Source organism: Dama dama, chromosome 5, assembly GCF_033118175.1.
Source record: "Dama dama isolate Ldn47 chromosome 5, ASM3311817v1, whole genome shotgun sequence".
NCBI classification, from domain to species: domain Eukaryota; kingdom Metazoa; phylum Chordata; class Mammalia; order Artiodactyla; family Cervidae; genus Dama; species Dama dama.
The window spans coordinates 31,397,093-31,541,271 of NC_083685.1; the positions used below are offsets into that span (position 1 = coordinate 31,397,093).

Here is a 144,179-nt window from a genome sequence, read left to right on the forward strand (position 1 = left end):
TTTTATTGGGGTATAGTTGATTGACAATGTTATATTAGTTTCAGGTGTACAACATAGTGATTTAGTTATACATATACATGCATCTATTCTATTTCAGATTCTTTTCCCATTTAGGTTATTACAGAGTATTGAGTAGAGTTCCCTGTACTATGCAGTAGGTCCCTGTTGGTTATCTGCTTTATATATAGCAGTGTGTACATGCCAATCCCAGTCTCCCATTCTAGCCCTCCTCCCTACCCATCCCCTACTGGTTATCATAAATTTATTCTCTAAATCGATGAGTCTGTTTCTGTTTCATAAATAAGTTCATTTGTATAATTTTTAGATTCTGCATATAAGCAATATCATATGATATCTATCTTTCTCTGTCTGATTTACTTCACTCAGTATGATAATCTCTAGGTTCATTTATATTCCTGCAAATGGCATTATCTCATTCTTTTTAATAGCTGATAATAGTCCACCACATATATGTACCACATCATCTTTATCTGTTCCTCTGTTGATGGACATTTAGGTTGCTTCCATGTCCTGGATATTGTAAACACCTCTACAGTGAACTTTCGGGTGCATGTAGTCTATCAAACCATGTTTTTCTCCAGATATGTGCCCAGGAGTGAGACTGCTGGATTATATGGGAGCAACATTCTTTAAAGCACACCTCCATGAGCACAGAATTACTTTCTAGATACTAAATATTAACTTTTTGAAAGAAAGTTATAACAAAAACTGGTTTGTAAAACTATCTTGTTATTTTCTTGTATTTAGAAGAATAACTGACCTGAACTCTTTAAAAAGTAAAAGTTAGTGTTTGGCAGAGGCCAGGTTATACTAAGGAGAAAGCTCCACTGTTTCCAAAGCTTGTTTTTTTAGTGGAGAAATGTATAGGAAGTAGATAAGAAATGTCTGAGTTAGTGAGTTTGGTTGACTGTCCCTCTTCTCCCCATATTTTTGTCCCTGACGCCTCACAGATCGTCTCAGAGCCCCTTCCCAGCCTTGGCCTCCAGACAGGGAGTCATCATTGCCCCAAGGCAAAGATCTCTGGTAGAGCTAGGAACCAGCTCATAGTAGCTAACATGCTGATATGAAAAATACACTGGATAAGCAATGCTCAGCAGTGAGAATCAGAAAACTTTTTTTTGTTTGTTTGTTTGAGTTTTTGGCTGCGTCGGGGCTTTGTTTCTGCATGGGCTTTTCTCTAGTTGCTGAGAGCGGAGGCTACTCTTCGTTGCAGTTCATGGGCTTCTCGTTGCAGCGGCTTCTCTCGTTGTGCAGCACAGGCTTTGGGTGCATAAGCTTCAGGAGTTGCTGCAAGCGGGCTAAGTTGCCCCACAGTATGTGGGATCTTCCTGGATCAGGGATCGAACCTATGTCCCCTGCATTGGCAGGCAGATTATTTACCACTGAGCCAAGAAGCCCCAGAAAGCAATTTGAATCATTCTTCTCACTGCCTGTTCAAACCTGCTCTTTGGACTAGTATAGCGCTTGTCAATTCCTTTGGATAAAAATTCAGACATAACTTCTGCAGTTAGACTTAGATTTTATTTCCAATGTCTGTATTTTAGTCACAGATATACACATATACACAGACATAAACTAATCAAAAGTTAGATTCTGTGTAATAGTCAAGATGTTCACATTTATGTTTACAGCATTTGCCCTCTCTGGAAGCTTGCTATTCCTCAGAAAGTGTGGCCAAAATCTATAGAAAAAGGAGAAAGGAAATCCACACGGAGTTGTTTTCTCTGTCTAGACCTCCTGTACCTGATCCTCCCGCCCACTCACTCTGCCGTGAGTGGCTCTGGCTGTCCCAGAGGTGAAGGGTGATGGGGATGTAAAGCTAAGAGCAGAAATGGCCTTGCTCCCCTCTGATGCTGTGAATTGCGTGCTGGCTCTCTGGACTGGGCAGGTGCTTAAAGCTGACCCTTGACCGGGGAGGGGGATGGGGCCCTCACTTTGAAGATTATGGCCTCTCTGGCTGGCTGTTGATGTCTGCTCAGCCCTTTGGAATCTGACAGCCCACTGTTCCATGGAGAGCTCCTTATTTCTTCAGGCTGTCCTCTTGGGCAGTACTCAAGATGACCAGCAGGCTGACTTTCTCTTTTGGGCCTGTGTGCATTGCCCACAAGTGGTCCAACAGACATAGTCACATCCTCTGCCCCAGAGACCTCAGGCTCCCCAGGGCAGCTGTTGCATTCCCAGGCCTGGTGAACCCACACGGAAATGTGTAACCTTTGCCACCTTTTGTTCAAGGTCACAATTGAAACTGAACACAAAAGTATTTTTCCCCATCAGGTATCATGGGCTCCAAAGAGAAGTTTCATTTACTTTTAGAAAAACAAGGCTGAATTCTTTGAATTCATGGCTTGAAAATTTGCTGCCACACTCTACTATCCACATATGCCACATAAAGACACATAGAACACTCAAAATATTTGTGATTGCTATGAATATTATTAGCTCAGAGAGACTGATAGGATAGTCCTCACACCTAAAGCATTCTCTCTCCGTTGAAAAATAAATCTATCAGGAGAACAAAGTGGAAAAGTAGACAATGAGACAATGGTGTGGCCCATTGAAATAACCCACTAAAAAAAATAAATAAATAACCCGCTAACTTTTTATACCTTTATGGAGAAGTAATGTGAGCAGGCACTGTGGTGTGTGCTAATGTTCCACTTCTTCTTTTTTTTTTTTAATCATATTGTACACTTTTTTTTTTCAACTGTGCCACACAGCTTGCAGGATCTTCGCTCCCTGACCAGGGATTGAACCTGGATCCCTGAAGTTAAAGAGCTGAGTCTTAACTACTGGATCACCACGGAATTTCCTAATATTCTATTTCTTCACCTAGGTGGTGTTTATTTGGGGATAGCTTCTTGGCTATCCATTTATTATTTGTGCATTTCCCATACATATCTTATCCTTTAATAAAACTGAAAAAGATGGTGGGTAAATAAATACTCATTTATATTCTTTATATCACGATCATAGACACTATACCCTTATATAGAAAAGGAGTAAGAGTCATACTTTTTTACATCTTTTTGTAATTACAGTGAAGAATTTGTGATTTACAATGATGAATTCATTGAAGTGAAGTGAAATGAAATGAAAGTTGCTCAGTTGTGTCCAACTCTTTGCGACCCCACAGACTATACAGACGTTGGAATTCTCCAGGCCAGAACACTGGAGTGGGTAGCCCTTCCCTTCTCCAGGGGATCTTCCCGGATCAAACCCGGGTCTCTTGCATTGCAGGCAGATTCTTTGCCAGCTAAGCCACCAGGGAAGCCTGATGTATTCATTATTTCAAAATTAAATTAAAAAGTTAAAGAACAATGAAATCACTGAAAATTTGGGGAAAAAAAAAAAAATGCCTATATTCCATCCACTTCCCCAGAGATTCCCCTTAATTTCTGTGAGAAGGAGCCCAGAAATTCACAGTTTGAAAAAGTCTAGTGAGAAAGGTTATAATTCAGGCTTCTAAAAGTTAAATGGCTAGTTTCAGAAGCAAATTAACACTTATCTACAGTCAAGTGAAACATCTTAGGTTTTACTGGCCATGAAATAATCTTTAAATCTTCCAAGGCTTCCCAGGAAAAGATACACATGTGGAAAGACTGTTTGTCCTTTACCTGGGAGAAATCCAGGACCAGAGCAGATGGTGAGGAGGGCTCTCTTTCCCCACATCTGTCAGATGTGCTATTTGCTGCTGACTGGGCACAAGCTCACCCACCAGACGGATGCCTAAGGGCCCCAGTCAGTGAAAAGCTTAGTGGTAAACTTCTTGCTGTGCTTGACCCAGACTTGATACATAAGGTACAGACCCACAGATGGATACTTGCTTCTGGTCTGAGGCAGGAGATAGCTGGGCCCCAGGCTAGATATTTACAACTGGCCTCCTGTTTACATTTCTTGGGGCAAGAAAAAGATGGACTTTGGGCCAGACACTTACAACCTGTTTGAATTTCCTGAAACAGGGGATAAGTGGGCTCCAGGTTAAGATACTTACAACCAGCCTCCTGTTTGCTCTTCGAAATGGCAATGATGACTGAAACAGGATAAATAGCCAGGCTTTGCTTCCTGTGGATACCTTAAGGTAATAATCATGGCAGGAACGGAAAGGGGCTAGATCTTGTTTGAGTCAAGGATCAAGAGGTCACATATTTGCCATCCTTGGAGCAACAGAGACACGGTACATGCGCAGAAAGGCTCCTTGGGGGTCAAAAAGGAGGGGGCACCACCCCATAATAGGTGATGCTAATATCCCATAGGCCTCTGGGCTGGAATCTATCTTGGAAAAAACACTGGGGAGGGTCATAGGGCACGTCAGGTGTGGGGGGAAAAAAAAGATAATTGGCTAAATGTAAACAAAGACCCAGAAGAACTGCCCTATATAAAAACAACTTAACTGCCTCCTCACTAGGAGGGGATTCCCACACTCTTTCTCTTCCTGCATCTCTACCTTAGTTCTGTCTTAACTAGAACTGTTTTTCTGTGTGCTTCCTCACTTGTGGTGCTGTGTCAGTAATAATAAACTTTGTACCTGCATTTACAGTTTTGCCTTTCCAAGACATGCATTTTTCAATGGGAGCAAAGATCCAGGGAAAAATAACTTCTAGCTTCTAGCCACTAGCCCTTGCTGTTCTGATGGCTAGGATTTCTGGTTTTCATCCAGACTCAGTTCAGTTCAGTTCAGTTCAGTCGCTCAGTCGTGTCCAACTCTTTGAGACCCCATGAATCGCAGCACGCCAGGCCTCCCTGTCCATCACACACTCCCAGAGTTTACTCAAACTCGTCCATCAAGTTGGTGATGCCATCCAGCCATCTCATCCTCTGTCGTCCCCTTCTCCTCCTGCCCCCAATCCCTCCCAGCATCAGGGTCTTTTCCAGTGAGTCAACTCTTCACATGAGGTGGCCAAAGTACTAGAGTTTCAGCTTCAGCATCAGTCCTTCCAATGAACACCCAGGACTGATCTCCTTTAGGATGGACTGGTTGGATCTCCTGTCAGTCCAAGGGACTCTCAAGAGTCTTCTCTAACACCACAGTTCAAAAGCATCAATTTTTCTGCACTCAGCTTTCTTCACAGTCCAACTCTCACATACATGACCACTGGAAAATCCATAGCCTTAACCAGACGGACCTTTGTTGGCAAAGTAATGTCTCTGCTTTTTAATATGCTGTCTAGTTTGGTCATAACTTTCCTTCCAAGGAAAGTTTTAATTTCATGGCTGCAATCACCATCTGCAGTGATTTTGGAGCCCCCCAAAAATAAAGTCTGACACTGTTTCCACTGTCTCCCCATCTATTTCCCATGAAGTGATGGGACCAGATGCCATGATCTTAGTTTTCTGAATGTTAAGCTTTAAGCCAACTTTTTCACTCTCCTCTTTCACTTTCATCAAGAGGCTCTTTAGTTCCTCTTCACTCTGTCATAATGGTGGCGTCATCTGCATATCTGAGGTTATTGATATTTCTCCCGGTAATCTTGATTCCAGCTTGTGCTTCTTCCAGCCCAGTGTTTCTCATGTTGTACTCTGGGTATAAGTTAAGTAAGCAGGGTGACAATATACAGCCTTCATGCACTCCTTTTCCTATTTGGAACCAGTCTGTTGGCCCATGTCCAGTTCTAACTGTTGCTTCCTGACCTGCACACAGATTTCTCAAGAGGCAGGTCAGGTGGTCTGGTATTCCCATCTCTTTCACAATTTTCCACAGTTTATTGTGATCCAGACAGGAAGGCTTTGGCATAGTCAATAAAGCAGAAATAGATGTTTTTCTGGAACTCTCTTGCTTTTTTGATGATCCAGCGGATATTGGCAATTTGATCTCTGGTTTCTCTGCTTTTTCTAAAACCAGCTTAAACATCTGGAAGTTCTCGGTTCATGTATTGCTGAAGCCTGGCTTGGAGAATTTTGAGCATTACTTTACTAGTGTGTGAGATGAGTGCAATTGTGTGGTAGTTTGAGCATTCTTTGGGAGTGCCTTTCTTAGGGATTGGAATGAAAACGGACCTTTTCCAGTCCTGTGGCATCTGCTGAGTTTTCCAAATTTGCTGGCATACTGAGTGTGGCACTTTCACAGCATCATCTTTCAGGATTTGAAATAGCTCAACTGGAATTCCATCACCTCCACTAGCTTTGTTTGTAGTGATGCTTTCTAAGGCCCACTTGACTTCACACTCCAGGATGTCTGGCTCTAGGTGAGTGATCACACCATTGTGATTATCTGGGTGGTGAAGATCTTTTTTGTACAGTTCTTCTGTGTATTCTTGCCACTTCTTCTTAATATCTTCTGCATCTGTTAGGTCCATACCATTTCTGTCCTTTATCAAACCCATCTTTGCCTGAAATGTTCCCTTGATATCTCTAATTTTCTTGAAGAGATCTCTAGTCTTTCCCATTCTGTTGTTTTCCTCTATTTCTTTGCATTGATTGCTGAGGAAGGCTTTCTTATCTCTCCTTGCTATTCTTTGGAACTGTGCATTCAAATGGGAATATCTTTCCTTTTCTCCTTTGCTTTTCACTTCTCTTCTTTTCACAGCTATTTGTAAGGCCTCCTCAGACAACCATTTTGCCTTTTTGCATGTCTTTTCCATGGGGATGGTCTTGATCCCTGTCTCCTGTACAATGTCACGAACCTCCATCCATAGTTCTTCAGGCTCTCTGTCTATCAGATCTAGTCCCTTAAATCTATTTCTCACTTCCACTGTATAGTCATAAGGGATTTGATTTAGGTCATACCTGAATGGTCTAGTGGTTTTCCCTACTTTCTTCAGTTTAAGTCTGAATTTGGCAATAAGGAGTTCATGATCTGAGCCACAGTCAGATCCTGGTCTTGTTTTTGCTGACTGTATAGAGCTTCTCCATCTTTGGCTGAAAAGATTATAATCAATTTGATTTCAGTGTTGACCATCTGGTGATGTCCATGTATAGAGTCTTCTCTTGTGTTGTTGGAAGAAGGTGTTTGCTATGACCAGTGCGTTCTCTTGGCAAAACTCTATTAGCCTTTGCCCTGCTTCATTCCATACTGCAAGGCCAAATTTGCCTGTTACTCCAGGTGTTTCTTGACTTCCTACTTTTGCATTCCAGTCCCCTATAATGAAAAGGACATCTTTTTTGGGTGTTAGTTCTAATAGGTCTTGTAGGTCTTCATAGAACTGTTCAACTTCAGCATTACTGTTCGGGGCATAGGCTTGGATTACCGTGATATTGAATGGTTTGCCTTGGAAACAAACAGAGATCATTCTGTCGTTTTTGAGATTGCATCCAAGTACTGCATTTTGGACTCTTTTGTTGACCATGATGGCTACTCCATTTCTTCTAAGGGATTCCTGCCGACAGTAGTAGATATAATGGTCATCTGAGTTAAATTCACCCATTCCAGTCCATTTTAGTTTGCTGATTCCTAGAATGTCGACATTCACTCTTGCCATCTCCTGTTTGACCACTTCCAATTTGCCTTGATTCATGGACCTAACATTACAGGTTCCTATACAATATTGCTCTTTACAGCATCAGACCTTGCTTCTATCACCAGTCCCATCCACAACTGGGTGTTGTTTTTGCTTTGGCTCCATCCCTTCATTCTTTCTGGAGTTATTTCTCCACTGATCTCCAGTAGCATAGTGGGCACCTACTGACCTGGGGAGTTCCTCTTTCAGTATCCTATCATTTTGCCTTCTCATACTGTTCATGGGGTTCTCAAGGCAAGAATACTGAAGTGGTTTGCCATTCCCTTCTGCAGTGGACCACATTCTGTCAGACCTCTCCACCATGACCCATCTTGGGTGGCCCCACACGGCATGGCTTAGTTTCATTGAGTTAGACACGACTGTGGTCCTGTGATCAGATTGGCTAGTTTTCTGTGATTATGGTTTTAGTGTGTCTGCCCTCTGATGCCCTCTAGCAACACCTACCGTCTTACTTGGGCTTCTGTTACCTTGGACGTGGGATATCTCTTCACGGCCGCTCCAGTGAAGCGCAGCCGCTGCTCCTTACCTTGGACGAGGGGTACCTTCCCACGGCCGCCCTCCTGACCTTGAATGTGGAGTAGCTCCTCTCAGCCCTCCTGCGCCCGGCAGCAGCCGCTCCTTGGAGGTGGGGTAGCTCCTCTCGGCCGCCGCCCCTGACCTGGACGTTGGGAAGCTCCTCACCACCACTCCTCTGCGCGGTCCGTCCCAGCCGGCGCGCTTCCACGCAGTAGAACCAGACTATTCAGTTTCAATTCCTGGGCAGGGAACTAAGATCTCACTCACTGCTTCCTCTGTGAAATCAGTTTATGATGAGCAGACCTGTCCGCTGAGTCCTGAACTTTGCCTGCTGCCCTCCTGATCTCTAGGATCCACAGCTCTTCTAGAACTATAATCCTGACTTGAGTCTCAGTTCTTGGGTCCGACCTCTGTCCTGCTTGTCATGGGGAATTTGCTAGTACTCTTGTCACCCATCTTAACATCAGGCCTGGGCAGCACCCAGCTGGCCTGGCCTGTTACTGAAACACCCTTAGCCTGATAAGCTTTGAAATTTTTTTTATAGACGGGTTTAATTGGTACCAAGAAATTGGTGGTTCCTTCAATAGTGATCTGTATTAGTTCTGTCTCTGTGTGTTAGTCACTCAGTCATGTCCGACTCTTTGCAACCCCATGGACTGTAGCCCACCAGACTCCTCTGTCCATGAGATCTTCTAGGCAAGAATACTGAAGTATATAGCCATTCCCTTCTCCAGGGGAACTTCCTGACTCAGGGATTGAACTCAGGTCTCCTGCATTGCAGGCAGATTCTTTACCATCTGAGCCATCAGGGAAGTCCTAGATCTGTCTCTAAACCCTTATAAAGAAGTTACAGGGTTCGTGTGGTATGTTCTAGAAATATGTGCACTTTTATCTGACCCTTGATGACTCACGGTTAAGGACATCTTTCCTGTTGATTCAGGCCATCACATCTAGTCTCAATAGGAGTTGTTGTTTGTTGTTTAGTCACTAAGTCATGTGCAACTCTTGGAGACCCCACGGACGGTAGCCTGCCAGGCTCTGCTGTCCATAGAACTTCCCAGGCAAGAATACAGGAGTGGGTTGCTATTTTCTTTTCCAGGGGATCCTTCTAACTCACAGATCGAACCTGAGTCTCCTGCATGGACAGGCGAGCCTCCTGGGGAGGCCTGTGAAAGAAAACCCATTGTCGCCTCAGAGCTAGCCTTACAGATCTATGAAGTGGTGCTGAGTGTCCTAGATTCATCTCTCATATGTGGCCAAGAGAGCCCCCAATAGGCCTATTTCCAGGGAACAAACTACCCAGTCTTTCACTCACTGGACCTCCTCCCCTCGGTCTGCTGTTACACTTGGTGAAGAGTTACCCTGCCATTTCCCAATGTAGGAATCCCCCACAACAGTCCCTTTGCCCTCATCTCCCTACGAATGTTGGTTCCATTTATTTACAGTGTGTTTGTGTTAGGATGGACTGGTTGGATCTCCTTGCAGTCCAAGGGACTCTCAAAAGTCTTCTCCAACACCATAGTTCAAAAGCATCAATTTTTCGGCACTCAGCTTTCTTCACAGTCCAACTCTCACATCCATACATGACCACTGGAAAAACTATAGCCTTGACTAGAGGGACCTTTGTTGGCAAAGTAATGTCTCTGAGATAAACCCTCAGTGTTCATCGGAAGGACTGATGCTGAAGATGAAACTCCAATACTTTGGCCACCTCATGCGAAAAGTTGACTCACTGGAAAAGACCCTGATGCTGGGAGGGATTGGGAGCAGGAGGAGAAGGGGACGACAGAGGATGAGATGGCTGGATGGCATCACCGACTTGATGGACGAGTTTGAGTAAACTCTGGGAGTTTGTGATGGACAGGGAGGCCTGGCGTGCTGCGATTCATGGGGTTGCAAAGAGTCAGACACGACTGAGCGACTGAACTGAACTGAACTGAACTGTGTTAGGATGATAAGAAACTGAGCGGTGTTTCCAGGAAGCAGATGAAATGTACTTCGACCAATTTGACATCTGTTTGCAATAACAGATTTTCATAGGGTTGTCATCTCATTTCTGAATAATTAAAGGATTTACGCATGAAATAGGCTTCCCTAGTGGCTCAGTGGTAAAGAATCCGTCTGCAATGAAGGAGATGCGAGTTTAGTCCCTGGGTTGGGAAGATCCCCTGGAGAAGGAAATGGCACCCCACTCCAATATTCTTGCCTGGGAAATCCCATGGACAGAGGAGTCTGGCAGACTACAGTCAATGGGGTCACAAGAGTCGGACATGATTTAGAGACTAAACCGCCACCATTATAACCATGCATGTTATAATAATCAGCATCTGTTTTATAGTTTTAAAACCCAACGACACCCAGAGTCATCGTGGAGGAACAGAAAAAGTAGGTAAGTTGGAGGTAAGTTCTGTTTAAAAGCCCCAGTCTAGACAACTAAGCTTCTTTGTTTCAGCTGTGGATGCTGAAAGCCTCAATTCTCTACTTCCCGCCCACACTCCCAGGCCACACAGAAGAAAGCCAGGACAGACAGACACACTGGCCCTGGGTCCTTCGTGGCTTAGGACCAAACGTCCTGGGCAGCAGTGGTTTTCGGTCTGTGTCTCTATCCTTAGGCTCCTTGTAGGAGCCTAGTGTGGACAAAGCATCACTTCTCTCCTACCCTACGGCAAGTTGCTGTAAAAGAAATAAGCTGCAGGCAGAGTACACTTGAAGGACGGAAGGCCCCTGACAATCCTAGATTAAATTTGCCACATTAGAAATGGAGCTACAAATGAACACCTTAAAAGTACAGGAAAATAAGACCAGGAGGAATTGAGGTCCCTTTTTGCATTTCTATCTAGTAGTTTTGAGACTCAGTTGTGCTCCCGATGATGGCTCAGACACATGTGGCAAACCACACACACGTGGTTATGAACAGATAGAAAAGCTGGATGAGAAAAGACAGAACGTGTGAGTGTCATGTATCCGACCCATTGACCCTATGAGTTCAAGCCCCAGGAAAGAACTACAGGCAAACTCTGATGGAGGGACTTACATGTTTTATTCTGAGACATTGAGGCTCTGGCAGTACAGGTTGGTTTCCAGGTAAGAGACAGAGTGCAGGGTCAGGGAGCTGCTCCCTCCCCGCTCCCACTTCCAGACATTGGCAGTGTGGGACACAGAGGGCTGGCGCTCCTGGTGTGGACACCATAGAAGGCGGCGGCGGTGGCAGGAGGAGGCTGGGCAGTGAGTCCCTTGTAAGCAGCTCCTCAGAGAAAACACCCCGGAGAGAGACTGGCATGCGGTGATCGGAACTGACTGGGTTTATAAACACACAAATGACAAGTCCCTGTGGCACAAATAATGCTTTTTGAGAGCTGCTGGAGGTCTGCTTTCATGCAGGAGATGGGGAGCATCAGTGCAGTTGGAGTCAGTCTCACCTAAGAATGCTTGGTTCCCAGACTGCCGAGACTCACAGAAATGTAGGTTGCACAACAAATTAACATTTGTTAAAGACTCACTAAATAATGAAATGGAGCAGGATTCTGTGGCCCTTGACCCCCATGTCCTCTGCCCACCTTCTGTCTTTGAAAAAATCTTTAGCCAAAGAATAAGCGTAATCAGGGAAGTGAGAAAAGCAGTCAGAAGCAAAGAAAAACAGTCAAAGAAGACCAAATAATAATAATGTAGTCAGTAAGCAAAATGAAGGACTTTCATTTCCTTCTCAGGGGCTATAGATAATATTCAGAGTCATATCCTGTGAGCTCTTTTGCAGGTACTGAAACACCCACCAGGTAGAAAAGTGAACTACATTTTGACCAGACTGTAGCCATGACATAAGCTGCCACAATTCCAAGAACTGGCCTCAAGGAAGTGGGAACAGACCCTGGAAATGAAGATTAACTGTACCTAAAACAACCAAGATGACACAGATCAGACCACTGATGACCAGTTTCAAGATGACTGTTAGAGCTGACTGTGCTGTTTCTGCATGTAGACTCCCCCACCCCCAGCTATAAAAGCTCTTGCCCCCCATTGTCAGTAGGGGGGTGGGGGGTGGGATCAGCCTTTGAACAGGTGTCCACCCTTCCCAGGGCTCAGATAGCAAAGAATCCTCCTGCAGTGCAGGAGATGCAGGTTCAATCCCTGGGTTGGGAAGATTCCCCTGGAGGAGGACATGGCAGCCCACTATAGTATTCTTGCTTGGAGAGTCCCATGGACAGAGGAGTCCGGCAGGGTACAATCCGTGAGGTCACAAAGAATCGGACATGAATGAGTGACTGAGCACGCACACTACCCTTCCCACTCATTGCTGGCTTCCAAAGTAAAGCAAACTTTCCTTTCTACCAACCTGGCCTCTTTATTGGCTTTTGAGCCAGACCCCACTTTCAGTTACAATACCAGTCCCTAAAACTGGGTTCTGTCAGGGGAATGGTGTGTCCAAGACTCAGTAATGTCTCACTAAACACTGAATGAATGAATGAATGAAAAGATTCAGATAATAAAGCACAGTCCCTAGACCAGTGGTTCTCAGACTCTGGCCCTGGACCAGCAGCTACCACTTCACTTGGGAATTTATTAGAAGCACAGTTCTTCAACTGCGCTTCAACCCAGCCCTCCCTCCAGATAATCTGATGCATACTTATGTTTGAGAACCATTGCCCTGATGGACGAACCCTCAAAAGAACTAGGCAGTCCCGGAAGAGAGGAAAAATGCCAAGAGAGGAAGGAAAGGAAACAAAAAAGTTGTGTGAAGACTCAAAACCACATTATGCAAAGTCATTCTGTACCTTTTCTCCCTTTATGAGTGTTCTTTTTCCTTCTCGACATTTAATCTGTTGGGTTAGAACAGACAGAACAGGTTAATACACATATCTGCCCAGCCAGTCACCCAGCCCTCTGGATCCAAGCCCCTTTCTCAAAGCAATGTCATGCTGTATAAACTCTGGGGAAAGGAAAAATTTGAGAGAGACTGCAATTCACAGTCCATGAAATGAAAACCAGGAGCCCTCGTGGCTGGGTGTGGAGGGACTGAGGAAAATTGCAGGAAGAATCAAAACTTCCTCGGGCCAGTACCAGTTCTGTGCCCATAAAGACACCTTTTATGGTAAAATCACACTGGTTTCCAAAAAGCAGTCCTCAGGTTCCCATGGCCACATAATGTGTATCGCAGCCAAAAATTATAAGCCAGAAAACTTTGGTGAGAAGCCTGGGATGGATTCTGAAACTAAAAAGATGAACAGATACAAAGCGCTGTAACACATAGAAGAAAATCAAATATTTTTCTAAGAACGAACATGTTTTTTCTCTAAATATAACACACCCCAATTATTTCTCCTCAGGAAATCTTTGGTGAAGAAGGCACATCATTTTGCAGTTCTCTGGGGGATGAAAACAACCTTGATTGAGGTCATCACCAGCTCAAAGGCAAGGTTCTTTGCTTTATCTTTGCAGTAATTGCTTAGGATATAGAAATAACCAGACAATAGAGCTGATGACAGGAAATCTGCACTTGAATTCAGTTGAGCTGAGGAATCTGTAAACAAAATACTCTTATCTCAGTGAGGTGCTCTTGGCAAGTGCTGTGGATGTTTGTGTCCCCTCAAAATTCACATGTTGAAACTCTGATGACCACTGTGATGGTGTCCAGGCCTTCGGGAGGTCATGAGATCGTAAAAGTGAAGCCGCCTTGGTGGAATTAGTGCCCTTGGAAGAAGAGACAGGGCTTCCCTGGTGGTCCAGTGGCTAAGACTCCGCACTCCCAATGCAGGGGTTCAATCCCTGGTCAGGGAACATGCTACAACTAAGATCTGACACAGCCAAATAAACAAAATAAAAAGAAGAGACAGAAGAATTTGCTTCCTGCCTCTGCTCTGTGTTATGTGAGGACACAGCAAGAAGACGGCCCCCTGCCAACCAGGAACAGTGCTCTCAGAGTCCCACCATGCGGGCACCCTGATCCCAGACTTCCCAGCCTGCAGCACTGTGACAAAGAAATGTGTGTTGTTTTAATCGCCCAGTCTATGATAATTTGTGATAGTAGCCTAGACTAAGACACCAAGAAAGTTCATTTTGCTCAATTTCCTCATTTGAAAAACTGGGATTATTGTATCTAGTTCAAGGGTTATGCCAACAGTCAAATTACATATTACATGTATGTAAAGCACTTAGCACAGTGCTTAATACCCAGAAGAAGTCATGGCTTAGTCACCTGCTCCCTTTTTCTAGCAAGGATGATGCTGATGACTGAGCATTCTCTAAGGAGGCTGCAAGAAAACAGCGGTGGGTAAAACGCTGATCAGCACTTAGTTTCAGATTCAACAGTCATTAGCCTTACTGAGTTATTAACACAGCAAATTATTCGGAATTTGATTCACTATCTCCTTCTACACTTAGCAAAGGACTTAAAGATAATCAGGTACATCCTGCTGGTTTATTTTGGATTCAAATCTTTGGTAATTTTTGCCTTTATTCAAAATTAGTCTGTGGTAACCACATGAGGCTATAGTCAAGGTTCTTTAGCAATGTGATGGCCATGGGCAGGGGGCACTTGTCATAGACGGTCTTGTGTGTAGATCACACATGGACAGACTTCTCCTCAGGTAAATTGACATCTTCAGGCTGCTTAGACCCCTGGCAACATTACCAGAACAATAATGAATGATGTCAGTAGACATATAATAGTTTAATGTTCATTTTACTCTTCTTAATAATAGCTTTCCTTAGGGTTGCTTTCCTTAGGGTTAGATGAATTAATACATAAAAGCCCTTAGCATATCAAGAAGGAGTTAGCTTGGTCTTTACCAGGACACTATAGTGGGGGGGGGGAAAAAAAGACCTTAGGAATATTTACTTAGCATGGCCAAAAAGAGGTTCAAGTTGATCATGCCCATCTGCTCAGAACTCAGGGGAGGGGTCACCAGTTGTTGGACGGTTTTACATGTCTCTTCTCCAGGCAGGTATCTCCCTATTATAGAGACACTTGTAAGGGGTTATGAGAGCATGAGGTGCCTGTTGCCATGTTTTTAGGCTCCTGTTTTAGTCTTTTGTTTTATTTAAAATATTTTTGGAGTAGCTACTCTGTGGCAGTCGCTGTCAAGTCTATTTGGACGTGGTCATGAAGGAGAGTCAATGGTGCCCCCATCAAGAGGAGTATGGGATCCCACTGTCCAGGCCAGACTCTGTTTTGGAGCTTTCACCCTATCGGTTCTCCTCCTCTTCCCCAGCCACCACCTCAGGACCTGCCCGAACCTAACAGACACATCTGGCTTCAGATCTAAATTCTTCCCATCCTGTCTTGTCCCAACACAGTCAAACTGATCCCGCCTACACACAGCCTCAAACACGACAATCCTAATCAGGCCAAATTTGTCATCTGCCAAGTGACTGAGCTAGACTGCTTTGATTAGTTTTATAGATTATTCATTTTAGTTTGATGAATAATTCAACTGCCAATCTGTCATAAATTTCAAACCAAACAGGGGCTTATTTTTATGTATTCACTTATTGGACCTTGGGAAAAAGACATTGTCCTTTTCCTTAAAGAAAAAAAAAATTTTTTTTAATGAGATTAATTTTAACTAACATGTACATAACCTTCCCTCTAAAATATTAATTTTTAAATAAATAAAACATTTAAAAGATGAGCATGGGATTTCAGCAGCTAAAGGTTTTGACTGCCTGAGAAGCTGAGTGAATCTAAGTTCATCACTAAACATTTCTATCACTTTTATAAGTTTTCCACAGAGAACACAATTCAAGATTAAATTGTATAATTTCTGCTTCAGCATTAAGTCAAGCTAGATACTCTCACAGGCCTTTGTGTTTTAAATCTAGACCCAAAATAAATAAGGAAAAGCAGAGGATCCACTGTTTGCAACTTCTCTAAAATGAAACATCTCTCAAATTTAAAGTTTCCACAAATGGATAAAAGTTCATATGAGGTGAATATAAGAAATCACCAATATTAAAAAGAAAAATAGAGAAATTTTAGAATTAGAATCCAAACATATATTTAGTATGCACTAAAGTGAGTAGGCAATAAGAAAAGATTAAAAATGATTGAGGGCATATTTAAAAGAAATTTTAAAGTGACATTTAGAGATGATTAAAGAAATTATAGAAATTAAAATTCAATGGATACAATTTTGAACCCTGGGCCCAACAATGTAGCTTATACTGAATAAAATCATCTACCAAAAAATAACTTTGAAAGTTGGAGAAACATATAAGCAATCCTTGGAGGATGAGGCAGGTGGCGCTAGCGGTAAATTGAAGTCCTTGGAGAGTTAGCACAAGTGGATTGGAGCAGTGGGAATCCTTGGAAAGGGAAGTACATGGGGTACCCCAGTGACCTCAGACATCTCCTGTGGGCATCTTCCAGATTGTGGCCAGGGTGACGAGGGCTCCAGAAGAAGGCACAAGTCTTACAGGCTCAGAGAGACATGGAGTCAGCAATGCCAAAGGAGCTGGGCTTTGAGGATAGGGGTCCTCAGACAGGTTGCTCTTAAATCTGCATTCACACTTCCCTCAAATTATTGGTCAACTTTCCACTGTGGAGGTGCAGGGCAGACCTGAAGGAAAGCAGGAAGCTGCATGATGTCCGGGTCAAAGATAAAGCCCTGGTGCTCAATGGAGTCTAGGGGGCTGTGAACCCGGGGTCAGAAAAAAGTACAAAAATAGTGCCGCTGGCAACAACGCCCCCACCCCCCACCCCCACCCCACCCCCCGGCCCCACCGCCGCAGCAGCCCGGACACACCTCCGGGCTTTGCAGGGTGACCTCCACCTGATCTCAGGGAGACAGCAGTGAGTGGTGGCTCAAAGTAAGATCTTAGTTCTCTGCCCAAGAACTGAACCTGTGTAGCCTGGATGAAAGGGGCTTCCCAGGTGGCGCTAGTGGTAAAGAACCTGTCTGCCAAGAGTCACAAGAGACACGGGTTAGATCCTGGGTGGAGAATATCACCTGGAGGAGGGCGGCTACCCACTCCAGTATTCTTCGTGGAGAATCCCATGGAGAGAGGAGCCTGGTGGCCTATAGTCCATAGGGCTGAAAAGAGTCAGACACAACTGAAACGATTTCGCATGCACCACACACAGCATGGATGAAAGCCAGGAATCCTAGCCACTAGTCTACCAGGGCTATGAACTTGAAGTCAGGAAAAGTGGAAAAATAATGCTACTGGCACCCCCTTCCCCACCCGCAGCCTAGAAACATCCCTGGGTTTTGGAGGGGGACCTCCATCCTGGGGTCAAGTTGCTGCTGTGAACGGGGGCTGTGATGTTCATCCCCACAACGGGCAGTGAAGGTGAAGGGTGCCTGGGCTCGGGCTCCCTGGGGATCATAGTGCACCCCTCCCTGGGCACTCAGCCTGGGTTAGGAGAGGCCCGTCTCTCTAGCAACCATCAGAAACTCTCTACCTCATTACAGAGGACACTTTTGGATCTTTCCTGTACTCCTTTCTTCAAGATGGAGCTAGTTGTCACCTCCTCCTGATTTATTCTTCCTCTTTATAGTTCTCATTCCCTCCACCTGTTTCCAATATTTTACTGATTCCATGATATTGTCATTTGTCACTAGTGCGATGCTGTTTTTGTTTGCAGGCAGCAAGAAACCTAAAAACTCAATTCAAGCTACAAAATTCTACAAAAAATCAATCTACAAAAGAGAAATTGTCTTGGCTGCCATCACCAGAACAGCTAGGGTAGAGCCGGCCATTGGTCTGTTGGGTCACGTCTGGCCATGTTTCTGTGTTCTTATCCTGGCCTTGCCTCTGTCAACAGCTGACATCCTCAGGCTGATCACCAAGTGGGTGGCTTCCTGGAGCAATAGACCCTCCATGACCCCTCTTTTACCCCTAGGTGAAAAAAATAATTATAAGCACGGCACCAAATAAGATTCCTGAGCCTCACGCAGAAGGCAATCAGCATAGTTAAAATGGTGCCATGTAGGGTTACACCCTCACTGCTGAACCAATAACTGAAGCAAATGACTTTCAATTGTCCCTGGAGCCGCATGTGATAGCAATCCCATACAAATCCTTAATCTTCTGGCTGCGACACGGTGGGAAACAGACTGGTATTGGGAGACAAACAAAACATCCATTCTAACCACCATCTATTGCCCCCATAAAACCGTGAGAGCCTGTAAGAGAGACAGTCCTGACATACCTCTGTGCCTTCAGATGCTATCTAGTGGCTGGCATAAAATCAAGATTGGATAGTTGCCTGAATGAATGAGCAAATAAAGTAATAGTTGATTGCCTCAAACATGTATTTGTTACCAACTATTCCTGTAATTCTTAAAGCATATTGTAGTTGTGACAGTATTTGCACAACACCTCATTTTCAACCCCATCCTGCATGGCTGTAATTTTTACCTATTGCTTTCTGGGTCTTTCACTTGATTTCAACACATTACCGATTATTTTTAGAGCTGCTATTAACACAGACTTCAATTGCTGTCCTGTTTTTCCCCTTGAGCAGTGAAGCAGTTGCTATGGAAACAGAATCCAATACCTCTGTCTCGAGCTTCACATCAATGCAATTTGATGAGAGAGACTCACACACCACCTCCTACCTCTTTTTTTTTTTTTTTATATAAGTCTGAAGATATATTACCTCCCAAAGATGCAAATCATTACTGGGGTGAGGCACCCTTGATGAAGTGTGGGTTTGACAGCTTGTCCCAGAAGATGTATCTGAGCTCTCATCTGGAAATAATTCCCTAATCAGAGTTAGAGAAAGGTTTGAATGCTTGACTTGATAGGAAAAAAAAAAAAAAATCCAAGTCGTGAGGTAGATTTTATATAAAGATGGGAGGAGGATCATTTTAATTGACAGCACGCAGTCAGCACAAAGTCACAAAGTCACAGACCCACAACCTTTGCAGAGGACTCTGTGTGGTGATTATACGGCAGAAGCATCTTTCTTCCCAACTCCACCTATGAGTGGAATGAGATTTGAAATCTGATCCAAGTGGGCTGCTAGGGGAGGGAGGAGTAGGTCCTAAGCCTCTCTGGGAGGACCAGGTTCCACTAGCCAAGGAAGGGTGAGGGCCATTCTCGGGAGGAAGCTGTAGTCTAGCTTGAGCTCCTCTACTCAAAGCAGCTGGGGGAGGACACACCAGCTACAGGAACTCTGTGGGAACCAACAGCCTCAATTGCATACAAGCAGAAACGATTCTTCACCAAGTCCTCAACTCTCAGCAGGAACAAATTTTCCAAGACAAAGCTTTGACCTTGTCAGCACTCCAGAATCTTTTATTCGCTAGCTGGATGTGCTATGATGGAATTTTCTATCCTGCAGTGAGACGTTTGCACAGAGTCTATCTCTGTGAATGTATCTCTGAGAGAACCTGGATTAACCCAAGGACGTGATCTAGAAGAAACCAGGTTGGAGTGGATGCAGGGGACAAAGGGGAGCGGGGAAATGTAACAGGAGAGAAAGAGGCAGGGCACAGCTTCTGAAAGAATGACATAGCCCAAGGGCACAACATAAACAGATTAGAATCAAATGGGACCAAGATGGACCTTGATCCTCAGTCAGCAAGTGAAATGACACACCCAGAGGCACGTGAGAGTTCCAAGGCACCTTTAAAATACCAAGGAGTGGGTGGTGGCCCAAATCCTGGAAATCTCCACCCCTTCCCCACAATAGGTGGAATAGTCCTCCCACTCATTAGCATATGAAATTACCCAGCCTCTAAAGACTAACCATGCCACCTTCCGAGACTGCTATGCACTCCCCCTTTGTGATGGCCCACACTCTATGGAGTGCGCTTCTCTCTGAGTCTGAATAAATCCACTTTATACCTACCACTTTGTCTCTCACTGAATTCTTTCTGTGATCAGACATCAAGAACCTGAGCTTCACTAGGTCCTGCAACCAGGTACTGTGGATTTTGGCTGGGTTCAAGTCCCAATCTGTGGTAAACAGAAGGATGATAGTGTGAGAGTCTCCTGTACCACTGGGTACCAAAAGCATAGGATCTAGCCAGCAGACAAACCACAGCCAAGTTATAATAAGAGTATTGAGATACAGGCTAACAAGCAGCTCAGGGATCAGACACCAGCCCAAAAGGTGTGTGTCCAGACCAGAACAGAATCAATAGACCAGTACCAGAAAAGGAGAAAAGATAGAAGATGAAGCCAGGCTGAAGACAACAGACAGGATCTCACGCTGATTCTTCTGACAAATCTGGTAGATTTTGTTGCAGGATCTTTTAACCTAATACAATGATTTTTTGGTTTGAGGGATTTTTTAAGTTTTGGGTTTTTTTTTTTTGTTTTTTTTTTTTTGTTTTTTTTTTGAGTCTTTATTGAATTCGTTACAGTATTGCTTTTGCTGTATGTTTTGACTCTCTGGCCCCAAGGCATTGAGAACTTTAGCTCCCCTACCAGGGATTGAACGTGTACCCTCTGCACTGGAAGGCAAAGTCTTGACCACTGGAACACCAGGGAAGTCCCAAGTGCAATGTTTTTAAACTGAACAAGCTAAATATCAGTTTTTATGTTTGTTTTCTCTTTGATTATCTGCGTGTTTGGTTTATAATCCTGACCTTATCAAGATGAGACTTTAAAGATAACACTTAAGATATTTGTTCTTGGCCTGTGTGTTTTCTGCCTCAAGAAAAAGAAGATTATCCATGAGCTGGAATGAGACTGATTCTCCCAAGTGCCCTTATTTTGTTCTTTGCTGTGTTAACCCTCGCCCTAACCCTAAACCCATCCCAGCTGCTCCCAAGGAACATTCAGTTCCTACTCGCTTTTCTAGGAGAGAAGCAGGTCAATATTATTAGTGGAGCATGTTCTACATACCACGCGATTTGGAAATACTTTTTGTCCAGACCTGCACAGACTTCCTAACTTTGAATACTCCGCAACAAAGCTAGGCCACACTTCGCCCACATCTACCTAGGACTAAGGAGTATTGAAGGTTGCCAGGTTTTCTGCAGGTACTAGTTGGGGATATTTTCTTGCCTTCTTCATAGCAGGCCCATTTCCAAGGTACCCATTACAGATCATGCTTTTACTTGATTTGCTTTGGACAGAATTCCTGACCTGCTCCTCCTCTGCTCCTTACCACTTAAACCTGCCCCGCATGCGTTCAGTGTCTTCATCTTCATTCCCACCTATTCTTGTTTTAACAATTCCACTGTATTCCCCCCAGTCATTACATTCTAGGATGGCTTGGATGTCCAGTCTGGATTGACTGAGAGAGTTTTATGTCCCAGGAGAGCTCAGAGCAAGGCCAAGGCCACTGTAAGAACGCTGGCTTTTACTCTAGGGAAATAGCCATTGGAAAGTTTTCAGCTGAGAAGTGGACTTAGTCTAAAAATGATGGAAGAGGATCACTCTGGGGGTTGTTTTGTTTTTATCTGCGAGATAAATGTTATTAGCATTCCCTTTTTATGAATGAGGAACTTGCTGTACAGATCGCTTACATGATGTGTAAATGTAGTTGCCATTAGCTGAGAGGGACCCATCTAGGAGGTGAACAGATCTGAAGCAATGTGAGGGGTTTACTTTTCTACTTCCCAAGGCCCAGAGACCACTAACTGCCAACGTGTCTAGGCTCAGTACACCTGTGCACTCATGGTGCACATTTCTTCCTGCAAGGGTTACATTAGGTAGTCCAGGTTGGCACCAGGACTCCCACCGCTGGGTCTTGCTCTGAAAACAGGGGTATGCTGGAAAATGTTTCCCAGTCCCTTGGGGTTGGGGAGAGTAGCATTTTCTGAGTATTTGCTGATTTCTGCAGTTGGTGTAAATATTCAAATTCAATCTCAAACAACATGATTTTACTGAATATGGAGTTTGGAAGAGAAGTACAGTCTCCTGTCAGCTGAAGATACCACTAACTTGAGCCTTTATGATAATTTTAAAGGGTTAGTGACAATCTGCCTATCTATCTAGTATTTGCGCCCCTGAGCTGTGCTTAGTCACGTCTGACTTTTTGTGACCCCTTGGACTGTAGCCCTCCAGGCTTCTCTGTCCATGGGATTTTCCAGGGAAGAATACTAGAGTGGGTTGTCATGCCCTCCTCCAGGGGATCTTCCTGACCCAGAGATCGAACAGAGGTCTCCCGCATTACAGGTGGATTCTTTACCATCTGACCCACCAGGATAGCCCAAGAATACTGGAGTAGGTAGCCTATCCCTTCTCTAGGGGAACTTCCTGACCCAGTAGTCAAACCAGGATCTCCTGCATTGCAAGTGAATTCTTTACTAGCTGAGCTACAAGGAAAGCCCATTTGAGCCCCTAAGTCAGGAGACTTTATAGCTGGAGACATGGCCAAAGTAGACGGGAAAAGTAATTTGGACTTGAACTAGAGGTTGAAAGATGGATGAAAAAGGAAAAATAGAATAAATCCAAGGTTGTGGAATTATGATGGGCTACATAGCCAAAGGAGAGCTCAGTGGTTGAAATAACTGATCCTTGGCTGATGGCTCCAGGGTCCAGAGCAGAGATGACTAGTATGTAAATCTGAAGAGATTCCAAAGTCAAGTCAGACAGTCAGAGGTCTCAGGAGTAAGTAGAGGAGGAAAGCCAGTCAGTGGGAGGAAGAGGCATCAGAGAACCGGATAGCAGGCAAAAACAGACACTAAAGCATGGTGTTTGCCAAAGTCCTGCTTCTACAAACCACCTGCTTCAGACTCTCCAGGAGTTCATTTCAAAAAATATTTCTAATATAGAGTATCTGGGTTGAGTCAAGGAACTATGTGACTTTTAAAATCTTTCTAAGCTATTTATAGAGAATATCATGCTTGGGAACATGGTAGATATCAAAGACAGAAGGAGTCAGGATATTGAGGAATCCCCAGAGCCAAAAAGAGACACTGAATTATGAGATTAGAGTTCTGGGCCAAGGCAGCGATGCCTGAAAGGAATAGGACCCAAGATAACAGGATAACACACCAGCCAAGGTACAGGATGTATAGTTAGGAGCTGATGCTGAGACTCAGACACCAGGCCCCTGTGAGGCATCCTCAGCACAGGCTTACAGGGGTCCTGAATGCATCACCAGGGAGTTTTTTAACTTCTTGGCAATGGGCCCAAGAGAAAACTCTATTCTGGAAGTGACATGATCATTTTACTTTCACAGTAAGATGGATGATGGAAGGCAAAGAAACAAGATTAGAAGTAAGGAACTTCCCTGGTGGTCCAGTGGTTAAGACTCCACACTCCCAGTGCAGGGGGCCCAAGTTAGACCCTGGGTCAGGGAACTAGATTCCACTGCCGCAACTAAAAGAGCCCAGTGATGCAAGTAAGACCCAGTGCAGCCAAATACATAAATAATAAAGTCACTATATTTTTTTATTAAAAAAACTAGCAGTAAGGAAGCCAATGAAGGGGCAAATCTACTGAAAGATGATGAAGGCATGAACAGTAGCTGAGACCATAGGGATGGAACTGTGAGGTTAGTTTTAGAGACGTATCAGAACTAGAAATTTTTAGAGACATTTCAGAGCTAGAGCTAATGTAGGATATTTGATTGACTTTGGAGAGGGAAGGATAAGCAGAAATGGAGGATAATTCCCACATTTCTGGATAGAGGGAGGGAGGGATAAGAAGAAATAGGAGCAGATTCCCACATCTCCTACTAGGGTGGCTTGGTAAATAGCATCCTGCTGGGAGAGAGGCACATAAAATGAAAAACAGAGAGGAGATCAGACTCTTGATGGCAAACGAGATAAAACAAGTAAATTGACTAAGACCAAAAAAAAAAAAAAGCTTTTTCTGTTGCATGAAATCAAAGAAAGCCTTGACCCAGCAATGGGGTAGTGGACAGTGGTAGCTACAATTGTCTTCTCGGAATGCATTTTCATAACCCTTCTAATAAGTCTCCAGTTTTTAAGTACAGCAACTCTGATCTACTCACAGACATAGGAGCGGTGAAGGAGCCAGGGCTGGCCAGTCAGTGTGCCCACACTTTTTCCAGAGCGACCGGCTCAGAGGTGGTCTGAAGACCTGAGTGTGCCAATCAGGGCTTCTGGAGACTTCTCCAGTACAGCCAGCAGGGACTTTCTCCTGGAGTTGTTGTCTTTGGGGAAATGTCTAGGAAGAATGAACAACTACAGCAGCAAGCAACCCTCTTCCGCAACAACCTAGAAAAAAGTGTAATTGTATGAAGTTCAGTTGAGACCAACTCAGTTGCTGAGAGAAGCAGAGGTGACAAATGGACAGTGTGAGTTCCAGGTGTAAGCAGAGGCCTGGGTAATGCAGGTATTTCTTTGATCATATTAGCTCTTTCAACATCCCTCCCAATCATATGAGGAAATAAAGGCCTTTTTCTCCCTTTGGCTAGCAGTGGGACTCTGAAATATAAAGCATGGGATTCTCCATGAATACCTGCTGAGAGGCCAGAGCTACAGCTGGGCCTCAGGGAAAGCTCAGTCCAGGGACTGGACTGTCAGATTGTCAGCAGAACCTGGCCCGCCTTTCCTCTGTGCGTCTCTGTGGATGCTGGCCTCCTTTCCTCTCACTATAGGCTAAGTTCCATCGTTGGCAACATGGCCACCATACAGCAACCTGGGTTCACTCTTCATTGGTTCTGTCTCTATTTCTGAACCAGGTTCTGTCTCTATCTTTGAACTTGAAAGTGCAGAGAGTAAAAGGCAGGCAGTTTTACTCTCTACCTTTTATTCTCTGTGCTTTTAAGTTCAAAAATTCTAAGAAAGGAATCTGATCAACTGCCCTATGCCATACAAAAGATCAAACGATCGTCACGCGGATTTTGCAGTCCTACCCCTAGCTTAGGTTGGGCCAGGATGATACCCCTGAACCAACGAAATGAGGTCAGTGGGGCAGACTTGTATGAGAGAACAGCCATGCTCAGGGAAACCACAAAGTCAGAGAAGGGAGAGGAATAATTCCAAGAAGGACAGGCGTACTATTCCTGGAAGAAGGGCAAACAGCAGAGGTGTCCCTTACTGAAAGGATAATGTTTCAAATATGCTGAATCTGAAGCACCCCACCCCCAAAAAAAGTGAAAGTGAAAGTCACTCAATCGTGTCCAACTCTTTGAGACCCCCATGGGTATAGTCCATGGAATTCTCTAGGCCAGAATACTGGAGTGGGTAGCCTTTCCCTTCTCTAGGGGATCTTCCCAACCCAGGCATCAAACCCAGGTCTCCTACATTGCAGGTGGATTATTTACCAGCTGAGCCACAAGGGAAGCCCAAGAATGCTGGAGAGGGTAGCCTATCTGAAGCCCTATGGATGATGCAAATGAGGCCATGGAAATGTTAACAGTTAACATTATTGCTCAACATCTATAAGAGACAATTTATGCATGTTATTGATTCTAATGAAACAGGTCATCTCAGCCGAAACTTCAAACTATAAAGTGTGTGTAATTTTACCATGAGATTATCTAGAACTTTAGTTTTCAGAGGAATTTTTGTTCACTTTAAGATGGTTATGGGCTATAGTAGAGTGGGTGTTATAAGAGCAAAGAATGGGTCATAAGTCACAAAAAGGCAAGAGCTCAAGAGCAAAACATCCTGATGTGTTTCTCCCTTCTGGGGCAGGAGACAAGGTCATGAGCTAGCAGAGTCTCAGAACCCCAAGATTTTTGATCTGAGCAACGTGAACAATGGGGCTACCGCTGATGGAGAAGGGGGAGTTTATGAGCAGGGCAGGGCTAGGGTAATTTTGAGTTTTCTCTCAGATGCTCACAAGGAGAGGTCAAGGAAGCTATTAGAGGGTCTTCCCTGGTTAAGCGGTTAAGACATCTCCTTCCGATATAGGAGGTGTGGCTTCTATCCCTGGCCAGGGATCTTAATCCCACATGCCTCCTGGCCCCAAAAGCAAAACATAAAACAGGAGCAATATTGTAACAAATTTAATAAAGACTTTTTTAAAAAGGGTCCACATTAAAAAAAATCTTAAAAAGAAAGGAAACTGATAGAAATGTGGGACTGGATATCAGAAGAGCAGTCTGGTCACTGCTGCAATTTTTGATTGAATTACTGGTTTTTTGTGATTTCCTCTTTGTTTTTAATATTTGACTTTCAGGGTGGGTGAATTTCATGATTTCAACTTACATATCCTATTTACATTTTGGTGACTCTCCGATTTTGGTCATTTTCTTTTTAATTGAAGTGTCTTTGTTTACAAGGTTGTGTTAGTTTAAGGTGTACAGCAAAATGATTTAGTTATGCATTCATTTATGTCTGTTCTTTTTCAGATTCTTTTCCCTTGTAGGTTATTACTCAGTGTTCAGTATAGTTCCCTGTGTTATTCAATGGGTCTGATATTAAGAGTTCAGGAGTAAATGAGGAACCATCCAAGCAGATTGAGGAAGCTTTCAGATTATGGGAGGAAAACCAGGAAGAGTGATGTTCTGAAGACACGTCAATGAAAAACATCAAAGAGAAGATCACTATGACAGTACCACTGAAGGGTCACAGGAAAAGTGACTAAGAATTAGTCATCCGATTTAGCAATGTGGCTGACATCGGTGATGTTGACAGTTTCCACGAAGTGATGGCGCTCAAGGCAAAAGTCACATCTGAGCTGGGAATGCCAGCACAGGAAACAAAGATTAAGTGGGACACTGTCCTGGAAACAGAGGATCCTAAGACACAACCCGTTAAGGCTCTGATTCCTCCAGGTCCCTAACCTGGACCACATTGTAGACTTTAAATAATCTCCTAAAACACAACCCCTTAAGGCTATGATTCCTCCAGATCCCTAACGTCTCATAAGCCTCACCTTCCCTCCCAACCCCTGCATTGGAAGAACAGTGATCTGATCAACTGAGCACTGTTTTCTTATGTTATTAAGAGAATCTGAGCACTAAATAAAGCTTTTACTTAAAAGAGCAGATCCCTCTAAACCGTAAATCAAAGTTCATGTTCTCCCTTCTTACCAGCACATGGGGAGAAAGACCAAGTCAGAGTCAGACAACACTAAAGGATCTACGTGGTGTCATTGTATTGGATTTGCCACCTGTGTTAATAAGTTTTTACTCTAATTGGAGTAAATTTTCATGATAACTTTTTTCAACTTTATGGAGTTATAAAGAAAATCATACATATATAAAGTCCACAATGTGGTGAGTTGATATACATACATTATGAAATGATCCACAATCAAGCTAATTAACACTCCATCACTTCCCACCCCATCATCACACACAGTTACATTTCTGTGTGTGGTGAGAATGATTAAGATCTACTCTTTAAGCAACTTTCAGATATACAATATTATATGAAAGATAGTCACTCTGCGATACATCAGATCTCAGAACTTATTCATCTTCAATCTGACACTTCCAACCCTTTGACCAGCATCTCCTCATTTCCCCCACCAACCTCCAGACCCTGGCAGCTACCATGTTACTCTCTGTTTTGACTTTTTTAGATTTCACATAAAAGTGAGATTATGCCCTTTATTTCCTGCTGTGACTGGCTTATTTCAGTATGCATAATGTCCTCCAGATTCACCCTGTTGCCTCATATTGCAAGATTTCCTTCTTGTTCATGGATGATAATATTCCATTATAGTATATGTATAGTAATGTTGTTATATCACATTTTCTTTCCCTATTTATCTGTTGATGGGCATGTAGGTTGTCTGAAGTGAACAACACTGAAGTGAACACAAGTGGGCAGATATCTCTTTGAGATATAGATTTCATCTTCTAATACATATCCAGAAGTGGGTTTGCTATATCTACTATAAATTTCTTTTCATAAGCTTCCCATATCAGTGAAAGTGTTAGTTGCTCAGTCATGTGAGACTCTTTGTGACCTCATGGACTGTAGCCTGCCAGGATCCTCTGTCCATGGAAATCTCCAGGCAAGAATACTTGAGTGGGTTGCCATTCCCTTCTCCAGGAGATCTTCCTGACCCAGGGATCAAACCCAGGTCTTCTGCACAGCACATGGATTCTTTACCGTCTGAGTTACTGGACCCATAGCTTATTGTTGACAGTTCTTTTCAAATACATCTGGTCTTTTTCTTGTGATAATGTGAGCTGTAGAGCTGCCTCTTACTCTTGGTTTTGGTTCCCAAATGAGAACCCAGATGAGATCCTACAGGGAGAAATTGATAAGTTTGAAAATGGAACATCAACCTGAAAAGTATAAAGACATTGGGAGCAGAGTGAGATTAGCAGAGCCCTGAGGTCAGGGACAAAGTGGGAAAAGCTGTAGTTGACCAGCGGTGGATGAAGCCAGCTTAGAGAATTTTTGAACATACATGTCAAGCTGCATAGATGCATTACAGTTTTTTACTTGCTCAGATACTTAGATGCATGTTTCAGTTCTCTTTAGAGGTCAGAATGAGGCATCCATTTGTCATAATATTTTAGAAAGCATATTAAGAATGAATAACCCAAGCAATGATATCAGAGAGATTTTGACTTGAGAACTAACACTGCTACTGATGCTCTGTGTGAATCTGAGGTCACTTTTCAAACTCTGCTCAGCATCCTCATCCATCAAATGGAGGTAGTAATGGCATCACCCAGTTGGTCTAAGAATTGAACAAGATAATGAAGAGAAGGGTCTATTGTAAACACCTGTAGTAAACGCTCAGTAATTATTAGTTAGCATTAATGTAATTATCCACCATCCAGAAGGTTTCCTTTTAGGGCCCCTTTAGTGACCTTCTCTCCTGCCTCCATATCTGACTCCATTTCTGCCTCCCCCCACCCCACTACCAGTTCTCATCAGCTGCTGCCCCATGACCTTGCTCCCTTGTCCTTCCACCACAGGTATTGTGTTACCTCCCTCTCATCCTGTGAATTCATCAACTGGAAACAGTGTTGAGGAAAAATTACAGTCACACAGGACTTTGCTGGGGGTCCAGTGGTTAAGAATTTACCTTGCAAGGCAGGGGAACCAGGTTTGACCCTTGGTCTGGGAACCAACATCTCGAGGGGCAACTAAAGCCTGCAAGTCACAACTAGAAAGCGCGTACTCCACAACAAAAGATCCTGCATGACCCAGCGAAGAGCCTGAGTGCTGCAACTAAGACCTGATACAGCCAAATAAATAAATAAACATGAAAAAAAAATACTTTCACCCTGACAAGCAAGCAAAAAGAGCCCATGTGGGTTCACCGGCAAGCAGTAAAAGATTGCTTTATCCCAGATAAGACTGGACTCAGCAAACTTTATATTTTTGATGAGTAAAATCAATTTAAAACTTTTAATTAAATGTGACCTCCACTTATATAAGAAATAAGTCACCAGAATGCAATATAAAGCATAAGGATTATGATCAACAATATTGTAATATATTTTTTATTTGGGCAGACTGTTACTAGATTTATCATGATGCTCATTTTATAAGGTATGCAAATGTCAAATCATTATGTTGTACACTTAAAACCAGCATAATGTTGTATGCCAATTATATTTAATAAAAAGTAGTTAAATAAATAAATAAATAAAATAAAACTTTTAATTAAATGTGATACTAGGAGAAGATTTTGATCTCCAAACACAGAGAGTTTAAATTACCTGGACCATGCCATTACCATGTGTTTAGAAAGATCAGCAGACCAGCCCTTTGACTACACACACTTAAGGCAAGTCCTTTTCTTCTGACAAAGATAAGGTGATCTGTAGGCTGAAGTTAGATGTTGAGGTTTGATCAGTCACCACACAAGGTAGAATGAGCTGGATCTCTGAGAATATAGACATCCTTTCTTTATCATTATTTTTATTATCGGTTGATTTGTTTGATTTTGTTTCATTTGCTTACTTGTTCAAAGCATTGAGGATTGTGGGCAGGTGATGAGGCCCAGAAGGCAGAAGCGGCTCAGCCAGGTGAATGAGGTGGAGCAGAACTGCTTCAAGGCCCAGAAGACGTCCTGAGAGGAGGGGCTTCCTCTGAGCTTCTTGAACCAACAGTGTCCCATGCCTGGGGAGCTGCAGCTATGGGAGCACGGGTGTGGTGCCCATCCCATCCGTGACAGACACTGCAGGTCTTCTCCAGACAACTGGATGCTGGTAGCTGTTAGCCTGGGGAAACTGAACAAGAAAAGAAGATGAAAGTGTCACATGGGCACTGTGATCACCTGGGAGGCCTCCCTTGAGGGACTGGCAGATGCTGAGCGATGGTGTGGGAACTCAGATGCTGAGGTCTTATAAACACACTGCTGGAGGCATCGTAACATCAGTATTAAACATAAAAGGGGTCTAATTTCATAAACCAACTGGCAAGGAATTTCTTCAATCTCCTTATATTTCAGATTTAAAATATGAGGTACAAACTCTTTAAGTGTCTTGACCAAGAGTACCCAGGAAGGGAGAATGACATTTGCACCAAGATTTTGAGCTTTACTTTACACATAATAATTCATTTAATCTGTGCAACAACCTAATGAGATAACCTCTTTATATATAGTAGAAGTGAGGCACATAAAGTTTTAATGGCTGTATGATATTTCATAACATAGATATAAAATTACTTAACCTTTTTCTATTGCTGAACATATAGGTTACTGCCATTTTTTTACATCATTAAACTACATTTAACCATAAAAAAAAAGATTTTTAGATTTAGTAAATTATAATAATACAGAATATAGGGCTCCCCTGGCTGCTCAGACAGTAAAGAATCTGCCTGCAATGCAGGAGACCTGGGTTCAATTCCTGGGACAGAAAGATCCTCTGGAGAAAAGTAAAAATTTACTTTGACTAAGAATAAGCATCTTCCTTACAATTCACCAATCCGGGTTCTGAACTTCAGGTAAAGCCAGGTGCAAATTTATCAGAAAATGGTAATTCTTCCAAATACACACTACAGCCATAAAGTGTCATAGCAATGCAATTCTTGGAGTGGCCATGAATTTAATACTGAAAAATCTTACTTTCTGAAATCATGGACTGTCAGGAACATTTCTTTTTGAAATCATTTCAGTAAGATGAAATACCCAAGTCTGGTCTGAAGGAGTTTAGTCATTGCATCACGGGGTAGTAGCCTTGACTTGTGGTCCATATGCAGAGTTTTGCACGGCGATCTTGGACATAGCATTTGACATCTCTCTTAACTTCGTTTCCAAGGAACAGAACCACAGGTCCATTTCACAGGCCATAACTGATGGTGACCCCTTTACGCACCGTCTGACTTTGCTTGGAGACTATCAAAACAGTGCTTCAGGAATTCCCTGGAAGCCCAGTGGTTAAGACTCTATGCTTCCATTGAATGGGTCTTAGATTTGATCTCTGTTTGGGGAACTAAGATCCCATATGCTACACAGCACGGTCAAAGGAAAAAAAAAAGATACTGCTTCATTTACATTACACCTAAATGCCATTCTTGCAAAATCCCATCATTACTCTCTCTTTTTCTCGTGAAATGTCCCCACATGGCAATGAGTCAGTGTACCTGACTTTGGTAGTCCACAGGTTTATCTCTGGTGGTCTTAGGCTGATCAGGTAAGGAAAAGAATGTGTCTTATATTTCAAATATCTACTTTTAATTATCTGTGTTTTATTCCATTCTGTAAGCAGGAGTAACAAAATAATCTAATTGCAAACTAAAGGATGTTTATAACTTAAAAGTTTCCATGCTATATAACATAGAAAATTCTTGAGATCAAAGGAAGAAAATCACTGTACTTAAAATGAAAAACAAAAATCAATGACTAAACTTCTTGGTTTTTCTTTTACTTTCCCCAAACCCAGGCCGCGCCTCATATAATACAACAATGATCCAAAAAGGTGTTTTTCTTTCCTGCTTAGCAATATGACCAGGCAATGCTTAGTGACAACAACCACTGCATTGCTTGAGAGATACTGGAAAACTTGAAATACTGATGAATTTCCGAAACCTCCTTCCCAGTCCTCATTCTTGACGTATGACCTTGTTTTCTACTTCACTGAAAAGTAGGAAAAAATCAGAAGTAGAACAACAACAATAACAACAAAAATAGCACGTCTTCCCAACCTCTTGCAGCTGCACCTCTATGCTGTCGCTGGTCGGGATGTTCCTATTCTCTCCTTTGCCCTAGATCTCATTGCTTGGGAGGACATTGTTCCAGGAATTCCCTCCTTTCTTTTCCCTGGTCATCCACCTCCAAGACAGCCTCTGATGAACCTCAGCCCTTGGTACCCACACTATGAAGCAGTTCCTTCTCACACGGAGTCAGGGCTGAAGTATGTGATCAACAGAATTCTGCAGATGCCCCGTTGTGTGACCTCAGATGCGAGGTCATAGAGGACAGTGGGTCTTCCACCCTCTTGGAGTTCTCACCCTGGGGATGCCACACCGCCATGAGGACACTCAAGCAGTCTGATGAGGCCCATGAAGAGAAACTGAGGTCTCCCCTGAGAGACAGCCAGTGTGCCCATCCCATGAGCAAGCCTCCTCGGAGGTGGAGTCTCGGGGCCCATCCGCATCTTCAGATGCCAGGAACCATAGCCAGCGTCTCCATGCAACTTCAGGAGAGACTCTGAGTGAGAACTGTACCCAAGATGTTCCTGAATTCCTGGCCCACAGAAACTGTGAGAGAGGACAAATTGTCTAATATTCCCCAAGATAATGTATTTGGGACAATTTGTTATGCAGCAATAAATAACTAATACATCTTCTGTGATCACAGGACTTGAGCTTCTCCCCACCTTCCCCAGAGGAAAAGCAGAGTCCTCTGGAGACCCCACAAGGACCCTCCTCTCCTGCCTGTGTGCTAAGTCACTTCACTGAATCCAACTCTTTACAACCTTATGGACCATAGCCTGCCAGGCTTCTCTGTCCTTAGGATACTCCAGGCAAGAATACTGGATCAGGGTTTTCATGCCCTCCTCCAGGGGATCTTCTCTACTCAGGGATTTAACCCACATCTCTTACATCTCTCGCACTGGCAGGCAGGTTCTTTACCACTAGTGCCACCTGGGAAGCCCCCTTCCTATCCTGCTTGCCTCCTATTTCCTACCTGGCCCCACCCTCTTCTCACCACCCCAGGCCCACCCACAGGGACCCCGTTGCCTTCCGCAGGAGCATCAGGGTATCACTGTTCCCTCGACTCTCCCCCTGCTAGGCCATCCCTCAGTGTTCCACTCCCAGGGTGGCCTTCCCTGATGACCTTTCCAGAAACCCAGCTCCCCACATACACCCACACCCACACACATTCTTCTTTCTCTTTCCTTTAGTTTTTCCTTCACACACATTACTGTTTAATAGACTTCATGTATTATGTATGACGGGCTTCCCTGGTGGCTCAGATGGTAAAGCGTCTGCCTGCAATGCAGGAGACCTGGGTTCGATCCCAGGGTCAGGAAGATCCCCTGGAGAAGGAAATGGCAACCCACTCCAGTACTCTTGCCTGGAAGATTCCATGGATGCAGGAGCCTGGTGGGCTACAGTCTACGGGGTCACAAAGAGTCGGACACAACTGAGCGACTTCACTTTCACTTTTGTTATAGATGATACCTCTGCACTGGGTAGCTGAGAGCTGAGTTGGTGCGTGGATTGTTGTCTCTTCCCGATGCAGATACACTCTCCAGTTTATTGTGGGTCCTCCATAAAGATTTCTCAGATGAATACATGAGTGTCAAGGATGCATGGATATCCAATTAATATTAACTTAAGGGGATGTCTCTGGTGGTCCAGTGGTTAAGACTCCAGGCATCCCCTGCAGGGGTACAGGTTTGATGCATGGTCAGGGAACTAAGATGACATGTTCCTCTCAACATGGTCAAAAGATTTTAAAAAATAATACCTTAAAAATGCCTCAAATATAAGCTTTTATGACTGGCTTCCACTTTATAAAGATGCCTCTAAAATTTACTACTAGTTTGCATAGCAAATACATGGGTTCTTAGAATCTGTACCTTTTGTTTCGTTTCATCTTGATTTTCTTCTCTCATTTATAAGTTCTCTGTTTTTTATATTTCATTCCTATTATGTTCTCATTCTACACTGCTTCCAAGACTTCGTAAAATTAATATAAATAAATAAAAGCAAATAAATGGTGTTAGTTCTCTCCTAAACTCAAAATAGGTGATTAAACCTATCACTGGTTCAGCATATTATAGTAAACTCTTTCAAGAATAAAGATCTAACTTTTTTATGAACCCGATTTTAAAAACTCAATAAAATGTAATTGTTTTATTTTTCATTGAAGTAAACTTTATTGTGAAATAGTTTACATGATAAGCTTTGGATTGGGGAAGGAACATTTACTTTTAACATTTTGCATCATCAATGCTCACAGCATATTTTTCTAGTGTCACGTTATTCTTGGAAATTTTTGTTTGCTTTCATGATATAATAAAACTCTTCTTGAAAATTATTTGTTTTAAATTGATGCCTTCTTTTGCAAAGAACCCAGTGAGAGTTCTTTTCAACAGTGAAGTGAATTATTACACTATCTAGTGAATAAAGAGGATTTTTCTGCAATTCACAGTTCCTCATTCTGTATAGAATCTAAATTTGGGATAAGGATAGCACATATTATATCCGAGAAGATCATTTAGCAACTATGGGAAAGAGAAAGGAAGCCTAGATCTTACATCCATACTTACCCAGAAGGGCCATCAAATGATAAACAGGTGCTCAGAGATAAAAATGGGAAGTAATTGGTTTTTATTCTAAGGGAAAAGATAAAATGGTACTTCTCAGTATATGTTTCACTTTATAAACTTGTCTCATATTCTGTGAATGGTATAAAAGTTAATCAAATTAAAAAAACATATCTATCTATCTACATCTTCTCATATTTATGTAGTTGATATACTTTAACTAGCATATGAAATAGTGTTAACTTTCACAAAATAATCACAGACTTAATACTTTTGTAGGTTTTATTTTTTATTTACTTTGTTATTGAAATATAGTTGGTTTTGTTGTTCAGTTGCCAAGTCATGTCCAACTCTTTGTGATGCTATGGACTGCAGCATGCCAGGCTTCCCTGTCCCTCATCATCTTCCAGATTTTGCCCAAGTTCGAGTCCATTGAATCGGTGATGCCATCCAACCATCTCATCCTCTGTCCCCCTCTTCTCCTTCTGCCTTCAATCTTTGTAAAGAGTTGATTTACAGTGTTTCAAGTACACAGCAAAATTAATCAGTTATACACACACATACACATACATACATGTATATTTTTTTGTTATAGATTATGATAAGATACTTAAAATAGTTTCCTGAGCTATACAGTAGGTCCTTGTTGTTTATCTATCTTATATATAGTAGTGTGTACATGTTGAAAAAGCTCTATACAGTCAGCAAAAACAAGACTGGGAGCTGGCTGTGGCTCAGATCATGAACTTTTTATTGTCATATTCAGACTTAAATTGAAGGAAGTAGGGAAAACCACTAGGCCATTCAGGTATGATCTAAATCAAATTGCTTACGGTTATACAGTGGAAGTGAGAAATAGATTCGAGGGATTAGATCTGATAGACAGAGTGCCTGATGAACTATGGACAGAGGTTCTTGACATTGTACAGGAGACAGGGATCAAGACCATCCCCAAGAAAAAGAATTGCAAAACAGCAAAATGGCTGTCTGAGGAGGCCTTACAAATAGCTGTGAAAAGAAGAGAAGCAAAAAGCAAAGGAGAAAAGGAAAGATCCACCCATTTGAATGCAGAGTTCCAAAGAACAGCAAGGAGAGATAAGAAAGGCTTCTTCAGTGATCAGTGCAAGGAAGTGGAGGGAAACAGTTGAATGGGAAAGACTAGAGATCTCTTCAAGAAAATTATAGATACCAGGGGAACATTTCATGCAAAGATGGGTTCAATAAAGGACAGAAATGGTATGGACCTAACAGAAGCAGAAGATATTAAGAAGAGGTGGCAAGAATACACAGAAGAACTGTACAAAAAAGACCTTCATGACCCAGATAATCACAATGGTGTAATCACTCACCTAGAGCCAGAATGTGAAGTCAAGTGGGCCTTAGGAAATATCGCTACGAACAAAGCTAGTGGGTGTAATGGAATTTCAGTTGAGCTATTTCAAATCCTAAAAGATGATGCTGTAAAAGTGCTGCACTCAGTATGCCAGCAAATTTGGGGAACTCAGCAGTGGCCACAGGACTGGAAAAGGTCAGTTTTAACTCCAATCCCAAAAAAGGCAATGCCAAAGAATGCTCAAACAACCACACAATTGCACTCATCTCACACACTAGTAAAGTAATGTTCAAAATTCTCCATCCCAGGCTTCAACAGTACGTGAACTGTGAACTTCCAGATGTTCAAGCTGGATTTAGCAAAGGCAGAGGAACCAGAGATCAAATTGCCAACATCCGCTGGATCATCAAAATGGCAAGAGAGTTCCAAAAAAGCATCTACTTCTGCTTTATTGACTATGCCAAATCCTTTGACTGTGTGAATCACAACAAACTGTGGAAAATTCTTCAAGAGAAGGGAATATCAGACCACCTGGTATGCCTCTTGAGAAATCTATATGTAGGTCAGGAAGCAACAGTTAGAACTGGACATGGAATAACAAACTGGCTCCAAACAGGAAAGGAGTGGGTCAAGGCTGTATATTGTCCCCCTGTTTATTTAACTTCTATGCAGAGCACATCATGAGAAACACTGGGCTGGATGAAGCACAATCTGGAATCAAGATTCCTGGGAGAAATATCAGTAACCCCAGATATGCAGATGATACCATCCTTATGGCAGAAAGTGAAGAAGAACCTAAGAGCCTCTTGATGAAAGTGAAAGAAGAGAGTTTAAAAGTTGGCTTAAAGCTCAACATTCAGAAAACTAAGATCACGGCATCTGATCCCATCACTTCATGGCAAATAGATGGGGAAACTGAGAAACTTTATTTATGGGGGCTCCAAAATCACAGCAGATAGTGACTTCAGCCATGAAATTAAAAGATGCTTGCTCCTTGGAAGAAAAGTTATGACCAACCTAGACAGCTTATTAAAAAGCAGCGACATTACTTTGCCAACAAAAGTCCGTCTAATCAAGGCTATGTTTTTTCCAGTAGTCGTGTATGGGTGTGAGAGTTGGACTATAAAGAAAGCTTAGCACTGAAGAACTGATGCTTTTGAACTGTGATGTTGGAGAAGACTCTTGAGAGTCCTTCGGACAGAAAGGAGATCCAACCAGTCAATCCTAAAGGAAATCAGTCCTGAATAGTCATTGGAAGGACTGATGTTAAGGCTGAAGCTCTAATACTTTGGCCACCTGATGCGAAGAACTGACTCATTTGAAAAGACTCTGATGCTAGGAAAGATTGAGGGCAGGAGGAGAAAGGGATGACAGAGGATGAGATGGTTGGATGGTATTACCGACTCAATGGATATGAGTTTGAGTAAACTCTGGGAGTTGGTGATGGACAGGGAGGTCTGGAATGCTGTAGTCCATGGGATCGCAAAGAGTTGAACAGGACTGAGCGACTGAACTGGCTGAACTGAACTGAGCATGTTAGTCCCAAACTCCTATTTATCCTTCCCCCTCCAACTTTATTTTTAGAACAGCTCTAGATTTACAGAAAAATTTAAGCATACAGGATAGAGTTCCCATATACTTCACCCCTCCTCTGTTACAGTTCCCCTGTTAATAACATCTTGCATTAGTTTGGTACCTTTGATATAATTGATGAACCAATATTGAAACATTTTTATGAAATAAAGTCTGTTATTTGGTTAGAGGTTACTTTTTACATTGTTCAGTTTTATGGATTCTGACAAATATATTATACCCACTACCCACCATTACATTATCATTCAGACAGCTTCACTCTTCTTAATCCTCCACCATCTCTCCCCTCCTCCCCTTGAACTTCTCACAACTATTGGTCTTTTTAGTATAAATATCTCCATAGTTTTCTTTTGTAAGAATATTGTATAGTTAGAATCATACAGTGTGGAGCCCTTTCAGATTGGCTTCTTTGACTTAAAAATATGCATTTAAAGTTTCTTCATGTTTTTGTTGTGGTTTCACAGTTTCTTTCTTTATATTAGTAAATAACATTCTACTGTATGGATGTACACAGTTTGCTTACCCACTCACCTATTGATAGACATCTTGGTTGCTTAACAATTTTTAGCAATTATGAATAAGACTGCTGGAAAGATTAGACGTAAGTATCAATACTTTTGTGTGAATACCTAGAAGCATGTTTACCAAATTTTATAGTAAGACTGCTTTTCTTTGTAAGAAACCACCTACCTGTCTTTCAGAGTAACCACACCATTCTGCAGTCCTACTTGTAATGAATGAGAGTTCCTATTGTTCTAAGACATTTTCATAATTTGCTACTGTCAGATTTTTGGATTTGAACCATCCTAGTAGGTGTATAGTGGTTTAAAAGTGTGATGTAACTTTCAAATATTTTAACTTGCAACTTCCTAGTAACATATGATACTAAGCATCATTTTATATAATTATTTACTATTTTAAAATCTTTAATGAACTATCTGTTCAGATCTTGAGTCCACTTTTTATCTTGTGTTGCTAACTTTCTATTGAATTTTAAGTTTTTTGTATATTTTTGGATACAAGTTTTTTGTCTGACATGTGTTTCACAGATAATTTCTCCCATATTAGGATTGTCTTTTCGTTCTCTTAACATCTTTCACAAAGCACTATTTTTAATTTTAATAAGTTCAATTAATTGTTTCTTTTATTCATTGTGGTTTTAGCATTGCATATAAAAGCTCATCACTAGACTTAGTGTCAGTTAGATTTTCTCCTATGCTATCTTTTACAAGTTTTTAAGTTTCAAATTTTACATTTAGGTATATGATTTGTCTTAAAATTTTGTAAAAATTATAAAGTCTGCAGCTAACTTAGTTTTGCACATGGACATCTAGCTGTTCCAGCACCATTTCTTGAAAGGACTATTCTTTCTCTACCTGCTTCTTTATAAAAAATAATTGACTCTCTACATACGGGTCTGTTTGGGGCTCACCATTCTGTTCCATGGATCTATGTGTCTATTCTTTCACTGATACCACATTATTTTGATTATTGTACTCTCCAGTAAGCCTTGAAACTTGGTATTATCATTTTTCTTTGCTGTCTTCAGTACTGTGTTGACAACTCTGGGTCTTTCCTCTTTCTGTATAAACTTTAGAATCAATTCATCAATATTCACAGAATAAGTTTTTAGGATGTTTATTTGGATAGCTTTCAACCTACAGATCCACTTGAGAAGAGTGACATCGTAATAATACTTTTTCTATCCATGAACATGGAATATTTCTCCATTTCTTTAGTTCTTCAATTTTGTTCAAAATTATTTTGTACTTTTCCTCATATAGGGCTTATATATATATTGTTATATTTATACTGAGTATTTGTTTTTGTGATAATGTAAATGGTATAATACTTTTAACTTCAAATTATACTGACTGTTGCTGGCATATAGAAAACAATTGACATACATACTAATCTTGTATATGGCAACCTTGCTATAATTGCTTACTTGTTCCAGGAGTTCTTCTTGTAACCCTTTGGGATTTTCTACATACAAAATCAAATCATGCATGAATAAAGACAGTTGTATTATTTCCTTTCCAATCTGTGTATCTTTTTTTTTTTTCTTGTCTTATTGTTTTAGCGAGTACTTCTATTACAGTGTTGAAAAGCAGTTGTGAGAGGAGCTATCCTTATCTTGTTCCTGATCTCAGTGGGAAAGCTCCTAGTCTCTCACTATGAAGTACGATCATAACTGTAGGTTTTTAATGATGTTCTTTATCAAACTGGGGAAGTTCCCCTTCTTCAATTTCTGGTTTACTGAGTATTTTCATTAGGAATGAGTATTGGGTTTTGTCAAATGGTTCTCCTGTATCTATTGATGTGATCATGCAATTTTTTTTAGTTTGTTAATATGATGCATTATATTAATTGTTTTTTTAATATTGAATCATTCTTGCACACCTGCAATAAGTCTCACTTGGACATTTATAATGTTGTTGGCTTCCATTTGCTAATGTTTTGCTGTGGATCTTCTCGTGTATAGTCATGAGTGATACTGGTCTGTAGTTTTCTTGTGATTATTTGGTTTTATTATTAGGGTAGTGCTAGCCTCATAGAATGAGTTAGGAAGTGTTTTTTCTGTTTCTATTTTTCTGAAAGAGTATAAATAATAGGTACACATTTCTTCCTTAAATGTTGGTAGAATTCACCTGTGAACTTATCTGGGCTTGGTGCTTTCTGTTTGGAAAGGTTATTACTGATTCAGTTTCTTTGCATAACATTTCTTAAGCAAATTGTGTACTTCTCTTTAGTTGAGTTTTGGCAATTATGTCTTTTTATGGATTGGTCCATTTAATCTAGGTTATCAAATGTATGGCCATAAGACTATTTATAACATTTCTTTATTATCCTTTTAACATCCCTGGGATAAGTAGTGATGTCCTCACTTTCATTTCTAGTAACAGTAATTTGTGTATTTTTTTCTTTAGTTAGCCTAAGCTAGAGATCTATATATTTTATCTTTTCAAATAAATAGTTGTTACCTTTATTTTCTCTAATGTTTTCCTGTTTTCAATTTCATTCGTTTCTTTTTTTTTAAATTCTCCTTACTTTGAACTTATTTTGCTCTTCTGTTTCTAGTTTCCTCTTATGGAAACTTAGACTGTTGATTTTAGATGTTTCTTTTCTAATGTATGTATTAGGTGCTATAAATTTCCCTCTATATATTGCTTTCAGTGCATCCTATAAGCTTGATAAGCAGTATTTTCATTCAGCTTGAAATAAATTTTATTTTGAGAGCACTTCTTTGATCCATGAGTTATTTAGAAATGTGTTGTGTATTTTCCATATTTATTTGTAACTTAATTTTGTTGTTGTGCTCTGAGAGGGTACTGATAGCTTATGGTGAATGGTGCTGCTGGATTCATGGTCTCTGAAAGAGAAGATTTAACTCTGGAACCAAAGACAGGTCTCAGTCACTCAGAGCTTTGTGTGCAAAATTTTATTTAAAGTGACAGGACAGAGAACGCTTCTGACATAGACTTTAGAAGGGGGTAAAACTGCCTCACTAGTTTAAGTGCGACCTTATATACTTCTCAACTAACTGCTGATAATAGATAAAAAGAATACTTCAAAGTTGTAAGAGTTCCACCAGACCTTTTCCCAAGGTATACATCCTGAGATAACTGGCATAAGATTAGCCAGAGAGAACGGTTCTGGGCAACGTCTCTGGGTGAGATATACTATTGCTATGTAATCAGGGGTACAAGTATCAAGAAACAGGTTCCCAGGCAAGATCTGTTACAATTATAATCACTAACATAAAAAAGCATTTCCATGAATAAGACATTGTGTTGTGTGATCATTAGTTCCAGACCTAAAGAAAGGCCAGTTCTCGGGGAAGATACCTTGTTGCATAAGGCTTAAAGAAAGCATGAGCAAGAATGTTCACCTCCTCCTTAAAGGGCCTTAAGTTTTAACTCTCTCAATACTTTGTGTGATACTTATTCTTTTAAATGTGTTGAGATGTTCTGTACAACCTAGAATGTAGCCTATTCTGGTTTATGTTTTATGTGAGCTTGAAGAACTTTCTGTATAAGGTTAGTGTTTTATGCATCATCTCCTCTGATTGGGTGGAATATACAACTGACAGTTAGACCCAGATGATGATGGCGGCATTCAATTCAACTATATCCTCATTGATTTTATGTCTGCTGAATCTGTCAGTTACCAATAGAGGGTTGCTGAAGACTCCACCTATAATAGTGCATTTACGTCTCTTTCTCCCTGCAGTTTTATCTGGCTTTGCCTCATACACTTCAGTGCTGTACTGTGAGATGCAGACACAGGATTGTCATGTCATCTTGGTGAGTTGACCTTTTATCATTATATATCCTTAAAATTTTCCTTGTTCTGAAGTCAGTTTTGTCAGAAATTAAAATGGTTAATCCAACTTTCTTCTGATCAGTGTTACCATGGTGTATCTTTATCCTTTTTCATTTGTGTCTGTATAATTAAATTAAACATGTCTTTATACATGTTTCTGTATAAGTACAAGAAACATGTTGTTTCTTGTAAACAACATGTACTTGAGTCCTATATTTTATTCACTCTGCCAGTCTTTATTTTTTTGTTGGTGTATTTAAACAATTCACATTTAAAGTGATTATTGATAGAGGTAGATTAATATCTACCATAAACTTTTTCTGCTTATTGCCTTTCTGCTTTTATTTTTTCTTCCCTCCCCCTTTCTGCTTTTTTTTTTAGTTTTAATTAAAGATTTATGTGATTCCATTTTCTCTCCTCTCTTAGCATATTAATTATGCTTTTTATAAAAGTAGGTTACCATTTCCTCCTCCAGGGGATCTTCCTGATCCAAGGACTGAACCCACATCTCCTGCATTGGCAAGTGGGTTCTTTACCACTAGTGCCACCTGGAGGTCCATAACGATTTATGTGATTCCATCTTCTTTCCTCTAGTAGCATATTAATTATACTTTCTGCACAGTTATTTTAAGAATTGTCCAAGTATACAGCATGATTATAACTAATCTAAATCCACTTTCAAATAACACTATACCTCTTCACGGGTAATGCAATTTCTTTATTATAAACTATTTCCAGCTCCTCCTTCCTATCTCTTATAACACTCTGTCATTCATTTCACTTACCCATAAGCTATAATCATCTAATGGGAAGTCTTTAAGTGTCATTTCAGGAGTGCCCCAAAGAACTTTGTTACCATAGTCCTTTATGTCTTAGTGTAAAGAATTCAATGAGAGCAAAATGGTAGGTAAGAAGTGATGTATTAGAATAGAATGCTTGTGAGGCTTACAAGCAGGTGGGCAAGAAATGCTTTGCTCTGAGAACCTATGGGCTACAGTTTTATAATCAAAGGAAAAGTGGAGAGGGAGAAGAAGACCTTATTTATCTCTCTTGAGTAGGCAGTTCCTCCTCCAGGTTGAGCAGGAAGTTTCCTTGTCCCTACATGGTCAAGTTTTGGAAATTATTGTTTTGTATGTGTGAAGACAGTGTGTCACAGAAATCATTAATTTACTGAGCACATTGGTCAGTCTGCGGTTCTCATGCACCATTACTTTATTGTTTTGGGGCATGTCTCATGCTTCTACTGCATGGCTTTATTGCTAAGCAAATATGGTTGGTCTTGCGGTTTAGCAAACTTGGTTTCTTGAATAATCATTAACCTACAGGTTATATATATATATATATATATATATTTTTTTTTTAACTTACAACCAAGGCAAAATGGTTGTCTGAGACCTTAAAAATAGCTGTGAAAAGAGAAGTGAAAAGCAAAGGAGAAAAGGAAACATTTCCATTTGAATGCAGAGTTCCAAAGAATAGCTAGGAGAGATAAGAAAGCCTTCCTCAGTGATCAATGCAAAGAAATACAGGAAAAAAACAATGGGGAAGACTAGAGACCTCTTCAAGAAAATTAGAGATACCAAGGGAACATTCCATGCAAAGATGGGTTTGATAAAGGACAGAAATGGTATGGACCTAAAAGAAGCAGAAGATATTAAGAAGAGGTGGCAAGAATACACAGAAGAACTGTACAAAAAAGATCTTCACCACCCAGATAATCACAATGGTGTGATCACTCACTTAGAGCCAGACATCCTGGAATGTGAAGTCAAGTGGGCCTTAGAAAGCATCACTACGAATAAAGCTAGTGGAGGTGATGGAATTCCAGTTGAGCTATTTCAAATCCTGAAAGATGATGCTCTGAAGGTGCTACACTTAATATGCCAGCAAATTTGGAAAACTCAGCAGTGGCCACAGGACTGGAAAAGGTCCGTTTTCATTCCAATCCCTAAGAAAGGCAATCCCAAAGAATGCTCACACTACCGCACAATTGCACTCATCTCACACGCTAATAAAGTAATGCTCAAAATTCTCCAAGCCAGGCTTCAGCAATATGTGAAATGTGAACCTCCAGATGTTCAAACTGGTTTTAGAAAAGGCAGAGGAACCAGAGATCAAATTGCCAACATCTGCTGGGTCATTGAAAAAGCAAGAGAGTTCCAGAAAAACATCTATTTTTGCTTTATTAACTATGCCAAAGCCTTTGTGTGGATCACAATAAACTGTGGAAAATTGTGAAACAGATGGGAATACCAGACCACCTGACTTGCCTCTTGAGAAATCTGTATGCAGGTCAGGAAGCAACAGTTAGAACTGGACATGGAACAACAGACTGGTTCCAAATAGGAAAAGGAGTACATCAAGGCTGTATATTGTCATCCTGCTTGTTTAACTTATATGCAGAGTACATCATGAGAAACACTGGGCTGGAAGAAGCACAAGCTGGAATTAAGATTGCCAGGAGAAATATCAATAACCTCAGATATGCAGATAACACCACCCTTGTGGCAGAAAGTGGAGAGGAACTAAAAAGCCTCATGATGAAAGTGAAAGAGGAGAGTGAAAAAGTTGGCTTAAAGCTCAACATTCAGAAAACTAAGATCATGGCATCTGGTCCCATCACTTCATGGGAAATAGATGGGGAGACAGTGGAAACAGTGTCAGACTTTATTTTTGGGGGGCTCCAAAATCACTGCAGATGGTGACTGCAACCATGAAATTAAAAGACACTCCTTGGAAGGAAAGTTATGACCAACCTAGATAGCATATTAAAAAGCAGAGACATTACTTTGCCAACAAAGGTCCATCTAGTCAAGGCTATGGTTTTTTCCAGTGGCCATGTATGGATGTGAGAATTGGACTGTGAAGAAAGCTGAGCGCCAAAAAGTTGATGCTTCTGAACTGTGGTGTTGGAGAAGACTCTTGAGAGTCCCTTGGACTGCAAGGAGATCCAACCACTCCATCCTAATGGAGATCAGTCCTGGGTGTTCATTGGAAGGACTGATGCTGAAGCTGAAACTCCAATACTTTGGCCACCTCATGCGAGGAGCTGACTCATTGGAAAAGACCCTGATGCTGGGAGGGATTGGGGTCAGGAGGAGAAGGGGACGACAGAGGATGAGATGGCTGGATGGCATCAGACTCGATGGACATGAGTTTGAGTAAACCCCGGGAGTTGGTGATGGACAGGGAGGCTTGGCGTGCTGCGATTCATGGGGTCACAAAGAGTCGGACACGACTGAACTGAGCGACTGAACTGAGTGGGATTAACAATATAATCACCTACTTTGTCCCTTCACTCTGTCCCTATCAAATATATTGTTGCTATTATTATTTTGAAGTTATCTATTAGATCAATTAAGAATAAAAATCTTAGGTTTACTTTTGTTTATTCTTTTTTTCATGTTCTACGTTTCTTCATGTAGATCAAAGTTTCTGACTATATCATTTTCTTGTCTATGAAGAACTTATTTTATTTAACATTTCTTCCAAGGTAGATCTAGTAGTGAAAGATTCCCCCTCCTTTTTTTTTTTTTTTGGTCTGAGAAAGTCTATTTCCTCTTCTCTGTTGAAGGATATTTAATTAACTGGATTCAGAATTATGCATTGGTGGATTTTTCTTTCAGCACTCTAAATGTTCCATTCCACTCATCTGCCTGGTTTCTGAAGAGAGATATCTGATGTAATTCTATTCTTGTTTTGCCATAGGTAAGGTAATTTTCTCCTCCAACTTTTTTCAGTATTTTTTTCTTTGTCTGACATTCTGCAATTTGAATATGATATACTGACATGTAGATAATTTTGTATTTATCCTATTTGGTGTTTTCTGAACTTTGTGAGTCTCCGGTTTGGTATCTGGCATCCATTCTGGAAAATTCTCAGGCACTATTACTTCAAATATTCGTATCCTTTCCTTTCTGTTTGGTATTCACATTACCTATATTTTACCCTTTTTTTGTAATTTTTCATAGTTCCTGAATATTGTTCCCTTTTTTAAAAAAAATCTGTTTTTAATACTGAAATTTGAGATGTTTCTATTGACATATATTCAGATTCATGGATTATTTCTCAACTGTGAAAAGTGTTCTTCATTTCTGTTTCAGTGTTTTGTTTTCTAACACTTTCTTTTGATTCTTAGAGCTTTTATTTCTCTGCATATGTTACACATCTGTTCTTGCATGTTGTCTAATTTCTACAGTAAACCTCTTAGCATATTAATTGTAAGTATTTTAAGTTCCCACTCTGATAACTCCAAAACCTCTACCAGTTTCAAGTCTGCTTCTGACACTTGCTCTATTTCTTCAGACTGCTCACCTTTCAGCATGTGTTGCAATTTTTTTTACAAGCCAGGCATAATGTATCAGATAATAGGAACTGAGATAAGCGAGTCTTTAGTGTGAGCTTTTATGTTAAAATGGCCACAAGTTAAGCTGTGTTTAATATTTGCTGAGCAGAGGTTTCACTTTCCTTTAATGCCGTTTGTTTTGTCTTCTCTTTTGTCTTTGGGTTTTCTTAGAAACTCCTTCCTGAACTTGTCTGTTTCCTGCAGCCCTCAGTTATAATCCACTGCTACTGTAACTGGAAAGTAAGGAATTGGGAAGGGGATACAGTCTATAATCTTATGATTAAATCTCCATTTTTAGCGAGCTGGAATCCCTGGGCTATGAATAGTTATTCAACTTTCTTGTGATGACAGGCATGACAACCTGCAAAATCTTCAAATATACAAGTGGGAACCAGCAGTTCTTTTTCTCCTCACGTGAGACAGGCTTGAAGGAGCAGAAGTTGTCTAATTATTCTCTCTCAAGGTCAGATAGAGCTCTGATACAGAAATGACCCTTGAGGACTAGCTTTGTTTCAACTTCCCAAGTGGTTCAGTGGTAAAGAATCCAACTGCCACTGCAAGAGATGCAAGGGACGTCAGTTCGATCCCCAGGTGGGGAAGATTCCCTGGAGAAGGAAATGGCAACCCACACCAGTATTCTTGCCTGGGAAATCCCATGGACAGAGGAGCCTCGTGGGCTACAGTCCATGGGGTCACAAAGAGCTGGACATGGCTGAGTGACTGAGTGTTCATGCAGCCTTTGTTTCAGGGACAGGAAGTTTTATGTGTATTTCAAAGCTATTGCTCCTCCTCCAAGAGGGAATTTCTGTCTTATCTTCACAGGAAAAACTGGTAGGGCTCCTCAAGGTAAAAATCATGAAAGTGTGGGTGTTGACCTAAGCCTACATCCTGCTGCCTCAGAGTTTTCCACTCTGTCAAGTTCACACTCGGTCTCAAGATGTGCTCTGATTACTGCCCCATCCATGACTGGCGACATGGGTTTCTGCTCCTAGTCAGCTGGGATTGTCTGCTTCAGTTTCCAGAGAGGTGATTTGTCCGGTGACCTCAGTTCTCTGGTAGGTGTAAAAAGAATCACTGATTTTCAGTTGGTTCAACTTTTTCTTATTGTGGTGGCAGTAGTGACAATTTTCAAGATCTTCATATGTCAGAGCAGAAACCAGAAATCTTAATAGTAATATTTTATATCCATTATATCTTTTGACCACACAAAAGGGTGTTGATGGAAAATTAATCAATCAAAGAAAGAAATGAAAATTTTTATTTGAGCCAAATTTGAGGATTATAACCAGGAAGAGCATCTCAAAATTCAAGGCACAGTTATGTAAGTGTTTTGAGACAGAGGGCTATATATCAAATGACATCTTATTCACAGTTTACATAATCCAGACTAAACATCATCATAGTAGATCACATGACCCTTTACAAGATCGTGAAGAATGTTATCTTTTAAGGAGTTGTCTTATCAATGCTGGAAGAATGTTACTCTTTATGACTGAGCAAGTATTCCAAAGAATGCTCAAACTACCGCACAACTGCACTCATCTCACACACTAGTAAAGTAATGCTCAAAATTCTCCAAGTCAGGCTTCAGCAGTACATGAACTGTGAACTTCCAGATGTTCAAGCTGGATTTAGAAAAAGCAGAAGAACCAGAGATCAAATTGCCAACATCCACTGGATCATCAAAAAAGCAAGAGGGTTCCAGAAAAACATCTACTTCTGCTTTATTGACTATGCCAACGCCTTAGACTGTGTGGATCACCACAAACTGTGGAAAATTCTGAAAGAGATGGGAATGCCAGACCACCTGATGTGCCTTTTGAGAAATCTGTATGCGGGCCAGGAAGCAACAGTTAGAACTGGACGTGGAATAACAGACTGGTTCCAAATAGGAAAAGGAGTACGTCAAGGCTGTATATTGTCACCCTGCTTATTTAACTTATATGCAGAGTACATCATGAGGAACACTGGACTAGATGAAGCACAAGCTGGAATCAAGATTGCTGGGAGAAATATCAATAACCTCAGATATGCAGATGACACCACCCTTATGGCAGAAAGTGAAGAGGAACTCAAAAGCCTCTTGATGAAAGTGAAAGAGGAGAGTGAAAAAGCTGGCTTAAAATTCAAAATACAGAAAAGTAAAACCATGGCATCTGTTTCCATCACTTCATGGCAAATAGATGGGGAAACAGTGGAAACAGTGAGAGACTTTTATTTTTTGGGGCTCCAAAATCACAGCAGATGGTGACTGCAGCCATGAAATTAAAAGATGCTTGCTTCTTGGAAGAAAAGTTATGACCAACCTAGACAGCATATTAAAAAGCAGAGACATTACTTTGCCAACAAAGGTCTGTCTAGTCAAGGCTATGGTTTCTCCAGTAGTCATGTATGGGTGTGGGAGTCGGAATATAAAGAAAGCTTAGTGCTGAAGAATTGATGCTTTCGAAATGTGGTGTTGGAGAAGACTCCAAGATGGACAGGGGTGCCTGATGTGCTGCAGTCCATGGGGTCGCAAAGAGTTGGACACAACTGAGTGACTGAACTGAACTGAACTGAAGTATTCCTGCTGATTTGGGAGGTCCGGTCCATGCATAAATGCACATCCACAATGCAGAGTGCAGAGCAGTCACTGGTCAGAGGAGAAATTTTACGTTTAAATTTTTCTTGTCTTCCCACGTATGTGTATGTGTGTGCAACTTAGTCACGTACGACTCTTTGTGACTTTATGGACTGTAGCCTGCTATGTTCCTCAATCCACGGGATTTTCAAAGCAAGAATCCTGGAGTGGGTTGCCATTTCCTTCTCCAGGGGATCTTCCTGATCCAGGGATCGAACCCAGGTCTCCTGGGTCTCCTGCAATGGCAAGAGAATGGATTCTTTACCCCTAAGCTATCTGGGAATCCCTGTCTTGGCATAAAATATGAATTTTATTTCACAAGGGCAAAGTACACAGATCTTATTCACATTTTACATGCTAGAAAACTGAAGTTGAGAGAGAATGAATGACTTTGCCAAGATAAAGGGTCAGAAGGTGAAGGTAACCCACATCTTCTAGAGGTTACCAAGACTCCTTCAACACAAAACTTCATGCTCAGGCATGAATGCTCATGAAACAACTTGAAAAAAACATTTGGATTGTCCATGTTTCAGGTGTCTCTGCAGCCTGACGTAAGAAGCCCTGGAGAGCATATTCCATAATGTGTCCTCAAGCCTGACTGTGTCCCCAACTCATACTCAGATTTTAGGGAATTCACAACAATGGGAGTCTCAGTTTCTCAATGAATCTGGAGCAAGACCTAACCATGTGATCATTCACTGAGGTCTTTTGTAATCACAAAAACAGCAATTCTAGGTTGCATTCAGGCTCTGTATTTTTGGAAGAGAGAGAGAGTTTGTATATGTGTGTATCTGTGAGTATGGATATGTGGAAAGGGGAACTTATTTCTCCACAGTTTTTCTGAACTGTTAAATTTGTTCTTTCCCTGAAGTGGAAAGCCTTAGCTTCTTGAATCCTTTAAATGGGATGACACTTTACTTTCCCATCTGCTTAATTACAATGATAGTTTATGAATGTGATTGATATTTAAAACAAGACTTCCTTCCAGGGTCTCCTTTGTCTTTGAACTGTCCTTAGGCTTTCTCATTATAACTCTACAACCACTACCAACCGTTGAACTGTCTCATTGCAAAGTCACTTCCTCAGAGAGGCCTTCCTTGAACTTCCTCTTTCCGAACCTGTGTGTTCATAGCTCTGTCCCTTGCTATTTTGGAATCTTCACGAGGGTAGACTCTGCGCAAGTCACGGCTGATCCCCAGGACAGACAGTCCAGGACAGTGCTGTCCACTAGACCCTTCTGCAGGAATAGAAATGGTCTGTAATCCACATATGTGGCTGCTGCTGCTGCTGCTAAGTCGCTTCAGTTGTGTCCGACTCTGTGCAACCCCACAGATGGCAAGCCACCAGGCTCCCCCATCCCTGGGATTCTCCAGGCAAGAATATTGGAGTGGGTTGCCATTTCCTTCTCCACACATGTGGCTACTTGTACTGAATTTTTTATCCTAATTTAAATTTAAATAGCTAAATTCAGCTTGTGGCTGCACCTCTGACAGTGGGGGACTAGAGCCGTGTTTCTCAAAATCTAAATCAAGATGTCACTAAGGTGCTTAGTGACCCATTCTCTGGATAATTCTTACCAGGAACAAAATTTCACAACTATCGGTCTAGAATGGAATTCTCAATACTGGCTTCACATTAGACTGACCTGAAGGAAGTTTTAGAAGCAAATATGTCCCAATCACACTTCTAAAGATTACATTTCAGTTGGCCTGGAGTGGGGTCCAGATATTAGTTTTTCTTTTTAATTTGGCTGCCCTGGGTCTTTACTGCTGTGTGCAGGCTTTTTCTCTAGTTGCAGTGAGCGGGGGCTTCTTGTAGTGGTTTCTCTTGCTGCAGACTGCAGGCTGTAGGCGCGGGGCAGGCTTCAGTAGCTGCAGCTCCCAGGCTCTAGAGCACATGTTCAGTAGTTGGAGTGCACAGACTTAGTTGCTCCATGGCACGTGGGATCTTCCCTCACCACGGAGCAAACCCATGTCCCCTGCATCGGCAGGTGGACTCCTCTCCACTGAGCCACCAGGAAAACCCCCAAGTATTAGTCTTTTCGAAAAATGAAGCAAAACAGAAAATCTCCCCAGAGGACTGATGGGCAGCCAACCTGGAGTCTAGAAGATTTGTTCTCACCTGCTCCTCAAAGCAGACCAAATAAATATACAGATAAATAAGTCTGTGAGCTTTTTATAAAGGGTGGTGATGTCAAGTAAAATCTTGTGATGTTACAAGAGATATTAGTGACATTGGTGGGTCTTTTTTACATTCTGTAAAAAAGAAAACACAGCTTTAGATAATCTCTAATAGTTGTGAAATGCCTTGTCCTTTTATCCATTAACAGTACCAATCATACCATCCTCTGGGAGATTTAGTGAGAGTGACACTTTGAGTTCCCTAAAACAATCACGTTTTAAAATACACAAAAGCCTTTCTAGTTTGCTGGTTGATTGACAAGGGGCCTGTGGACCGCACAACAAAGTCACGTGACCTGCACTGCCCGGCAGCTGGGGGAAGGTGTTTCCCAACCTGCCGCCCCGCAGGTCCGGGATCTCCTTTGTGAAGTTCTTCTCCGTCCTCTGCGGCCAGGTGTGCGGGTCATTGCCTCCTGGGAAGGAAAGGAGCCCGGACGAGCCTGGGAACGTGGGTGCAGGAGCCCTGCCCACCCCTTTCCGCAGGTGAACAGGTAAGGAAGGTCGTGCAGGAAGTCCAGGCTGGCTGGGCGCCGGAAGAGTAAGGCGGCGCTGGCTCGGCATCTGCGCTGGGAGGCGGCTGTGCCGCTGCGGAGCGCCCGCGGATTTCAGCCCAGCCCCGAGCACCGAGCGGCCTGGGGACAGCAACTCAAGGAAACCCGGGCAGCTGGGCAGGGGACTGTCTGATGATTTTTTAGAACATGCTCCTGATTGAAATTAAAAAAAAAAAAAAAAAAAAGCCTCAGAGTAAGTAAATTGAAGACTGCCAATGTTCGCCAAGACTCCGGCGCAGCCTGCCAGGAGATTTGAGGAAATTAACATGAAACTAAAACCGAAATCTTAGGTGAAGTGGAGCAAGCAAAATTGATCAGAACGCAACCAAATACCAGCCAAAAAAAGGTCTCTATAGACGTTTAAATTGTTAGGAGAGAATGAGAGGGAAAGCTTTCAGTTGCTAGGAGAGATTTAGAGGAAAAAGTTGAAATTACCACGAGAGATTTAAAGAAGTACTATTCAGTGAATCAAAAGTACTAGAACAAAAATAAATGAATATGGTTTAACAATATATCAGTAGGTAGCCATTTAAAAACTACTTTAGTCGAGAGTATAAGTTAATTTAAATATTTTCAATTATTTAAATCAAATTAAACATTATAATTAAAAGTTTGAGCCTTGTTAACTCTATAGGTTTGCACCAAAAAAAACAAAAAACAAAAACTGGGAGTAATGTGCTAGAGTGGTATTTTTTTTCCCACAAAAATTTCATTGATTTAGAAAGAATAGACTCTTCCTTAAAGATAGTAAACATTACCAACCCACGATGAAATTAGATCACGTGCTTTCTGCAATATTACCAGAGACGCATGCAGTAAACTTCATTTGTCTGCATCTGCCCGTAATAACTAACTAAGTAACTCCGGTTAATGTTCACCCAGCAGTCAAAATGCAGTGTATCCACTGTGATTAGCACACCAGGTTATTATTTCAGGGAAATCCGAGAGGTTTGGGGCTGTCAATATTCTTCAATAGAACCATCTTTTTGCTCACTTTGCTATTTTTTAAGGGTGGGCATTCTCTTTGCAATGTGCTTATCAAGGATCTTTTTTCCGCTTCCTTGAGTTTAGTTAAAATAGAAACAAAATTGCTTTCTTAGCTGAGCCTACTCATGTGTTCTTAGTCTTGTGATATCCTTTGTGGATATCTCCTGTTTCTCTGACCTATTGCCTCTCTGATATTTTAGCAACAATCCACCAGCTTGACCTTTGAACAAAACTCATGTAAGCCACTGATGGAAGCCACAGGGCTGAAACTTTATTTGCATCTAACAGTAAGATTTGTAGTATTTTTATTGAAGTTTTTTTTTTTACTGTGTCGGTGTTAAATATGTCAGCACCTCTTTCTCAACTACATTCTCATGGAGGATATTGTCTTTCCGGCATTTTGTTTCCTTTTAAGAAAGCACACAAAATTTCAAATAGATAGCTTTCTTACTAAAAATTATTGATCAGTATTGAAGTTATCCCTGTTTGGGGTTAAACTATCTTTAATAATACTAAAGAAGATATATTGTAGATAGTTGTATATATAATATTCTCTGCAAAGAGCATTGTTCTTTGACAATGAAAAAAAATGAAACACCTTGAAAGTAAATGTTTATTATTGTAAAATAAAATAATAAATGTGATTTTAGATGTATAAAATGCTTTATTCATTACATATTCATAGGAAGGTATCACTATAGTATAAATTTGGGGGGTAAAGAGCTGGCTTGTTCTAAATTACATTCCAGAGGATTTTTATACAGAAGTGAGTGAAACAAAAGGTGTGCCAAATATGATTTAAGAGTGGTATTGTGGCATGACTCTGGTTACCTCTTGTGATAAAATGACTGTTGTATTTTTCTCATGTAGCTTTTACAACTAGAGAAGTGAATTATGTTCAGTAACCTTTTCCAGATATTATCTTATGAAAAATGTCTAGTTCTTGGCTCTTTGAGTTTTAGTCCTTTTCTTCATAGTAAACCAGAGCTTTTTAATAAGCTTAGGAGTGTTGTCCAGTAGAACTTTCTGCAGTGATAGGAATGTTCTGCATACACTTTGCATTGTACAGTGTGATAGCTACTGGCTCTACGTGGCCATTGAGCACTTGAAATGTAGTTAATTTAACTAAGGAATTGAATTTTTTTCTTTTGCTAAATTTAATTGATTTTAATGAAAATGTAGTTATCCTTATGTGACCCATAGCTACCAGATTGCACAGACAGCTAGTTAGCCGCTTCCCTTTATTCTAGTGGCTGGTTATAGTATCGTGCAGGACATAACTGCTGACCTTGGACTTTCAGATAGTCCTGAAGGTATTTTTCGCGAACATCACTCTTGAAGGGATTTAAGAGATTAATTTTTTTCATTCTTAATGACATTGTTTTGTTTCTCATTTTATAAGCAATATATGTTCTACTATACCGCCCAGTTGTGTCCGACTCTTTGTGACCCGATGGATCATACAGTCCATGGAATTCTCCAGGCCAGAATACTGGAGTGGGTAGCCGTTCCCTTCTCCAGGGGATCTTCCCAACCCAGGGATCAAACCCAGGCCTCCTGCATTGCAGGTGGATTCTTTACCAGCTCAGCCACCAGGGAAGCCCATATGTTCTACTAGAAACACATAAAGGCATCAAGTAAAAATTTACAATTCACTCATAATCCCCACCCTCCAGTGGTAACTGTCTTTGCTATTTTGACATATTTCCTCCCAGTGTCTAATTTTTTTTTAATAGAGGTATAGTTGACCTATATCACTGTTATTATTTCCAGGTACACAACACAGTTATTTGATATTTCTTTTTCACATAGCTGTCCAGTTTACCCAACACCATTTATCAAAAAAGTTTTCTTTTCCCCATTGTATGTTCTTGCCTCCTCTGTCATAAATTAGTTTACTATATGTTTGTAGGTTTATTTCTGGCTGTCTATTCTGTTCCATTGATCTTTGTGCCAGTACCATATGGTTTTGATTACTGTAGCTTAGTGGTATGAAATCAGGGAGCATAATAATGCAAACTTTGTTCTTTCTCAAGATCATTTTGGCTATTTGGGGTCTTTTGTGTTTCCATACACATTTTAGAATTATTTGTTCCACTTCTGTGAAAAATGCCATGCTGATTTGACAGGAATTGTATGAAATGTGTAGATTGCCCTAGGTCGTATGATCATTTTAACAATACTAAGTCTTTTAATCCATGAGCATGGTATATGTTTCCATTTGTGTCATCTTCAATTTTATCAATGTCTTATAGTTTTCCAAGTACAGATCTTTTACCTTTGTGGTTAGATTTATTCGCAGAGATTTTATTCTTTTTGATGCTATTGTAAATAGGATTATTTAATTAATTTCTCTCTCTGATAGTTCATTACTAGTGTACAGAAACGCAACAGATTTCTGTATTTTAATTTTGTACCCTGCAACTTTACTGAATTCATATACTAGTTCTCACATTTTTGATGCATTTTTAGAGAAGGAAATGGCAACCCACTCCAGTATTCTTGCCTAGAGTATCCCTTGGACAGAGGAGCCTGGTGGGCTGCTGTCCATAGGGTCGCACAGAGTTGGAAACGACTGATGCAACTTAGCAGCAACAGCAGCAGCATAAATATTATATGTAATCTGCAAACAGTGACAATTTTACATCTTTCTTTTTTTTTTTTTTTAGTTTTACATCTTTCTTTCCAATTTGAATTCCTTTTATTTCTTTTTTTGTCCACAATGCCATGGCTGGGACTTCCAATACTGCATTCAATAAAAGTGATGAGAGTGGACATCTTTTGTCTTGTTCCTATTCTTAGAGGAAATGATTTCAGCTTTCCACCGTTGAGTGAGGTTAGCTGTAGGTTATGCCCGCTGCACACACCACCACCTAGCTGTGTGTGTAGGTGCCGCCAGGCTTCTCTATCCATGGATTTTTCCAGGCAATAATACTGGAGTGGGTTGCCATTTCCTTCTCCAGGGGATCTTTGTGACCCAGGGATCGAACTCGCATCTCTTGTGTCTCTTGCACTGGCAGGCAGATCTTTAACACTGAGCCACCAGAGAAGCCCCAGGTTCATCATCTATGGCTGTTATTATGTTAAGGTTTGCTCCCTCTCTATCCTATACTAACTCTTAATATGAAAGTTTTTATCATAAATGGATATTGAATTTTGTCAAAAACTTTTTCTGCATCTATTGAGATGATCATATGGTTTTTATGCTTCAATTTGTTAATATGGTGTATCACACTGATTGATTTGCAGATATTAAAATATCCTTGCATCCCTGGAATAAAGCCATCTTGGTTTCATCACCAAAATATATCATGCCACTCCCTGTGGCCTGCAAAGTTCCTGCTGAAAAGTTAGCTGACAGTATTATGGGAGTTCTCTTGTATGTAACTAGTTGCTTTTTCCTTGCTGCTTTTAATATTCTCCATCTTTAATTTTTACTGTTTTGTTTATAATGTGTCTTAGTGTGGACCTCTCTGATTTGATCTTGTTTGGGATGTTTACTGGATCTGGATTTCTGTTTCTTTTCTAAGGTTATAGAAAGTTTCAGCTATTGCTATTATTCTTTATTTTTTTTTTTTACACTAGGCCCTTGTCGATTATCTATTTTAAATAGAGCAGTGTGTACTTATCAATCTCAAACTCCCTAACTATTCCCCCTCTTTCACCATCCTCCCTTGGTAACTATAAGTTTGTTCTCTAAGTCTGTGAGTCTCTTTCTCTTTTGTAAATAAGTTCATTTGTATCTGGTTTTTGTTTTTTTAGATTGAGTATGTAAGTGATATCATATGATGTTTGTCTTTGTCTGACTTTCTTCACTTAGTATGGTACTCTCCAGGTCCATCCACGTTACTGCAAATGCATTATTTCATTCTTTTTATGGTTGAGTAATGAAAGTGAAGAGGAACTAAAGAGCCTCTTGATGAAAGTGAAAGAGGAGAGTGAAAAAGTTGGCCTAAAGCTCGATATTCAGAAAACTAAGATCATGGCATCTGATCCCATCACTTCATGGGAAACAGATGGGGAAACAGTGAAAACAGTAGCTGACTTTATTTTTGGGGGCTCCAAAATCACTGCAGATGGTGATTGCAGTCATGAAATTAAAAGACGCTTACTCCTTGGAAGGAAAGTTATGACCAACCTAGATAGCATATTAAAAAGCAGAGACAATACTTTGCCAACAAAGGTCCGTCTAGTCAAGGCTATGGTTTTTCCAGTGGTCATGTATGGATGTGAGAGTTGGACTGTGAAGAAAGCTGAGCGTGGAAGAAGTGATACTTTTGAACTGTGGTGTTGGGGAAGACTCTTGCAAGTCCCTTGGACTGCAAGGAGATCCAACCAGTCCATCCTAAAAGAGATCAATCCTGGGTATTCATTGGAAGGACTAATGCTGAAGATGAAACTCCAATACTTTGGCCACCTCATGCGAAGAACTGACTCATTGGAAAAGACCCTGATGCTGGGAGGGATTGGGGGCAGGAGGAGAAGGGGACGACAGAGGATGAGATGGCTGGATGGCATCACCGACTCAATGGACATGAGTTTGAGTAAACTCCAGGAGTTGGTGATGGACAGGGAGGCCTGGCGTGCTGCGATTCATGGGCTTGCAAAGAGTCAGACATGACTGAGCAACTGAACTGAACTGAATCTTCCACTGTGTATACATATCATATCTTCTTTATCCTTTCATTTTTTTTTTTTTATTGAGGAATTTTGGCATTTTTCTTTTTTCACTTATGGTTGCTTCCATATCTTGACTTTTGTAGTGTTGTGGTGAACATTGTGGTGCATGTATACTTTTGAACCACATTTTTCTCTGCCTAGGATTGCTGAATCATATAATAGGTCTTCTGCCCATTTTTTGATGTTTTTTTTTTATTTTTTATTTTTTTGCATTTTGAGCTACATGAGCTGTTTGTAAATTTTAACTATTATTTTTTCAAATAGCTTTTTCTTCCCTTTTTCTCTCTCTTCTCATTCTGGCACTTGTTAATGTGAGTGCTGGGCTTCTCTGGTAGCTCAGAGGTAAAGAATCTGCCTGCAATGCAGGAGACATAAGAGATGCAGGTTTGATCCCTGGGTCAGGAAGATCCCCTAGAGGATGGTATGGCAACCCCCTCCAGTATTCTTGCTTGGAGAATCCCATGGACAGAGGAGCCTGGGGGTCTACAGTCCATAATGTTGCAAAGAGTCAGACACAACTGAAGTGACTGAGCCCCATGTGAATGTTAGATGCTTGATGTTGTCCCAAGGATCTCTTAAACTATCTTAGTTTTTTAAATTTTTTCTTTCTGTTCAGCTTGGGTGATTTCCACTATGCTGTCTTCCAGTTAGCTGATCCCTTCCTGTGTATCATCTAATTGTCAACTGTTATTTTTCTCCAGTGTACTTTTTATATCAGTAGTTGTATTCTTCACCTCTCTTTGCTTCTTCATATTTTCTAGCTCACTGTTAAAATTCTTATTGTTTCATCCATTCTTAAGTTCCTTGAGTGTCTTTATGATCATTACCTGAACTCTTCATTGGGTAAATTTCTTTCTTCACTTCACTTAGCTTTTCTTGTTTAGTTTTATCTTATTTTTTTATTTTGAAACTATTCCTCTGTCACCTCATTTTTCCAGTTCTTTGTTTTTGTTACTCCATATTAGGTAGGTTGGCTATATTTTCTGATCTTGGAGAAGTAGCCATATGTAGTAGACATCCTATGCATCCCAGCATAACACTCATCTCTGATCACCAGAGCACTAGGGGTACCCGCTATATGGACTGCATGAACCCTTCTGTTGCGTTAGAGCCAACTACTGTGGGTACATTGCTTGGTGTGGTTGGCCCTCAGATCAGCTGCTTGCCTGGCCCTGCCTAGTGCATAGACTGCTGGCCACTGGTAGGAGGGGCCAAGTCCCAGCATGGCTGGCTATGGGGCTCAGGTCATCCCAGGGCTGCTGCCCACCTGCTGGTTGGTGAGGTCCTAATGCAGCTGACTGAAGTGCACTAGGAGGTCATGGAGCTAGTGCTATGAACTGGTGGAAATAGACTTTGCTTTTAAAAGATGAATGCAAAATTTCATGTGTTCTACTGGTGGGCTAGGACTAGCTCTAGAACCCCCCTAATGCTGAGTCAGGTCCTGTGGTAGCTAGCTACAAGCCAGGAGGTTCTGGAGCTAGTCTGGACTTGCCGATGGGCAGGGCCAGGTCCTAGTGGTCCCAATGCTGGTGTCAGTAGGCAGGGTCAAGTCCTGGGAGTACTGGGGACTATGCAGGGGCCTACCTATGGCTGCTACTGGTCTGCTAGTAGGTTAGGCTGTGTCCCTGCCTTGCTGGTTCCTGGGATGGGTCATCACAGGAATGGTGCCAGCAGGCCTTTGGGTGAGGCCAGGTTAGTGGGAAGATTTCAAAATGGTGCTTTCCAGCATCTTCCTGGCAGACTGAGGTCCCCAAAATGACCGTTTTCAACATCTGCATCCCCAGAGTGAGCCTTAGTTGCCTCCTTCCCCACCAGGCAACTTTTTAAGACTAGCAAGGGGTCTGACCGAGCTCCTTTCATATGACAACCTCTGCTCTGCATCTTGGAACGTGTGAGATTTTGTGTGTGTCCTCTTAAGAGCAGAGTCTCTGTTTTCTGCAGCCCTCTGGGTTTCCAAATGCAAGTCTCTCTGGCCTTCAAAGCTAGAAGGGTTCTCTTCAAAGCATGGGGCCCTCTTCCCCATGCAGTACCCCCAGTCTAGGGAGCCCAGTATGGAACTTGGGCCCCTCACCTTGGCAGAATCCCAACAGTTATTATTATCATACTCTTTGTTGGTCACCATACAAACAGGTATGGGTCTCAACTCTACTGTGTCTCCACCATTCCTCCCATCCCTGTGGGGTTCCTTCTTTTTTTTTTTTTTGCTGCGCTTCATGGTATGTGGGATCTTAGTTCCCTGACCAAGGATCAAACCCATGCCCCCTGCAGTGGAAGCACAGAGTTTTAACCACTGGACCACCAGGAAATCCCCTTGGGGTTCCTTCTTTATTTCTTTAGTTGTAGAAGATTGTTTCTGCTAGTATTCAGGTCACTTTCATTGATGGTTTCTCTGTAAATAATTGTGAGTTTGGTGTGTCCATGGGAGGAGGTGAGTTCAGAGCCTTCCCACTCCACCTTGTTGGCCACTTTCAAGAGATTTAGGAGATTGTTGAAGAGGTCTGTAGGAGATTCTTCTCTCTGTTCAGTTTTTTTTTTTCCAAGTCATAAAAGATAGTTTCATGAACTAAACTATTTGAACTATTATACACTGAAAGGGTGCTACTGGTGAAGAAAAATGACTTTACCTCTAGGGGATCCTGAGTATGTAGCAACAATACAACTTAAATATGCCCTTAAGCTTGTGTTTCAAATAGCAGAAGAGCTTGTGCTCAGAAGGTACTGATAGTTCTCAGTCTTCACATGTGCTCACACATAATTGTCGCAAGCCCCAATTGAAATGAATAGAATTTTGGTCCACAAATCTTCATTATACCAGTCTACCCACACAGGCGAATTTCTCTAAAATATCATACAAATTGTAGCCAGATCTTGGAAGAAGTTAGGTTTTTCAAACTCTAAAGACAAAGTTTGCTTGTTTTTTTTGTTTGATTTTATTTAGGTCAGTAGTCAAAAAATATTTGTTGGCAAAATAAATGAAGAAAATGAATTAACATGGAATTAGTTTTTAATCTAGATGAAGGAATCGTACCATACTTTTGAAAAACTTAATAAATATCATGTATTGATCATAATTTGCTCACAGATTGACAGCTTCTTAATTGTTTCATTTTGATTTCTTTTATTTCAGAAGCTCTTGAAAAGAACATCAAATCAAAAGTGAATCAGCTTGTTCTTGGGCAGCACCAGAGCCATGAGCAGTAATGGAACAGACCTCACCACTGGTTTCATCGCTTCTATTGTAGCCATCGTTTTATTCGGCTCAAACTTTGTACCACTTAAAAAATATGAGACTGGCGATGGTAATTATGTTTTCTTCATTGTTAACCTTAAATTAATTTTAAATGTAAAGTTCACTGTTTCAGTCTTCTTTAAATGATGATTGTAAAAATGAATTTTGCTGTGCCAGATGCCAAATGAATAGAGCTTAAAACAAGAAGTTGATAATGCCCATGCCAGGTTATCAAAGTGCTAGTCAGTATAGGATAACCTCAATATTCTGTTTCATGGTAAAGCTAGGATGAAGGAAGCTTTTTAGCCATATCTGCTATGTTTATGGGCTTCCCTAGTGGCTCAGTGGTAAAGAATCTGCCTGCCAAGGCAGGAGACATGGGTTCAACCCCTGGTCCGAGAAAATACACTGGAGAAGGAAATAGCAACCCACTGCAGTATTCTCGCCTGGAGAATCCAGTGGACAGAGGAGCTGAACAAGTTCAGCAACAAAAGCTGTGTTTACAAAAGAGGTCAGTTCTGTAATAATACTTGCTTTTTAAAACACGAATTTCCAACACAAATGATACAAAAGGAAGCAATTTGCTTATAACACAAATTTTGTGCTTGCTCATACACAATTTTGACTTGGACAAACCTTACATGAACACAGAAAACTGTACCCAGGTGGATAAAGGTGCATAGTAATGCACAAAATGTGCTCACACCCTCTGCCTCAAACCACCACACCCATGCACATCTGGTGTTCAAACCCTCCCAACCTTTGCAATAATTCATGGGTTGCAACACTTTTGACACTCATTTGCTTAAGTAAACTTCATGTCTTTTACAAGGTAAAGTGCCATTTTTATTACAGAATTTGTGAATTTCTTAACCACTTAACCAGTATAAAGCTGTACTACCATGTTTTATTAGGCTTGCTTGTTAAAAAAATAATTTTATCTGTTTATTTTTGACAGTCCTGGGTCCTTGCTGCTGGGCGGGTTTTTCTATAGTTGCAGCCGGCGGGGGCTACTCCTTGCTGCAGTGTGAGTGCTTCTCATTGCAGTGTTCTCCTTTTGTGGAGTGCAGGTTCCAGGGTGTGCAGGCTTCAGTCATTGCAGCTCTTGGGCTCTAGAGCACAGTCTCAATAGTAGTGGAACGCTGGCTAAACTGCTCCCAAGCATGTGGAGTCTTCCTGGACTGGGGATCAAACCTGTGTCTCTTACATTGGCAGGCAGATTCTTTAGCACTGAACCAATACCTTTTTTTTTAATGAAGTTTTCTAGTGTTGTGTCCTCAGCCCCATTTCCCCCATGAGCTCTGTGGGTTTTATCACATTTTTTTACCTAGTGCAGTGATTTTTGAAACATACAATGTCACATTATCATAGAATTGAGTATAATGTGAATTCAAGGAAAGAGAAGTAATAGTTGTTTCTATCCACTTGCTTTTCCTATTAAAGCCAGGGAAAGGAATCGGGGATGTTATGGTGAAAGTCTGGTGAGAAGCGTTGTGTTATCACCCCCAATTTCTTATGTCTTTATACTACCTGGACAATAGAGTTGCAGATCCTTTCCTTCCATAGCCTTTCTTCTTTTTCCCATTGGAGTCAAAACAGGAATGACAAGTACTAGAAGAAGAACAAAAAAGCTGCCAAAGGGTAGAGGACCTGGCTTTCGGGGTTTTACAAGAACCGTGTGATCCCGGGAAGCCTGATCAGCTTGTTTGTTCTGTTTCTCATTTGTAAAATGAAGGGCTTGTAAAATGAAGTTCCCTTTCATCTCTGTGTTCCTAATTTTAGAGGTTAACAGATGTTTTTCTCTCCTCCACCATGATTGAGTAGAAATAAGCAAAAATCTTCCGATAGAGTCTAAAGTGCTATAAATACGTTGAGTTTTAACAACCTTAGTACTTCTTGCAATGTTGATGTTTTCTGTATCTTTTGAATCCCTGAACCTTCTTTCTGAGCCTCAGAAAGATACAGATACACCCTATATCACCACATGACCTTCCAGGAGGTGGCAGATGGCAGCCAAGAGCATAGGAAGGGGAGTAGCCCTGATGTAGAAAGGCTGATTCTCAGGTCTGGAATGTCTGCCTCATCACAGACACTCAATTCCAAGTGCATGGATCCCACACGTGGCCATAAAGGGCTTTATGTTTATCTCAGAGTGACTCATATGATCTCCAAAGGTTCAAATTGCTACTGTACTATTCTGAAATTCTTAATGCCATTCTGTTTGGTTAGGAATGGCACCAAGTATGACATCTGAATAAAAATATATTGACTTGGTCTTGCCCTTACTCTTTGGCAGAAAATTCTTGATCCCTGTTAAGCAGGAATGCACAATATAGAGCAAGCTTTGGAGCCAAGTAAGTTCGAATTCTAATTTTACAAACTGTTAGCTATTTGGACAAGTTGCTTCATCTCAGATTTGTTTTCTCTGTCTTTGAACTAGGGTTAATTATGATGCATAGTAGTTACAGGTGTTATAATAGAGGTGTAAAGCATCTGGAATATAGGCATTCAATAAATTGTGACTGTTATTAAAACATCTCATTGATATTCCTAAGCACCAATTTTCTTATATCAGGTTGAACCCCTGACACTGATTTTTTTATTTCTAGGAATGTTTCTCCAGTGGGTACTCTGTGCTGCTATATGGTTGGTTGCCTTGGTGGTAAATCTGATACTACATTGCCCTAAATTTTGGCCTTTTGCAATGGTTGGTGGCTGCATTTGGGCAACAGGTAATGTATGATATAACTTATCCTTTAATCATTTGATACTATGATCATAATAGAAGGAAATGGCAATAGATACTAGAAACTAGTGATTTTGTTTCTTTCATTTATATGCTCCATAAATATTTTTGGTTCATATTTTTGACTCAGATATTTTTCCTAACTCTTTCCTTTTAATGATTTCTTTCTTGTTCCTGCAAGAAAATTATTATAGCAAAATTATTATACTTATATCTTTGTATAAAATTATTATAGGAAAATTGTTTCACTTGCTGTTTGTTCAAGCATAAGTGCTCTGCCCTTTCTCTAGCATGTTTATCAGAAAATACTTATTAAATAATCATCTCTACTAGTAGCATTTTTAGGACTTGTCCTTAGAAGTAGACAAACACACACACACAGTATCATTTCAAAAGCACTGGCACAAGAACAAAAACAAACAAAAATCTTCCTTCTGTTGCCTTATCACTATTGCCTGAAATTTTATAGCTAGAGCTTATGCCTTTGCTTGGCCTATCAGGAATATTTTTCTTCTATTAATATAAACATATAACCCAGGAGAGTTTTCTTTTCTTTAACAAAGAAAATCAAGGATTTCTAGAGGTAATTTGATTAAAAGCAAATAGATGTTTACATGTTAAAAATTTATTGGGCAACTACTTAATTTGAATCTCTACAGAATTAAGTCATTTAGTGAAGATGATGAGTTGGAGGACAAAAGAGTTAAATCTGCACTCGAGTTGTAATTATTATACCTCATGTATGCTTTAGTACGATTGTGATCATCATTTTGAATAGGAGAGGGGAACAGAGAAAGCAATCATTCATCCTGCAGATCTTGACAACCACCACAGTATTTATGTTCAAACAGCTGTTCACACTAGGAGTTGCTTGTTGTTGTTCTTTAGTCGTTCAGCTGTGTCTGCCTCTTTGCGACCCCATCTGCAGCACGCCAAGCTTCCTTGTCCTTCACCATCTCCTGGAGTTTGCTCAAACTCACGTCCATTGAGTTGGTGATGTCATCCAACCATCTCGTCCCCCGTTGTCCCCTTCTTCTCCTGCCTTCAATCTTTCCCAGCATCAGGGTCTTTTCTAATGAGTCAGCTCTTAGCATCAGCTGGCCAAAGTATTGGAGCTTCAGCATCAGTCCTTCCAGTGACTATTCAGGATTGATTTCCTTTAGGATGGACGGGTTTGATCTTGCAGTCCAGGGAACTGTCACGGGTCTTCTCCACTACCACAGTTCAAAAGCATCAGTCCTTCGGCACTCAGCCTTCTTATGGTCCAAGGAGTTCTTGGGAAGAGTTTAGTTTGAGAACTGCTGTAGACTGGGATGACGTAGGTCACAGTATTGTTCTTCGGTTGCTAAGTTGTGTCTGACTCTTTGGGACCCCGTGAACTGCAGCCCGCCAGGCTCCTCTGCCCTCCACTATCTCCCAGAGTTTGCTCAGATTCATGTTCATTGATGCAGTGATGCTATCTAACCATCTCACAGTGTAGGGCACAGTAGCTAACTGGATATGGGGAGTAGAGGAAGGGGAAGAGTTCATGGTGATGTAGGGATTTTATTGCAGGTGATTAGGAGAGTGACAGTGTCATTGACGCAGATGAGGAGAAAAGGGAAAAGAACATGGATGAAAGGGAAAATGATGACTTCAGCTTGGGACATTTTTAGTTTAAAGTTCCTAATATTCCCACAATAAGGGACATCTGGTTGGTAATCTCTTATTGGCACTAAAGCTCTGGAGACGGCCCAGGCTAGTGCTGGAAGCATGTGTCTCTAGCTGATAGCTGAAATCATGAAACTAAGTCAAGTGCCCAAAGAATATTGCAAGAGAAGGAGTGTATTTTAGGGATAATTTTTAGAAAGCACCTAAATCCAGATGGTATGATGAGAAAGAACAGCCAAAGGAAGAGAGAAACAGGAGGGAATCTGATGATGAAGGCATCTTGGAATCCAAGAGAGAAAACCTTTCGAGAGGATATTGACTAAGTCAGACAGCAGGTCAGGAACTGGGGAAAAAAAAAAAAAAAGACCATGAATTTGGTCCTGAATGACCCTCAAGAGTACAAAGCATTGGGTGGGGCAATCCAAAAGGCAAGTAAATGAGCATGACAGAGCAAAGTCTGGGGCCATGTTGAGCCAAGGACATCTGCCAGTGGTTGGTCCTAATTCCAGTCTAAGAGGATGGTCACCATTAATTTTATCATTGACCAACTTCTGTAAAAAAGTCATACAATGGAGACCTACACTAAGGATGAAGAACATTGGTGCAGTTAGGCAAAGAGCTAATTTAACATTTTCTTTGTAGGATTTTTCCCTAAGCCTGGCTTTTTTAGCAATCATAATCATGAGGTTAATGCCAAACATTGGTTGTTTTATTTTTAAAATGAGGAATTAAGCTTTACTAAGTTTGTCCAAATCCCATAAGCTTCATCTGAAATTAAAGCTAATTTAATTTATAAATAGATTTTCTGTATTGAAAAATAACATCTTTCTTCTGTATATTTCATCCACAGGTAACATAGCTGTTGTCCCAATTATCAAAACCATTGGTTTGGGCCTTGGAATCTTAATCTGGGGATCATTTAATGCCTTAACTGGATGGGCAAGCTCAAGGTAACACAAAACAGGGTATTTTCTTTTTTTTTTTCATTTATTTTTATTAGTTGGAGGCTAATTACTTTACAGTATTGTAGTGGTTTTTGCCATACATTGACATGAATCAGCCATGGATTTACATGTGTTCCCCATCCTGATCCCCCCTCCCATCTCCCTCCCCATCCAAATCAGATTCTCTGCACTCACATTCTGTGTAAGGCAAACACGGATTCCTGCCCTCACAAAGGTCACTTCTTGTAAGACATACATATAACATGTGCTACCTTGAATTATTTGCCTTAATAATTCTAAAGAAGTGATCTAACATGCCAATCAAGATAAATAATTTTCTTTAGAGAATGAAAGAGGGAGAGAGAGAAAGGGCATTGATATTTATTTTCCCTTTCTACGTGTGACAGTTTTGTTTCACCTGTTGTACACATCATCATTCTAATCTTATTTCTACAAATAAATGAGGTAGGTGCTGTCTTAGAAGATAACTGACCCACAAAAGGATGAGTGACTTGTTGAAGGTCACAGAGCTAATGAACCGAGTTCAACCCAGTTCTGATAGTTCTAGAGCCTATATTCTTCCCTGTAGGGTCTGAGCCAGGATAAGCAAATCATTGCCCAGCTTCCACTTTGTAAATAAAATATTGTTGGAACACAGCCAAACACATCCATTTTAGGAGCGTCTACAGCATGCCTGTTTTTACCCCATAAAGGCAGGGGTAAGTAGCTGCCAGAGGCTGTCTAATCCTCAAAGCCTAAAATATCTACCCTCTGGCCCTTTATGGGAAAGTTAGCCAACCCCTCAGCTCTAGAGTTGAGCTGTCACATGGGGTTGCCACAAAACATGTGGCTGTGTATATTTAAATTAATTAAACTGTGATAAAATTAAGCACTCAGTTCCTCAGTGGTACTGGCCACATGTCAAGTGCTCCATCACTGTATCTGGTTAGAAGCTGCCCTGTGCAACCATGGGACAGCCATGGAACATTCGAGAAGTCCTGTTGGACTGCACCACCCTCTGTCAGCATTAAGATGAACATTCCAGTTGAGTTTGGGATGATAAATAGAAGGAGGATTTTATTCTAACCTTACTTTTCCAGATCCTCTTCCTACTCAAAGCACTACAGCAACCTCAGTTATAATGAAGCAAACTAACTTCCAAGACATTCTTTCCTGTCTTTTCTCCACCCCCACTCTGCCTTTTACAAGTGCTGTTTCCTTCTTGCCTCCATTTTTCTCACCCTTGGATGGTTCACAGTGATTATTGGTAATGGTCACTGCAAGAACAAGGCATTAAAAACAGAATTTAAAGTGATGCCAAAGAGTAGAGATCTTTAACCAAATAGTCACTGAAGTTTATTTCAATTACTATACAAAATTGCAGTCAACTTATCAGCATTCAGTTAGCCACTTAACCTATTTTTTCTTCTTTATTTCTTAGTCTTAAAGTGAAAAGGAGTTTTCTTTTAGACAAGTACTTTTACATATACTGACTCATTTAATCTTCATAAGAAACCTGTATATTAGGTATAGGTATAATTATCCCCATTTTAAATGTGAGAAATTGAGACACAATAAAGGTAGTTAACTTATCCAAGTCACAGTTAGTAAATGATGGATCTAGGGTTTGAATCAGGGATCTGACCTTGAGTCCATAGCCTTAAACAGTGTGATGAACACATATTCAAGAATATCTGCTTTTTGACAATTTATTTATTTATTTTACTGGAATATAGTTGTTTCATAATGTCGTGTTAGTTTCTACTTTACAGAAAAGTGCATCAGTTACACATACACATATATCCACTTTTTTTTAGATCATTTTCCCATATAAATCATTATAAAGCATTGAGTAGAGTTCCCTGTGCTATATATACTAGGTTTTCATTAGTTACCTATGTTATACCTAGTAGTTATGTATATGTCAGTCCCAGTCTCCTAATTCATCTCACCCCGCTTCCACCCCTTTGTGTCTGTATGTTTGTTCTTTACACCTGTGTCTCTATTTCTGCTTTGCAGATGAGTTCATCTATATTGTTTCTCTATATTCCACATATGCATTAATATGTGATATTTTATCATAGATTACCTTCTGACTTACCTCACTCCATATGACAAGTCTCTAGGTCCATCCATGTCTCTGCAAACAGCGCAACATCCACTTTGATGTGACTTTCTCCATTTCCAGGTTTGGCTGGTTTGGAATGGATGCGGAAGAAGTGGCAAAACCGCTGCTCAATTATATTGGAGCTGGGCTGTCTGTAGTAAGGTACGTGGCCATTTATGATGATTTAATTTCTCTTTTCAACATCGAGAACCATTTTTAAAGATCCGGATGTGTTTACATTGTTTTACATCCACATCTCATCAATCAGCATGATTTTTTCCTCAGACCCTTCATTTACATTGACAGCCATGTCTTCAGAGGATAGAAAGTGCCAGCTCTGGGGTCCGGAGCCCCAGCTTCACAGTTCGAAAGCTCTGAGACCCCGGGAAACTGTTCAGCTGTTGTCAAGCTCACTTTCCTTATCTGTAATATTCAGAAAGTCCTAAAACATGGCTCATAAATGAGGATCAAATGACAGTTAAAGTATTGAGTTGGCCAAAAAGTTCATTTGAATTTTTCTGTATGCCCTTATGGAAAAACCCGAATGAACTTTTAGGCCAACCCAGTATTTTGCAAACTAGAAAAGCCTATATGAATCAGCATTGTGCTGGCTTCCTGTTGGTCTGAAATAGCTACTGGCTCTCTCTTCTTATTTCTTAGAGACTCTTTGCACTCAGGTTCCACTTTCCTGTGGCCTCACTCCCGTCTCCTAGCCTGCTCAGATAAGCACACTCACCTGTGACATCACACACTCATGTGACTACCTCTCTGGGGATGTCTAGTTATAGTCACTGTATGAACGAGGGTCAAAGTGACTCTGAATCTCTGCACGGCAGCGTTCAGTTCATAAAATCATCGCTGAATTAGGTCACCTTTGATTCACTCCCTTCTCCTCTCTGGACTCCCATCTATATTTCCTGTCAGCACCTCACATAATGGATAACACTGCCTGCGAAGCTTTTAGTACTTTTTTATTCTTCAGGGAAAGAACGCTATATTTCTCTTCCTCCTCTGGTGATGATTTTTCCCCAGTCACATTCAGGAACAATCTCTTTGTCATTGAAATGTTGCCTTCAAGAGTGGTTCCAGGCCAGTCAGAGAGGAAATAACATAGATTATTCTACAATAGCATATTCTTGACATTTTTGGTTAGAGGCAATTTTGTGCATTTTGTACAATTCACATAGCATTCGAGCTTTGAATAGCTCTCTCAAAAACCATTTCTTTACTCCCTAGAATTGGAATGTGGCATGCCTTTATCTTGACTTAATGGTAACTTAAGACCAATTTACCCAGTCCATCAGACATTGTTTTTCTTTTTTTTTTTTTTCCATATTCCTACTTCCTTTAGAAAGTGTACATTCTTTGAAATGACGTTATTCATGATTTACCACTTCCACCTGTGTGACCTTAATTTCTCTAAATCTTGATTTCTTTATCTGGGGATAAAGTGTGGATAATAATTGCACCAGCCTTATATGACATTTTGAGCATTAAATGAAATAAAATATGTTAGGCACGTAGCTAATACTCTATATGTTAGGTAATTTTAATTACACTAGTCATTCTTTTGTTAGTAGCTGTTCCATGCTTAGTCACTCTTTCCTCTTTGGACCTCTGGTGTCCATCCCTGCAGTCAGCTAGTCAGAGTGCCTGGGGAGTCTCCCAGTTTGGCCCGGAGCTTGATCTGAGGCAGGGAGATGCAATGGTCTCTTGCCTGTGGTGCATCCTGGCTCTCTTTTGTTGACCTGAAATAAAGACCACACAGCCAGATGGTCCCCAGCAAAAAAATGGGTTTATTCGGGATCAACAGAGAATTGCCATTCGGGGTCTGCAGCCATGACGAGCCAGCGCCAGTCTCCCATAGCAAGGGGAGGAGAACTCAACAGAGGGGAGAGGAGAAGGAAGCTGGGAAGGCTACAGTAAACAAGGATTGCATGGATTTTCCCTGACTGAGTCCTGGCCCGGAAGGAAGAGGTGCCTTTTTCTTTCTCTTGGCTCTACCATCCTCACAGGGTGTGAGAAATTTCCTTTCCCTCTGTTTAATTAAAGGTTCTGTTTATTAAAATTTTTGATGCTTTCCTAAGAGAAATTTATAAATTAGTTTGTTCTGAGTGGAATTCATGGAAATACCTTGGAGTCTCATGGTCAGTATAAGGAAACTTGGCATGTGGTCATCTCAGTTTAGGATGTTGCTTTTCTTTTTAAAATTGCAGTGATTGCCTTAGTCCTCCTGACCATGATGTTTAACAGGTTGCTTAGGTCATGTCTAGCATTCCGTTTTTCCTACATGATATCTATTATAAGTCACTTTCCACATTCAGGACCACTTCAGGCATCCTAAGCAGCAGAGGATTTAACCCAGGGAATTGTTGGCAGAAGTGTTACAAGGGCCAGAGGATCAAAGGGAGGAAAGTGGTCTCACCAGAAGCCCCAGAGCCCCTGTTCCTGCTGGCGCTGTGGGCACAGACTCCCCCGCCCTGAGCTACCACCGCCTCTGGAGCCCCCACCAAAGCAATATAGCGCCTCCCTACTTTTGCCTTATTTGTGTGTCTCCTGCTGGCAAAGCCAAAATGAAGCACAGTTTGGGAAAACATAGTTTTCAGTCTTCTGGGCTCCATGGTTCAGGATAGAAGTGGGACTGATAGCAAGAAACAAAGTTCAAGACCCTCTCTTAGACATGCTTTAGTGAAGACCCAGGAGTCAGAATTCATAAAAAGACAGATTTCCTTTTCAGTTAAAAGCAGGCTCTGGATTATCCTTGAATCTGTCTCCACTCTTAACTTTGTTAACTTTTTTTCCTTGGAGAATGGTGCTGTGAGGAAACCCAGGTCTTGGACTCTAGCCGTTACCTTTCTTCAGAGCCACGGTCCCTACATGGAACTGTGGACCAGGCTAGTCATCTTGAGGTAGATGCTCTCCGGGCACCTCCTATTCCATTTCAGGTGGGGTTACCTGTGGAAGGGGACCCTGCCAGGTCAGAAACAAGGCCAGGACTGTGCAAACCCTGGGCTGTTGGTTCCTTTCTCTTTGCCTTCAACATTTTCAATCAGAATTACCTTTCTTAGGGCTTCACTGGTGGTCCAGTGGTTAACACTCTGTGCTTCCAATGCAAGGTGCACAGGTTTGATCCCTGGTCAGGGAACTAAGATTCCCACATGATGTATGTCCAAATAAATAAATTAATTTAAAAAGTACCATCTATTTTAAAAAAATAAATACTTTTCTTACTTCAGCCTTCCCTTAAAACTGATTTCTCTTCCTGCGTTTCTTCTCTGCATGGAAGATATTAGTCACAGTCATTCAAATTCAGAAACTCAGGCTTCTTATTTTGTTTCCTTTATAACCCCCCCATCTAATTCTGTAAAATTCTCTTTGAATGTTTCACAAGTTCCTCCCCTCCTTTCCCTTGGCCCCTTTCTATCTACTCACCTGTATACAGTTGTACAAATCTCGCATCTCATTTCCCTAGTTCTGTTCTTTCCCTTGTCAGAATGGCTTGCGTGTATCCGCTCTCAAATTAGGACATCACTCTTCTATTTAAGAACCTCTGAAGGCTCCCCACTGGATTCAGAATAAATCTGTCTCCTTAGTCTGGCATGTCCTCCGTAGTTAGAGATCCAGTGCTTCTTCCTAGCACAGTTTCCCCTGTGTTGTCAACTCATTGACCTGGGATTACTTATCACAGCATACCTGGCACTTCCCTCAGCCTCACAAGCCCTTTCCTCTGCTTCGTTCACCACCCTGAAATTTCAGGTAAGATTTCCCATCTGATGATGTTTTCTTCATTTTCTTCTTCCTAATTTCCTACTGTATTTTGCACTTCCTCTATTGATGTTATACACATCCTCCAGGTCTGTTTTGTATTATTCACACAACTGTCTTTATGCTTAAACCGTGGGATCCTGAAGGACAAAGTCTGCTCTTTGTGCACCATCTCCCCCACCATCACTATCAGACAGTGTTTGACTCAAGAATAAATGCTTGTTGAAATCAGTTGTCAGTGTAAACACACACACATGTGAGTTTTCCAAATAGTAAGATGTGTAGGGTTGCAGATCTAGGGAGATTGGAAAGGTTGAAAATGTAAAGAAGCATCCTTGCCTATAAATATTGATTATTTTTTTCTTTTTTTATTTCCCATGCTTTTGACAAGATTTCTAGACTTTCTCATGGAACTTTGTGTTTGATAAACCATACCAAGTTCTTTGCATCTGTAGCCTAGACCATGTGATCTATTTACCTTTATGTTCATATTAATATATTGACATATATGATGCATCTCGTTACCTTGCCCTGACTTAGTGCCACATCCTCTCTTGACCTAACTTAGCTGGGATTCTTCTTTCTGACTTAGCCATTTTGTGTCTAGTCACACAGGCTCAGATGACTGACTCAGTCTTGACTCCTTTCATATGCTCAGCACCCTTCTCTTCCATCCAGCTTATAGTTAAGGTTCTCAACTGAATAACATAGTTTGAGCTTTTATCATGTGCCAAAAAGTACCTTGAGAATTTTGTGAACATTTTTTTGAATTGTTTTTAATTGTCAAAGATTATAATTGTACACTATTGAGAAGTATAGACCAAAACATAATTATTGGAGGACAGTTGCTCATCATAGCTCTGTAAAGTGGGTCTCTCCCCATTTTTTAGATGAAAACAGTTGAAGGTCAGAGAGGTTAACTGATTTGTTGAAAAGTCATAGAGGTGTTTGAAGAAGCGTTCAAGGACTTTTCTCTGGATCCTTCAAGTATTTTTTTTTTTGTAATGTTAGCTCATATCTTTATTAACCAATGTACAATTACTTGTCTTCTGGTTTGTTGAAACAATAGATCAGACAACATTTACCATAATAATGTCTGTCGAAATGACTGGCCATAAAAACTCCAGCACCAGATTCATCTGAGGGACACTCCCAGCGAAGGCGACTGATTTTGCCATTCTCATCCAGCTTATGTTATTTCAGGACAGCCATCTTAACCTTCTTTCTCTTATGCTTGTTCTTCTTGGGCATGGTGTGAGACTTCTTCTTCCTTTTCTTAGCGCCAGCACGAAGTCTCAACACAAGATGAAGAGTGGACTCCTTTTGAATGTTGTAGTCAGACAAAGTACATCCATCTATCTTCCAGTTGCTTGCCAGCAAAGATCAGTCTTTGCTGGTCAGGAGGAATTCCTTCCTTATCCTGGATCTTGGCCTTTACATTTTCTATGCTATCCAAGGGCTTGACCTCGAGAGTGATGGTCTTCCCCGTCAGAGTCGTCACGAAAATCTGCACCTTGGCGGCGGTTCCTCCGCAGATGGCAGATCCGAAGCTCCATCAAGTATTTCTAACATGTCATTCTCTGCTGTTATTAGAAAACAGACTGGTCTATACAAAGTAGAAAGTTTTCATGGTAATTTTGAGGAGAAAATGCAAAGGTAGTGCCTAATATTAGCTTTGTGAATGAACGTATAAATGAGCACACACAGTTTACATATTTAACAATTAAGATAGACACATATAATCAGATTTTATGCATTCAGTTAAACTGAGTACAATTCATTCAAGTACTTTGAGGACCCTGAAAGAGATAGAAAATGTGGTTGCTATTCAATTTTCTATTGAATTGGAACATCTTTAGAGAAAAAAGATTGCATGGGAAATGGTCTGGATTGTGTGATGATGGTTCTCAGTGTTGCAGGAATTCAGAAAAGAGGAGGATTTGGGGAGGATTGGCCTGGGGAGAGCTCCCCTCTCACAGTCAGTAGTCACCTCTTCTGTCGTTTGGATAAGAGGTGAGAATATGGTATGCTCAGCTAAGGAGGCCTGGCAAGCAAGACATGAAGCTTGGAGCAGGGACTGGTCAGAGAGAGAAGGCCACGGGGGAGTTATGTTCAGGAAGGTTGGGTGTGGCATGAAGTGAGAGCAATGCAAGGAGGACTTCCCAGGCGGTTCATTGGTTAAGAATCTGCTTGCGCCAGTGCAAGGGACACGATTCCATCTCTGGTCTGGGAAGATCCTACATGCCACAGGGCAAATAAGCCTGTGCGCCACAACTACTGAAGCCCACGTAGCTAGAGCCTGTGCTCTGAACAAGAGAAGCCACCACGATGAGACACCCACGCAGCACAACTAGCAAGAGTATCTCTCACTAGCCACAACTAGAGAAAGCCCACACACAACAGAGGCCCAGCACAGCCAAAGATAAATAAATACATTCTTAAAAATTCAAAAGGAAACTTAGATCTCCTATGGGATGGAGTATGGAGCCAGTTAAGTGTATAAAGCAGACAAGAGACTGAAGTAAGGAAGCCACTAGACATATTTAATTTTTATGCAAAGGATAGCATATCTGGGTGCTCTGTCTGCACCCAGCTATCTATACTATTTCAGTATCTTGTGTGCTTTGAAAACTTCTTATATTGCTTTCACTTTTGAGCCATGCAAATGTTTTAAAAAAAAGAAATATCAAAAGGATACTAGAGTTGTAACTTTCCTTCAGTTAATTAAATACTTTAGTACATTTTAACATTTCTGCATAGCTTAAAAGTCAAGCTCAGTGAGGTATTTATTACAAAGATGCTGGACATGAATAGTTAGTAAATTAGGAGAGAGAGGTTCAAGGGCAAAAAAAAAAAAAAAACCATTCGGCTTACATGTGTGTTTTTATCTCTTAAAATACAGTCTGAAGGTCTTTCCATATCAGAATATCGAGGGTATCCTCATTCCTTTTTTATGGCTGTGTTGTATTCCATCACATGCCCATGAAGATCAGCTCACCTGAGTGTGGCTGTCCCTGTGTTATAGGGCCTGGAGCAGGATTGGTTAGGGCAGGACTGGACACACCTGTTCCCTTGGCACGTGGCCCCAGAGTCTCCTCCATGGGGGTCACACAGTCTGCACTCATATCAATGGTGCTTTCCTCCTCCAGGTTTTCAAGCATGTTAAACTTTTGGGGTTTTGTCAATAGAATAGGCGAGAAATATATTTCAATGTAGTTTTCATTTGTATTTTTCTTACCATGCGATTCCATGACTAAGCAGGATTAAAAAGAAGGAAATTAAGGTTGAGGAGAGACATCAAAGAGAATGTCAGTGCTGGAGAAATGGCAGGATCCCTGCAAAGGCAGTTTGGAATTAATACCATTAGGTCTTCATTTTAGCTCTGTTTTCCCTTAAAATTCAGGCATCTTAATGTGAACCAGGGTTATGATAAATGTCACTAAAATTTATTTTCTTTACAGTGCTTTCATATTTTTGTTCATCAAAAGTGAAATACCAAATAACACATATTCTGTGGACACCACACCACTGATATCAGAGCATGTGAGTACAGAATGAGAACCAACTTGATCTGAAACATGAAATTAGAATAAAAGGAAATTGCATGGATTTGAACTCAGATGAGAGGCTGGTAGGGTATGTTGTTAAATCAAGGATATCTGAAATATCTTAGCATATTTATCCTGGGTAGGTTTATGTAGCAGTTAGTCCATATTTCCACAGTAAAATTTCTCAACAAGCACAGAGGTCTAGTTATTTTTATTAATGGTAGATCCCTAGTAGGAGAGGTTCGTACAAGCCCGTATTTTGGAATAACTTAAGGTTGTTGCAGTACAGGAATTCTAAATACTACAGAGGAGTATGAAAAGTACTTAGAAAGAAGGAGGGAGGAGGTTTTAATAACCCCAGGGAGGGTAGCAGGGAACCGATCAGAGGAAGTTCATGAAAAGGTAAATCAGGTCATATGAATGTAGGAATTAGACTTGGTTTTCTTCTCATTTTTCTGCCATATCTCCTCCACTCAAAGGTGAAGATGGTAACTAGGTAAGGAATCTCTATTTTGACCTTAAAGAAGCTAAGTGAGTCTGAACATAGCAAACTAGATTAAGCAGGGACAACCTTTACAAGACAGCCCACACCACACCAGTACCAGCGGCTCCATGTTACAGAAGCGATTTCAGGGCAAACCCTTGTGGCCATGAGCACAGACTCCCGTCCTCCTATGTCACGTATCTTGTCCACCTGCCAGGGTCCAGTGGTAGCAAGCTGGCCTCAATCCTGCATCCCACCCTCACTGTGTGCCCCCCCTGGAAGGCACAGCCTCTACTCCTTCAGTTCAGTTCAGTCGCTCAGTCGTGTCCGACTTTTTGCGACCCCCATGAACTGCAGCACGCCAGGCCTCCCTGTCCATCACCAACTCCCGGAGTCCACCCAAACCCATGTCCATTCAGTCGGTGATGCCATCCAAACAACTCATCCTCTGTCGTCCCCTTCTCCTCCTGCCCTCAATCTTTCCCAGCATCAGGGTCTTTTCAAATGAGTCAGCTCTTTGCATCAGGTGGCCAAAGTATTGGAGTTTCAGCTTCAACATCAGTCTTTCCAATGAACACCCAGGACTGATCTCCTTGAGGATGGACTGGTTGGATCTCCTTGCAGTCCAAGGGACTCTCAAGAGTCTTCTCCAACACCACAGTTCAAAAGCATCAATTCTTCAGCACTCAGCTTTCTTCACAGTCCAACTCTCACATCCATACATAACCACTGGAAAAACCATAGCCTTGACTAGACGGACCTTTGTTGGCAAAGTAATGTCTCTGCTTTTTAATATGCTGTCTAGGTTGGTCATAACTTTCCTTCCAAGGAGTAAGCGTCTTTTAATTTCATGGCTACAATCACCATCTGCAGTGATTTTGGAGCCCAGAAAAATAAAATCAGCCACTGTTTCCCCATCTATTTCCCATGAAGTGATGGGACTGGATGCCATGATCCCTACTCCTTACTTCAAAATTTATCTTTCTTCCCCCTTTTATCTTTCCCATATCAAAACTCTTCTCAACTAAGGTGACAGAAACCTTAGTTAAATTGACACTAAGTATGTTGGTTACTCAGCTGTTCTGACTCTTTGTGACCACATGGACTGTAGCCCACCAGGCTCTTCTGCCCATGGGATTCTCCAGGCAAGAATACTGGAATGGGTTGCCATTTCCTTCTTCAGGGGATCTTCCCAACCCAGGGATCGAACCTGTGTCTTCTGCATTACAGGCAGATACTTTACCATCTGAGTCACCAGGGGAGTCAAGCTAAATAATAAGTAGCTTAGGGGTAAGAGGAAAGAGATGTATTCATCCACAGGCATCTCTAATGAGGGAACTCTTCAGAGAGGATAGAGAAGTGAGATGGGGAGGTGTCTGGTGTCCTTGCCTACTTTAGTGTTCCAGATACCTCCTAACCAACCTGCCTTTAAACAATGGAGGAGGAGGAGGAAATAAATGCAACTTGGGGAAAGCTACATAGGAGTCTAATTGCCTTAGAGTTTTCCATCAAGTTGGCAGTAAGTAAGCCAATTAAGATTAAAGATGCATAAACAGTGTTGATTATGATGCAGTCATACATCCGGAGGTCCTCGTGAGGGAAGAAAGCATCGTTGTCAAAAGAAAGCTTGACCTAGCACATAACAAAGAATTCAGTTCTAATTTCTCATCTCTTACTATTAGGAGTATAGCATCAAGGAAACCTCAGCTAAGAGACAAAGATGATTACTTTGATAGAAATATTATGAACTTGGACAAAATTTTTCCTAAGTTAGAATATGAGCTAATCTTGAAACAAGGCTGGAAATGTTTAAGCAACCAATTTAGTTTTAAAAAGTCTGGATAAAAATATGCCTGTTGATCTTAAGTACTCCATAGTAGAAGAGTCTTAAATTCTAATTTCTTGGCAGATTATTAAAGTTTGCAAATAAAATGCAAGCACTAATAACTTTTGTTAGTTTTGATAAGTGTATCAAAGTAGCCATTTATTAAACTGTGAAAAACATTTTAAAAGAGACCAGACCATTCTGAGTAAAAGAGAAACAGAATCGGAAACATGTGAGTCTAATTATGCCCACAGAATCAGAGTGCAGGGTGACATGGTTTTATTTTATTTTAAAGTGTATTTGAGACAGAAGAGAAAAACACTGAAAATCTTGTCACCAGTGTGGCTATTAATTGAGTGTTGTTTTTCTTTTGTTTTTTTTTGCCAATGTTTTCACTAGGTGATTAACAAAACTCAAGATCCTGATCCTGACTGTTCCTGGGTGGATAAACTTTCCACAGCACAAAGCCGCTTAGTGTAAGAAGAGGTTCTGTTAACTCTGTTTCATATATGGTTACAGCAAGGATAAGCAGAATGGAGTTGTATCCATTTGAGCTCAAGATGAAAATGGGAACACAAGCTTTGACTTCTTAACTTCATGGTAGAGAGACTTTCTGGTCCCTTGCTGAATTTTACAGCACAGTGGGCCTTGGTCTCAGTGCTTCAAGGAATTCCTAAGCCCCTGCCGTGTTTCTAGTTAATAAGTCGCTCACAGAAGCAATCTCATTTTGCAGGACTTGCATGCCTAAAGTAAAAGGAAAGATTAAAAAATAAATAAATAAAACAAAATAAAGGAAAAGTACAGGCCACAGAGTGTAACAACCACTACACTCCCAGCAATCACTGTTGACTTAGGCAAGCCACACCTCTAGCCAGGATGACCACTGTGCCCTTGGAATCCCTCCACTCGTGTATCAGAGAGTTTTATAATCCCAAGGTATTTATTGTCAAATATGGTAGAATATTTTGTGTCCGTGTAGGTCCTTGTCCCCACCCCTGCACTCTCTCTATAAAGACTGAGACACTTAGGCTCAACAATAGCTCCTATATTTAGGGGTTTGGGGGACTAGCAAAGAAATATGAGAATGATATGTTTTATGTATGAACCCTTATATGTTTATATAAGAAATATGAATACATAATAGTATGTAGCTTGCGTTTTTCAGTTGAGGGCTGTTTTAGACTTCATGTGGTGACAGTTTAAGAACAGAAAGCATGTCCTCTCGTTAGTATATACACTGTCTTCACAGTGGAAAAAGGCAGTGCAGGGCACATAATAGATGCCCAAAAAATATTGGAATCAATTAAATGAATGAAAGAATGAACTAACCCATGGGCTTTGGAAGAAAGAAATATGTTATTTTTGTTTTGAAATAACATAGATCTCTCCAACAAAATGTTTTTCACAAAGCATCACCTTCATTAAGAGAATATTTGGTAAGCACTCTTCTAGTTGTCTCATTGGACAGCCTAGTCCATTAGTCTGGTCTGTGTTTGGGGCCCTCCTCCAGGATTCGTGGTCTTTACCACGATGTAGAGGTTTCCATCAAGAACAGAGCTCATTGGTCGTGTGAGTACCTACAGTCTCATATTCCTCAAAGCACCACTAAAATAGACTTTAAGCATTTATTTTTAAGCTTAGAAAGGAATGGTTTTTGCCTAAAACTCTTTCCTGTTTCATGCCATTCTCCTTTATGTTAAGCTCAAGGGACTGTTCTAAAATATTAATCATCTCCCACCAAAATCAATGAAGACTGTTGCTTCATGCAGATATAGCCCAAGTATGAAGGCCCAACATGACTCTACTGCTTAAGGCAAAACATTTTATTTTTACAAAAGTAATGTTTTATCTGAAATATTCAAATTATTTTATTAAGGAATTTCCTGGCAGTCCATTGGTTAAGACTTGGTGCTTTTGCTGCTGTGGACCCAGGTTCAATCCCTGGTCTGGGGAACTAAGATCCTACAAGTCACGCAGGATGGTCCAACTCTTTGGGACCCCATGGACTGCAACCCTCCAGGCTCCTCTGTCCATGGGATTTCCCTGGCAAGAATAGTGGAGTGGGTTTGCCATTTCCTACTACAGGAGATCTTCCTGACTCGGGGATCGAACCCGAGTCTCCTGCATTGCAGGCGGATTCTTTACCACCGAGCCACCAGTGAAGCCCTAATTTAGTTAGAGAGCCATGCTTTTTCATGTCACTTGTAGACTATGATGGCAATGTTCTCACCTATGTAATGACAATTTATAATAATAATCCTTTACAGTGTCTGTAAATCATGTCCTTCCACCATTAGATAGTGAAGGGCTGAGGCTGTGTCCCAACAAGGTATCTGGATGCTGCAGGCCATTTCTGGGACTTTTGCTTATCACCCCAATTGAGATAAAAGGGTAATTGCTACATGATGCCTTGTGATTTACATTTTGAAGCATGCTTTAGGTATGATTCCATTTGTGTGTTTGGCAGAAATATTGCTTTGGGCCAAGATGAATAGGAATGTATTTGTTTTTTAAGGGGCTGCAGTCTCGCAGTGATATCTGGAATTCTCTATGGATCTACATTTGTGCCCATCATTTACATCAAGGACCACAGCAAGAGAAATGATAGTATATATGCAGGGGCAAGCCAGAATGGTGAGAGGAAAAAGTCATTTTACTTCATACGTAAACTCAATACCTGTGTTTCTACTTAAGACTATAAAAAGAAATGGACTGTGGTAGATATTGGTACATAGATTGGTTGATGGGGATATAACAAAAAATCAAGTTAAGAATAAAAAAAGGAAATTTTATCTGAGCGAAACTGAGCATTGTAACCCGGGGAACCGACTCTCTGAAGCTCTGAGAACAGTTCCACCTGTTAAAAGTTGAAGGCACTTTTGAGACAAAAGATGTACATCAAAATGACATACTGACATTTCACATAAAGTTCACCAAGGATACATAGTCTAGGGAAGCATAGTACAAAGTGAACAGCCAGTCACCACGACCCCCTGCAGAGCTGGGGAAGAATGTTATTCTTTTAAGAAGTTATTAATACATCACTAGCATGAGAAGAAAGAAAGAAATTGATCTTTATGGTCAAGCAAGCACCCTCATCTTTGAGAAGCTCCGATTAAAGTAAAAGGCAGGTGCATACCTTGTGTTAGGGAGAAAGCCCAGACAGACACAGAGAGAATTTTGTGCTTAAGCTTTCTCATCTCGTCTTAAAGTATAAATTTCCTTTCATCAGATTTGATCTTACTTTGTCATTGTAAGTGGTGAATTGGAAGGGCCCTGGAAACTAAAAGAAAGGACTATTTCAATATTTTCATATGATCTTCAACATACGAATGGAATTGATTTTAGTCAAGGTTCATTTCAGCTACTTGGATCTTAACATATGGTTTCTGGCTTTGCTGCAAGATTTGGAGATTATTTTCCAGTCTGATGATCTCTGGGAAAATGTGTGTTCTTCTCCTCTTTAAAAAAGAAACTGAAGTGTAGCATACAGTGCTTTCAAATCAAGTAAAGGTCAAAATATAGCCCGCTTAGGATATTATTTTTCAAGCACAAAATAGTACATTGAAAGACCCAATGTAATGCTTGCAAATTGTCTCAGTTTCTAGTGATAGAATTCATCTCTCAGATGTCACCTCCGCACTGTGTGCAACAGCCTTCTACAGGCTCAGAAGGAGAGGAGAGGGTCTAGTTCAGGATCCTGTGATTATATTGAAATGTGGCTCACATCTATGATGATAAAAGAAGGAGATCATGGTTAAGTTAGTTCTACCTCAGTGGCACAGAAAATGAATGTCATCTGTATTCAAATAAGGGAGAAGTTTGGAGGGCAAGTCATGAGGGGAAGATGGATGGAAAAACTGGGATCTAGACTCTAAATGAATGGATTGACTTTGAATAGATACCATGGTTTGTTTTTTCCCTTTTATGTTCGGCCCCGCAAACAGTTCCCAAAGAACTTTTATTACCTTCTGTGCTTTTTAAGATTTTATGCAAATATTTTTTGTATTTTTATTCTTTTGTTTTAAAGGATAAAAACTAATAAAAATAGAATCACTTAGGAAAAATTAAGAGGGAAGGGAAAATGAATGAACGAGTAAAGTGTAACCGTGAACGAGTCTTAAAAACTGCACCACACTTGTACACTTGCTAGCGATGAGTCATAAATTTGGCTCTAAGATTCTTATAGCCACAAAGGAAATCAGATCAGTCCCAGAATTCAGCAAACACAAGATGAAAACAACTGATTGTTCAGAAGCACAGTTGTTCTTGGTCCTGGAGCATAATGAACAATGTCCTTAGTAATCTCTTCACATTAATAGTACAATCAGGTCTAAGGGATCTTTTTATGACAACTCAAATGTAGTCTGATAGAAACACACTTTATTTCGATTCACTCAAAACTAATTCAAGGGGGCATAGTTTTTATTTCATTTATTTAATGATCACATAAATAGTACATGCTGTGTCCTGGGCACTCTTCTAATTACAGTAATAACTTGATTGACCCTCATAGCAGCTTTACTGTTTGGGTGCCATTATTATCCTGGTTTTACAATAAGATGAGACAGACATATAAGTTAGTTTACCGAAGTCTCCATGTTAGCAAATAGTGGATTCAGGAGTCTCACCAGGTGGTCTGTGTTTCTGACCGCTAGATTAAGCTGCCTTTTGTGATGGTCTTGAGACAGACGTGTTGTGGTATGACTCAGAAGTAGGATGTAAGACTTTAGAAGAATAGACAAGCCCTTTGACTTTCAAGCTCTCCTCTCTAAGCATGGCTGCTCATCCTCTAGATTTAGTTGAGAGAAACACTGGGCCCAAAGTGACCTTCCTGGCCAAGAACCTGCTACACCCATCTCTATGGAAAAGGACCATCTGCTTTAGTCAGTGGAGTTGGGTTTCTCAGAATTTGGGCCACCATCTGTGTATTAACTTTCCCATGTAATTAGTTTTATAATAAATAATTAAATCCTCTGGAATAACTTCCTGAATATCCTTCTGTATAGCTGCAACCTGGACACTGGTTTCCAGATTGATCAATACAACCTATAAAATCAGCACTGCCAAATTTTTTTACATACTACCCCCCAAATACTGTCTACTTGGAGATTTGCTACAGTTTCTATAGCCAAAAGTAATATTAAGTCTGAGTACCTGTTCTTAAAAAATGAGATATTAATGTTATATTCACATAATCTTATTTAGCTTTCCAAGACAATATAAAAGCCAGCCTTTTAGATTTGATTATAGTATCTAACTTCTTAATATTTTAAATATGTTAATTAAAATTCTATATAAATATCATGTAGAAAAATAGTATGAATTTAATGCTTATTATATTATACATTATAAATATAATTTCTACTTTATAAATATAATATAAACATTATAAAATAATGTTTTATATAAGACACTATAAAATATATGAATGCTTCCCCTTTACAGTTAAGGTTAATTTTGGTGAGCTTGTTTTATTCTTAGAACTCTAAATATATTTCAAATGACTAAAATGATATGCTTGAGATTTTTATAATCTGTACTTCCAGATTTAGACTATGTTTTTGCACACTTCAGCGGCATCTTCCTCACAAGTACAGTCTACTTTCTGGCCTACTGTGTAGCCATGAAAAATAATCCTAAACTCCATCCTGAAGCAGTCTTGCCAGGTAAGAATCTTTACTACAGAAAATCTTCCTACTCTTTGGAAGCACCATTCCCTATTAATTTAGCTTAAATACTCGTCTTCTGGAAATGAAGCCATTCTGTGTGTGTGTGTGTGTGTGTGTGTGTGTGTGTGTGTGTGTCTGTGTACGTGTGTTCCTTCCCTCAATTGATCTGGCTCAGTTCACCACCAAATATGGAGGATTTAAAAACTATAAAACTGGATTTGAAATGCCAAGTTATTAATACTAAACCAGAACAGGACCAGTGAATCTGAGATTGTTTCCTCTGCTGATATACCTTGTGTGATGAGCATGAGACTTTATAGTAGATCTTCTTCACTAAGGGTACACATTAAAAGTCAGCGTGTTGGGCCTCTTTTATTCTTAAAGGTATCCACAAATACAAATTTCCAGTCACTTGGGAAAATAAGCATTTTCTCCAAAACTTTAGGAGAAATTATTTTAGAGTTTAAAAAAGGTATGTCAAATGAACATGCTATTGGGTTTAATTAGTTAGGCATTGTTGGTTATATATATATACACACACACACACACACACACACACATATATATGATGAAGAATTAAAATTTCTCACATATTTAGGTGTTTACTATAATTCAATGTGGAATATAGATCCACAAGGAAAATTTTTTAAAGAACAAAATAAAGCACATGCCAGAGATTCACTTTGAGTGCCTGATTCATTTAAGCCAGAGTGTGCCACTACACCATTATACCATTTTATAGTACAGAATGTTTACTGTAATTCAGACATTATAGTAATGGTATAACATGTACTAGTAGATGTAAAAATGGTAGAATGCTTAATGAATGTCTAGCTAAAATATCCTGAAAATTTTAGCTAGTATCCTTATTCAAATTCCAGATTTTTTTTCCCTTTAGCTAAGCATCATTCTGAATTCACATATTTTTATATTGTCCCTAGGGAAAACAAGCATTTTTTTTTCCCAAAAAAGTTAGGAGAAATTATTTCAGAGTATAAAAATGTTATGTCAAATATACATGCTTTTGAATTTAATATATTAGGCATTGATGGTAATGTATGTGTATATATATCAAACATGGATCTCCTGCATTTCAGGCAGATTCTTTACCATCTAAGCCACCAGGGAAGCCCATATATGCTCATATCTGTATGTATATACAGACATACATATAATGAGAAATTATATATAAAAAGAATTATAAATAATATATAAATTATAAAAGATTATATATACTTATATATATATCAAACCCAGGTCTCTTGCATTGCAGGCAGATTCTTTACCATCTGAGCCACCAGGGAAGCCCATATAAGCCCATATATATGTGTGTGTGTGTATATATACACACACCCACACATATACAATGATAAATTATATATAAGAATTATAAATATATAAATTATAAAAATAAAGTTATATATAATTCAATTTAAATATGTATTGTGTATTAAAAGATTAAAATTAATATATTTTAATTTAATTATAATTATAAAAATAAATTATAATAAATTATAATTTCTCACTTAAGAGTTTACTCTAATTCAATATGGAATATAGATCCACAAGTAAAACATTTTTAAAGAACAAAACAAATCATGTATCAGAGATTCACTTTTGAGTGCTTGATTCATTTAAGCCAAGAATTGCCACTACTCCACTATACAGTTTTAGAAAAATGGTAGAATATTTACTGAATGTCTAGCTAAAGTATCCTGAACATTTTAAGCTGGTATTTTTATTCAGATTCCAAGTTTTTTTCCCCCCTTATTTAAGCATCATTCTGAATTTCATATATTTTTACGTGCATGGCTTTAGAGTACAAGGTGTTTTCAGAAAATGTTCAGACCCAGTACCTTCCCTGGGTCCTGCTCCACTACCCAATCTTTACTACACCTATTACTTTGGGTACTTGATTTAATGTCAATAAGGTAAAAGGTGATCCTTATATCCAGTGCAGTCACAAAAAGATAAATGATTTGGTTTCCAAAATGGTCATAGACATGACTCAAAAACCCATGTTGGCTGGCAGTGTTGATAGGAGTGTGTGATATTTTCACTTTAGTGGTCCCGCTCCACCTGGAGTGTGGACTTTTCTGGAAAGGTATGTTGTTGGCAAACGTGTGCTGTCTGTGTGTTTCAGGGTTCCTGTCTGGGGTCCTCTGGGCGATCGCCACCTGCTGTTGGTTCATAGCGAACCACTCTCTCAGTGCGGTGGTCAGTTTCCCAATCATCACGGCCGTAAGTAGCTGTCTTGCATTTCCAAATTTTTGTTTTCCAAATGTAAATCACACTTTTCTGAAGCTTTCTTAGTGAATCACTGAAGTCTGTCATGGAGTTTGATTTTTCAGGAGTACAGTCAGTGTAACAGATTCATGTGAATAAACTGACACCTCTAATCACGTGTCCTTGATTGCTAAGGGAATGTTTCTAACTTCATTTTAAGGAGTTTGTTCATCTTTGATACCTTTGCAGTTTTATTTGGTCATTTTGCCTAATTTCATTTGGGATACATTGTAATTTGCTATTAATAGCAATGTGTGTGCTCAGTTGCTCAGTTGTGTCAGACTCTGCAACCCCATGGACTATAGCCCACCAGGCTCCTCTGTCCATGGGATTTTCCCAGCAAGAATACTGGAGTGGTTTGCATTAACTCCTCCAAGGGATCTTCTCAACCCAGGGACCAAACACACCTCTCCTGTGTCTCATGCATTGGCAGGCAGATTCTTTACCACTGAGTCATCTGGGAATCTGATAACAATATTTATCTCTATGTAATAGTTTATAGATATAAAAATTGTGTATATTGTCACACTTGAATCTCATGGCATCCTTGTGAGATAGAGAGTACCTTAGCCCCTCTTCATAGGGTATGTCAGTGTTTTAAAGAAGGTTTTCAGAAAATACTGAAGCAAAGTATTGTCTCTTGATGGTGCCATTTATCATGCATTTATAATGTAATTTGCTTTGTGTGATATTTTTGAGTGCCAGACATGTAGCACATAGTCAGGTAACAGAAAAACAAAAATGTTTCTTTTGATATAGACAGGACAAGTATTGATAGGATTGTCCTCGATTTGAAGATGAAAAAATTGAGACAGTAGCTAAGAGCCGGAGAAGGCAATGGCTACCCCCTCCAGTCCTCTTGCCTGGAAAATCCCATGGACGGAGGAGCCGGGTAGGCTGCAGTCCATGGGGTCGCGAAGAGTCGGACACGACTGAGCGATTTCACTTTCGCTTTTCCTCTCATGCATTGGAGAAGGAAATGGCAACCCACTCCAGTGTTCTTGCCTGGAGAATCCCAGGGACGGGGGAGCCTGGTGGGCTGCCGTCTATGGGGTCACACAGAGTCAGACACGACTAAAGCGACTTAGCAGCAGCAGCAGCAGCTAAGAGCATCATCTGAAGGGACACAGCCACATGAACACCTCAAGGCTTCTCAGGATAGAGTCTCCTGTACGCAGGGCTGCTTTCTGCCTTCAGTATAAAATCCAGTGTGGAATGTTTCAGTTTCCTTATGCTGCCAGGACTGACATGCAAACACACGAATTAATTGCTCTGATTTCTACCCTTGGTATCTTAGATTGTTCAGTTGTTTACCTGCCTCCCCTGCTGCCTAAATCATCATCATAAATAAAATTTGCCCGAAACATTTTAGCCACACACCTGTGCAAGCATACAAAATTGAATTTTTAAAATACATTGTCTAGTCTAAAATGCAACTGCATAAAAATTTGAAACATCCTTCAATTTTAATAGGAATCTGGGTTTCAAATAGCATATTTTTGACAGTTCTACTGTGTTCATAACATAGTTAGCTTTAGTGTACAACTAAATTCAAATAATAAAGGTTTGGGGTTTTTTTTTTAACTTAAGGGACTCACATTTTGACATTCTTAATCTGTACTGAGGGAAAATGTTATCAAAACAGAGCAAATTACAAGGAATAATTTAAGTCCTCATCATTGGAGTGGTAAAAACCCAAATTTTTCCCCAAAAAGTGTTTGTTTTTCATTTTTTCAAAGATAGGTAGTGCTAGAATTGACCATATAACTGGAAAAATGTAATGGGCGATGGGCTATAAAACATATCAGTGAAATACTTAAAACTAAATGAAATTAAGCAAATTTAAACTAAATTTGTAGAGCAAAGTATACAATATGATAATGCACCTCGATTAGGGATGCAAATGCTACGTGACTGTCATATCCCACCATATAAGGAGGGATGACACATTGAAACAGGTAAGTCATTAATCACAGCAAACTTAAACTTGGTCATATGACAGTGATTTTGCCAATCAAGCTGTACTCTTGAACAAATGTGGATTCTTCAAAATGAGTTTGAGGCAATTTTATGTAAAACACACATACAATTAAATCACGCAAGGCAAAGAGAAATACAAACACAAATAGAAAATCAAAAGTTTGAGGGAAATGAGAGAGTAAGCAAACAGCACAGACGGTAAACAGTCATGTGATTAAACATTTTTTTTTTTAAACATTGTTTTGCTTTGTGCTTGCAGAAGCAGGTGAGACAGTGAGATAGTTCATTCTTTTTAACTGGTAACATTATTTCCTCGGAAAAGACTAATTATTTTCTAACACTAATTTTTTTTTTTTTTGGTTCTTTTAAAAATACTGAATTCTTAATAGAGTTTATCCTGTGGGTCCTTATACAGGAGACGTGGAACAATAATAAATAATATTCTTCACAAACATTTTATAGTACACAGATATGATTTTCCTACCATTGTTTCTTGTATTAAATTACAGTGAAGACTTAGGGCAAGACATGACTGCCAAAGGCAGTGGAAATAAATTGCTGAGGCAGGTGGGTGTGGGTGGAGGGCCAAGGGGAGTGGTCTCTGTAGCGTCCGGAGACCAACCTATCAGAAGGATGACTATTGACCACTGTGACAGAAGCAGGCATCTCACCCCCCTGGTGTGGCTTCCACTGGTGCCTGAGGATTGTCTCCTGGGAGGGACAGGTATCTCTGGGAGATGAGGGCCTAGGTCTTTACTGCTACTGGGCTCTAGCTTGGTTGGTTTCATTGTCATTATTCAGTTTGAAGATGGCCTTATCCACATGCAGAAAAAGTTCAGCCATACCCTCTGGGATCTTACTTTTCTTCTTTATTTTCCTCATAGAGCTAGATTTGCTTTAAGTTTAACTTTTTTGATGGAAAATTTCAACCAGGCCCACCACCCAGCTTTAAGAAGTATGGATTTGGTTCATCTTGTTTCATCAAGAGTACATTTTTCAAATCCCAGCAGCACATTTTTCCTCCCAAGAACATGTATTTCCATTGTTAGAACCCATTGGTGACTAGACCAGGAGTTCCTGAAAGCATTATCTATATAGTTCCTTGGCAAATATTCAGTTAAAAAGCAAAAAGGAGAAGAAAGAAGAAAAGCCTATGTGGCAAGACAAAGGGCTCTGTTTCCAGTCTTCCTCAAGGAGATTAACAGCTGAATCCGCTTCTCCAGAAGGGTCAGCCTCTCCAGATGCCTCCAGCTCACCTTCTTTTCAAAGGTCAATTTATACACGTGTAATCTGTATTCATTTACAACAGAAAAATGCATGATCCCAATGCCAAAACAGTTGTCTCCTTTGTTTAAGATGTCCTTCCTACTCGCAAAGATTCGGCTGTGACTTAGGACTGAACAGCCGCCTTACTCGGATCTTCTTTGCCTGAACTGAGCCAGTCACACTGACTTATGCTTGGATTACTTCTAGCAAAGCACTACATTGCTCCTTGCAACCACCCTTAGGCCACGTCCAAACTCATATTTAAAATATCATCAGCCAAAAACCTGCGGAGGTCAACGGTACCTCTTGGTATTGTCTTTGCCCATGTACTCTGGAAGGGAGATGAGTTTCCAGATTGAAGAGGATAAAGTGTGATTGGCATGATAACATTAATATTTTGTGCCCTGTGCTATAGTTTCCTCCCATCCTGCCCAAAGTCAGTGTGGAGTTGCTAAAGGGCCCAGGTATTTCTTGTTTGGTTTGGATTTTTGAGGCTTAGGACCATACATCATTGGTGGAAGACAGTTCCTTTGACCTATTTCTCTGACTCTTTGGATCTTGACTTTTCTGGGTCCTGATAAACAGAGAGTAAGGTGTTCCCATTGCTTGGCTTACCTGTCAGGAGTGGAGTCCAGTCTGCTGATCCAGTCATGTACAACTGGGAAACGGGGAAACAGGCTGGGACTGTTTATTTGGAATTCTTCCAGAGTTTGTGCAGGACTTGAAAAGGAATCATCAGAATGCAGATACAATACATCTTTTCCACAAAGACAACAATTGATCTAAGTTCCAATGTTGTATTTCCTCAGCAAAAATAAATAAATATGCTTTAAGTGCTTAAAATTTTCAAATTGCAGAATCATCCTTTTTTCCATCTTGTTTCTTCTTTTTGTCCTATATTATTTCATTCCTGTCTTTGTCTCCTGCTCACTAACCCACTGTTTATTTTTCCATCATGATTTTTCCATCTTCCCATAATACTATCTTTAGCATTCATTAGAGTGAAATGTGAGATATAGCTGATTACTGTCCAGCAATATCAGTTAAAGTGTTAATTGCTCAGTCGTGTCCTACTCTTTTGCAAACCCATGGACTATACTTGCCAGGCTCCTGTGTCCATGGAATTCTCCAGGCAAGAATACTGGAGTGGATTGCCATTTCCTTCTCCATTTAAGGAAAACTTTAAATTACGTGCTATATTTCAGGTCCAAAATAACATACTAGAATTTCTTCAGTTTTGAAATGATCTCATGCTGAAGGAAGTTATAAGTGTATTCATACACTTTTTCCTATTGAGCCCATTTCTAGTATCTTGAGGAACTAGTGAAAAAGATTATCTATTTGCTTATGAAAATATTTTGTTACAAATCACATTGAAGAAAAACACTCTATGGCACACAATATTCTATCATTACTGAAAAAATAGAAATGAAAACCATAAAGAGAAAAAGGAAAAAAGTCTTTGTTTTTCTCCTAATGCTGCTTAGTTTAACTTAATGTTGAGTTTGAATTGAGATTATGAATAGTTTTTCCTGAAAATGTTGTTATATTGTTTTTACAATCAAAATTTATTTGATGAAAGTGTCAGGTCAGCTCTCCAACTTACTATATTTGTGTACAGTACAGTCACAGAAAAATAGCCAATTTAATTAATTTTTTTTTTTAATTTAAGGGTCCAGGATTTATAGCTGCAATGTGGGGTGTCTTCATGTTTAAGGAAATACAGGTATGTACACAAAAGTGTAGATCCAGTCAAGAAATATATTTAATACTATGTGTTATTTTTGAAAACTGCAACACCAAAGCCCAGGGCAGAAAACATGTGATTGAATTTTACAGGTCAGATATTCAAAGTGTTATCATCTCTAATTAGAAAAGAAAATACTAACTATATGATAATTATTATGGATATATTTTTCTCCACCCCAACATTAGAGGAAAAATGCTTTAGTTGACTTTATTTTCCCTTAAGAGATTTTGGTTAAATCATCCAATAAAATAAGATAGATAGAAATTTTATCTAGTGAAAAATGTTAGATAGACAAGATGAAAATTTTTACCCCCAAAATTAAAACATCCTTGAGGCAAATGGAATTTGAGAATAGATTTTTTGTTGTTGTTGAATCTCATCCCTTCCAAAGTCCTCCACATCCAACCAGCATCTTTATAGGAGAACACCCTCTCAAGTGTAAATGATGGTGACTTAAAATGCTTTTACCAAGTAGTTCTAGGATATGTGTTTGTGTTTTCATTAAAAATTGTTTTTAAGATTTTTCCCCTTTACCTTTATTTGTGGAAAAAGCCTTCAGTTGAGGCTATACAAATGATATTTTATAGTAGTTTTTACTGAAAACAATATAAATTAGAGACACTGGCAAGGCATTATGGATATAATATTTTTTGTCTTAACAAGAAGCAAATAATTCCTATCTCTAAGAAGATCTGATGTTGCTAATCTCTGGGAGCCATAAAGTGAACATGTCCCAGGAAAATTCTTAAAATGATTACTCAATTTTAGATTTAAAACGTCATTTCATTCATTTCAAATGAAATGTGTTGACTTAGAAAGTCATAAGATGTTAATACAAGTAAGATTTTCAGGTTAAAAAAGTAATAAATTTGTTTCGAAGATATTTGGATCACAATCTTGATTGCTGTGTTTTTAAATTTACAAGACAGCTTAAAACATTTATTTATTCTTTTGAATATGTTTTTTATTTTAGTTAGGATTGCTTTCCACAAAAAAATAATTTTATGCCAAAGCATACTGTAAATCTCTTCACAAATATTTCATCTGCTTCATGAAGGATAATGATTCCTATTTAAGAACTGGGTATTATTCAGCATAACATGCTGAAGCCTTAGAAAACCACAAGCCTATTTACAACTGTAGGTATAAATAAATATAAACTAAGAATAGATTTATTATGAAGCATGTAAAAATTATTTTACAGTATAACAATACTGAATTAAAAATCTTCTTCCCTAGATAGAAGAACTCACTTGAGCAAGAGAATATTGGGCCTATTGGGCCTAACTATTGGGCCTATTGTTAATTCTTGAGAGTCCTTGAAAGAGACACATAAAAGACAAAATGGCTTTTTAAGATACCTGGAAAAAAAGCTCAGGCCAAATAGAGGAGGGGCTTTTAAAAATGATAAAACATGACCAAGTAGGATTTAATTCAGGAATGCAATGATGGATCATAATATGTATAATGTAATTTATTGTACGGTTTTCAGATAGAAAAGAAACTGTGTAATAGTATATATTCAAAAAGTATTTACTAAAATTAAAAACCAGTTTTTAATTGAGAAAACAACCTTTAACAATAGGAGGAATAGGAAATAAAAGAAAGCTTTAGTTGATATGTCTATCAAAAACTATGTAAACACATAACTAAAGTGAAACATAAGCATTCTCTTTTAATTATCTCAATAGAACTGAAAAAATATGAGTTCTCTATAAGTCAAAGATCTTTCCATCATTGCTGTTACTCAGAATTTTCTGGAAATCATAGCCAGTGGGCTAAGATAAAATTAAGACATAAGAGAAAAATAAGAAAAAATATTGTTTGCATATAATATTCCCTTCTTTAAATTTAAAAGAATCGGCTGTAAATCTGGAGAACCAATAAGATCACTTTGTAAGGCACTGAAATATAAATATTAAATTAGTAACTTTCCAGCATGCCACCAAGAGCCAATTAAAAAGAGAAAAATAAATGCTATTAATACCAAGAAAAATGATAAAAATGTAAGAAAATAGCAAGAAATATGCTGGATTTATGAAATAATTTCCTATACTGCAGAAGCTTACTACAGAACATCAAAGATTGTCATAACAAATGAGCAACTCACCATATCCCTGATAGAACAGCTCCCTGTAGTTACTGGACAGCATCTCCATTCACCATCAGTGTAATTCCAATAAAATCCCAGGGTGTTCCATCTATAGATGTGCAAGTGAGTGCTTGAGTTTGGCCAAGTATGTATGCAAATAAAGAGAGGGAAGGTAAAGCTGAAAGCACAGCAAATTTTGTTGACCTTTTGGGCTTCCCTGATAGTTCAGTCGTAAAGAATCTGCCTGCCAAGCAGGAGACGTAGGTTCAATCTCTGGGTTGGGAAGATCCCCTGGAGAAGGAAATGGCAACCCACTCCAGTATTCTTGCCTGGGAAATCCCATGGACAGAGGAGCCTGGAGGGCTACAGCTGAAAGCTCAGTGAGTTTTGTTGACCTTTTAACTCTAGTTAAAATACCTTACAAATCTGTCTACAAGCAGAACTTAAGGAGTGTCCAGTGTACTTATCATTCAGAGCAGATGCCTAACTGCCTCTTGACCGATAACTTAAAGGACAGTTTTAAATGCTTTATATAGCCAATGAGTTTAAGAGTTTAACTGAACCCTGAAACCAAAATCCTATTTGAATATTTTTAATTATTTTTCTTAAAAACAAAACCCTAAGGGAATACAAAAGCAATTTTTTAAAAAAGTTTTCATTAGGGTATAGTTGATTTACCATGTTCTATTAGTGTCTGCTTGTACAACAAAGTAAATCAGTTATACATCTATATACATCGACCCTGTTTTAGATTCTTTTCCCATATAGATCATTGCATATTGAGCCGAGTTCCCCATGCTTTACAGTAGGTCCTTATTAGCAAAAAGTTTTATCTTTGTGACTTGTAGGTCCTGTCAGCTGTGTCTTGAAGCAGTCCTCGAAGACACACATTTAAAAGTCCACAACCTACAGCAGTGAGGACTTAATCGGAGATCCAAGCACTGTGTGGAAGAGTTTAAAGATTTTATTTCATTTCAATGCCATTAGTGCTCTGGTTGGACACTTTGCCCTTGTGACATTCTTTTGTATCTGATATCTGTTCCTCTTTGGAAAGTTTGTTTTAGAATCTCATATTTAGCTATTTTGAGCTAGACCGCCAGTATATTTTTAGCAACACACTTTAGTCAGAATGTCCACAGTAATCCCAATGCAGGGAATTGTTACCACAATTTACAAGTCAATAGCGACTCCCAGATAAAGAATGAGATGATTTGTCATCTTAGTACCTGTCTCAGAAATCCATTTTAAACACTTTTTGCTTTTGGAAGAATGTTAGCATGCTCTTTCTAAGAGTTAGCATTCACCTTTGACAAAGTAAAACTATTGCTTTTGCCCAAATATAATTGGTCTTTTTCTCTAGGAGACTAGGCAGTTTGCTCAGATTGTTAACCTTAAAAGGGAAAAAAATTTTAGTCCCTGAGAACATTGTTCTTCTGTCTCCAAAGACAATAAAACAGAGAGCTTACAACATATTCACATAATTTGGTTGTCAAGTGCTGATAATTGAGACCCCATATATTGTTTTTCCTTATGTCAGTGATCTCATCAGTTGTTTAATTCACACAGCACATTTGGAAATTGAGTGTATTGACTCTGAACAAACATTGATTGAATGCCTACTCTGCACCAGTACTGGTAAATAGGCAAAGGCTGCAGCCTTTAAGAAAAAGTTGTCAGGGAACCTTAAAGCCTTCAGGAGTGTGTGTGTGTGTGTGTGTGTGTGTGTGTGTTTATGTGTCTGTGTGTGTTGTATGTGGGTGTGAGTAAATTAGCTGCCCTGTCTTGGTAAGGTTTTATGCTGTGTTTCACTTATAGAACTTATACCAGTGACTTCTGTAGAGTTTGTGCTGACAGTGAATCAGACAATTCAGCCAGCCAAATCCAACTTAAAAAGACCTCTCTGGTCATCAGATAGATGCAGAATGACCTGCTCTAACCCAATTCTTTATTCAGATGAAAAATGGGTATATACATTTTTGACATTTTGGTTACATATTAATTGTCATTAGTTTTACTAAAAGCTGATAATAGTATCATATGATTTGACTACCAGTAGATCCCAGTGTAATTGAGATCCTGTTCCACTTGCCTCAGAGTATTGGGTCTACATTTAAACAGTTATATAGACTGTTTAGTCTTGCAATCATTCAGAGTAGAACAGCTAGGACTATGTGGGAGCTTGAAATTATTCCCTATGAAAGATGGTCAGAGGAGCTAAAATATCGACCAAGGAAAAAGATGCTTCAGGGATACAGCGCACTTATTTTCCAGTGTTTGAGGGTTTATCTTGTGGGAGAGAGATTAGAATCGATCTATCTGTACTCTCAGAGATGGAACTTGTGAGAAATACAGTATTTCTACTGAACACAGAGTGGTATATGTTTGTTCGTATAAAGATTGGCTGGCATCCTCCGTGGTTGCATCTTTAAGACCAGTGCACCCACATGTAGCTGGGGGAGTAATCTTTGTTTCTATTTCTCCCTTGCCCTTGAGATTGGTCTCTGTCTTTCCATCTGCACTTCATCCTGTGTTCCCAGGAGGGCTGCAGTCACCTCCTCATTGGTCCCCTTGCATCCATTCTGGCCCACCCCCCCCAATCTGTTCATCGTCTGCAAAAGTGTGGGCTTTACAAAATGCAAGCCTGTTTTTTCAACATAATTGGCTCTGCCTATTCCTCTCATGTCTTCCCATTGCTTGAAAAATAAATCCAAAGTATAACATGGTCTCTAAGACACCACCTGCTCAGGCACCATGCATAGCCTCCAGCCCCATCGAGCCTCACTTAATTCACTGCTCCACCCTCTCAGACCTTCTTTCAGCCCCTGGCAAGTACCATGTTTCTCTTACAACAGAGCTTTGCACACACATTCCTTCTACTCAAAATCTGTATCTGCTGCCCTCCTCTTCGCCCAATTCACTGATACTTAGGAGCTCAACTCAGCTCTAGATCTGCCTCCTTAAGATTTCTTTGTGATGCACTCACAATAGCCACCCCTGTTTGCATGTTACTCATTCCCGTCTCCCACATTACATGAATCACTGAATAGGGGCACGTTTTCCTTACCATTTTAATCCCTGAGCATGTGGATGGATAGTAGGAGTGCACCTGTATTTATTGAATGGGTAATGACAGAGGACCTGAGAATCTGGAAGATTCATACAGAGGGAGAATGGAAAAGCATACAGGAGGTAGACCAGATGGTTAATAGGGTCCACAGAAATCTTGAAAGTTTGTGCTTTTTATATATTTGATTCAGGTCTTCTAATGACAGTTGTTCTTTTTATTACTCAGGGTCGAAAAAACTACCTGCTGATGATGCTTGCATTTTGCATCATCTTGACTGGCGCCTTATGCACAGCTTTTTCTAAAATTTGACAACCACAAGGCCAGCAGATGGCAGCAGCACTTGAGAACACTTCTCTCCTGGACACAAGAGATTGTGCTGAGAACAAAATTCATGTTCACACAAGTGGATCTTCATCTGTCCTGGATTAGGGTAAATGACTTTCTTTCCCACAAATGTGACACTGAAGGAAAACCAGCTTTCAGTCAAGCGTAAAAATGAGAAGTTCTTCTAATGAACTGTTTATGAAGGTAGGACTTGACCTCATTGTATCGGAAGATGCTGCTTTGACCACAATATGTGTTTACTGGCGCATAATCTAGCAAACAGTGTGGCATTCATATGTAAAGAATTTTGTATGTGTCCACATTTCCAAAATAGGAGCCTCGTTCGTGAAGACAGGCATAAAACCGTGGGGGATGGAGCAGGAAGAAGACTTATATTATGATGGATTAGGATCCAAAGATATCTGGAGCCTTTGTGAGAAAAAGTAAATGTCAGAGTTGGCAAGTGAATGTTAAAAAGGCCATTTCATTATTTTCAGCCCAGACTTATTTTTACTTCAAATTAATGTTGCCCGATTCTCAATCACCCACCCAGTTAGCTCAAAACGTCTTTGATATGCCAGATAAAATCCATCCTTAGAAAACAAAAACTTCCCACTGTTGAGAATATGTGTGTAACACATATACATATGTTTACAAGTATACACCCGTAAATACACATGCATATATTGAATGTTCTACTATAAATTGGGTGTAAAATCTAGAATTGCTGAAGCAAGATTCTAGCTTATCACACTCCCATGAATACACACACATATATGTATGTACTACTCTAACTTGTGGAGAAATTCTAGAATTGCTGAAGCAGGGTTCTATCTTATCACAGTGAGAATTTTAAGGAATCAATACACTCCATTAGATGTACAATCTAATTTTTTTTCTGAAATATATTTTTTCTAAAACCCCTCATGTAACCAGTGGTTTTCTTCAATTTTTAAATGGTGGTTTACACTAGGTCAAAGAAAATCACAGAACATGATAGTTGTCTTTAAGAAAACTAAAATGGAACTGCTATTACAATGTTTATTACAGTGGTTCCCAAACTTTTAAAATAATAGCATTAAAAAAACTGGAATAGTGCAGTGTAAGTTTCACCCACTCCCACTTGATGATATCACATTACTTTGCTATTTGGAGGGGCAAAATATGTGTGACTCCCTAGCTGATCTGTGTGGGTTTAAATCCCACCTCTGCTTCATCTTAATTGTGTGACTTTGGATAAATGTTCAGAATCAGATTCTTCATCTGTAAACTGGGGCTATTGCTAGCATCCATCTCACATGGTTACCAGGAAGTTCAAATTAGTGAAAATCTATAGTTTCATGATTGTCTGGCACTTGGCAAACAGTGTATAATTCTCAGCTATTATTATTACATCTTATTTGAGGGAAAAAGCCTGTGTCTGTAGATCAGAGAATACATTGTAAGAATTGCTTCCCTTACCACTGCCCCACGACGCAAACAGCTACTTATACCTGTCTGTGAGTACAATTTAAAAATGACACTGCCTAATTGTTGAATTGCAAATATAAATAAATATTTGATTAACATCTTCCAAAATTTCATTTAATTTTAACCTGAAATGTCACTAATTACACTGATAACTTCGAATAAATTGATGTGAAGCAAAACTATTTTTCTCATTTAAATATATTTAATTTTTTTTAATATTAATGGCATTGAATTATTTTTTAGTTGAGGTTGCAAATTTGTATGCAAAATTTTAAATGTGAAGTAAAGCAGTTGCAGAGGAAAAATGAAAGAAAAAAAAAATCTCATTACCACTGTATAGTTTCTGCTACCAGGCAGTGCTTATAGCGTTAGTGAGAGTAGTGTTAGTAAAAGTTAGAGGAAAGAAGCTTTTTCAAAATGCTTACCAAACCAGCACCTTTTTAGGTAGAGACTGGTCTAAATGGGCAATTGTAGATCTCCACTTTCTTTGCTTACCTTAGGAAGTTAACGCCCATGTCTTTTGAAGTTTGGGGCTTAGTATGGTCAGATTCTTGTGTTTGCATTAACTTTGTCTTTGCTTTCTGTCTCTTTGTGCAGAGAGGCAGCACTTACTCCCAGTGAGATTGGCATCCAGAATAAGAATTTTCTACTATCACAACAAAAATGCCTGATTACTAAAAATCCCTAACAAGTTTTAAAGAATGAATAATACAGCATTTCCTCTGAGCTACCAAATCTTCTTTTAGCCCCGTTATACTGATTTATTTGTACTGATAGAGTTGCTACCTCTTAGCCATGTGTGTATCAATATTGGGAGAGCTTCTGAAAAACACACTCAGTAAAAAGATGAGTTGTAGAACCATGTACATGGTATTGTGATACCATTTTTTAAAAATTGTAAAAATCAAAGTAATATGTACATTTTCTATAAATTCATATGTATGCAGCATGTTAGAAAAACAGGTACACCAAACTCATAAGGTTTGCTTCTAGTGAGGATAAATAAGATCAAAATGGCAACACTGGGTCAAGGTAACCTTGAGCATTACCTGTAGTCCTCTACTTTTATGGCGATGAATTTTCTATGTGTTCATTAATATGTGTTAAAGAATCAACAACAAAATAGTTCAGAAGCATATGTCTAAATGTTGAAGTAATTAAAACTAGGCAAAGAGAGTGTTGAAGGAATGTTATTTTCCTCTTTATCCTTTTTGGTACTGGTTAAAATTTCAAAACAAGAATACATACAGACAGGTATACACAAATAAAAGCAGCAAAAATCAAGACAGTTGGAAAAATTTCCATCTTGGGAATCCCACCTCCTAAAGGTGGATGCCAGAAACTCACTTTCATGGCCTCCCTGCAGTAGGATCTAAGCCTAATTCCATGATCCTGCTTGAGATCTTGTGAGCTACCTAACATAGTTGTTTCAGAAATTTGGCCTCATTAAAAAAGCACACACACACACAAATATCTTACAGTCTATTTATTAACTTTCATGAGGTATAATTTGCATCCAATAAAATTCTCCCATTTTAAGTGACCGGTGCTATATGGGCTTTAGCAAATACACACTCATATAAGCACCGCTGTGTACTACACACAGAACATTTCCAACAACCCCAAAAGTTCCCTTCTGCCTCTTTGGAGCAGAGTGATTCTTATCACACCTAACCTTATGCTCCAGGCCACAAATGATCTGTTTCCTGTCATTCTAGATTACTTTTTGCCTATTCTAAAATTTCATATAAATGGAATCATATATAATGTACCCTTCGAATCTGATTTCTTTCATGTTCTAGCCATTTTCGAACAATTTTTCTTGATCTCAAACAATTATAATTTGTTCTCATTTATTTTCCCTAGTGAAAGAAAGCATATGTGTGTATTCAAAATAACAACAAAAGCGAAAATGACTAACATTTGGAATTATTATATTTAAGTGTGTGATGTATCCTGCTCCAGAAATTCACTGTTTTAAATTAATAGTGTAATTAAAAAGAATTCTTAGCTACTCTTTGAGTCCATCCCCATTCTTTAATGTTCTTTTTTGAGGAGCTGCAAAATATTAAACTGCTTAAACCAGGTCACCTCCATTTTCTGCATGTTGGAAAAAAAAAAGCATACTCTTGGGTTTCCTACAACAGCCTAATGGATTACTATCTCTGGGTCTGGAAAGTATGAATTTGCACTTTTTACAGGTGCTCTTGGTGATTCTTATCACACCTGAACTCTAAATTCTTTTGAATCTGTGACATATACCTTGATATTTAAAGGATTTCAAAGTACTAAGTTCTTACAAAATAAAGAATATTGTCTTCTACCTTGAGAGGAAGAGAGAAAAGTAATTTTTAAAAAACAGGTATTCATTTAATTTTATGAAGGTTTGGGGGAGAAAAAAATGAAATGCTTAAAACCATTCCGTTTAAGTGGTATTTTTAGGAAAAAATAACAATAATAATAACTGGGCATTGTATTATTATTTTTGGTTCAAACACTTAATTTCTATATATTGAATCATCTCTAGTTAGTGGCCATATCTATTTTTACATCAGATTCTGCAAACTGACTCTTTCTTTAATAATAAAATCTCTAACACAATTCATATTGACAAGATCTCATGAAAACAAACAAAAATCCCAACTTCCATATGGATATTTTGCAGCAAGATCCAGTGAAACAAATCACTGGAAATGAACTGGAGAGGAAGGTGAGAATTGTTTCCTGTGTGGAGACAGCAGGCTGCAAGTCTGACCCCAACTTACTACTTATTACAGGTATAAGTCACAAATACAGCATTCCACATGGTTTTCTGGAGAACCTCATAGAGTCTTCCAAGACATTAGCTATTTTTTCTTTTTCATGTGCTTTTCTTTCTTCTTTAAAAAAATTTTATTGGAGTATAGTTGATTTACAACATTGTGTTAATTTCAGGTGTACGGCAAAGTGAATCAGTCATATATTCATTCTTTTTTGCTTCTTTTCCCATACAGGTCATTACAGAGTATTAAATAGAGTTGCCTGTGCTATACAATAGGTTCTTATTAATTATCTAGTTTATGTATAATAGTATGTATATGTCGAGTTTATCCCTTCCCCACCTCTGATAACCATAACCATAGTTTGTTTTCTATTGTCTGTGAGTCTGTTTTTGTTTTGTAAATAAGTTCATTTGTATCATTTTTTAGATTACACATATAAGTGACATTATATAATATTTGTTTTTCTGTATCTGACTTACTTCACTTAATTTGATAATCTCTATGTCCATCCACTTCAGTTCAGTTGCTCGGTCATGTGACTCTGCCACCCCATGGACTGCAGCATGCTAGGCTTCCCTGTCCATCACCAACCCTCAGAGCTTGCTCAAACTCATGTCCATCGAGTTGGTGATGCTATCCAACCATATCTTCCTCTGTTGTTGCCTTCTCCTGCCTTCAATCTTTCCCAGCATCAAGGTCTTTTCCTATGAGTCAGTTCTTCACATCAGGTGGTCCAAGTATCAGAGTTTCAGCTTCAGCATCAGTCCTTCCAATGAATATTCAGGACTGGTTTCCCTTAGGATTGACTATGTCCATCCATATTGCTGCAAATGGCATTATCTCATTCTTCTTAATGGCTGAGTAATATTCCATTATATATATGTAGCACACCTTCTTTATCCATTCCTCTGTTGATAGATGCTTATGTTGTTTCCATGCCTTGGCTGTTGTGAACAGCGCTGCTATAAACATTGAGTTGTTTATATATTTTTAAATTAGAGTTTTCATCTTTTCTGGAAATATGCTCAGCAGTGGAATTGCTGGATCATATGGTAGCTCTGTTTTCAGTTTTTTAAGGCATCTCCACACTGTTCTCCATAGTGGGTACACCAATTTGCATTTCTACCAAAAGTGTAAGAGGTCTCCTTTCTCTTCACACCCTCTCCAGAATTTATTATTTGTAGATATTTTGATGGTGGCCATTCTGACCAGTGTGAGGTGACACAGCTAAGAAAGATATCTATTTTTTCCTTTTTCTCTTACTAACAAGGTGCTTGTAAGTACTCTGACTCATTCATACCTCCCATAATTAAAGGGTTTATAAGTTTGTCTTTCACATATACCATAAAGTTCTGAATTATGAAACTCACCTCTAATTTTTGCTGACATATAAAGCTGTTTTGGCTCCCTTTGAGAATTATATGAGCTTTATAGGTGATTGATAGTTAAAATTATTGTGAAATGTGAATGTTGTTTAATTCATCTTTATATCTCAAAAACATAGCACAGTATAGACACATGGGGGGCGGGGAAAGTTGACTTTTTTTTTTTTTTACCATATACCCTGAAGAATATGTTTAAGTTACAGTTCAGAACTTATTACCCTTCTGGGTACTCTGATACTCAGATCCTTTTATATTAGAAGAATTTTTGTGGTTTTGCTATTTGATTTTTTGTTCTTTGTTAGGTTTTGTTTTTTGTACTGGGGGAGGTAGGGTTTTTGTTTAGTTTTGTTTTGTTTGGCAGTGGTGAACCTGGAATCTCCCAAACTCTAGGTCATTTGGGGGATTTTTCTTCCCACCTGTTTCTTTCCTTTTCTCTGGTTCTTTGCCCAGTCTCTTTATTTTTCTCCGACACTTTAGTGACCTGAAGACTTGAGAAATTCCCTGGGTATTGCTGGGTCTCTGGATCTCACTCTCTCCCTTCCCCCACTTGAGTACTTAATCCTACTTACTGTACCTACCTTGACATTCCCAAATTCTTGTCTCTGTCTACTCACCTCAGGAAGTTTGCTGGGGTCTGTTTGTTTTCCCTCGTACTGCACTAAAGCCTGCAAACTCTATCCAGGCAGTAAAATTGGAAAATTGCAGGACTCAACTTGTTTTCCTTTATAACAGGTATTACAGACTTGTCCTGCCTATGGCCCAATATTTTATATATTTTACTCAGGTTTAAATTTCTTTATCTTGGGAGGATTAATGTGACTTCAGTTCCTCCATCTTTGCCAGAAACAGAAGCCCTCTGGTGAGCATTCTGTTACTAAATTGTAGCAGGTTAAATTACTGAAACTTCTCTTCTGTCACACTTTCATAAACAGCACCATCAGATAATAATTAGGCATTATACCAGGTTGAGTGTGACTACCCAAAAAGTATGTCCAAGGCCTAACTTTCAGTACCCGTGAATGTGACCTTATTTGGAAATAAGGTCTTTGAAGATTTAATTAAGTTACAGATCTCACAGTTAGGTCATCCTGGATTTAGTATGGACTCTAACTCTTATAAGAGGAGGAGAGGGTTATTTGACATTCTCAGGAACACAGAAAGAAGGGTACTTTAAAAGGGAGGCAGAGATCAGAGAGACATAGCTACAAGCCAAGAGATGATCTGGATTGCTGGAAGGCACTGGAAACCAAGAGACAGACATGGAAAGGACTTCTTCCCCACACCCTCCAGGACACAGCCCTGCCAAGATCTTAATTTCAGACTTGATAGCCACCAGGGATGTGTGTAAGAGAGCACACACCCCTAAGCAACTAACTCGGGTATCTCTAATCCAGTGAGCATAGCAGATACTGCACAAAATAAGATGCACAAATGCAAACTATGAACTTTAGCCTGGCAATACTACTATTAAGATAAAGATGTTGGCTAAACTGCAAGGCAAACATAGAATAAGTAGAAAATCACATTTTGTGAAGGTCTGAAAAAGTGGCTGGTTTTGCCTCAACAGAGTTGTACATTTCATCTTAGTGTGAGAGGGGGCATACCTCTCTTCCTCTATGAAAAGAAAATGTGTCAAGCGATTTTTCATTTGTTTGGTTTTCGTTTTTAAAAAAAGAAATAAGCCTGATGATCTGGAATGTTGTGTAAAGCATCTTAGGCAGACATCTCTGTATAGAAAACAGGAATTAGATAAGAAAAATAACAGAATTTTATTTTACTAGAACTTTATGTTCTATTAAAAATAATAGAACTTTGTCTAAAGTTCCTTGATATTGACAGTAAGATCCTTCTAGCAAACAGGACATCGACGTGAACTCAATTGTTTTTTAGCTACTGATGTACTCATGTGGGAACTATGTCATTTTCTTTTTCCTATTGAAGACAAACTGTCTCTCTGGAAGATAATTATATGCCTATCTTTTTAAGGATTCTGAGTAAAGTGAAAAATAAAACATAACACAGAATTTTAATTATGTGAGTTGTGACTCACTCATCATTGTTTATACTGGTGCTGGAGTTAACTGTACACAACTATGTAAAAGAGATTCGTTATAAGTAATTGGTTCACATGATTATGAGGCTAAGTCTCTAGTGTGCAGTTAGTGAGCTAGAGGCCCTGAGGGCTTGTGTAATTCCAGTCTGAGTCCAAAAGCCTGGAAAACAAAGGAGTTGATGGTGTCAAGCCCAGCCTGAGTTTGAAGGCCAGAGAACCAGGAAAACCAAGGCTCTAATAAATTCTGGTGTGAGTCCAGGTCCAAGGCAGGAGAAGACCACTGCCCCAACCCAGAGACAGGCCGAGAGAGCGTGGCTTCTCTCTTATGTGTTAGGTCGCTTCAGCCATGTCCGACCCTGTTTGACACTATGGACTGTAGCCTGTCAGGCTCCTCTCTCAGTGGGATTCCCCAGGCAAGAATACTGGAGTGGGATGCCATGCCCTCCTCCAGGGGATCTTCCCGACCCAGGGGTCAAACCGACGTCTGTCAAGTCTCCTGCATTGGCAGGTAAGTTCTTTATCACTAGCACCACCTGGGAAGGCCAGCTTCTCTCTTACTCAGCCTTTTATTCCATTTTGGCCTTCATTGGATGGAATAAGTTCCACCCAATCTGCCTCACTCATTCTGCCCTTCAAATGCCAATCTCATCCAGAAACACCCTCACAAGACACACCCAGAGTCATGTTCAACCAAATATCGGGACGCCCTGTGACCCTGCCAAGTTGGCACATAGCATTAACCATCACACATATGGGAGAATATTTTGTCATACTCAATCATATTTTACCCCTTAATCATAAAAAGAACTTGAGTTTAAATACTTGAATACACCGGTAATACTGATAGGTGGAGATTGCTTATGATATGTCTGAGACTATAGTTAAAATATGCTTATTTTAAACACACAAAAGAACATGCAATTCTTAGGAAGTTTTCCTCTGGATCTTACCTGCTGCTGCTGCTGCTAAGTCGCTTCAGTTGTGTCTGACTCTGTGTGACCCCATAGACGGCAGCCCACCAGGCTCCCCCGTCCCTGGGATTCTCCAGGCAAGAACACTGGAGTGGGTTGCCATTTCCTTCTCCAATGCATGGAAGTGAAAAGTGAAAGTGAAGCCGCTCAGTCATGTCTGACTCTTAGCGACCCCATAGACTGCAGCCTACCAGGCTCCTCCATCCATGGGATTTTCCAGGCAAGAGTACTGGAGTGGGTTGTCATTGCCTTCTCCAGGATCTTACCTAGTCTGATATTATTTCAAATTTCACTCACTTATATTAAAGTCAAATTCAACTCTGCAGAATTAAATGTGAAACCATGTAAAAAATGTGGTTCAAACTTTTAAGAAATTTGTGCAATCTGAAAAAGGAAACAATATTTTCTCTGTGTGTAATTTATCTTTCAGCTGAAACCTGACATAAAACTGTTGAAATATAAAGGGGCAGTGCTGGGGTCCAGCCCCAGCAGGATCCAGGGGAACCCTCAGGATGAACGGCATCAGTGAATGAGAGAGAGAGTGAGACAAAGCTCAGGGCTGAGTCTGAAGTTTATTTTCGCACGGCCCCTTTATACCCTTAACAACATCTTTGGGGGAAGTGCATATTGCTTACACACAGCGCATCTCAAAACATTACAGCAACTTGACCTTCAACAGAAACAGGATGTCACCCACATACTTTTTCATTCACAAGAGTCTTTCTTATCATTTGGCCTTCAGGCCTGCTAACATTTTATGGCTTGCACCTGGTGTGACTTAAGCAACTTCAGTAGCCGACCCTGTTTTTCTTATAATTAATTTATTTTCTTTCTAATAAGCGTCATCTCTATGGGAACTAGATAGGATTACATTTTTACGGAACAGAAATGCGAAGCACTGCAAAAACAGCAGATATGGCACAAAACAGGCTCTTAGTCTAAAAGTTAACCACCTGCAAGAAGTCGCCAGCTAATCTCTATCTGAACTATTTTCTATTAGGCACATTTGTGGCTGTCATATTTGTGGAGCTTTTCTCACCCCGTGAAGGGGCCTATGCTTAATAGTTTCTTTTGTTAGCGTACTGTGCTTAGGATGTTTAGAACAATCAAGAGCATTTTGTGCAATGAGATCACACATTTATCAAACAAGCCAGAATGCCAGCAAAATGTTTAAATGGAAGCATTTCCTTCATCTCTGGTCCCTTCATAGGGTACCAGCGTCCAGAAGATTTATTAATTAGGGTTTTAAGTTGGTCCTCATTCAGTGAAAGAGCAGCAGGAGAGCTCTCGGCAGGCAACACAAGAATCTGCAACAGGGCAAACAAGAACAACAGCAGAAAAAGGGGGAGGATACAGGGTGGGGTAGAGGCCGAGGCCAACCTGGAGGGTCCCTTATCCTAGACGGCCTTGCCTGTCAGGTTTTTTCCTCGTGACCTCGTCATGGATGGGGTCCCGGACGTCCTTGCCTGCCGGGTATTTTCTTCATGACCTCGTCACGGGCGGGACCCACCATAACGGCTCCCGACATCTCCCCCTTTTTTGTTTTTTAAAACAGCCAGATGGATCTCAGTTGAGAGATTCTGAGTGCTCTGCCGAAGAGCTCTGACAATACAAGGGAGAATAACAATAATAATAAGAATCAGCGCTATTACAGCAATGTAACTGAGAACAGTAAACAAAATACTTTTGGCAGAGATAAAGTTGGAGAAGGTCTTAAAGAAATCACTGGCGGCTCCAGCGGCAGTAAAATTTAATCAGGAATGCTCGATTGTTCTAATCTGTCCATGCAATCTGTCTAAATCTAAACTTATGCTGGAGCTATTTTACAGGGACCAAAGCTCTGATGGAGCAAAGGTGTTTTAAACAACATGGAATGGGCATATATACTGTAGTTATTTTCAGCAAAGATAAAGATTAAAATTTTAGACTTACAGAACACAAGGGGATCCCTTTTAAAGAGAGAAGAGGGTACTTATCACCATAATGAGAAACTAACGAGGGAAATGCCTGGATTTCTCAGCCCTGGGAAAGGCGTGCCTCTCCCCTCAATTCCTGAATATTTAGGAATTAATAAGGGCCAGAGGTTTCCTGACAGATCCATAATAGCACACGGGAAGCCTCCTGTTAATTGCTTTTTGACAATTTTTTTTTTTATTTTATCACACCTGCAAAAAAGGTCTTGACCAAATGAGTTTGGCCAGTATTAACTAACCTTATAGAAAGGCAGCGATAAACAACAAATACAATTATCAAGACAATCACCAAAGTTACAGTTCTAGACCCGATGTTGTCGGTAATACTTTAAAACCATCCTTGTGGGTTTAGCCTGGATAATTGGTTCAGCTAAAGTTTCCAAATTAGTGGAAGAGGGAAGACATTTAGAAAATGTTTCAAAGATTTTTTTTTTTTTTTGCAGTAATAGTACATTCAGAGAGGCATTATCATGTAAATGAAATCTGATTTGTTCTCAGTTGTAGGTACTATGATTGAATTGAACAGGAGTCACACAAAATTGGCAATTAATACAAGTTACAAATTAAATTGTAAGTGGGACATAGGCCTGTATAAAATATGACTGATTATAGCAAATGAAATAGTTACTATGACCACGACTGGTTCCCGTGAAATGTCCGGTCTGAGTCTCAAGTTGTCTGGTGTCAGCAGCAAGTTTTTATGTTTTATATATGTCTCATAGTTTAGGCCCAATTTGTTTATTGAGGACGATTCCAGGAGTAGGAGGAGGGTGTCATTCCACTGTCAAGCCAGCCAAGAAGTCCTTTGTCATGGTAGTGTTTCAACATAGTGTTAGTAACCTTTTAAGCCACTTAAGCAGCATGATATGTTTTTTGTTCTTTCCCTAACTCTTTCCCTAAAGTTTTAGTAGTATAAACATGGTTTACAGACAGAGAAAGGGCCACAGTGTCCAAAAGCCTTCTTTTGGAGGTAGGATGAAAACCCAAGTTTGTCGGCCGTCGTTTATGCATAATTTTTCTGGGCCCAGGCAATGGAAGGACTTCATAGCCTAAAGAAATGTTAATTTTTTTTTTTTTCCTCCCCAGGGTGTGAGGGTTTCAGGGAGGGAGCATATGGGTGGAGTCATTGGTTGATATGATCCATCTTTTCTCGTCTATTTTATGACCTGTAATAAAGTGGGGGTTGGGTAAGTAAGCCCAATTAAGTTTGGGAGACACAGGCTAGCAGGAAAATGTATTCAGGACTCCGAGGCATTCTGTTGAGAGACCAAATTTTTTTTCTATAATTAGTTTAAGAGGAAGGTTTTTTTTTTTTTTTACTCCTGGAAAACATAAGATTCAAACCTGTAATTTTTTAGATAGAAACCATAAAAGTTATAAGCATATTCGCTTGTTCATTCAGTCCTTTGTTAACTTTTGTGAAGTCATCAGGTTTTTCATTAGAATATTAAGACATATCAAAATGTTAAGAACTCTATATAATTTTTAAGATATCTGTATGAGTAATTTTACCATATATTATAACATGAGCAGATTTATTACTCATTTGATAATCTTTTTTATGTAATTTAACCAACCAAATAAACACAGTTTAATATCTTTCTTTGGGATGCTTCAGGGGCCCTCTGAAGCATCCCAAAGTTAACTAGAAGCTAAAAGTCCTTCATCAGAATAATTTAGGAAGTTTTGTCAACAAATAACAGGAAGGTTTAGAGTATTCAGTCAGATGGAACTACAGGTCACTGTGAAACAACAGCTATTTACTCAGCCAAAGTAACAATATAGGATTTTAGAGGCAAATATAGAACAGACCATTTAAGAGGTAAATAAACTTAAATCTATTGTCAAATGCAGTTCAACATCTGAAGAAAGTGTGTTTTTTTTTTTTTTTAACAGAGAGAAAAGTCAAATTCAAGTGTTTGCATCAGCTTACTTTTATTCATCAGCAGTCTCAAACTTCTTTAGTTTTTCTGTAAAAGGAAATCAGTGTTTAGTAGGAAATGTTTCAAATCTTATTTTATTTTGAAAATGACCTAATTATTTAATAGACTTTTAATACTTTGTTTAGCACAACCCTTAGAAATTCAAGTTACACCAATCTGTAACTATTGTAGACAAATATTTTTAAAGAATAATTACTCTTAATAGAGTTTATATATAAACTCATATCTCATTTACATTTATTAGAAATTTCTTTATTCGAGGTAATTTTCTTGTTGACAAACTTGTAACAGATATAATATTTAACTTATATTAAACCTAGGTACAATGAGAATATTTTACTTGATGTTAATTACTTTGACATGTCTATATTAGATAGGTCAACAAACAAACATTAATATCAGGTATTTAATACTGAATATTTTCCAGTTTATCTGAACCTGGAATTTATTGTTTAATTTAGAATTATTTGATTTGTAAGCGCTTACCCTTTTTTTAAAGCCAATTAAATAGAGCTCATTTACAAATTAACCTAAAAAATATTACCCAGAGACAAAGACACACCAAGACATAATTAGACAGACACAGTGCAAGATCGAGCTTCATTTTCTAAGTTTGGTCATGAATTAGATATTACAGTATAAGATTTACTAGTTTATAAAAAGTTGAAACAAGTAAAAAATTTAAAGGCTTTTTGGATTCCTGCGTCCAGGACCGGGGGACTAGAAAAACGGAAGGATAGGAAGGGCTAAGGAGAGGAAAGAGAGAGAGAAGGGGAGAGAGGTCAATAAAGTCTCTTGTTCCTTACCAGTCAGGGCACTCTGGCCAGTTGTCCACGTTAGGAGGAGACCAGGGACTAAAGGGTCCCAGTTGCAGTCGCTGGGTCTGGTCCATTGGCAGGCAAGCTGGCCTCTGAGTACCCCGAGTGGTCAGGATGTCAGTCTCAGCGAAGAAGAGTCCCCACCAGTAGCAGGAAGGGGGACCCCTTCCAGGGCCCAAAACCGAGCTCTTGTCTAACACTCGGAAATCAATTGTCCGAGGAGACACATGTGCTGACAAAGCAAGAGATCTCATTGGAAAGGGCACTCGGGTGGACAGCAGGAGGGTAAGGGAACCCAGGAGAACTGCTGTCTTCTGGAAACCAAGGACATTGCTCCTGTACAAATGTGAAAAAAGATTGAACGCTGGTCTTTTTAACTTTAGTTACCCAGCGGTTAAGGAGTTGCATTATGACTCCAATAAAAAGCTGTCTTTCTTTTGACTCACTGTTGCCCATTTTTGTTAGTAATTAGAAGAAGAAAAAGGAGAGAATGTTAATCTTAGAAAAGAAGGAAGCTGAAACCTACCCACCTTTTTACCCTACCTTTCTTATGTAGGGGGGCCTTTATCACCCTAGTGGGGTCTTTCCTCAATACTACCCACGTTTTTCGCCCTACCTTTCTTATGTAGGGGGGGCCTTTAGTGCCCTAATGGGGTCCTACCCACCCTCCTTACCCTACCTGTCTTATGCAGGGGGGCCCGCGGCGCCCTGGTTGGGGTCCTAGCCGTTCTGAAAACTGGACAATAAGAGACTTACCTTTGGGCCCCTGTTTGTGGCGCCACTTGCCGGGGTCCAGCCCCAGCAGGATCCAGGGGAACCCTCAGGATGAACGGCATCGGCGAATGAGAGAGACAGTGAGACAAAGCTCGGGGCTGAGTCTTAAGTTTATTTTTGCACGGCCCCTTTATACCCTTAACAGCATCTTTGGGGGAAGTGCATGTTGCTTACACACAGGGCATCTCAAAACATTACAGCAACTTGACCTTCAACAGAAACAGGATGTCACCCACATACTTTTTCATTCACAAGAGTCTTTCTTATCATTTGGCCTTCAGGCCTGCTAACATTTTATGGCTTGCACCTGGTGTGACTTAAGCAACTTCAGTAGCCGACCCTGTTTTTCTTATAATTAATTTATTTTCTTTCTAATAAGTGTCATCTCTATGGGAACTAGATAGGATTACATTTTTACAGAACAGAAATGCGAAGCACTGCAAAAACAGCAGATATGGCACAAAACAGGCTCTTAGTCTAAAAGTTAACCACCTGCAAGAAGTCGCCAGCTAATCTCTATCTGAACTATTTTCTATTAGGCACATTTGTGGCTGTCATATTTGTGGAGCTTTTCTCACCCCGTGAAGGGGCCTATGCTTAATAGTTTCTTTTGTTAGCGTACTGTGCTTAGGATGTTTAGAACAATCAAGAGCATTTTGTGCAATGAGATCACACATTTATCAAACAAGCCAGAATGCCAGCAAAATGTTTAAATGGAAGCATTTCCTTCATCTCTGGTCCCTTCATAGGGTACCAGCGTCCAGAAGATTTATTAATTAGGGTTTTAAGTTGGTCCTCATTCAGTGAAAGAGCAGCAGGAGAGCTCTCGGCAGGCAACACAAGAATCTGCAACAGGGCAAACAAGAACAACAGCAGAAAAAGGGGGAGGATACAGGGTGGGGTAGAGGCCGAGGCCAACCTGGAGGGTCCCTTATCCTAGACAGCCTTGCCTGTCAGGTTTTTTTCCTCGTGACCTCGTCATGGATGGGATCCCGGACTGCCTTGCCTGCCGGGTATTTTCTTCATGACCTCGTCACGGGCGGGAACCTCCATAACAGCTCCCGGCAGGGCAGAGTAAGTTGTCATTTACGTGAGTGGTCACAGCATTAGGTTGGTGGTCAACTCATTCACGATAAATGTTTCAAATACAAAAAATGTTTTAGTATGTGATAAAATTCCATAAATTTTGAGGGAGAAATTTTATTAAACCTATGTTCAAAATAGTGTTTCTATTTGGTTCAAAATATGATATAATAAGAGAGAGAGGCTTTGGGGTAACTTTGAGGACTACTCTTATTGAGGCAAATTATGTAATCTGCAGAGTGATAGGACATGGCTAAGAAAAGTCAGATCCCTTTTCACTGAGGCAACATCACAGTCCACACAGACAGACTTCTGTCTTATCCACGTCCTAACAAAGTCTGTGGTGTGAGGAAGGGAGGCGGGCAGAGAGCAAGCGGGTAGTTGCCCTGGTCTGACCTTGCAGATAGTTCTCCACTGGTTTTCAATGTATACACGTGTGCAGAGAAGCTTCTTCATCTGTCCTACAACCTCCATTAAGAGTGGACACTCACTAGTGACCCCTGTGACGTACTGGGGAAGTGCAACCAGGAGAAACTCTGAGGCTTGAGGTCTGAAGCCCCATGCCTGAGCACTCACCCCAAAGCATTAGCATCTGAGACGTGACAGAAAGCAAATTGCAACAGCACCTTTTAATGAAAAGCAGAGTCGGAGGAAATGTTACATTTTTGTTAGTAACAGAGAAAATATATCAGAATTTGAAGACTATAGAGAAAACCACTGGATGGTATCAGGATACCTACATATGACCAGCAGTGAAACTGTGGCCATATCAACTGATTCCTCTTGATTTAACATTTTTCCTTTTAAAAGAATATTTTCTGGTACTTCTGTGGTGGTCCAGTAGCCAAGACTCTGCCTCCCAATGCAAGGGGCCCGGGTTCAATCCCTGGTCTGGGAACTAGATTTCACATGCTGCAACTAAGACCTGATGCAGCCTAGTGAATAAATAAATAAACAAAAATATTTTTTAAATATTTTAAGAATTTTTTTATTGTGCAAGTAGTAAAGTTCAAATTAGAAAAATTTAAACTTGTCAATAAGAAAAATTATCTAATGACAGAGAACACTAGGTTTGGCTGCTGGATTAAGCCTATGACCTGACATACCACGATGATAATGTGTGTGTCTGTATTCCTAAAATATTCATTTTAATATGCATGATAAAATTAAGGCATTAAATAATTCATCATCTACTCTTTAAATAGTGTAACAAATTGAGGAAAATATTTTTCTTATTATTTCTGCACAACTTGTCACATGTATAAATACCTACATTTATACTTACATACCTAAATGTATGTAAGTAGTATTACCCAATACAATTTACTACATAAAGCTTCTGTAATGAAGTTTAAAAATGAAGAATTGGGACATCTTCATAAAGAAGCCATTCAGCCTTGATAATTAGGGGAAATCAGGTCAAGTGGGTTGTTGAAAATGCAAAATGAGGCACCTGGTTGCCTTACCTTTAGTTGTTTTGGTATGTGCAAAATAATTATTTGTTTAATAAAACTGTTTAATAAATGTTTTCATATTTGACCACCAGAGGGCAGTGTAAGTTTAGTTGTGATAGTCTATATTTTTAAAATGTGAATTTTTTTTTTTTTTTTTTTTGCTTCCCTGGTGGCTCAGTGGTAAAGAATCTGCCTGCCAATACAGGAGATGCGGGTTCAACCTCTGGGTCAGGAAGACCCCTGGAGAAGGAAATGGCAACCTACGCCAGTATTCTTGCCTGTAAAATCCCATGGACAGAGGAGCCTGGCGGCCTACAGTCCATGGGGTCACAAAAGAGTTGGACATGACTTAGCAACTAAGGAGCAACAATCATTTATCTTATATGTATCAATCGAATTCTAACTGTAACATCTGCTTTCTTAAAGTTTTCACACCTTTATAACTTACTATTTGCACTCTATCATTTGGTTTCCTAGAAGTTTGAACATATCGCAGAATAAATCCACCCCTAGAGTTATTCAAACAGAAGAATGTGTTGCCTTAGAATATTAAGGACATAGAATTTTCACAGCCAGTGCTGCCAATAAATGAGTGATGCTGAGCAAATACTGAGCTGGAAGTCTCAACATTCTCTGCCCCAGTGACAGAAACATCATTATCAAATCATCAGGCTGAGTGGCCTCAGGGTTCTCTAAGTTGTTCTGATAATTCCTGAGCTTCATTAGACATTTTAGGTCAAAGAGACCCAGGACTACTTGCCCTGCTGTTTCTGAAGAAACTTTTGCAACCAAGAGATAGAAATGTTTTCCGAATAGGCTATTAAGTAATCATATGCTGAATCTGGATGGTTTCTAAATATGGATTCTGAAGGGTTTTGCCATCACTAGCTTCAGGAAGGCATGTCCTCAGCTTCAATTTCCAGGGAACAGAACAATGTCTTACTAAAGTGAATTATTTGACGTAAAGTGGGGAGCAAATGAACATGACGTCTGCTTCAACTCCGAAATGCCTAGTGGAAAATTACTGCATAATATATTCCACGGAGATAGGGAAGTTGGACATGCCTCAAATGCTCAAATCAGAAATAGACATTTTCCAGCATCTTGAAGCTTCCCTGGTGACTCAGATGGTAAAGTATCTGCCTGCAATGCGGGAGACCTGGGTTCAATCCCTGGTTTGGGAAGGTCCCTGGAGGAGGGCATGGCAACCCACTCCAGTATTCTTGCCTGGAGAATCCCCTTGGACAGACAGCCTGGCGGGCTCCGGTCCAAGGGGTCACAAAGAGTCAGACACAACTGAGTGACTATGCACCAGCATCTTAATTTCTCTTCATTTACACAATAAATGTCATTCAGAATCCTGTCTCTTCATTTACATCATCTTGTGTTGCTTCCTATAGAAGACCTCAAGTCTGAAATTCCAGAGTCACATATGTGTTGTCTTAGTAATAAGGCCTTCAAATTTAACATGGAACTGTGTTATATTTTTTCTGTGGTTAGAAAAAATACATATAATTAACTCTCTCAATATATTTTAATAGGTTTTTGTGCATTTTATTGGCAACTTGGTGTTGGACACTTTTGCATAGGAAAGATTTTCTGCAGAAACCAGGCTATCTCCACATGTTGTGCTGTTTTATGTAGACGGTGTCTTTTACATGACTACTGCAAAAATTCTAAGTGCCCTGCTGCTTCTGCTGCTGCTTAGTCACTTCAGTGGTGTCTGACTCTGTGTGACCCCATAGACGGCAGCCCACCAGGCTCCGCTGTCCCTGGGATTCTCCACGCAAGAACACTGGAGTGACTTGCCATTTCCTTCTCCAATGCATGAAAGGAAAAGTGAAAGTGAAGTAGCTCAGTCGTGTCTGACTCTTCACGACCCCATGGACTGCAGCCTACCAGGCTCCTCTGTCCATGGGATTTTCCAGGCAAGAGTACTGGAGTGGGTCGCCATTGCCTTCTCCCTCTAAGTGCCCAATCACTGCTTAATTTTGATGCTGTGTGGGATTGATTTCTCCTCCTGAGACGATGTTTCAAGTTCATGAATGAAAGGGACAAAATGTAATTATCGTCAAGTGTTGTGTAATTTTACTGGTTTCTACAGCCCCAGCTGCTTGATTTACCATTTATTCAGGCAAACTTTTCAGAAAAGTCTCTGAAAACTTCAGCAGAGCCAAAACAGTCCATTCTGATTGCAACTGACCTGTCCAAGGGAGAGAAGTACATCAACATAAATTGCTATGCATATTGGTTGAGTTTAAAATTATATTTTTAAAGTTATTTATAGAACAAGATTCTGGTTCTTTTTTTTTTTTAATGTAACGTATGCTGTCCATCTAAATTCTCTCCAAAATGGACATAGATATTTTTTAAGTGGATTTGTTTGTTTATCAGTAAAACAAGTTTGTTTTTAAAATAGTAAAAGATCAAAAGTACAAAACTGTAAATTAAATAGCACCTTTATTCACACTTTCATTGTCTCCCAATCTCTCAATTTCTTTCTTACACACACAGTGTCCTAGCATTCCCTGTTTGTTCCTGACAGATAAATGAAATGCTGCCATTAATATCTTTCCATAAACATTGTATATTGTGATACACTTACATTTGTTTACAAGGCATATTCCCAGTAGAATTACTGTATCATGAGATAGTTATACACTTAAAATTTCTGTGTATATTTTCATAATACTTTGCAAAAAGTTGTAACTATATTTTAGCACTGCTAAGATTCTCCATACACTTGCCAAAATGATTTTCTTTCTTATTTCCCAACGCGATGTGGTTAAAATGGCATCTAAACCACTAAAGTGATCTTTAATATGCGGACAGAACTGATCAATCCTTTCTATGTGTATTGTCTCCTTGTATTGCCTTTCTTGTGATTTCTTCTTGCTCCTGTTGTTGGTTTTGTCCTAGGAAGTTTTGGGGTCTAAACATAATTTGTAGGATACCCTTGTTTAGTAAAATAATTCATCTCTTTGGTGTAATTGTTTCCAAAATCATGGTCCCCTGTCCCCAAACTAAAAAAAAAAAAAAAATATGGAGACAGAGTTTGGAGGAAATAGAAAAATGGCTTTATCTTTGCCTGGCAAAGGGGAGTATATAGCAGGTGAACGCCTCAAGACAGTAAAGAATCTGCCTGCAATGCAGGAGACCTGGGTTTGATTCATGGGTCGGGAAGATCCCCTGGAGAAGGAAATGGCAACCCACTCCAGTATTCTTGCCTGCAGAATCCCATGGACAGAGGAGCCTGGCGGGCTACAGTCCATGGACTCGCAAAGGGTCTGACACGACTGAACAATTAACACATTGCCTCAAGAACTGTGCCCCGCTCCCCAGGGGAATAGGGAGAGGTTTTATATCCTCATGAAGGTCTTGAATATATATTTTTTCCTACAAGTTTAGAGCCGAAAACTGGCATTAGGCGGCTCAGCAACTCTGTCTGGTGTCCCTGAAGTTATTGGCTGAGCTGCTTCCTTTTGAGATGCAGAATCTTACAAAGGAGTGTAGACTTCCCAGGTGATGCTAATGGTAAAGAACCCACTTGCCAATGCAGGAGACGTAGGTTTGATCCCTGGTTTTGGAAGATCCCCTGGAAGAGGGCATGGCAATCCACTCCAGTATTCTTGCCTGGAGAATCCCATGGACAGAGGAGCCTGGTGGGCTACAGTCCACAGGGTCGCAAAGAATGGGACACCAGTAAATCGACTTAGCACATGTGCACAAGGGAGTTAGGGGAGAAGAATGCCAGGTGCAGAGTATAATCTATTAACATATGGAGTCAGAGAGTAGTTAGTCTTGTGAAGGACAAGTCCAGCTACCAGTGTTTGTTACTATTGACAGCTAAAGAATGTCCAAAAATGTTTAATTCTTGCAGGCATGTTTGGCTGGTATGTGCTAAAGACCAATCACTCATTTCTGTTTTTGCTGCAGCATAATTAATCCCTGTGTTATAATTTTTGATGAACATTTTCCCCCGTTTATTTATTTTGGGTTCATTGATATTTACCATACATTTAATTCTTATATGGTAAAGGTATCAAATGACTCCATTTAACAGATTTTGGTTACACTCTCAGGATAATTTTTTTTAATCTCTGATTTTTTTTTCTTACACTTTCATTTTGATGTTTCATATTAAAATTTTAATCTACACATAGTCAGTTTTAGAGTAAGGGGTGAAGACTTATCTATATTGTTTTTCCAAACACCCCATGAATTATTTCAGCACTGATTGCCAAATAATTCTTCTTTTATCCAGTGTTCAGAAATGTTTTTAGAAATGCTAGATTCCTATAGGAACTTGAATCAACCTCTGGATCATGTAATCATTTTTTGTGTTAGTACCACAAAATTGTAATTACTGTCTTAATAATATAGATTAAAATTGTTTAGCTTGTCCATTATCTTTGTTATTCTCTTTCACGTTATTCCAGGCTATTCTTGCATGTTTATTTTTATGGATGAAATTAGAACAAGTCTATAAAGTTTCAAGCAAACACATACAATAGCAATGAGATGTCTGCTGGTATATTTATTGATAGCATCTGAATTTTCAGATTTAATTTAATGTTAAATTTGAAAAATTCAATACATAAACTTCAAAGATTGAGTCTTTCTATTCAAGAGCATTTAATATCTTTGCACATTTAAAAAACATTTTGGTTGTGGTACTGCATGATTTTGTATTTTATTATTATTGTTTTAAAGTATAATATCAGATATTGGTGTTGTTTCAATAATAATTGAAAGAATTCTACTTATCTTTTATACTTCTGTTTTAATCATTTTAATTCTCTTCAATATTTTGAATCCCTCCAATTCAGTATTTTGTTCTATCTCTTTTAGTAAGTATAAGTTCCTAGGTCTACTAATATTTTTAGTAACATGATTTTAGACAAGTCATATAATTTTTGATATCTAGAGTTTTATTTTCATTCTAGAAATTATGTACCATGAATTTCAGTATCCTGCTTTACACAACAGTAATTAAGGTAGCATTTAAAAATTTCCAGGTGGTTAAAGCTTTTGATTTTTATAATTCTATTTTTCAAAAAATTGAGGTAATCTATGTCCTTTATATTTACTAAAATATATTTAAGAATTTTTGTGTGCTAAGATACGATCTTATTTCTATAAATACTTAACAAAGTTTGAAAATAAGATGTCATAATTGTTTTAAGGCTATTAAATTCAGCATATACCTATTAAATCAACCTTATTGATTATCTTTTTCATCACCTTTAAACAAGTCTGTTTTCTTAATTTAATCTGTCAGTCAATGTTCCTTGAAAGAATTATTTTTCTATTAACTTTCTTTTGTATTCCATGTAGGTTTGCTTCTTGAATTCTGATGTTATATTACTTAGTTCAAAGAGATTTATTAGTTAACTAGATCTTCATTACAGAAGATAAAAGATCTTTTTATCTTTGAATACACTTTTCACTTAACTTTAGATGAATTGCATGTAAGCAGCATATAGTTGAGTCCTGTTTTTTGATCCAATATAAGAGGTTTTTTTTTACTTAAGAAATGAGTTTTATCCATTTATAGTTATCCTTTTAAACACAAGGTTTTATTCCAATTCTTTCATCTTATGTCTTTCATTTTTAGTAACTTCCCTTTTTTCCAGTCTTTTCCTATGTAATCTGTATTCTCTGACCCTCTGTCCTCCTTGTAATTTAGAAAATATATACGCCTCTCTTAGTTGTTCTGTATAGGGTAGTATTTCTGAAAGTGTGGACCATGGAATCACAGAGTCCCTTTAGTCCATATTACTTAGGCTAATCTCAGACCTACTGAACCCCAGATCTCAAAGATGGAGGAGAGGTGTGCTTGGTCCACTCAAGCTTGCCAGGGACTCTCTTTAATTCCTCCAAGTTTTACACTGCAAACTTTCAAACCTACTGACAATCTGTACAACAAACTCAAGTTTGAAATTTTGCAAAAATAGTACTATAAACAGCTATATGCCCCTCATCTAAGGCTAATAGTTGCCAGCATTTTGCTCCCTTGCTCTCTCTCTCTCTCCAGCTTTCTTTATACTCCTCTCCCCACCTACCACTTCCCTCCCTCCCTTCTTCCCTAAAGTAACTGAAAGTAAATTCCACCAGTCATGACATGAATCATGTCACACTACCTTTAACTAACCCAGCTTCTTTTGCTGAAGACTAAGATATTGTGCTTCATGACAATATGACTAATACATTCATAAAATTTAACCTTGTTCCCCAACTGTTATCTGCTATACCCTGGTGCATTCCCCTTGGAAGGCTGCCGGAGCCACAGAGAGAGTCTGGTCCACCCTGCCTGAGGATAAACGGCTTGTGGACAGAGGAGTCCATGACCCAATGATCCCTCCAGCTGCCTGTATGAGTGCAGACGATGTCAACAGAGGAAGTTCCCAACCCATCCACAGAAGCCTGACAAATTACTTTTTCAGTTACTTAGCTTGGATTGGTTGCACAGCAATAAATATATGATACTGTCACTGAGCCTCAACTCATATGCTCCTACCAATAAACTGAGAGATGAGGTGCTAGGGCAAGGAATAAGGAATTTATAAGGAAAGCCCACAGAACAGACTGAGATGGTAGAGTTGTGTCCCAGAGAATCACCTGAGTTAGAATTCACTCTTCTTTTATACTAAAAGGGCAGGTTGGCTGGTGCAAACTTCTTGATGCTGGAATCCTTAGTTCTTGCCGCTGTCCTCATGGGTCAGGTCATGATGTTCATGTAAAACTCCAACTAGACAAATGTTATTCTGTGTTCTGCAACTTTTTATCTCTATGTTATTGGAACAGTATAATACCTCTAAAGGTCAGAGCCTTGAGAATGGGCTTCCTGTATATCTCAGGCTGTGGGGCAACATTCTTAACTTATAGCAAAAACAAAAGGTTAAATTAAAAGAAACAGATCCAAGATGGAGTCAGAGTTGGTCTCCCCTATTACAATTACTTAGTCTGAATTTAAGCTACCTGACTATTAAAATAAGATCCTTTATGCTGCTTTCATGTTTTTGATCCAGGATTGATTTAAGACTCACACATTGAATTTAGTAATCCTGTTTCTTTAGTGCCTTCATTTATTGCACCTCCATGCCCAATTTGTTTTTTAGTCTTTAATGACATTGACAGAGATGCTTCCTACTTTCTCTGTGACTGTGCTCACTCTGTTATTCACTCTTCCTACTACAGGATTGTTAGTTGAAGCTGTAAAGACTAACAAGAGGCCTCATTTGAGAAAGGAAAATGCAAAATCAGAAATACAGCCTGTTCAAAAGGGGATTAGCTAATAGTTGAAAAGAAAAAAAAAAAAAAACTATGATGAATAGCATTGGAACTTGGAATTGGATACTATATGGGGCTTGTCCCTCTGATCCATCTTACCTGGTCACTTGCTTGAACCAAAAGGAGAACAAGGGCCAAGTAAGGGCAAAATGTCTGTCCATTAAAATCCCAGTCAGACACTGGAGTAGCAGCCATTCTCTGTAACTGGTGTTACACAGTATCGAGGGGAGCAGGATGGTCCCCAACTTCCAAAAGGACAAATCTCAGGCTCTGCTGTGTTTGGGGAGTGGATGGTATCAGCAGGTGTGCATAACAGGGGAACTTCTGCAGGGCTCCCCCTTTCACACTTGCGTAGTAGTGAGGCATCTCTGATTTCAAGGGACAAAAACCCAACACAAACCAGCTTGAGATAAATAGAAGTTTTTCAGTTTATATCAATTGGGAGACAGTAGGGAGTGGCCTTAGGCATCACTCATTTCAGAATGGTGGATGTTCTGTTTTTCTCTCTCATCTCCTGCCAGCTTAGTCCTTACTACCTCTGCTCCCCCATATTTTCTGTCATTTGCTCTCAGCTGTACCCCTCTTTGGTTGGTTTCATTCCCTGCCCTCATCTAGGCTATCTCCACAAGGTGGTGAAGCTTCACAAGCAGCTCCAACTACCTCCCACATATCTTAAGAAAAGCATCTTCCACATCAGCTAGAAACAAGAGCCCCAGAGAAGACTTTCATCACATACTCACCCTTGGACTCACCACTGGTCCCAGGGAGGGTGGAATACCAAATACTTTGAATGGGGGGCCCAGGAAGCTACTGGGGCACCCCCAGCAGAACAACATGACTGAAGAGAGACAAAGACAATGTCACAAAGGAAGGAGGCCCCTCACAAAAACAGCATGAAACAATGCCCGCTCAGCCCAGAAGATGTGCAACAAGACGTTCAGGCATGATCACAGGCTTTCCAAATGTAGCAGCCCCAGCTGATTCAGGGTATCAGTGACTTTTCAAAGCCATATGCAACTTTCATGACATCAGAGACTGACCGAGATGGAGAACTGGCATGGAAGGGAAAAGATGAAAAATACAGGTGCCTCATTCAGTTTCCACTAAGTGAGGCTGCGTTGCCAGCTAACCCTAGAATGATAGTGGCTTTCTCAAAAAGACCCCTGTCTTGTTTGAAGTTTGGTGTGGCTTTGGTGCACATCCTCTTGTTTCCAGACCAAGGCTGAATCCAGGAGCATCTTCTATCTGGAACATTCTGTGCCTGCAGCAGAGAGAACAGTGAGAAAGCAGGATTGCATGATGGTTCTAAAGTGGCCCTGGTACTTCCACTCACGCTCACCTGTCATGCAGGTGTCACAGCCAGCCTTCCATCCGTGGGTTGACACGTGTGTCTGCCCCACAGGTGGGTAGAGAGTTATTTTTAGTTGAAAACAAAAGTAGCTCACTGTTTCCTGGGTCCTGGGAGAACACCTACAAAGTAATTTTGAGTTTCTTCTTCCAAGAGCCTTGTGGATTTCACAAGTCCAGGACCAACTCTGTGCAAAGTTTTACCTCGATGCCCAGAGTTAGGTGGGGAGTTCAGCTCCAGCTCTCTGCACAGAGTCACTTCTAGACCCAATTCTCTTGGCAAGCCGTCATATCTCAGCTAATTCACTGACCTGGATGGGAATTCCCTCTTCCTTTTTTTACCTGCTGGTTCTCCTTGCTTTGAAGTTCAAGTACATATATATAATATATACTTGAGGGGATGGTTGTTCTATTTATGTATTTATTTTAATTGGAGGATAATTGCTTTATAATATTGTGATAATTGCTTTATAATATTATAATATTTTGCCTTACATCAGTATGAATCAACCATAGATATACATGTGTCCCCTGCATTCTGAACACCTCTTCCCATACCTCTCCTTTGCCTATCCCTCCCTGTTGTCACAGAGCACTGGCTTTGGGTGCCCTGCTTCATGCCTTGAACTTGCACTGCTTATCTATTTTATTTATGGTAATATATGTACTGTGTTTAGTTGCTCAGTCGTGTCCAACTGTTCTCAAACCCATGGACTGTATAGCCTGCTAGTCTTCTCTGCCCATGAGGATTCTCCAGGCAAGAATACTAAAGTGGGTTGCCATGCCCTCCTCCATGGGATCTTCCCAACCCAGGGATCGAACCCCTTGGTCTCCTGCATTGCAGGCAGATCCTTTACCAGCTGAGCTACCAGGGAAACCCCATGATAAAGTGTATATTCTATTTATTTTCTGTAATTTTTATATGAAAACTGGCAAAAGATTTCCCATAACAGTCTGTCCTGGCAGTCAAATGTATTCTCAGTGATTGGTTGTCTTCCACACAGGCATTGTGTAGGTTTTCTGAAACTGAGAGTTCAGCCATCCCAGCTGGGCACACACATGTCTGTGATGTAGAAACCCTTGAAGGGGGCCTGTGGCAGTTCTCCCCACCACATGACTACAGTGGGTCCTTTTAAAAAGAAGGAATAATCCATCCCTTCTACCATTAATCCACGTGTCTGTAGCAAGTTACACATCACGGTTTTAAATTACAGATTTTTTTTTCTTCGTTTTCTATTCTGATTTTGTTTTGTTGTTCTTCTTTTCATTCTTTGTAGACATTAGCTCACCATTTCTTTTTTGGTCTTCTAAAAATGTCAGGATCAAGTTAAAACAGGATGGACAGGGAAACTGGAGAATTTTTTCCCCAAAAATTAGTTTCTTTGTTTTGACATTAACCAGCTACAGGTCCATTGACAGGTGTGCTGACAGTCTAAAAAATGTTGGCAGATATACTTTAGCCACCTTTTTATAAAGCTAAGTTAAGGAATACACCACTAACACAAATGCTTTCACATTTGTGAAACAAACAAACAACATTTGTTCTTGCTGCTGTCCTTAATACCAGCCAATATATAAAGAAATAAGTAATTTTTTGGAGAAATTAGCATGTCCTGCTGTAGAGCAAACTCTAGGAATTTTTCATATGAAGTTTTTTTCTATATTTTAAGATTAAGCTCAGAATGTAATTCCCTTGCTCAGTTTTGGGAAGCCAGACTAGAACTTGAAATGAGATGCTTTGGAGTGTCCTTTTTGAAAATGCAATTTAAATGTATGTCTTAACCACATTATAACTCTGCTGCTTGTTCTGGAGATTGCTTTTCCTGAGTGAATTTGGCACGACTGGGATTCTACACTAAATTTCATCTCCTAGAAATGTGATTATGTGACTGGTCAAGAAGTTATCAATTGATATCAATCAGAAGCTGAGTCTCCTGCTTGATTATTGATTCAAGCTGGATGGTAAACTTTAAGAAAACATTGGCCAAGTTTGGCTATACCTAGCATATGTGGCTCAGAGACAGTTCTAGATAGAGTCATAAAAATGTTCACATACCAAATGCTATTCTAGGTTCTTGGGTAAATGTCGTGGTCTCATACTTATTCTCATGAAACCTACCTTCCAGGAACAGAGACAGAAACAAGAAAACAAAGGAGTGTGTGTGCATGCACACACACACGCACACACAAGAATGTCAAATAGTTCCAGGATCAATGGAGAAGATGAAACAGGCAATGTGATGGTGAAAAGGCAGGTGGAAATAAAGGGTAATTTAAGCTGGGTAACTAGGGGAGGACTTTATGCAGAGGTGCTACTGCGCAGAGGCCTGCTATCAAGAAGAATCCGGCCATGAAAAAAATTGGAAAAGCATCCAAGCAGAGAGAACCACAGGAGCAAAGGCCTTGAACAGAAGCAAGCCAGGAGAGGTGAGAGATGCAAAGATGACCCGTATGGATGAAGTATATGGCCCAGGGAGGAGGTGGTTATAAGCAGAGACTGGACAGGTGAGCTACAAGAGTCATGCAGAGCCTTGCATCTGTCCATGAGCACTTTGCACTTGATTTTAAATGTCACAGCACAGAGAGCATGTCCTCAAAAAACCAAAAATAGAGATACCATAAGATCCAGGAATTCCACTTTTGGGGATATACCCAGATAAAATATAATTCAAACAGATACATGCAGCCCAATTTGCAGCCCTGTTTGTAATTGACAGGACATGGAAGCAACCTAAATTTCTATCAACAGATGCATGGATAATGAAGACATGGTACATATATACTGTGGAATATTACTCAGCCATAAAAATGAATGAAATAATGCCATTTGCAGCATCCTGGATGTGAGTAGTGATTATCATATTAAGTGAAGTAAGTCAAAAAGAGAAAGGTAAATATTGTATTATATCACTTATATGTGGAATCTAAAATATGACAGAAATGAATCTATCTATGAAACAAACAGAATCAGGGACATAGAAAAAAGAATGATGGTTACCAAGAGGGTTGGGGTGGGGGTGGTGGAAGGATGGGGTGGGTAGTTTGAGTTAGCAGATGTAAGCTTGTATATATTGAGTGGATAAACAACAAGGTCCTTTGTATAACACAGAGATCTATATTCAGTATCCTATGATAAGCCATAATGGAACAGAATATTTTAACAAAAAGAATGTATGTGTATGTATAACTGATTTACTTTGCTGTATAGCTGTAATTAACACAACATTGCAAATTGACCATATGTCAATTAAATAAACAAGCAAATGTGACAGCATATCATTTGGAGGTTTTAAGGAAGAAGTTTCTATGACTGTACTTACAGGATCCCAATATATTTGAGAATCAACTCTAATATTTTTATATTTGTATCTTCTTCATTTGTTGTTGTTGTTCAGTCACTCAGTTGTGTCTGACTCTTTGTGACCCCATGGACTGCAGCACACCAGGCTTCCCTGTTTTTCACCATCTCCAAGAAAATTAGAGATATCAAGGGAACATTTCAAGCAAAGATGGGTTCGATAAAGGACAGAAATGGTACGGACCTAACAGAAGCAGAAGATATTAAGAAGAGGTGGCAAGAATAAACTGTACAAAAAAGATCTTCATGACCCAGATAATCACAATGGTGTGATCACTCACCTAGAGCCAGATATCCTGGAATGTGAAGTCAAGTGGGCCTTACAAAGCATCACTACGAACAAAGCTAGTGGAGGTGATGGAATTCCAGTTGAGCTATTTCAAATCCTGAAAGATGATGCTGTGAAAGTGCTGCACTCAATATGCCAGCAAATTTGGAAAATTCAGCAGTGGTCACAGGACTGGAAAAGGTCAGTTTTCATTCCAATCCCTAAGAAAGGCAATGCCAAAGAATGCTCAAACTACCACACAATTGCACTTATCTCACACGCTAGTAAAGTAATTCTCAAAATTCTCCAAGCCAGGCTTCAGCAATACGTGAACTGTGAACTTCCAGATGTTCAAGCTGGTTTTAGAAAAGGCAGAGGAACAAGAGATCAAATTGCCAACATCCTCTGGATCATCAAAAGAGTAAGAGAGTTCCAGAAAAACATCTATTTCTGCTTTATTGATTATGCCAAAACCTTTGACTGTGTAGATCACAATAAACTGTGGAAAATTGTGAAAGAGATGGGAATACCAGACCACCTGACCCACCTCTTGAGAAACCTGTATGCAGGTCAGGAAGCAACAGTTAGAACTGGACATGGGACAACAGACTGGTTCCAAATAGGGAAAGGAGTATGTCAAGGCTGTATATTGTCACCCTGCTTATTTAACTTATATGCAGAGTACATCATGAGAAACACTGGTCTGGAAGAAGCACAAGCTGGAATCAAGATTGCTGGGAGAAATATCAATAACCTCAGATGTGCAGATGACACCACCCTTATGGCAGAAAGTGAAGAGAAACTAAAAAGCCTCTTGATGAGGGTGAAAGAGGAGAGTGAAAAAGTTGGCTTAAAGCTTAACATTCAGAAAACTAAGATCATGGCATCTGGTCCCATCACCTCGTGGGAAATAGATGGGGAGACAGTGGAAACAGTGTCAGACTTTATTTTTTTGGGCTCCAAAATCACTGCAGATGGTGACTGCAGCCATGAAATTAAAAGACACTTACTCCTTGGAAGGAAAGTTATGACCAACCTAGATAGCATATTAAAAAGCAGAGACATTGCCAACAAAGGTCCATCTGGTCAAAGCTATGGTTTTTCCAGTGGTCATGTATGAATGTGAGAGTTGGACTGTGAAGAAAGCTGAGCACCGAAAAATTGATGCTTTTGAAATGTGGTGTTGGAGAAGACTCTTGAGAGTCCCTTGGACTGCAAGGAGATCCAACTAGTCCATCCTAAAGGAGATCAGTCCTGGGTGTTCATTGGAAGGACTGATGCTGAAGCTGAAACTCCAGTTCTTTGGCCACCTCATGGGAAGAGTTGACTCATTGGAAAAGACCCTGATGCTGGGAGGGATTGGGGGCAAAAGGAGAAGGGGATGACAGAGGATGAGATGGCTGCTGGATGGCATCACAGACTCAATGGGCATGAGTTTGAGTAAACTCCGGGAGCTGGTGATGGACAGGGAGGCCTGGCGTGCTGCGATTCATGGGGTCGCAAAGAGTCGGACACAATGGAGCGACTGAACTGAACTGAACTGGAGCTTGCTCAAACTCATGCCCACTGAGTTGGTGATGCCATCCAACCATCTCATCATCTGTCATCCCCTTTTCCTGCTGCCTTCAATCTTTCCCAGCGTCAAGGTCTTTTCTAATGCTCTTCACATCAGGTGACCAAAGTATTGGAGCTTCAGCTTCAGCATCAGTCCTTCCAATGAATGTTCAGAATTGATTTCTTTTAGGATAGACTGATTTGATCGCCTCGCAGCCAAGGGACTCTCAAGAATCTTAAGCATCAGTTCTTAAGCGCTCAGCTTTTTTATGGTCCAGCTATCACATCCACACATGACTACTGGAAAAACCGTAGCTTTGACTAGACGGACATTTGACTATACGGATCTTCTTCATGGTATTTATTATATACCTTATTATATACTTTATCTGCCAGTGGGGGTCTTTTTTACATCTGCCTTTTCCCTGGAAGCCCATGAGGGTAAGAAAGAGACTATCTTATCTACCACTGAATATCTGAAGTTAAGCAAGATCTACAAATACATCATGAGTGCTCACCCAATACATGCTGGTAGATGAATGACTAGATATTTTTAGATGTGTATTTCCAGTTCTTCTTAAGGTCACAAGACACTGAAATCACCCTCTTCAAGATAACTACAAGACAGCTGCACCAGTGAATCTATTTCCAGGCACCGTTGCAATGTTCTCAGCAAGACTGCACCTGCTGAGCCCAGAAAGTACATACTTTCATGTACTTTCAGTTTTTTAAATCAATGTACTTGTTTCTGATAAAACAGAGAACTCAAAGAATAACTAATATTCCCAACACAGAAAGAAAATAAAATGGGAGCTCAACAGGTCAAATTTTAATAGCTATTGTTTTATACGATGGTTTCTCTATAATGGTTTCTGTCATAAACTGCAGTTCAGTGAGTTGAACAGACCAAAACTGCATCACTATATAAAAGCACTGGAAAGGATTTTATGGCCATTTCCTTTCAGAAATTCTGCCCTGGATGGAGCCATTACAGTCTAAAACTTTGAAACTATAAACCCACAGTAGTTTTGTTCGAGGAGAGATTGAATCTTTCTGCTCTAAAAATATTTAGAATCATTTCAGCAAATCAAACCTGTGTACATCTTCCTAAAAAGAGATAATTATAGTAACTTATAGTAACATTTTTGTGACCACTGCCAGCCTCTCCTTCAGGGCTACAGGCTGACTCCAAGCCTCCAATTCTCATGTGCATGTCTGTGCATTTCAGTGTTGAGATGGAGTAGGCTTTTTTAGTTCTTTATTTTTTTAGGTGCCACCAGCCACCAACTCAAGTCACTTAGCAGCAGCAGCAGCCACCAACTCATACTCATAACTGCCAAGAGCAACCACTAAAATCAAAGAGCAGGCAGGTCCTAAGCATGTGTGTGTCAGCATTTATCTTTTTTAATTTCAGGAAAGTAGGGAGAATTTTTATCAAAATTCACATCCCATTCATTGGTTGAAAGTATCTTAGAATCACAGCTTTCCATCTGTCCACGAGAACAAAGACAAGTTCAGTGGAAGAGGTGACATACTTTAATATACTCACAAATTCTCGCTGAGGTGTGAATAATCAGCTGGTATAAAAATATCAGAGTTTTCTTTAAAAGCAAATCTAGCTATGGAAGAAGGGGTATACTGGTCTCTAAAAGAGAGCTTCCCTGGGATAGAGGGATATTTGAAGATGTGCAAGATAGAATTTGTTCCTTCATGGTTTTCCTGAGACCGTCTCTGCTTAGAAGTTCTACTTCTTCCTAGAAATAGCAGCTTGGTGCATGAATTACTCTGGACAGGAGATAAAATAATATAAATGCAAAGAAAGAAAAATATCATGTAGAGATTGATTTAGGATAGGAGATCGTTGAAATATTTTATTACTTTCATGTTAAAAGGAAATCTTTGAAACAAGGATTTTGAAACGAAGCCTATCCTTTGACATTTACTACATTTCTCTTGGATTCAACTTCTTTGGAAACTAGTTCAAGGTTCTTCATTAAGGAGTCATAAACAGCTGTTCAGTTCCTGCTGTGGGCCAGACAAGGAATACAAGGATAATTGAAACAGGGTCTTGCTCTCAGATTGTATATTGACCAGAGGGAAGACAGAGGGCAAATAATCATTGCAAGTATACTTTAGCTCCTCCAGGTCAGGAACTTCTGTTATGTTTTACTTAATTCTCTATCCCCAGTGTCTAAAATACTGCCAGGCATACAATATATGTTCAATAAACATATGAGGACTGTCAAATGAATATGTAAGTGCTGTCAGGGAGATAAGATCAAACTGCCGCAGGGACTCCCTACCACTGCACACAGAAGACGGTATTTGAATGGATAGCTGTAGTTTTCCTGGCCCACACTCTACTCCTAGGGTGAGCCTCTGTATGTACACTAAGTCACTTCAGTTGTGTCCGACTCTTTGTGATCATGGATGGTAGCCTGCCAGGCTCCTCTGTCCATGTGATTCTCCAGGCAAGAATACCAGAGTGGGTGGCCATGCCCTCTTTCAGGGGATCTTCTCGACCCAGGGATCGAACTCAATTCTCCAGTGTGTCCTGCGTTGCAAGCAGATTCTTTATCCACTGCGCCAACCTGGGAAGGCCACCTGCTTCTCAGCAAACCTTATTTTTGTCTCTTAAACTCATTAAAATCACTAACTGATCACGCAAAATGTGGTCCTGCGGTGGCGGGGTCCATCCCACCATTGCTTCTCCTCCACTTAGCTCTAACTGCAGAGGGCAGCAGTTAGGTAGGAATTGGGTGTGCTTTCACCAAGGCTGCCGTCACTGTGTGGGGTGCATTATTTTGAGTCTAATTCATAAACTTAATCCCAAGTGAGCCAGTTAGCCTTTGTTTTGCTCGCTGATCTCAAACCCCACCAGCTTTCTTTCCTGCACAGACACCTGAAGAAGCAGGCAAGAACAGGTGAATGAAGGTTGGAAAAGTCATGCCTATTGCTCCTTCTTGTTGTTATTGTTAAGTCGCCAAATCGTGTCCAACTCTTTGCGATCCCATGGACTGCAGCATGCCAGACCTCTCTGTCCCTCACCATTTCCCAGAGTTTACCCAAGTTCATGTCCATTGTGCCCGTCAAACAGTACCATCCTCCAAAAGGAAGATGGATGGTTTTTCACAGTTCATTTGAAGAGTATTAAAAAGAAAGAGCAAGTATTACTTCTTCCTTGGGTCTTCCATTACTATTTAAATGTAAGCTAAAGGAAGAAGATTATTATTGCTTTTTTTCTTCATGTTAAATATGCCTCAGGATGCCCACTACTGCTGGAGCTGCTATTTAATCATAGCTCCTCAGAGATCTATGGGTTTGTCCTGCCAGAGATGTCATTCAAGGTGGCTTTATTAACTTTTACATTTCTTGATGATTCATCACTGAATAACCCTTTTCACATTACACAAACATTTTAGTTAAAAAATCCCTAAGCGACTTGATCCACTTTTTCAAGACCAACCAATTTGGAATGCCTTTAATGTATCATTTGTTTTGCTTTATTGTGATTTTTTTTAAAACTGGTAAGTAATTCCTGGCCAATTGCTTCAGTTCTGGTTCTAATAAGGACTTGTACTTAACATGTGTGTGTGCTTAGATTGCACAAAACAAAGCAGCCACTCCAGATTTTATTGCTGGAAGACACGGGAATTACTGGGCTAACCCCACTTCCGTTTGTTTTCATAAATCACAACATAGATGAATGTGCCTGGACTGGTCACCGTGTCATTAACAGGCCCCAGCCTAGAATGATTTATGTTAGCTGTCAAACCAAGCAAATTGGGGCAATGCTTTTTCCTAAAAGTACATAAACTTCTCTGATACAAACACTTTGGCCAGTGCTGTCCCAGACTAAAAGCAAAAGACCTTAATTCCCTGGTTAATTTCACATAATCAGAACACCTGGTCCAAAAAAAGTGCACTCGAAAGACCTAATGTTACACAAAAATTACACAATTAACACAAAACAGAGGAAGCTTTGCTGCCATATTGTTGTTGGTGTTCTGTTCTAATGAATCTTTTTAAATATTTGTTTTACTTATTTGTTTCTGGTTGCTGAGTCTTCACTGCTGTGTGCAAGCTTTCTCTCATTGCAGTGAGCAAGTCTACTCTTTGTTGCGGTGTACGGGCTTCTCATTGCAGCAGCTTGTCTTGTGGAGCACAGACTTTAGGCACTCAGACTCCGGTAGTTGCAGCGTGCGGGCTCAGTAGTTGTGGCACACAGGCTTAGTTGTTCTGTGGCATGTAATCTTCCCTTGACCAGGGGTCAAACTCATGTCCCCTGAATTGGCAGGCAGATTCTTATCCACTGGGCCACCAGTTAAGCCCTCTAATGAATCTTTAAGTCATAACCCTGCTTTGGTCCTGAACACAATACTCTTATATAACAGAAGTCCGTTACCCCATTTAGCACACAAGCTCATCAGGTTAGTCTAGGGCATCCTTAAGGAGACGCTTATAGGGGTCCACAGTGGCTCTGTTACCCACCTCATGAGTCAAGGGGCACACTTCAAAGTTTGTTTTACATAGTGAATAATTTGCTTCATTGGTGGCAGAATTCTAAGTATTTTCAAGTGCAATGTGACATTTACCAAGAGATATCTTTGACTTAGCCATTAACTGCCTCAATAAAGTTAAAAGATTGAAAAACACAGAGGGTATTCACAGAGAAGAAAGCATTTAAATGGTAAATTAATATCAAAATGAGAAATTAATATTAAAGATGCTTTAAAAATCCCATGTATTTGGATATTAAATCTCCACTTTTAAATGATTGGTGTATCTAAGAAGCCATAACAAGGAAAATTATAAAATATTTGTGACATAGTAAAAATGAAAACAGAATTTATCATAATTTGTTACATGCAGCTGAAGCTGCGCAATGCAACAAAATTCAATGTGGAATCTTGAATAAGGTATGAAGATAAATAATGGACACTAGCATAAAATCTTGTGAGATTTGAACAAAATCTCTACTTAATATTACTGTGGGTGCATGCTAAGTTGCTTCAGTTGTGTCTGACTCTATGTAACCCCATGGACTATAGCCTGCTAGGTTCCTCTGTCCTTGGGATTCTCCAGGCAAAGATACTGTAGTGGGTTGCCATTTCCTCCTCCAGAAGATCTTCCCAACCCAGGGATTAAACCTGTATCTCTTGTGTCTCCTGCATTGGCAGGTGCATTCTTTACTACTAGCAGTACCATATTGTATCACATGTTACAATATGTGAGGTTTTTTCAACATAGTATTTCTTTATTCTCAGAATTGGATAGACATTTCAAGTTTCATTCAATTTTTTTAATCACTAAGACAATAAGCTCTCTAGACTTACAGCAGTAATACTAGATGTCAGAATAAATGGAACTATATGAAAGTTTTGAGTGCATATAAATTGAAAATCTAGCATTCTTTTCATAAAAAGGCAGAGGAATCAGAGATCAACTTGCCAACATTCACTGGATGCTAAAGAAAGCAAGAAAATTTCAGAAAAACTTCTGCTTTTGCTTCACTGACTACGCTAAAGCCTTTGACCGTTGTGGATCACAGCAAACTGTGGAAATTTCTTGGAGATGAGAATACCAGACCACCTTACTGTCCCTGAGAAACCTGTATTCAGGTCAAGAAGCAACAGTTAGAATCAGATATGGAACAAGGGACTGGTTCAAAATTGGGAAAGGAGTATATCAAGGCTGTATATTGTCAGCTTGCTTATTTACTTGTAAGCAGAGTACCTTATGTGAAATGCCAGGCTGGATGAATCACAGGCTGGAATCAAGATTGCCAGGAGAAATATCAACAACCTCAGATATGCAGATAATACCATTCTAATGGCAGAAAGTAGGAGCCTCTTGATGAGGGTGAAAGAGGAGAGTCAAAAAGCTGGCTTAAAACTCAGTATTCAAAAAACAAAGATCATGGCATCTGGTCCCATCACTTCATAGCAAATAGATGGGGAAACAATGGAAACAGTAACAGACTTTATCTTCTTGGGCTCCAAAATCACTGTGAATGGTGCTGCAGCCATGAAATTAGGAGACATTTGCTTCTTAGAAGGAAAGATATGACAAACCTAGACAGCATATTAAAAAGCAGAGACATCACTTTGAAAACAAAGGCCCATATATTCAAAGGTATGGTCTTTCCAGTGGTCATGTACAGGTGTGATAGTTAGATCATAAAGAAGGATGAGCATTGAAGAATTGATGCTTTCAAATTGTGGTGCTAGAGAAGACTTTTGAGAATCCCTTGGACTTCAAGGAAATCAAACTAGTCAATCCTAAAGGAAATCAACCCTGAATATTAATTGGAAGGACTGAAGCTAAAGTTGAAGCTCCAATAATTTGGCCACCTGATGCGAAGAGCCCACTCATTAGAAAAGACCCTGATGCTAGGAAACATTGAAGGCAAAAGGATAAGAGGGCAGCAGAGGATGAGATGGTTGGATAGCATCACTGACTCAGTAGACATGAACTTGGGCAAAGTCCAGGAGATAATGAGGGACAGGGAGGCCTGGCTTGCTGTAGACCATAAGGGTCACAAAGAGTTGAACTTGACTTAGCAATTGAACAACATCATGAACCAAAGTCCATTCATTTACACACAGGCGTTCAATTGTTCCAACACCACTTGTTGAAAAGACTATTTTTTTCTCCATTGAAATTGTCTTGACACTTCTGTCAACACTCAAATAACCACATGTGAGTCTGTTTCTGTACTCTTTATTATGGTCTATGTTTCACCATGACTATAGTGTCTTGATTACTATAGACTTATAATAGTTTTAAAGTCAGGTAGTATGTCTTCCAACTTTATCATTCTTTCCAACATGATTCGACCTATTCTAATTCTTTGCATTTCAGTATGTTTCAGAATCAGTTTGTCAGCTTCTACAAAAATGTTTCCCAGAGTTCTGATCAAAATTGCCTTGAATCTAAAGATCATTTGGGGGATGGGGGAAATTACAATAAATTAACAATATTAACAACAAATTAACAATATTGAATCTCTGATCCATGAACATGGCAAATCTCTTCATTTATTCAAGTCTGCCTTAACTTTCTTCAGCAATGTTTTGTATTTACAATGGCACTGTAGTGTCTGGAACCCAATGGTGATTCTGTCATCTTTTATTAAATTGAACTGAAATAAACCTATTACAAGAAAAATCAAGCCTTATATTCAACTTTTAACAAAAGAATACAAAGTACAAAAAGCTGTGCAAAACTTATCCTAATTATTAATACATATTAGTAAGAATGCCATTTAGAATGTTACACAACTTTGTACTACTGAGTAGATAACATTTGATTACACAGTCATGGTAAATTCCCAACTTACAATCCATTGATCTTTGGCATAGTTACTAAACAGATGAGTATTTTAAGTTCCCTTTGATTTTATTCCATTTTCCTTCTTCTCTTTCCCTGGAAGGGCTGGTATGGAGTTAGCCTTTCTGCATATGAATGTTATTGTTAATTTTATTTTTGTGTATTCTGATAATCAGTACTCACACTCTGCCCCATTCCTTGTCCTCTGTTCCAGCTTCATGAATAAATGACTCAGTAACTATAACCAGGGCTTCTCTGGTGGTTCAGTGGTAAAGAATCCACCTGCCAATGCAGAAGGTGTGGATTTGACCCCTGGGTCAGGAAGATTCCCTGGAGGACAGCATGGCAACTCGCTCCAGTATTCTTGTCTGGGAAATCCAATGGACAGAGGAGCCTGGCGGGCTACAGTCCATGGGGTCTCAAAGAGTTGGACACAACTTAGCAATTAAACAACTATGACCAGACTGTCTTACTTCAGACCCCATACTCATGAAGCATAGAACTGAATCTATTTCTGCCATGCTGCAGTTAACATCCAATACCTGAAACAAACATCATAGATCTTTTTTCCCCGTCTCTCGTTCCAAGATTATACATGAAGCATTTATACATATTTTAACTAGTTTAGACCCTTTCTTTCCTTAAATAAATTCCATCTTGAAATCATTAATTTCTTTCTTTCATCTGAATACAAATTATACCATGTATCTTTACATTTTATTTTTTAAATGCCTTAGTTAGGGATAAAAATATAACCTATAGGAACATATAATAAGAGAAATGGAAAAAAGCTAACCTTAAATCATTAAGTTATGGTGCTACTATCTACTAGAAGGGAACAGAGAAATTTGAAAAAAATTTATATCAAAAATGTTTCAATTTACTATAAAAACCTTAATCTCTGAAATTAAGTTCTGAATTAAGGATCAGAAAGAAAAAAGGCTACAGGGTGCTTGTATGCCTCATGCTGACAGAAACATTTAAATTTAGAACTGAAGTATATAGATTCCCCTGAAGAACAGGTCATCTGAAATCATTATTTTAAAGAAATATGCTGTAGTATATTTTAGCCAAGTTTTCATAATGGAGAGAAGAAATAAATAGACCAGAAGCTATTAAGCACATGCTGAAGGTTCAGTTTGAGTCTATTAAGTGGAAAACTAGCCTGATTTTATGGAGTTTCCAGTTTTTGCCTCTTAAAGATTTTGCCCTTCCATTTTGCTGTTTTCCTTCAGCTAGTTTGAGCTATTCTGCTGAAGAGCTATTTTCATGAAATAGAATCTTAATCAACAAGGCAGGCATCATCTTGGGTCAGAAGAATTTACTCCCATCCAGGACAGGAAAACTTGTCATATAGAGATAATGTGACACAGTATAGAAGAGAAAGAAGAAATATTTCAACACATCTGTTGAAAGCTATTTGACAGTGGATAGAGTTGACTCTAAACTAGCATCATCTTTTATAATCCAAAGAGGCATCTAATTTATCTGGAAACCAATGATTTTCACTCCCGATCAGCAGCATCTCTGAGATTCCAAAACCACATGAGAATCAAGGCTTAGTTATTCACCAGTAGAGGTCAAAACTAGTCTTTATCAACTAATCAACCAACTCAGGGAAGATGAGAAGATGATGTAATATTTTATTTATCCTAAAAAGAATGAAGTATAGCTTTATGTCTTACAAAAAACTAAAACAGTATTTCTCCTTCCGCAAGAGCCTTCAACAGAAGTATCTGAGGAGACTCTAGAAGTTGCATCTTCGTCAAGGCCCCAAAGTAACTTTCATGCACATTAAAATTTGAGGATCTCACTTAAACCATTAGCAGATAGGAAAAGTACCAGATGCTTCTTGTAAGTATACACAGTGCACAGTAAGCAAGAAGTAAGTTAAGAAAGGATAAATCTGTATGGGCTGCTATCAGAAGTTGCCAATGAAGATAGAGAACTTATGCTGAAACTTTAGACAGAAGACGATACTCCTTTTAGATTTTAGAAGCAAAATGATAGAAGACAAAGAGAAGACACAAGCCTGAAATGTGAAAAGTCTGGAAAGAGAATGGCCAGAATCTTGTAGGGACATAGACTGGGGATAAGTGAGGTAAAATCATATAGATCATGGATGGTTTGATGTAGTGTTTATCTTCTTAAATTTGATAATAATAAGGTTTTTAAAAGCAGTTAAGGAATTAGATCTAGCAATGGTACAGATAATTATATATATATATTCATTGAGTATACATTAATGTATGCATAATATATTATATATAATTTATATATAATTATATGCAAGTATTATAATGTACAATATTATATTATATTATATATAATTATAACTATTGTATATTATACATAATATATATAATTATAAGTTATAATTATTATATATTATTATATAATATATTATATACACCATATATCATATTATTCCATTGTTATATTATAATTATATTAATTATTGTATAGTTAATTATATCACTGATTATATTATATATTAATATATATTAATTAAATGATCAATATATTATATATCATTATATATTATATATTATATTAATTATATTAATAGTAATAATCAATATTAATTAATATTAATATATAATAATATATGCTACTTATTATATTATATTTAATTATAATATATTAATTATTATATAATTAATTTAATATAATGTAATATAATATATAATTAATTATATAATAATTATCATTATCATTATCATTTTAATTTTAATTATGATAATAACATTATATTATAATTATATTTATAATTATATATATACTATATTATATATAAATATAATATAAAATTTATATTATAATATAAATGTATATTTGTATATTAACATATATTATATAAATATTATATTATATATAATATTTAAATATATGGTTTATAATATATATAATTAATTATCATTATAATTTTAATTTTGTTTATAATTATGATAACATTATATTATAATTATATTATATAAATATAATATAAAACTTATATTATAATATAAATATATATTTATATATTAACATATCATATATTATATAGTAAATATAATTGTATTATATATTATATTTAAATATAAATATAATTATATTATTAATATATAACATATATTAATATATATACACACACATAGTCCACCAGGCTCCTCTGTCCATGGAAATCTCCAGGCAAGAATACTGGAGTGGGTTGCCATTCTCTTCTCCAGGGGATCTTCCTGACTCAGGAATCAAACCCAGGTCTCCTGCATTGCAGCAGATACTTTACCATCTGAGCCACCAGGGAAGCCTCATTTATGTGAATAGTAATGGAAAACAACAGAGGCAAGGGGTTTGGCTAAGTAACAGCTTCAGTGATGCACCATAGGGAAAAGTGGGATCCAAGCTTTACATGTGTCCTGCTTCAGAGATGGAATAAATGGGACAGAACATATTTTTTACTGTCTCCACAGTCCTTATACCACAGAGTATAGCCAAGAACGGACTTTATTTTTATTTTCATGGAAAAGAACATAAAAACAGAACAAAATCTAAAGAGTCAATTTGTTTTATTACCCGTAATAAATAACTCCAAATATTTAGTTGCCAAAAGATTTCACCAGTATTATTTTTCCAGTATACAAATCAGATTCAACAAGAGCCTTTGCTGATAAAGAGGGTACTGAATTAAGACAGTAAAGATGACAACTTTCCATTCACTGCCATCTTCTACTCTTCCTTAGCAATGTACATTTTGAGTCATTAAATTGCATATTTGTTGTTGTTGTTTGGTCGCTAAGTCATGTCCAACTCTTTTGTGAACCCATGGGTTGTAGCCTGCCAGGCTCCTCTGTTCATGGGATTTCCAAGGCAAGAATACTGGAGTGCATTACCATTTCCTTCTCTAGGGGATCTACCCAACCCAGGGATCGAACCCATGTCTCTTGAGTTGGCAGGTGGATTCTTTACTTATGAGCCACCAGGAAACCGCTTGAATTGCATACAACACATAAAAGAAAGGTTAAGTCAGTCTTTAGTAATCTAGATGTTAAAGATAAACACATTCTGTGAGATTTCCTTTTATGTATTGCCTGCCTGTCTAATGGGGTGCTTGGCTTCATAAAACTAGGTCTGTCATCTATCCTTCCCTTTAAAGACCCTTTACAAATTCACTCTATTGTCAATGCAGCACAAACTCTTTCTATTTTATGTTTTTAGGATTTGATGTTGAAAAATATGCCTAACATATAACAATTATGAGGAATTCTTCACAGGACTTCATCACTTCTAACTTCCTTTCCAAAGTTACTGATAGTAAAGCTTGTTTTTCATCACTGAAGAGTCAGTTCAGTTCAGTCGCTCAGTCGTGTCCGACTCTTTGTGACCCCATGAATTGCAGCATGCCAGGCCTCCCTGTCCATCACCAACTCCCGGAGTTGACTCAAACTCATGTCCATCGAGTCTGTGATGCCATCCAACCATCTCATCCTCTGTCGTCCCCTTCTCCTCTTGCCCTCAATCCCTCCCAGCATCAGGGTCTTTGCCAATGAGTCAACTCCTCACATGAGGTGGCCAAAGTATTGGAGTTTCAGCTTCAGCATCAGTCCTTCCAATGAACACCCAGGACTGATCTCCTTTAGGATGGACTGGTTGGATCTCCTTGCAGTCCAAGGGACTCTCAAGAGTCTTCCCCAACATCACAGTTCAAAAGCATCAATTCTTCAGCACTCAGCTATCTTCACAGTCCAACTCACACATCCATACATGACCACTGGAAAAACCATAGCCTTGACCAGACAGACCTTTGTTGGCAAAGTAATGTCTCTGCTTTTTATTTTTTTTTTTATGTCTCTGCTTTTTTTTTTCTTTTTTTTTTTTTTATTATTATTATTTTTTTTTTTCCCAGTGGGTTTTGTCATACATTGATATGAATCAGCCATGGATTTACATGTATTCCCAATCCCGATCCCCCCTCCCACCTCCCTCTCCACCCGATTCCTCTGGGTCTTCCCAGTGCACCAGGCCGGAGCACTTGTCTCGTGCATCCCACCTGGGCTGGTGATCTGTTTCACCATAGATAGTATACATGCTGTTCTTTTGAAATATCCCACCCTCACATTCTCCCACAAAGTTCAAAAGTCTGTTCTGTATTTCTGTGTCTCTTTTTCTGTTCTGCATATAGGGTTATCGTTTTTTTTAATATGCTATCTAGGTTGGTCATAACTTTCCTTCCAAGGAGTAAGTGTCTTTTAATTTCATGGCTGCATTCACCATCTGCAGTGATTTTGGAGCCCAAAAAAAGAAAGTCTGACACTGTTTCTTACTGTCTCCCCATCTATTTCCCACGAGGTGATGGGACCAGATGCCATGATCTTAGTTTTCTGAATGTTGAGCTTTAAGCCAACTTTTTCACTCTCCTCTTTCACCCTCATCAAGAGGCTCTTTAGTTCTTCTTCACTTTCTGCCATAAGGGTGGTGTCATCAGCACATCTGAGGTTATTGATATTTCTCCCAGGAAACTTGATTCCAGCTTGTGCTTCTTCCAGCCCAGTGTTTCTCCTGATATACTCTGCATATAAGTTAAATAAGCAGGGTGACAATATACAGCCTTGACATACTCCTTTTCCTATTTGGAACAAGTCTGTTGTTCCATGTGCAGTTCTAACTGTTGCTTCCTGACCTGCATACAGGTTTCTCAAGAGGCAGGTCAGGTGGTCTGGTATTCCCATCTCTTTCAGCATTTTCCACAGTTTATTGTGATCCACACAGTCAAAGGCTTTGGCATAGTCAATAAAGCAGAAATAGATGTTTTTCTGGAACTCTCTTGCTCTTTCAATGATCCAGCGGATGTTGGCGATTTGATCTCTGGTTCCTCTGCATTTTCTAAAACCAGCTTGAACATCTGGAAGTTCACAGTTCACGTATTGCTGAAGCCTGGCTTGGAGAATTTTGAACATTACTTTACTAGCGTGTGAGATAAGTGCAATTGTGTGGTAGTTTGAGCATTCTTTGGCATTGCCTTTCTTTGGGATTGGAATGAAAACTGACCTTTTCCAGTCTTGGCCACCGCTCAGTTTTCCAAATTTGCTGGAGCATTGAGTGCAGCACTTTCACAGCATCATCTTTTAGAATTTGAAATAGCTCAACTGGAATTCCATCACCTCCACTATCTTTGTTCATAGTGATGCTTTCTAAGGCCCACCTGACTTCACATTCCAGGATGTCTGGCTCTAGGTGAGTGATCACACCATTGTGATTATCTGGGTCGTGAAGATCTTTTTTGTACAGTTCTTCTGTGTATTCTTCCCACCTCTTCAAAGAGTACCACCACATAAATAGTATTTGGATACCTTTTGTGTAATCTAAACATATTTTGAATCGTGATAACAGTGAATGGTAAAATAACAGCAAGGCAGGCACCACAGTCCCTCAAAAAAGTCCCCAGTGCATGAACAGTAGCTGGGATCCCAGGAAGCCCACCTAATGGGCATTTCTGTTTATCAGTTGGACTGGTGCCACCATGTAAACATCCTTTGCAAGTCGCTTGCCAGAACAGCCTTAAAATTATTCTCTGTTTTCAAGTGCTACACATAATTCACATTATTTCACATTTTTCATAAAGAAAGATTTCATTAATATTTTATGTTACTTGGTTGACAATTCCCATAAAATAATATAGACACTGTTGAGATGAAATTTTCAGAAAAATTTTAAATCACAAAATTGTCTGGGTTCAAGATTGATGGTAAATAAAAAGTTGGTCTCTAGTAATAAGACAATCTAAAATCTTTTATGAGTCTTATGACAACTAAGCATGAATTCTGACCTGCTATATCAACATCATAAGAACATGTAAGAAACAAATGAGAAGCTAAAAAAAATAAGTCTTCTGGATAATCTGCATGTAGGTAGAGTTAGAATTCTGTTTCTGCTAGCTTTGCCAGGAAGTTCTTTGTTTGAGATATTGGTGCTCAGCAAAAAAAAAAAAAAAAGTAAGTAAATATGGAAAATAAGGAAAAGTGTTTGTTTAATCCCTCATAAGCATAGTGAGATATAAAAATATGTGAGTATTCTGTTATAATCATAGCTTTAATCTTAACTTTAGCTAAACAAAAAAAAATATTTTACTGGTACTAAAATTTCTTCCAACTCAATAAATTTTGTTTATTTTAGATGTAAGCTATAATTTTTTAAAGAGAAATCAAATTCGTTTTCACTTTTGTTTAGGCCAGCATGGTTTTTGAAATTTTGGTAAAGTTAACCAAAATAATTTGGTAAAGTTAACAGTAAATTTGACTTACTTTGTAGTTGCATCTATTTTATGAATAAAAAAAAAAAAAATGCAGGGAACACTGTGACTCTGAAAAGGATACATTTATCTATAATTTTATTTCCTTATCTTGCTTGGCTGAACAAGGGTGAGAAAGTGCATGAGATAAACTAAAGACACAGAAAATGAGAAGATATGCTGGATATTAATAGAAAAGCAGGATGTGAACAACTATGCTACATTTAGTTGACTATCCTGTGAAATAATAAAATGATTACAAACTAGAGAAATGGACTTCACAGGCATCTTTGGTTTTGCATATTTAAAAAGCAACACTTACTCTTTTTCTGTTTAGTTTTTAAGTGAAATGAACTAAGATTAGAAATTTATAGACTTTGAAAATCAATCTGGGTGGGTAAACACCCAGTTACCTGAGATACCCATCACAAACCAGGTGTTACATAACTCACTGAGCCATCAGACTGGGTGTGCTGTCTATCACCAAGAGGACATTGCAAATATGCAATGGAGTTCAGACAGGTAATAAAGGCAAAGGCAGGTGCTGTGAGCAACGTCGTCAATCCTATGGCACAAATGTCTCATTACAAGTTCCCGGGATGCCCCTGACATAGTGCCAGATATAGGTAGGAAGAAGGCAAAGGAGAAGCAGCAGAAAAATTCACAAATGGAGTGACTGGAAATATGATTTACAGAAGCAGTGGCAACCAAGTGTACCAGAGAGCTTTCTTCTCCAGAGCACGTCCATAGCACACCAGCTCTGTGGTTGCCAGGAGATGTTACACATGCACACATAGGATGAGTTCTGGACTCAGTTAAGTTTGAGAAACACTTGCGTTCACCAAACTAAAGTTTGTTTTTGTGTCCTCGCATTTTCACATGTAGTTTTCCCTCACCTCTGAGACTTTCATTCTAGTTCTGATCACATCACCAACTAGTTTCCCTCTCAAAGAGTAACTAGCTCCTCCCAGAATGGTATTTGTCACCTCTCCAACCTAATCACCATGTGGCTGGTGGGACACCATTATAGTCCCTACTTATTTTTTTTTTTAATATTTGGCGCAAAATAAATAGGTGAAATTAAAAGATGCTTGCTCCTTGGAAGGAAAGTTATGGCCAACCTTGATAGCATTTTAAAAAGCAGAGACGTTGCTTTGTCAACAAAGGTCCATAAGCTCTGCCCGTAGTCTGAGTCCCCGGTCGGGAAAGAAGACTCCTCAAAACAATGCAACTCGCAATAGGGGAATTTATTACTGACTCGAGCCAGGGCCTCCCGCCCTCACCAAGTGTGTGAGGACGAAAGGCCCCGAGCCCCAGTTCTCTCAGGTATTTATTAGGTCAAAAAAAAAGCAGCAGGTAGTTGGCGCAAGCGGATTGGTTACACAGTTGCAAGGTAATTTTTGTTAGCCCAACGTGGGGCTTTCAGCTTTCCCTTGATAGGTTCCCTTTTTTCTTGCTAGGCATATGTTGACTGGCTAGCTCCAGGAGGCCTGATAATTATGTTACCCCAGGAAACCAGGCCTACTCCTAATATAGGCTGCCTGTCATGGCGTTAGCCGTGACAGCCTCACACATCTAGTCAAGGCTATGGTTTTCTCGGTGGTCATGTATGGATGTGAGAGTTGGACTATAAAGAAAGCTGAGTGCTGAAGAATTGATGCTTTTGAACTGTGGTGTTGGAGGAGACTCTTGAGAGTCCCTTGGACTGTAAGGAGATCCAACCAGTCCATCCTAAGGGAGATCAGTCCTGGGTGTTCATTGGAAGGTATTGAACCTTCTCCACCTCCTCTTCCCGCTCTCTAATTCATGATTCCTTCCTTCATCTTTAAAGACAGAAAGGTATCAGCAGCTTCGTTCTGACACTTCTTCCATCCTCATCCTCTCTCTGACCACTGCCAGGAAGGTTCTTTACTTTTAAGGATCATGATTAGACAGGACCACCCAGACAATCCAGGAACATCTCTCCACTTCAGGGCCGGCAGCCTTAATCCCATCCACAAAGACATTTTCACCATATTAGGTAACATATTCAAAGGCTCCAGGGATTCAGGAGAAGACATGTTTTTGGAGGAAGGGGGCATTGTTCTAACTACCTCCAACTGGTAGGGAAGAAGAAGCAGAGCAGAGTTTTAAAAAAAAAAGCATAGGAAGAAATGAACCTCAGAGCAAGTCTCAAAGGTGGTGGGTGGGAACAAGACAGCTGGAGAAAGTGAAGGAATATTTTTTGATAAAGTGTTAACACTGATTCATCAACAAATATTCACAGGGCCCCTACCAGGTCCCAGGCACTCTGCAATAGAGAGTGCAGGATATACTCAGGAAACCGCAAGGGTAATATATTGAAGGATAATTGCTTTACAGAATTTTGCTGTTTTCTGTCAAACCAAAGAATTTATTTACAGGGCAACAATGCAAGAGTAATATATTAAAATTACAATACAGGAGGACCTAGGGGTGATTGGAAGATCAAAGAAGGGATGTAGGCAAGTGTCAAATCATTAGAACTTTAAATCCTGTTCAGAGGTTTGGAATTTTATGCTGAAAGTGATGGGGAGCTGCTGAAGTATTTTAAGCAGGAATTGATGTTATATGATATCTTTCAAAAAGATCATTCAACAATGAAAATTACAGCTATATAGACTAGGAACCAGCATAGGAGTAAGATATTATTGGTAATGAAGGGGGAGAGATGATTAATTCAAGAGATACTAAGAAAGTAAAACTCACAGAGATGTTTGTGAGGTGAGAGGCGGGCAGAAAAAGTTGAAGACAAGTACCAGTTTTCTAGCTTGAGTGAGAGGCAGGGGCTCTATCAGGACAGACTGAAGGAGGAGCAGGTTGACGGGGGACGTGAGTTCTGCTTTGTCCCCATTCAGTTTGAGGTGAAGTTCTTTTTAGAATAATCTCTAGGCATTTCGTTACAACAAACTAGAACTCTGGCAAGGTATCAGGGCAGGGTTAAATATTTTTGAGTCTTCAATCAATAGTTGGTAACTAAAACCACAGAGGTGGATCAAAGCAAATGATGAGAGGATAGCCAGTGACACGGAAGAAGGATGCCAACATCAAGGACTGACAGAGGAAAGGGAGTCTGTGGGTGATGCTGGGAAAAAGATGCCAAAGTAAGAATATCCACCACAGGGTCGTCATGTCAGGCAGAGGAGAGGGTTGCCGCAATGATTCGTCAATTGATAGAATGAAGCAGAAAGGCCAAGTCAGGAAATAAGGCAAAGGACCATTGGATTTGACAGCTAGGGAGAAAACATCATTGT

At 39.6% G+C, this 144,179-nt stretch overlaps 1 protein-coding gene and 1 pseudogene across 3 annotated transcripts; one reads left to right on the forward strand and one right to left on the reverse strand.

Moving 5' to 3' along the window:
• The first annotated feature begins 51,153 nt into the window (after positions 1-51,153).
• On the forward strand, positions 51,154-97,372 carry TMEM144 (transmembrane protein 144). Of its 3 annotated transcripts, none has more exons than XM_061142254.1 (13): positions 51,154-51,340; positions 52,588-52,674; positions 60,195-60,366; positions 62,906-63,028; positions 65,543-65,642; positions 67,825-67,905; positions 74,970-75,051; positions 77,765-77,841; positions 79,881-79,999; positions 82,915-83,034; positions 85,181-85,278; positions 90,242-90,295; positions 95,704-97,372. In XM_061142254.1, exons 3-13 carry the CDS (start codon positions 60,258-60,260, stop codon positions 95,785-95,787), a joined length of 1,047 nt encoding a protein of 348 aa, XP_060998237.1. In that variant the 5' UTR covers positions 51,154-51,340; positions 52,588-52,674; positions 60,195-60,257; the 3' UTR covers positions 95,788-97,372. The 3 variants fall into 3 exon arrangements, with proteins under 3 accessions (XP_060998237.1, XP_060998238.1, XP_060998236.1); XM_061142255.1 differs by having other exon boundaries at positions 52,588-52,624; XM_061142253.1 differs by lacking the exon at positions 52,588-52,674.
• Positions 72,547-74,669, reverse strand: LOC133057934 (ubiquitin-ribosomal protein eS31 fusion protein-like; annotated as a pseudogene).
• Positions 97,373-144,179: the final 46,807 nt, after the last annotated feature.

What these genes read in the sequence shown, in the direction of transcription:
- TMEM144 (XM_061142254.1), top strand. Translation starts at nt 60,258, where the DNA reads ATGAGCAGTAATGGAACAGACCTCACCACTGGTTTCATCGCTTCTATT. An exon ending in ACAGCACAAAGCCGCTTAGT is followed by an intron (nt 77,842 to 79,880) that starts GTAAGAAGAGGT and finishes TTGTTTTTTAAG; the next exon opens with GGGCTGCAGTCTCGCAGTGA. An exon ending in TCATGTTTAAGGAAATACAG is followed by an intron (nt 90,296 to 95,703) that starts GTATGTACACAA and finishes TTTATTACTCAG; the next exon opens with GGTCGAAAAAACTACCTGCT.